Source organism: Castanea sativa, chromosome 7 (genome assembly GCF_040712315.1).
Source record: "Castanea sativa cultivar Marrone di Chiusa Pesio chromosome 7, ASM4071231v1".
NCBI classification, from domain to species: Eukaryota; Viridiplantae; Streptophyta; class Magnoliopsida; order Fagales; family Fagaceae; genus Castanea; species Castanea sativa.
Window position 1 is genome coordinate 11,588,752 of NC_134019.1, and position 144,179 is coordinate 11,732,930.

At 33.2% G+C, this 144,179-nt stretch overlaps 7 protein-coding genes and 1 long non-coding RNA gene across 13 annotated transcripts in view; 5 read left to right on the plus strand and 3 right to left on the minus strand.

Moving 5' to 3' along the window:
- Positions 1 to 768, minus strand: part of LOC142643959 (uncharacterized) — a 1,005-nt gene extending 237 nt beyond the window's left edge. Inside the window, exons 1-2 of the mRNA XM_075818660.1 lie at positions 478 to 768; positions 1 to 342 (exon numbers count right to left, since the gene is read on the minus strand). The exon at positions 1 to 342 is cut by the window's left edge and continues 237 nt beyond it. Of these exons, the coding sequence (XP_075674775.1) occupies positions 1 to 342; positions 478 to 768 (633 nt within the window). The remainder of the gene's footprint in view (positions 343 to 477) is intronic.
- Positions 769 to 3,178: 2,410 nt separating this feature from the next.
- On the plus strand, positions 3,179 to 7,020 carry LOC142643576 (DEAD-box ATP-dependent RNA helicase 35). Its single transcript, XM_075818262.1, has 3 exons — positions 3,179 to 3,380; positions 4,463 to 5,372; positions 5,988 to 7,020. The coding sequence occupies exons 2-3, from the start codon at positions 4,474 to 4,476 to the stop codon at positions 6,850 to 6,852; spliced, it is 1,764 nt and encodes a 587-aa protein (XP_075674377.1). The 5' UTR covers positions 3,179 to 3,380; positions 4,463 to 4,473; the 3' UTR covers positions 6,853 to 7,020.
- Positions 7,021 to 25,593: 18,573 nt separating this feature from the next.
- Positions 25,594 to 33,935, plus strand: LOC142643439 (uncharacterized). Its single transcript, XM_075818066.1, has 12 exons — positions 25,594 to 25,786; positions 25,921 to 26,059; positions 26,669 to 26,744; positions 27,160 to 27,256; positions 27,933 to 28,035; positions 28,196 to 28,329; positions 29,331 to 29,532; positions 31,244 to 31,398; positions 32,082 to 32,291; positions 32,702 to 33,049; positions 33,133 to 33,259; positions 33,467 to 33,935. The coding sequence occupies exons 1-12, from the start codon at positions 25,664 to 25,666 to the stop codon at positions 33,616 to 33,618; spliced, it is 1,866 nt and encodes a 621-aa protein (XP_075674181.1). The 5' UTR covers positions 25,594 to 25,663; the 3' UTR covers positions 33,619 to 33,935.
- Positions 33,936 to 36,733: 2,798 nt separating this feature from the next.
- Positions 36,734 to 37,384, plus strand: LOC142643960 (uncharacterized). Its single transcript, XM_075818661.1, has one exon. The coding sequence runs from the start codon at positions 36,734 to 36,736 to the stop codon at positions 37,382 to 37,384; it is 651 nt and encodes a 216-aa protein (XP_075674776.1).
- Positions 37,385 to 38,613: 1,229 nt separating this feature from the next.
- LOC142644608 (uncharacterized) lies at positions 38,614 to 44,259 on the minus strand. Of its 2 annotated transcripts, none has more exons than XM_075819187.1 (2): positions 44,121 to 44,259; positions 38,614 to 39,573 (listed from the first exon to the last, which is right to left on the minus strand). In XM_075819187.1, exon 2 carries the CDS (start codon positions 39,498 to 39,500, stop codon positions 38,871 to 38,873), a length of 630 nt encoding a protein of 209 aa, XP_075675302.1. In that variant the 5' UTR covers positions 39,501 to 39,573; positions 44,121 to 44,259; the 3' UTR covers positions 38,614 to 38,870. The 2 variants fall into 2 exon arrangements, with proteins under 2 accessions (XP_075675302.1, XP_075675303.1); XM_075819188.1 differs by lacking the exon at positions 44,121 to 44,259 and adding an exon at positions 42,463 to 43,152.
- A 4,355-nt stretch (positions 44,260 to 48,614) lies between these two features.
- On the plus strand, positions 48,615 to 50,106 carry LOC142605391 (uncharacterized). Its single transcript, XR_012839029.1, has 2 exons — positions 48,615 to 48,877; positions 49,749 to 50,106. It is a non-coding gene; the product is annotated as an uncharacterized LOC142605391 (long non-coding RNA).
- A 12,118-nt stretch (positions 50,107 to 62,224) lies between these two features.
- LOC142643524 (potassium transporter 10-like) lies at positions 62,225 to 69,937 on the plus strand. 4 transcript variants are annotated; one of them, XM_075818184.1, is made up of 9 exons: positions 62,225 to 62,350; positions 64,001 to 64,221; positions 64,493 to 64,718; positions 65,788 to 66,033; positions 67,021 to 67,071; positions 67,185 to 67,445; positions 67,553 to 67,720; positions 68,264 to 68,518; positions 68,755 to 69,937. In XM_075818184.1, the coding sequence occupies exons 2-9, from the start codon at positions 64,090 to 64,092 to the stop codon at positions 69,795 to 69,797; spliced, it is 2,382 nt and encodes a 793-aa protein (XP_075674299.1). In that variant the 5' UTR covers positions 62,225 to 62,350; positions 64,001 to 64,089; the 3' UTR covers positions 69,798 to 69,937. The 4 variants fall into 4 exon arrangements, with proteins under 4 accessions (XP_075674299.1, XP_075674301.1, XP_075674300.1 ...); XM_075818186.1 differs by lacking the exon at positions 62,225 to 62,350 and adding an exon at positions 62,700 to 62,836; XM_075818185.1 differs by lacking the exon at positions 62,225 to 62,350 and adding an exon at positions 63,775 to 63,910.
- Positions 69,938 to 70,476: 539 nt separating this feature from the next.
- Positions 70,477 to 81,252, minus strand: LOC142643523 (potassium transporter 11-like). 2 transcript variants are annotated; one of them, XM_075818182.1, is made up of 9 exons: positions 80,806 to 81,252; positions 80,129 to 80,407; positions 79,094 to 79,322; positions 77,825 to 78,070; positions 76,662 to 76,712; positions 76,288 to 76,548; positions 75,994 to 76,161; positions 73,499 to 73,753; positions 70,477 to 71,773 (listed from the first exon to the last, which is right to left on the minus strand). In XM_075818182.1, the coding sequence occupies exons 2-9, from the start codon at positions 80,255 to 80,257 to the stop codon at positions 70,731 to 70,733; spliced, it is 2,382 nt and encodes a 793-aa protein (XP_075674297.1). In that variant the 5' UTR covers positions 80,258 to 80,407; positions 80,806 to 81,252; the 3' UTR covers positions 70,477 to 70,730. The 2 variants fall into 2 exon arrangements, with proteins under 2 accessions (XP_075674297.1, XP_075674298.1); XM_075818183.1 differs by having other exon boundaries at positions 75,994 to 76,068; positions 80,806 to 80,945.
- Between the last annotated feature and the right edge of the window lie 62,927 nt (positions 81,253 to 144,179).

A 144,179-nucleotide genomic window follows, 5' to 3' on the forward strand; every position in this document is an offset into this window, starting at 1 on the left:
AATCTCGACATCCTTAATAGTTTGCATTATGGACTTAAATTTAGCTTCATGAGTCGCATATCCAGCTTTCAAGGCCAATGCCTTTAGAGTCGGGTCATCAAAGTGTGCGTTGAAGTTGCTAGCAACATGTCGAAGGCAATATCGGTGATGTACCTGTAACTTTCCGTTATCACCTATAGGCCACTCTGCAATGGCGCATTTGATACTTTTATGTCGGTCAGAAATAATGCAAATGCCCTCGTCAGGTATCACATGCCCTATCAAATTCCTGAAACACTCTAAAAACCACCCCCAACTAGCCCCTGACTCCTTGTCCACAATAGCAGAGGCGAGAGGCAAAACCTTTTGGTTAGCATCGGTTGCCATTGCAATCATCAACACCCCTCGATATTTACCATACAAATGAGTCCCATCAATACTGATCACTGGCCTGCAATATTTGAATGCAACAATGCATGGAGCGAATGCCCAAAATACATAGCGCAATAACGTAGTACCATCTATAGGGCTAGGTATGGTCCAATAGGTGTATTGGGTACCCGAATCCTGATCCAAGTATGCCAACAACAACTTTCGCAACCTTTGGTAAGACTCCTCCCAATCTCCAAATATCTTAGTAATTGCCTTTTGTTTTACGTCCCATACCTTATAGTAAGAGAGCTGATGATTATACTTAGTATCTATGTGGCCCCGGAGCTCATCAATACGAGCAATGTGATTTTGTCGCAATTTTTCCACAATTTCTGATACAACAAAATTCGAATCCATCATTTTACCGTCTTTTTGCAGGCCAAAGAGTATACAACTGTGTGGACCCACATAAGACGTGACTATCCACAGACCATTTAATTTAGCCTTCATGAACGCCCCAACGTACCACTTGCAGTTGGTATCAATGCACGCAGCGCACAATTAGTTTTGGTCGACCTCCGAATTATAAAATTTCTATTATCCTTTGCTGCGTATATTATCAATGCACGCTTCACCGCCTCTTTATTTGCAAAAGTCAACCCTTTATTAAAATGCATCTCATCTTCCCAAGTAGAAACAAATGGTATCTGAAGACGTGAAGGATCAACCATATTTTCTTAAGTATTTGTGGAGAATGACTCAACAGGAGGTGTGTAGGCAGTGGTCGTATTTGTAACATGCTGGACGCCAATATCATTGTCCGCATCACCTTCATCATGGCACTCCATATTTTCCTCTTCAAAATTGGAAGCAAGTTCATGGTCATCCACATCCTTCTCAAAGTCGCCTCGCTCAATCCTTTCTTTGTACTCATCCATATCATCGAGATTTTCATCATTATTAGCAAAATGGTCTTCATCCTCCACCCCTAAATATGTCTCTTGAGGTTGAAGTGTTTCACCAGTAATGACAGCATAATCTTGAGATGGGAATGTGTAACCTCCCATTGTAGTGCATCCATCGTCTAAGGCTGTAAATTGCAAAGATGTAGTTGTTTGTTGCAACTCCTCGACATCAACTTCTGCGAGCGGCTTGGAACTTACGTACAACTCAGCAGCATTTACTTGGGGCATTTTATGGATCCTATTAAACATGACATTTACATGTTTATCTTCTTTGATCGCCATGTATTTGTAATTTATCCGTTCATGAAGGACTTCTTGTGGGTAACGATAAATAATATTTATGTCATAACAAGTAGGGCTCAAACTCAGTTCTTTCATTATTTGCATCTTCAAATCATTCAATGTCTTCAACTTACGACGTATCATCATGTAATAGCATTCGATACTCGGCCCTTGAAATGGGAATCCATCAATCTGTTCAGGATTGAAAAGGGGTCCACCGTAGTATAAATTTATGTCAATATTCTTCAGAGATTGTAAACCTATTAGAGTCAAAGGTAATATGTTAGTGACATATTTTAACACAATTACAAAACATTTTTATGTACTCAAAGTACAAAAATTACAACTTCTTACATCAAATACACCCCACATTTGCATATACTCACTCCACGTCACATACAAACACACTCAATCATTATCATTTCATACTCAAACAAATAAAAAAGCTAAAGACAACACTTACCCCCACTACAAAATTTCAAATCATTCTAACAAAAAAATAATGAAAAATATTAAACCAAACAACAACAAAAACAGTCATGATAAAAGCCTAACAATACAAATATATCTTAAATATTTTTTAGTTCTTATAAAAATAAAAAAAAGCCTAGCATATATACACTAACTTGTTACATCATATGCATGTACAAACCCCACATTAGCATATATACTCAATCATTACCATTTGTTTCTAAACAAAAAAAAAAAAAAATCATTAATCATACTCAAATAAAAAAAAAAACTAAACACACAAATATTCAAATCATTCTATCAAAAATATAAAGAAAAATAACAAACCAAACAAAAAAACTCATGATACATACCCATAAAAAACCTAACATTACAAATATGTAACTAACAACTACCCATAAAAAAACCCTAACATTACATATATGTAACTAACAACTACCCATAAAAAAACCCTAACATTACATATATGTAACTAACAACTATTCAAAAAACAAAAAAAACTAACTAGAGAGAGTGTATAAAAACCTTACTTGACATGAGAATGTGTAAATGGAGGGTGAGTTTGATTTGAAGTTTTGTATGAGAGTGAGAGAGAGAGAGTGAGAGAGGAAGAGAGAGCTGCTGGAATTTTTGGTGTGGCAAATGACAGATCCCAAAAAATGGGTATTGTATGATATAAAGCAACTGCCATAACCACGTGGAACAAGGTGGACCAACCATTGAAAATCGAGTCTCAGAGACTCGATTTTCCTTTTTAAAAACCGAGTCTATAAGACTCGATATCTACGTGGAGTCCCCCTTCATCCAACTAACAACATAAATAGGGTATGTAGTTCTTCACATGTAAATCGACTCTCTAAGAGTCGATTTCCAGGTGGCCGCCACGTGGAAAAGCGTCACATCAGATCTAATCAGCACATACAAATCGAGTATATAAGAGTCGATTTATAGGCTTTAAATCGACTCTCTAAGAGTCGAGATGCTAGTATTGTATATACTTCCGAACCAGTTCCTACTAACTATATTCTTGAAAAATTGGAGCTAGTGGGCCATTTTCACCCTAGAGTCAAACACATACTTTAGCCCCACCACGATGACGTGTTTATTTTGCCCAAGAAGAAACACAAAACAAAACACAATCAAACCAACGACATCGTTTCACATCACAATTCCCAAACTCAACCCCAGCAAACAAACCCAAAACCCAGATTTTCTCTTCGACTCATCGTGAACACCCAAAACCCAGCGTCTTATCGTGAACTTGAACCCGAACCCGAACCCATCAGATCCAAGGCGGTGGTGACGCCGACGGTGAGTTCTCTTTTTCCTCTCTCCAACTCTCTTTCGCTTTTTCCTGCCATCACTGGATTTGGGGTGTTTTTCTGTGTGTTAGTTATGGTTGAAAACAGTTGAACTGTGCAGAATTGAGAATCTGGGGTTTTATATTTTTCATTCAAAACTGCTGTTGGGTTTGGGTTCTTGTTTTTGTCTTTGAAGGGTTTGTTGGTTTTTTTGTGTGTTTAGGCTGATATATGGGTTCAGTGTGAAAAGGGGCATGCAAGGTGTTTGTGAAAAGTTCTCTTAGAATTTCAAGAAATCAATACTCATTACAAACAAAGACCATGCTTTGTTGCTAGCTTTTATATTTCTTTCAGAACTGCAGTTGGGTACTTGTTTTGTATGTTTTATCTTTGGATCAAATATCAATTGAAGTTTATCATTCATTCATTCAAAGGGTTCTTAGTATTGTTTGGTTGCTCGATTAACTTGTTCTTGCATGCATAGGATCCACTAAAGTTTAATTTTTTGGTTGTCCTATTTTGAAATCATTTGATGGACCTAATTTTTCATGCAACACATTTAAAAACACTTTATTATAATATTTCAATATACTAGGTACATATGATTTAAGTTGTATATGTATAGTACATATATTTAGAATTTTGTGTCTTGCTTTACTTAGGCTAGCGCCTTTTCCCATTCTATCCTGTTTCAGCCCAAAACAGCCATCACCTAAAACCCTCAAACATCAATCCTTATTCAAGAACTCTTCAAGAACTCATCAAGAAATCTAGTATAGTGCTGAATTCTTAAAGATCCCGTGTCAACTGTGCAAATATAATTTTTTATTCTAATAAGGGCTTCACATATAAGGTTGGTTCAGCTCTATTGCCTTTTTTGTATATTTATAGTATATAACAAGTTATTAGTAATAGATTCAATTCGCTTCACTAATCATTCAGTCATAAAACTGATTTAAAATTGGTAAATACAACTTGTTGCTATAGTTTTACATGCTTAAATAATCAAATATGTAGTCCTTTCTTTTTTCTAATTTTTTTGGTATCATAAGAATTGAAAATTTTCTTATCTAAAAATATTTTGTGCAACAGGAACTGATAACATGGAAGAAGAAGATGATTATGTTGAATATATTCCCGTGGCAAAGCGTAGGGCCATGGAAGCACAGAAGATTCTTCAGCGCAAAGGGAAGGCTTCTTCCCTTGAAGAAGAGATGGAGAAATCAAAACTTGCCGAGGCCAAACCAAGCCTTCTTGTAAAAGCATCGCAATTGAAGCGAGAGCAACCTGAGATTAGTCCTACTGAGCAGATTGTGCAACAAGAGAAGGAAATGATTGAGCACTTATCAGATCGGAAAACTTTAATGTCTGTTCGTGAATTGGCAAAGGGGATTACTTATACAGAACCTTTGTTGACGGGATGGAAGCCACCTTTGCCCATTAGAAGGATGTCGAGAAATGAATGTGATGCAATTCGGAAGCAGTGGCACATTATAGTTGATGGTCTAGATATACCCCCACCGATTAAGGATTTTAAGAATATGAGGTTTCCGGAACCAATTTTGAAGATGTTAAAGGCCAAGGGTATTGTACGTCCAACTCCCATTCAGGTGCAAGGTCTTCCTGTGATTTTGTCTGGGAGGGATATGATTGGTATTGCATTCACAGGCTCAGGCAAGACATTGGTTTTTGTGCTGCCAATGATTATGGTAGCACTGCAGGAGGAAATTATGATGCCCATTGTTCCAGGAGAGGGGCCATTTGGTTTGATTATATGCCCATCAAGAGAGCTTGCGAGGCAGACTTATGAAGTGGTAGAACAGTTTTTGGCTCCCATGACAGAGGCTGGTTACCCGGAACTGAGACCTTTGCTTTGTATAGGTGGAGTCGATATGAGATCTCAGTTAGAGATTGTGAAGAAAGGTGTTCATATAGTTGTTGCCACTCCTGGAAGGTTGAAGGATATGTTGGCAAAGAAAAAAATGAACCTTGACAATTGCAGGTAAGCACTATCAATTCCATAATTCTTATAGAACAGTCAATTATTAGGCTGTCCTTCAGAATTTATACTATTATTATATTTATAATTGCTCCCACGTTCACATTGGTAATGGGCTGTTTGGCCATCAGCATGTAACCTATCTGGCAGCAAAGTAGTACAACAACATTATGTTTCAATTTCCTCTTGAAAGACCTTTGTAGAAAGTAATTTTTGGTAGAATTATTTTGAATCCACGTTGATATGCTTCATTTTCCTCTCTTTGGAGGCAAAATTTTATGTTGGCTGGTTGGTTGCTTTCCAGAATCATTCAATCTTTGTTTGGATAAAAATTCTTAAATGTTGATAACTGAGTGAGTGATGTTTCCTAACAAGTGGTTGATAACTGCTGGTATGTACTGTAACATGATTTTGAGGACCAAGTTACTTTTTAGATTATTTTGAATGCAGTTATATATAAATGTCAACCTTCCAATAAGCTCTAGCTAAAATGGTGTCTCAAACCATTGTTTCTAAGTGTGGAGGGTATAGTTGGGGGTTTAAGATGCATGTGTGTAACTTTTCTATTATGTCAAGCTTGTTTTTTGAATTATAATATTAACACTACTTTTCCTGCAGGTATCTTACTTTAGATGAGGCAGATAGATTAGTTGATTTGGGCTTCGAAGATGATATAAGAGAAGTATTTGACCATTTTAAAGCTCAACGACAGACTCTCCTATTTTCTGCCACCATGCCCACCAAGATTCAGAACTTTGCCAGAAGTGCTCTGGTAAAACCTGTTACAGTTAATGTGGGAAGGGCAGGAGCGGCAAATCTTGATGTGATTCAGGAAGTAGAATATGTGAAGCAAGAAGCTAAGATTGTTTACCTCCTTGAATGTCTACAGAAAACCCCACCTCCTGTTTTAATATTCTGTGAAAACAAGGCTGATGTGGATGACATTCATGAATACCTCCTCCTGAAAGGAGTCGAAGCAGTGGCCATTCATGGAGGCAAAGATCAGGAGGAGAGAGAGTATGCTATTTCATCCTTTAAGGCAGGAAAGAAAGATGTCTTGGTTGCAACTGATGTTGCGTCAAAGGGATTGGATTTTCCCGATATTCAACATGTCATCAATTATGACATGCCAGCTGAAATTGAAAACTATGTTCATAGGATTGGACGAACCGGAAGATGTGGCAAGACTGGCATAGCCACAACGTTTATAAACAAGAATCAAAGTGAGACGACACTTCTTGATCTGAAACATCTCTTGCAAGAAGCGAAGCAGAGGATTCCACCAGTGTTGGCTGAGCTAAATGATCCAATGGAAGATGCGGATTTAGTTGCCAATGCAAGTGGGGTTAAGGGCTGTGCATATTGTGGTGGGCTTGGTCACCGTATCAAAGATTGCCCGAAATTGGAACATCAGAAAAGCATGGCTATTTCCAGCTCTAGAAGGGACTACTTTGGTTCTGGTGGTTACAGGGGGGAAATATGATTTTAGATTAACCACTCCAGAGACGGTCCTGCTGACTTTTGTTGTTAAGTTGAACATTGTCACTGGAAATGTTCTCATGAACTTTGATGGCGTTGAATCTTTGAATGTGTAATTTATTGTATGATGACCTGTACTGAAATATATTCCAGGTTAGCAAATTTTGAAAAATTTGTAACCTATAGTATACAAACAAGCTTTAAAACTTTCAAGGTAACCCCACCCTAGAAAAATCAATAACAAAAAAAAAAAAAAAAGATTCACCGATAGGTTAATGCCAAATTAGAAACTTTAAAGTTTTTAAGGTGACTCTACCCAAGTAAATCATTAAAAATAAAATTTCTTGAACTACAACTTTTTCCACGGTTATTCTCTATGCGAGACTGTAACAGACTGCTTGTTACTTTTATACAAAAGTATAATTTTTTGTCTATTACTCACAATCTACCACATAAGATAATTGAATAAAAAATTCAGTAAAATTTTGTGTTCTTGAAATCTCTCTCTTCCTTTCAACAAAAAAAAAAAACAAAAAACAAAAAACAAGAAAAAAAACTCACTTTATTATAACACATTGCTAAAAATATGTCAAGCATAAAACAAAGTGATTTTTTTAAAGCTTTCTTTGCCATTGTTGCGCTTCAGAATGTACTTCCCAAGGTGCAAATTTTTCAAAGTAGACTGCATCCTACCTCCCAAGAGAGAATTTTACATGGAAGTTTCAAATGTATAACGTGCTTGGTTAAGAGAATTTGAAGCTAGTTATCAATCAATAGCCACAAAAAGATTTTTTTTTTTTATTTAAAAGAGGGAATCATAAAAATGTGGAAAGTACAGAAACCTTGGGCCTATAATTTAGTCAAAGAAACAGCTTGAATGTCAAACATGAAGTAACCAATATGAAAGCATTACGGAAGTCGGCCTTAGAAAATTCACATTTAGATTAGCTAAAATTTTAGTAAAAAATTAAACCCAAAAAGTCACTTGAAAAAATACATTTGTATTGGCCTTTTTTTAACTTCCACTTGTCTTAACTTTTTTTTTTTTTTTTCATTCTCAAAAAAAAAAAAAAACCATTTTTTTTTCTTTCGCTATTCTAATTACTTATTCTTGTTGCAGTCATTGCAAGGCCAAGCCTACTTTCCCTGACTAACCAAGATGCCACCACCACTTAATGTCAAATTGTTAATATATTGAAAATTTATCCAGTTCTGAGTGATAAACATGGATGGTTCAGTAGGAGCCTTGAGATGCACCTTAATCACAAAGGCTATTGGATCCTAGCATCTGCATAGATTCTCAAATTTTACTGAGTTCACCCTGTATGTTCCCAATGGATCCAAACCCTAACCCTTCTTGTCCATTCACATGCTTCCCCTCCATGCCTTAAGAAATGACTGACAAAACGTTCAAAACTCAATATACCAAATACTAAAAAGGTTCATACTTCATATTAATACCAAATACGTACAATTTTGTACAGAGCAATTTGTGAATTACCTATGCCACACACTCAAGTTTGTTGATGCAAAAAACATATAGAAATCGATTACTATGTTATTTATGTTAGATTAAATGATTAGATTCATTATTTCCTAATAATTTAAGTTTTTAAAACAATCTGTAATTTTACATAATTTCAGAGCAAGAGGTCTTGAATTCAATCCCTTATCTTCTCCTAACCTCCCATTAGCAAAACTTTCATGTGTTGGGCAACTGATGCGAACCTCAATCGACACGCTTTGAGACTCAACAAAAATATTGGAATATTTAACCCAGGAAAGCTAAAAATCATATTTATGATAGAAACCCTGACCCAACGTTAATAATCGAAACGCGAACCAAAGGTATAAGTTGACCTTGACCCAATGATTATAAAGAATCACGAACCAAAGGTATAAAGTTTGAACGCCACAAGGAAGAATCCTTGATAAGTTCACAGTTCTTGAAGAACCAAAAGAGAGTAAAGCCTCACCTTTTCTGAATTCTATTCAATAATAATCTATGAAAAACGTTTACAAGCATAAGGCCTATTTAAGGGCTCCATAAAACTTGACAGACAAGAAAATATATTCTAAAATAACTCCTAATTGATACCTTACCATATCTGGAATCAAATTTGACCTAAAAAGCATTAAATGCACCTAAAAACAAGGAATTAAATCACCTAAACCTAAAATAACGTTTTTACATAAAAATACCAAAAATAATAAATTACAATAATTAAACAGTAAATTGTGTCCTTATCAGACCCCTCCACTTGAAACAAACTCGTCCTCGAGTTCATCTTTGAAATCTGAAATCTTCCACTCCAAATAAACAAATACTTCGAATGCTTTAATGACTTGATCCGGTTGTGAAATTTGAATCCTTCATAAAGTGTAGCAGAAAATTTCTTCTCATCTACTTTCAATTTATTTGCAACATCAATCAATAAAGGGTTGATAATAAAATTAAAATTTTCTACTCCAAGAAAATCAACATATTGTATAGTCATCTTCAACAGATCAACTGAGACTTGAGGATTGTGAGTTGTGGATTCATCCTTATATTTGACCTCAATTGAATCTTCCATAATGTTCTCAATAATTACCATATCTTTTTTTTTTTTTTCAAGTTTTTTTTTTTCACTTTTTTTTTTTGGATGATAACAGGAAACAAAAGATAAAAGGGATAGAAAACTGATTTTAGAACCTGTGCTCTGATACCAAATGATGCGAACCTCAATCGACACGCTTTGAGACCCAACAAAAATATTGGAATACTTGCCCAAGAAAGCTAAAATTCAGATTTATGATAGAAACCCTGACCCAACGTTAATAATCGAAACGCGAACCAAATGTATAAGTTCACCTTGACCCAATGATTATAAAGAATCACGAACCAAAGGTATAAAGTTTGAACGCTACAAGGAAGAATCCTTGATAAGTTCACAGTTCTTGAAGAACCAAAAGAGAGCAAAGCCTCACCTTTTCTGATTTTTATTCCATAATATTCTATGAAAAACGTTTACAAGCATAAGGCCTATTTAAGGGCTCCATAAAACTTGACAGACAAGAAAATATATTCTAAAATAACTCCTAATTGATACCTTACCATATCTGGAATCAAATTTGACCTAAAAAGCATTAAATGCACCTAAAAACAAGGAATTAAATCACCTAAACCTAAAATAACGTTTTTACATAAAAATACCAAAAATAATAAATTACAATAATTAAACAGTAAATTGTGTCCTCATCGGCAACACTTATTAAGGGAATTTCAGATGGCCCACACATGGAGAAATTATAAGGTCCTCATGATGAACAAGTGATGTGGTCCACCATTTAAGTAAAAAACTTTCACTTGTTTAAAATTGTGAAGTTTTAAATAAAAACTGAATATTGACTCAGCAATTTTAAATATGTGTGAGTCTTTTACTGGAATGGTGGACAAATGACGTGGTCCACCATGAGGACTTTATAATTTCTCCCACACATGAAGGGAGAGTACTGGATTAAATGATTAAGTCTTTTGGGACAATCTGTAATTTAATAATTTAAAAAACTTTTTTTTCCATCCCAAATCAGCACACAGTTAATCTTACAAGTTTCAATTTTACACAATCAAACTTCAAACTGTATTTAATTCTTTAATAAGTTGGTTCTATAAGATTTCAAACATGTGGTTTATCCTATCAAACTAACAACAGTTAATCATAGTCGGATAATATTTGGTAGGTTCTATTGCTTTACACAATCCCTTGAAGAAAACCATAGACTTCTTAAGTTAAGGTTCTGGAAGCTGAACCAAATCATGAATAATTGGATATAAGGAGCTGGATTGTGTCCTAAACTCTTTTTGGGTTTGCTAGGCATAAGAAATAGTGACTAAAGCCACGGTTCTTAGGAAAATTTGACTAATACTGTTATGTGTTTTTCTCATGTTACACCATCTATAATATTCAAAATCGATTTACTAAACACTTGAACTAAGAGTCCTGATACAAACAATGAACAAATCACCGACTTTTGCATATCTTACCCTTTTTTTTTGAGAAACCAGTCCGGAAGCTAGACGACTTTTTCATATCTTACTAGCATAACATTTGAGATTGAGATAGTACTCTATTGAGCCCATCATAACACAAAAATACCGACAAAGATATTAACGACAAACTGTTTGGAACAGTTTAATATTAACTAATTAAAATGGTTTTATATTACAACATAAATGTAAAAACGTGGATGTGGAAGTTAACGTGGAAGATGAGGAGTTAGTGAAAATGTTTAATCCCACGTTGAAAATGAGAGAGACTAATGAACTAATATGAATTGACTCAAATAATTGGCTAGATACGTGTGCAAGGAGGAGGTGAAGGGAGGAGGTACTCTAAAAATAGAGAGATTCTTGGCAAGGAAAGGTGTTCATTCTAGTGGAGTTTTGGGCTTGAACACTTTGTGCAAATAGTGTTGTGTATTTTCTAATCTCAAGTTAATAATATTCAGAAATATTATTCAGTTTCTCTTTGTATTATTTCTATTATTATTGTGTTTGCACTAACAATTTTAAGAAGATTCAATCATGGAACCTACACGAGAAACTAAATAAGACTGTTGGAGATCTCAACAAGCCATTTCCCTTCAAGGGAGCCCATTCAAGAGGTGGAAAGGAAATGTCCTCTTCTACACGAGTCTTCTCAAAGTCACCTACATCCTCACTGACAAGAATCCATCAAAGGTTTCTATCGATGAGATGAGTGAGGAAGAATTTAGTCTCCATCAAGAAAAAATGATAAGTGTACAAAAGATAAATACAATTGTTGCTCTTATCTTTTGAATTGTCTTGCCAATCATTTTTATGGTTATTATGATACAACTTATAATTCTGCCAAATGTTTTTGGAAAGCTTTACAAAGCAAGTATGATGTCGAGGAGGCTGGTGCAAAGAAGTATACTAGTAATATATTTTTCTATTACCAAATGGTGGATGGAAAATTGGTGGTGGATCAAGCACATGATTCCCAAATGATTGTGGCAGAATTGAGATCCAAAGGCATAAAGATTGGAGATATTCTAGTGGCAGCTAACATAGTTGATAAACTACCACAATCTTGGAGGGAGTTCCAAAAGATTTTGTAGCACAGACAAAATGAGACATTTTTGGAGACTTTGATCACACGCATCCGTGTGGAGGAGGAGGCTAGAGGACAAGATGCACTTATAACACAAGAGAGCAATTGTAATTCCACCATAAAGGTAAACCTTATTTCAGCTAATAATAATACGCCCAAAAATCACTTTCCTAGAAATGGTCAATTGAAGCCTAAAAAGAGAGCCTTTAAAAATAATAATAAACCTGAAGGAAGGAGAAACCCTAATAAAAATTACAATAAGAACCAAGATCCCCCTTCACAAGATCAATTTAATACAATCTTGTTTTGTCTATGGCAAAAGTAGGTATATTGCTCGATTTTGCAAATTTCGAAAACGTGAATCTATTCCGCAAGCTAACGTAATTGAAGAACCTTTAGTGACTATGATTACAGACATCAATATGGTGCAATATGTTGAAAGGTGGTGGGAAAATTCTAGTGCTAATAGGCACATTTGCTATGACAAAAATTGATTCAAGTTGTACACTCCCTTTGAAGAAGAAAAAACAATTATTCTTGATGACTCTAGCAAAACCAAGGTTCTTGGGAGTGGTGAGGTTGATTTGAAATTCACTTCTAGATGTGTGCTAACATTGAAAGATGTACTTCACAATCTGTCCATGAAAAAGAATTTGATATCAAGTTTTTTGCTTAACAAGGTTAGCTTCAAACGAATTATGGAATCTGATAATTATGTAATCACTAAAAAAAGATTATTTGTGGGCATGGGTTCTGCTTGTGATGAAATATTTAAATTGAATGTTGAGAATAATAAAACATCTACTAATTTAGTTTATATGCTTTCTTCTATTAATTTTTGGCATTCTCGTTTATGTCATATAAATAGTAGATATGTGGGAGTCATGAGTAGTTTAGAATTAATTTCAAGACTGCCAAAAGATTTTGAAAAATGTGATACTTGTAGTCAAACTAAGATTACAAAAAAGGCCTCATAAAAGTGTCGTAAGAAATACCGAATTGCTTGAGTTAATTTATTCCGATTTATGTGAATTTGAGGGAATTTTAACTCGTGGAGGAAATAGATATATTATCACTTTTATTGATGATTTCTCAAAATATAAAGTTGTTTATTTGTTTGAAAAATAAAAGTGATACTTTTGAAAATTTTCAAGATTTTTTAAAAGAAGTCGAAAATCAATTCGGTAGAAAAATAAAAAGAATAAGAAGTGATAGAAACCATGAGTATGAATCAAGTGCATTCAACTCATTTGTTCAATCTTTAGGAATTATTCATGAAACTACTACACCATATTCACCTGCTTCTAATGGTGTGACTGAAAGAAAAAATAGAACTCTAATTGAGTTAACAAATATCATGTTAATTGAATAGGGTGCCACATAAAAAGTCACATACCACACATTTTGAGATATGGAAAGGACATAAGCCAAATTTGAGATATTTGAGGGTAGGAGGTTGTCTTGCTTATATAAGGCTTACAAACCCTAAAATACCTAAATTAGGTATAAGAGCCACTACCTGCGCTTTTCTTATTTATGCGATTAATAGTACAGCTTATAGATTTTTTAATCTTGAAAACAGAATAATTTTTGAATCTGGTGATGCAAATTTTCATGAAGAAAAATTTCATTTTAAATTGAAAAATAGCGGGGGTGAAGAAAATATTTTGTCACAACCTAGTTCTTCTACTTCTCATTTACAAAATCAAGAAAATTTTGAAATGGAACCTAGAAGAAGTAAAAGAGCTAGAGTTGAAAAGGATTTTGGTCCTGATTATTATGTTTTTAACATTGAGGAAAATTCCCAAAATTTAAAAGTTTTACATCACCTGATGCTATATTTTGGAAAGAGGCTATAAATGATGAGATGAAATCTTTAATTTCTAATAAAATTTGGAAATTAGTAGATTTTCTACCGGGTTATAAGACCATAGGATGTAAATGGGTCCTTAGAAAAAAGTTAAAATCGGATTGATCAATAGATGAGTTTAAAGCTAGATTTGTTGCAAAAGACTTTAAACAAAAAGTTGATCTTAATTTCTTTGATACTTTTTATCCAGTAACAAGAATTACATTTATTAGATTGTTAATTGCTATTACTACAATTTTTTATTTGAAAATTCATCAAATGGATATAAAAACTGTTTTTCTAAATGGGGACCTAAAGGAAGAGATTATATTGATCAACCCCAAGACTTTGTAGAGGCTGGACAAGAAAGCAAGATATGTAAGCTAACTAAATTCCTATATGACTTAAAACAAGCACTTAAACAGTGGCATGAAGAATTTGATTCCTGCATAATTGAGAATGGTTATAAATCAAATGAATATGATAAATGTATTTATTCTAAATCATGGAATAATTTACATGTTATTATTAGCCTCTATGTGGATGATATGTTGATTTTTGACTCAAATATGCATGTTATGAATGAGACAAAAAATATGCTTAAAAACCATTTTGATATGAAAGATCTTGGTGAGGCTAGTTTTATTTTGGGCATGAAAATTACAAAAACATGTGATGAAATATTTCTTGATCAATCACATTATGTTGAGAAAATATAATTTTCATGATCACAAAAGTGTAACTACTCCTTTTGATTCTAGTATTCATTTATTTCCTGTGGATAATGATGATGAGATTTTTAATCAAAATGATTATACTAGTATCATTGGTAGTTTGCGTTATGCTAGTGATTGTATTAGACCTGACATTTCATATGCAGTAGGAGTGCTTAGCAGATTTACTAGCAAGCCTAGTAAAGATCATTAGCTACCTATTGAGCGGGTCATGATATATTTAATTGGTACCAAAAGTTATGGCTTATTTTATAAAAGATACCTTACTGTGATTGAAGCTTTTAGTTATGCTGATTGGAATACTTTGTCATGTGATTCTCTCTCTATCACTAGTTATATTTTTACCTTAAGTAGTGGTGCTATTTGTTGAAAATCTAAAAAGCAAACAATAATTGCAAATTCAACAATGAAAGCTGAATTAATAGCATTAGTTTCAACTAGTGAAGAGGCAAATTTAGAAATTTGTTATATGAAATTCCAATTTGGGAAAAACCAATTCCACCTATATTAATTCATTGTGATAGTACTGCTGCAATTAGCAGAGCTAAAAACCGTTACTACAACGGTAAATCTAGACCTATAAGAAGAAAGCACAGTATCGTGCGATCTTATTTGGATAGTGACATCATAACTGTAAATTATGTTAAATCTAATGATAATTTTGCAGATCCATTTACCAAGGCCTTGGCAAAAGATAGATTTGGAATACATCGAGGGGGATGGGATTAGTCCATAGATTCATGAGCCATGTATGAGGATGCCCAATTCAAGGACCAGAAATCTTGAGAATTGAGTTCAATGGGAAAAACGAACCATACGATGGTTGTAAGAAATGCACTATTTATTTATTTAATTATTTATTTTGTAAATAATTTTTTAATTGTTGATCCCTATGATGTAAGTGCATTTATCTTATAATGTGGAGATGTTGAGTAAAAAATCTTAATGAAATTTGTAGTTTGTATGAGTGAGGTATCAAAATGACAGGAGTGCCCTTGACAAAATATCACTTATGTGAGTATGGGGGTGGAGCTGCTCCCTATGAGATTTGGATTTAATCTCAAATACACTTATGAAACTAGAATCAACACACGGCCGTAAAGTACTAGCTATAAAACCTCATGTCAACACCTGGGTTGTTATGTGTAAGTAGTGATGCTTAATTTCTCCAAAACAGTCCTAGTTCAAGTCAGAGACCACTACAAGTCTGAAATTGAGATCTCTGTTTTACTAAGTGAAGGTTCAATGCAGAGCATACCTTCATGATGCATAGTGACTCGTCTTTGCCTGATAATCTCTCTATAACTAAAAATTTTAATATTAAAATAAGTGGGGGATTGTTGGAACATTTAATATTAATTAATTAAAATGGTTTTATATTACAACATAAATATAAAGATGTGAGAGTTAATATAGAATATGAGGAGTTAGCGAAAATGTTTAATCCCACATTGAAAAGGAGAAAGACTATTTAATAGTTTTTAATTGTGGTAATTAATGAACTAATATGAATTGACTCAGATATTGGGCTAGATACGTGCGCAAGGGGGAGGTGAAGGGAGGAGCTGTCAAAAATGGAAATGAATCTCATCCATTAATTGTGTAACTCTAGTCCATCAGATTAAAATCCTACAATTAATCTTGTAACACCAACTACATCAGAATTATAGACCTAATTAATTAGATTAAGATGAGTAATAATTTCTTGAGGCCCATTGAGACTATAAATAAACTCATTCAGACTCAATATAAGTTACAACATTAGTACACCAAAAAATCCAGAAAATTGCAAGCATTCTTATACATTAAAAATAGAGAGGTTCTTGGCAAGGAAAGGTGTTCATTCTGGTGAAATTTTGGGCTTGAACACTTTGTGCAGAGTTTGTTTTAACCATACGACATTTGTTGGGTTGTTGTATCCTGGAGGAGACAAGTCAGAGAAGGTCTACACCGGTTACAAAGCTTAGTCAGTCAAGGGCTTGAACCTCCTTAAAGAGAGTGAGTGTCACGCCTCAATCCAAATAGTGTTGTGTATTTTCTAATCTCAAGTTAATAATATTCAAAAATATTATTTAATTTCTCTTTGTGTTATTTCTATTATTATTGTGTTTGCACCAACACAAACCCAACCCATCAAATCATAGGAATGGTGTGAAAAAATCAGAGATAATACATATCAACAAAGATATTAACAAACAAACCCAACCAAAAGTAAGTTTCAAACCTTTTCTCTTCTATTTTGATAAGTGAGTTTTGGTCCTTTCTCTTCTTTTGTCTTCTCCCTCTCATTTTTTGTTTGTTTCCTTTTATATATGCATGGTTTAAAAAACATTTCAGTAAAAAAACTGAAAAAGAAACCGGTTCTTGATTTTGACTATTTATTTGCCGATTTTGGGCTTTTTACCAAACTGAACTAGTTACTGGTTTCCAATTGAACTAGTCAGTCTGGTTCAATTTTTAAAACTAAGTACTTTTTTTAATAAAAAAGGGGTAATTTTATTGACAAATGTAGTACCTTCTTAGTTATACACACACACACACACACACACATACATACATACATACATACATACATACATAGATATATATATATATATATATATATATATATATATATATATATATATATATATATATATATATAAATTCCCATGCAACAACCTTTCTCTGTCTCTCTCTCTCATCTTCTTCCCAAACTCACAAATCCCACAAATCCTAACATAGTAACACCCAAAACTCATCTCTCTTAGTCAACTCCATCTCATTCACGTTCTTGTTTCTTCTTTCTCAACTATTGGAAACAAAAGAGAGATATTACCTGACTTTTCCTTGGAAATTACACAATATGATTTTACTAATAGAGGTGGCGGAGATGAGACATGGACCAAGTCACTGCCTTAAGACAAACCATGCTGTCTATAGTATATCCATTGTAGTTAGACAAAATATTTCTGCACGTTGTACCTATGATGCAACAGCTGCCACCTTTACTAATCATCCTTGCTAGCCTACACTGCTCATAGGATATAAGCTATCTATAGTACTTTCTTTTCCCATAAATTTAGTAAAAGATAAAATATTTTTGTGAATAGTAAGAAGCAATAGATGGTAAGTATTTAAAACAGTAATAAAAATTGTTTTTGAAAGTCCGTAACTTTGTAATTCAAAAATAGTGTGTTTTTGAAACTTTTATTTCTTCCATATGTATAGATCCGGACATGTAACTTGTCCTTAGCCAGAAAATCAAAAAGGATTGATATCAATTAAATGGTCATAAAGTTATTGAAATCAATATATAATCAATAGTTTTCTTTCTTTCTTTCTTTCTATATATATATATATATATATATATATATATATATATTTATAAACCGGACATGAATGTGTCTTTGCCAAAATCTATACGTGAAAACAAATATTGCTATTGAAAATTAATAACCAATAATTAACGTGGCTGAACTTTATTACAATACTTTTTAGAAAGTTTCAGAATATATATTACAGAAAGTTGCTAGTTGTTTTGACAACTTTCCATTAAACCAAATAGTAAGCACTTGTGTATATATGGTAACTTATCATAATATAAAATAATTCAACAATAGCTGTATATTTAAGTGTTGAAAATCTTCCATATATGACGTTACCATATCATATTCAATAAGAATGTTTGAATACAAAACATTTAGAATGGAAAGTTTATATTTGTAATAAAACCAAATATGCTAGCAATGATGGTATTAACATCATATTAATGTTCAAAAAATTTCTAATTAAAAACCATTGACAATAACAATTCAAATTTTGAATTATATTTGAATTTCAAATTTTAGCAATCAACATATTTGACATTAAGGGATAATTGATTTTTTCAATTCACTTAAATGAGTATTGAAATAAATATGATTTTTTTTTTTTATAAAAATATCCAACACCAACTCTAACCGTAGAGTCTAACCCAACACCAAAACTCACAAAACGACTCTCACTACTGCACCTCTCCACCTCTTCCTCCACTCTCTTCATTGACTCATCCTCCACCCACCGCCCATTCTCATAGCCCCAAGCTTTTGCTCTAGCCGTATCAACTCTCAAGCAGTGCACATCAATAAGTACAAATTGTGAAAGAGAGATGCACCCAAGAAGGTAAATGTTGTCGTCTTCAATTGAAGAACAACAATAAACATATACACACATTCTTAGAATAACAAAAGTCACATCATTTAATAAGTTTAAGGGATGTCTAGCATGTCATAGAAGTTGGTCTGTTAAGATAAGAATAACATAATTTATTTTTTAGATGAATAAACTGATTTTTTTTAGAACAAAACAATCATTCATTCATTAATATGTAAGCAATCTTGGTACTAAGCTTTTAGGACAGGTGGTGGTGAATTTTCCATCCAATACAACTTATCACTAATGCTCCTAGAGTAGCGAGCCAAAATATGCGCTACCTTATTTCCCCCCTCTTTTAATACAGCTTATGGAAACTGATTGCAACCCACAAAGATAGCATTGGATATCTTCACAAATGTGCCCCGGCAAAGAGTGACTACCTGATGAACCTGAAACTGCTTTCATAACAGTAGCGTTGTCACCTTCAATTAGCAACTCTGAGAAACCTGCTTCCATTGAGAACTCTATTGCCTTTCGACAAGCCAATGCCTCTGCTTCTTCATTGTTGTTGACCAAAGGCCCTTTGACAGACATTGCAGCCATCACTTTTCCATCTGAGTTACAAATTATTGCCCTAAAGCCAGAGCAATGAAGTTCAGTAAAAATAGCTACGTCAAAATTAAGCTTGTACACTAATGGAGGAGGAGGTTGCCAAGTATTTGTGGGCTACGTCGCTCTTGGGAGAATCCATTGCTCTTATGCCTTCCTATACTCCTCCAAATAATCCATTGCTCTCTTGTTCAACCAATTCGGATCCTTGATCTGTCCTCATGTACAATTGCATTTCTTTGGTTCCAAATAAGTCAAGCTTGAACAAGAAACACTTCAAACTCAGTTGTTGATAACCTGTCCAATAATGACCCAAACAACAAGAAAATGTCATGGAAAATAGGAGTGCATTTCTACAAGCTGATGGAGCGTCCAACCCACACATCTTGCGCAACTCCACATTCCTAGATTGCGTGTAATGCAGATACGGGTAGACCTATACAACATTGACAACCACTCTATGAAATTATTCTTCTTCGAACAAGGTTCACTAGTGTTGGTAAAATGTCTTGGCATGCTCTCCACCCGAAAACTTTTATTTTACTTGGCACATGCAGCTACCAAATCTTCTTCCACACCTGCTGACCACCGATACCTCTAGGGCTTTCAACCCAATCATCTTTTATCATCACTTTCCTTGCTACATGGTACCCCGACTTAACTGAATACTTCTCATTCTTGGTATGCAGCCACACAAATGAGTCGGGTACATTTCTTTGGCTTAAAGGAATTTTGCAAATAGCATCGGCTTCCTCTTTGCTGAAGTTTGCCATAATCACATCACGCCTCCACCAATGTATATCAATATCAATAAGATCCGATACCAACAGCTCCTCATTAACTTCATGAATTGGGTGAAGAATTTTATTTGCTGGGCAGCTTGGGATCCATTTATCTTAGTACACTTTGATGGATACACCATTCCCCACTCTCCAACAACACCCACTCTTCAGAATAGGTAGTGTAGCAATAATGCTCGTCCATGCCTAAGAACAATTTGGTGACTCAACCGTATCCAAGAAGTTGCATCATGGAAAGTACCTAGCTTTGAAACATTGGAACAAAAGAGAGCTTTGGTCATGTAGTTAATCTCCACCCCTGCTTTGCTAACATAGCAAGGTTGAAGAATTTCAAATCCCAAAATCCCATCCCACCTTCATTTTTTGGCCGAGACAAATAACTCCAATTTTTCCAATGGATTTTCTTCTTATTTCCAACTTGACCCCACCAAAATTTTGCACACAATGCGTTCAATTCATCACATAGCTTCAAAGGCAATTGAAATAGCCCCATAGTATATGATGGAATAGATTGGGCTACCACTTTTATAAGCACTTCCTTCCCAGCCCTTGATAACATCACACCCCTCCATCCTTGTAATTTTTTCCAAACTCAATCCTTTGGAAAGGAAAAGGTTTGATATTTAGCCCTTCCCACCAATGTATGTAGTCCCAAAAATGCTTCAAATCTTTCCATTTGTTTCACACCCAAGGCTGCCACAATCTCCTCTCTTTGTCTATTTGGGGTATTGCTACTAAAATATACGAATGATTTATCCATACTAATACATTGACCAAACGCATGAGCATAAATCTGCAAGACCTCATTAATCACATCAACTTCACCTTGTGTGGCTCAACAAAAAAGCAAAGAGTCATCAGCAAACATTAGATTTGAAATTTTAGGCGCCTTTTGACATATAGATGCCCCATTAATGCGCCTTTCATGCTCTACTTTTGCTAGTAATGAAGTCAACCCTTCTGCATATAACATGAACATATATGTCGATAATAGATCACCTTGGCGAATCCTTTAGAGGGATGGATGTTCCTATGAGGTTTGCCATTAATGAGAATCGAAAAGGAAGATGTGGTAACATAACCCATCAACCAACTAATCCATCTATTTAGAAATCCCATCTTATGCATTATGCCTTGTAAAAAAGACCATTCCACCCAATCATATACCTTGCTGATATCCAGCTTTAGTGCAAGCGAGCCTTTTTTGCCTTTTTCTCCTAGTATGCATGGTATATAGAGTCTCATAGGCCACCTAAATATTATCAATGATGAGACGTTTGGGATAAAGACACTTTGAGTAGGTCATATAATAGACGGGAGAATTTGTTTCAACTTGTTAGCCAACACCTTAAAAATAATTTTATAAATAACATTGCACAAGCTAATAGGCCGAAAATTCGACATTTTCTCAGGATTCTTCACTTTTAGGGATTAACACAATATTAGTGTGATTAATATTAAGAAGCATAACACCTGAATTCAAATATTCCAACACAGCAGTAACAACATTATCTCCCACTACATGCCAAAACCTTTGGTAAAATAGAGCATTCATACTACCAGGTTTAAGAGCCTTTGCTAGTCCCTTTTGAAACAACACCGCTTTAATCTCATCTATAGTAAATTCACTAGACAATATCCGATGCATGCTTGGAGTGATTCAATGTGCCACCACATTAAGACATTCCTCAATATGATCACATGTATCTGCATTAAACAAACTATCAAAATAATTAGTTGCCACTTCAGCTATCTCCTCCATCTCTTCCACCCATTGCTCATTCACATTTTTAATTCCATGGATGTGATTCCTCCTTCGTCGTTGGGATGCTTTGGAATGAATTTTTTTTTTGTATTTTTGTCCCTATGTTTCAACCAAGCAATCCTAGATCTTTGGGCCCAGAATATCTCCTGCTTCAGAAGAAGGTCATCCAACTTTTTACTCACAGCCAAATATTCAGCTTTAGATTCCACCGTGATCTCAGCAATATTTAGTTGCTCAAGTTGTTTTTGGAGTTGCTTTATCTCATCAATATTCGGATTGAACTTAGAGGATCCCCATGCCTATAACTCAACTCCACAAACTTCAATTTTCTGTTTGAGCATAGCCAACCCGTGCATACCACTCACATCCACACTCCATGCTTCTTTAATCATCGTCTCACAATCTTCTCATAATAACTAGTTTTCTTCAAATTTAAATCTAGATCAGCCCTTTGGTCTATTCTTCCCATAATTTTTTGTCTGAAGGATAAGAGGGAGATGATTCGACACATAGGGAGAAAGATGATTCACTGTGCTTAGCTGGAACTTATCTCTCCATGTCTTTGTTGCTATTGCCCTATCCAACCGCATTTTTGTGTTAGCATCACCCAGTCTTTTATTATTCCACGTGTACGGGTAACTCCTATAGCCCAAATCCTCCAGTTGACAATGCTCCAAAGCTACATGGAATGAATCAATCTGACTCATTTGGGATGGCCGCTTGCTTAGTTTTTTTGAAGACTGGATTATATTATTGAAATCCCCAATACAAAGCCAAGGACCCTCCACAAATGTTCTAAGGTGGGCCAGTAACTCCCAAGATTTATGCCGTTGACACGCCTCTAGCCAACCATAAAAACCTATTAACAACCATTCGAAACCATCATCCTCCCTTACTTTGACCAGGATATGATTTGTTGTGAAATTAACTAAATCTAGCTGCACTTCATTCTCCATATCAACGCCAATCCTCCCCTCGAATTAGGATGTTTGACAATAATCCTATTTGAAAAAGGTAGTTCACCATAAAGCTTTTCAAATCCTTCTTTATCTAACCGAGTTTCCATCAAGAAGCACATGGTGGGAGCTTGTTCCTTCATTATTTTGCGAAGGCTACGACCTGTCCAAGGGTTCCCAAGCCCTTGGCAGTTCCAACTTAGTAGCCTCATTGCTCTTGGCAAGGGTGGTACTCCACCCTCGCAGATCCATCATCAATGTTTGAATAACTAACAGCCACTTTCCCACGCTTCACCTTCTGTTCAACCTCCTTTTCATTCTAATTGGGATAATCAGCATCACATGTGCTCATTCTCTTCCCCAATAATGGTAACTCACTGACCCTAGTAAGACCACCAAGCCCATAATCCATCCACATTATCCTGGTCCAAGTTGATCTCGGTTTAGCTGAAGTTAGCCCACTCGGCCCATCAGCTGAATTGTTTTCAAGCGTGACAACCTGATATGCATGTGAATTCGCCTTATTCTTCTCCATGATAATAGAGATAGATTCACCATTATATTCTCCTTCATCTGCTCCAATATTTCCGAATACACTCTCTTGGGAATCTGGATTTATCCCATTTTGCTGAATATCTGGTGCTGCCCATGAATTTCGGGATTATCATCATGATTCGGATTATCCACCTCATGACTTTCGGACCTCCTCAGCCCCCACGTATCTGTTGGTTGGTTATTCTTAGCACCACCGTCCCATGGTGGTGATCTTAGGCAGCCACCAGACACTTTCAACCAATCTCCGTACTGATAATCAACTTCACCACCATTTTTCTCTACAGCAAAATGACTCGCACAGTGACGTACGTCATGTCCAAGTAGAGCACAAAAGTGGTAGAAAATTGGCAATCTCTCATATTTGAACTTTACCCATGTACGTTCTCCATCGAAATCTGCAATATAACCACCACGCCGCGGTGGTTTTGAGATAGGGAGTGCTACTCAAACCCTCATAAAACATTTTGAACGTCCTGCACTTTCCTTCTCTAAACTTCCTCCACCACGCCCAACCTATTGCCTACTTCAGTTGCTACCTGATGAGATATCATATCAAACGGGGCTCCTATATCTGAACCCATAAGGAAGCATGCTCCAATCTTACGTTACTCGTAGTCATCCCCTTGTGCCATTTCTTAAGCACAAGCAATTGATTATCAAAAGTCCAAGGCCCCCCTCGTAGTGTTCTAATCATCTCAAATTCATATTGGAACTTGAATTGAAGGAGATTCAACCCAACTTCTACAATCTGCAATCTAGTGTGCATTCCCCATGCTTTTTGCAGGGTAGTCAAAGCTGCCCTTTTATTAAATGCCTTGCACATTAAAAACTTCCCAATAAGACTCAATGAACAACTCTCCATCTCATCCAATCTACATTCATTAGAAATCACAATAACTTCCTCCTCCTCTGCTGTCTACTTCATGTTCCCCAAACTATCTATCACGTCTTCCGCCATAATGAAAAGTATAAAAGAAGAAGAAAAAAGAAAATTCAGGCCCTTAGGGTTGACCTAAGGTAGGGAGAGTCTTGATAGGATACGAGAGAGATGACTCCTATAGAGAGGAAAGTTTGTACTTTTATGAATAAACTGATTTTAATTATATTTAGTTCAGTATTTATTATTTTTAGGTATGGAAAAGTGGTTTAAAATTGGATAAGATTTATTCCCTTAAAAAACTAATTTTGAATTTATTTCTATTAGATACATATTCCCTTATTTCTTTTGTTTAAAAAAAGCATATTCCCAAAAAATAAATGCATTTTAAAATTTTTTTAACAGAACATACATTAAAAATAAGACTCAAATAAAAAGCAGTTGATGTATAAAATAAATAAATAAAATACTCAAAACTTTTATTACAAGTTTATTACAAATCTCCCCAAAAAAATTGTTTATTACAAATCTCTCTCTCTCTCTCTCTCTCTCTCTCTCTCTCTCTCATAATAATAATAATAATAAAAAAGGGATGAGATCATTTGGAGTAATATTATATCGGCCACTATGCTTTTTTATTAGATGCGAATTTTAACAAATCCATCGTTAGATTAGATATTCTTTTTATAACCTATTCTCTTGCAAAATTTTAAAGACAATTTGAAATTACTAACTACATCATCAATTAAATGTTTGAATTAGTTTTTGTATTTTAAAATTGTGCATAAAAGATATGTTTCTAGATCATAAGCCAAATAACATTTAATTGGCACCAAATTTGGTATGTGTGTTAAAAATATAAAGAACATCTAATTCAATACCAAAAAAAAAATCTAATACCACAAAATAAATCACTCAAATTTTACTATAATTTTTTTTTTGTGGCCGACTATGATTAATAAATAAAAAATAACGAGTTTATATAAAAGTGACAGGGAAGTCATGATGAGTTGAACTGGTGACTTCACTTGGGAATAGATCTTATGCAATTAACCCCTTCCTCTCACAACATATTTTTACTATTCTTACTTTTTTATACTTTCATTTTTTTATTTTTTTTATTTAGATGGCTGAGATTTAAAATTGCAAAAGTTGGGGGTAAAAAGCAAAAACTCATGATGAGTTTAACTGGTGACTTCACTTGGGAATGAGATCCTATGCAATTAACCCCTTCCTCTCCCAACATATTTTTACTATTCCTACTTTTTTATACTTTCATTTTTTTTTTTTTTTAGATGGCTGAGGTTTAAAATTGCAAAAGTTGGGGGTAAAAAGCAAAAACTCATCTTATTTATAAACACCGAAACGCAAGTCTGCAACAACAACAGTACTTTTAAAACAAAAGTAGTAAAAAAAAACACAAAAGATACTCTCGCTATGTTCGGTGTTGGTGCAGCAGCTCCCACCTCCACCGCCACGTCAGCAATCAGCGCCGCCACCACCGCTCACGCTCGCCTCCACAGCATCAACGCTACCTCTTCTTCTCATTCTCTTTCTTCGGTACTGGCTTTCTTTGCAACTTCCCAAAATACCCATCAATTTCCACTCCATATTCTGCACTGTAGTTCATAACTTTTTGGTAATATTCTCAACACTTCAATGCCATTTTTGTTGTTGTTTTTGTTGTGCTTCAGGCTTTAATTGGGTGCGGTCGGGTTCAGTTTTGTTCTTTGCGCTTGAACTGCGGTGGTCCAATCAAAGCCATGGCTGACACTAACACTAAGACTGATGCTATCTCGGTGCCCAACAGTGCTTCTCACCCTTCTGCTTCTGGTTATTCTCTCAATCTTTTCTTCAATTCTGTATATAAAGAAATGTCTTTTTGTTTTTTGTTTTGTTTTGTTTTGTAAAATTGTGAATTTTAGATATTATTATTATTATTATTATTTTTTGTTTTATTGGTGAAAATGAAATAATGATATTAAAAAAAGGAGTCTTTATCAACTGGGGAGTCTGAATTTGTGTTCTATTCCTTAGGAAGAAAAACGGGTGTGCGATGGTTTTAATGAAGTTTGCATTTTAGTTGAATTTCTTTTTGAGTTGTCATTTTGCATATTGTTTAATAAATAGTTATGTTAATAACAAAGGACAAGCTATGATTTTGGTATTTGGAATTATGTGTTTGAGTTTAGTTACGTCTTTCAACATTTCGAATGATTCAATTTAGTTTTGAGGTTTTATCCTTACTTATACTATAAAAGACTTGAGAATTTGAAGGAGGCATGTTTTGTATGATTTTGGCGGCCTTTTTTTTTAGTCCAAGTGGGGTTAGGGACTAAAATGCTAGCTTGGCCAAATAAAGATACTAACAATAATCATAATTTTTTTTTTCTTTGGATGAGTAAATAATATCTTTTGTTTATTGTTATTGGATTGTTTCAGGAAACAAACAAGCATTAATATCATTGTCAGACAAGAAAGATCTGGCTTTTCTTGGAAAAGGGCTCCAAGAACTGGGGTAAGGCTTCTGTACTTATACTTTGCTGGTTTGAGCACAACTGCTTTCTAGTCTATTGTTCCTAGTCGATAGATATTGATGTTTTAGAAGCTCATTTTATGATATGTCTTTGATTTTGGTGATAAATCTGTTGCCTGGAATGTAAGATTTTAAAAAATAAAATACCTATTTCTCTGTTTTGTTCTTTTTTATATCATACACACTTGTTTTAGATTTCTTATTTGAAGTAATTTATCCTCTTTATTAAAGATTTGAGTTCTGGAAGCTCTTGTTGGGATATGTTGATCATCTTTATATATGTCAGTCAATTTCATGATACCTTGTTTGAATTAGTGTTCAAAGCCCTATAAAAAAAGGCCAGAAATATTAGTGCTCAAAGTGGTTGATTGCTCTTGTGATGTCTTGTGAACTATAGCTACACGATTGTTTCAACTGGAGGAACAGCATCGACTTTGGAAAGTGCTGGGGTATCTGTTGCCAAAGTGGAACAGCTTACTAGTTTTCCAGAAATGGTGAGTATCTGTTTTAGCTTGTGTTTCTTTTTAATTGTTTAATTTTCTTTATGTAATGCACCAAGTCATTGTTACTTTGTTCTTAAGAATATGCTTATGTATGGAAGATCTTATTGTCATGGACATGGAATGTATGTGAGGATTCTGATGTGTTTTGTTGTCTGGAGTTGCTATGTGTCATGCAGATTTGGATCATATCTCTGGAATTCAATAGTTATTTTGATATCTGCAAATGTAAGATTGTTTTGTTCTTGAGCAATTATGAATGCCCCTCTGCCTTGACTGTAAGGGGCGTTTCATTTTTAACTATTACTGTGTATATGGTCAGTTCTGCAGGCACATATTATTAAGGCTGTTTCAGGGTGTGATTGAATCGACTTTATTTTACCCTGAAATTGATCTATAATCATGCTTTTATTTCTGATAAACTGGTGCAACTGCAAGTCACCACGGATTGCTGTGATCAATGGGAATTAGTCTCCTGCTGTTGGTTGTTGTCTTGCCATCAGTTCACCATCAACTGTTCAAATTGATTCTTCAGATTTTGTTTATGCTGTCTTGTTTGGATGTTCCCCTTTGAAAAAAGTATATTTATATATGAATGGTTTGATAGAGGAGGAGATATTTCATTTTGAAGATTTTTCATAAAATTGATTCTTCAGATTTTCTTGTACAGCTTGATGGTCGTGTAAAAACTCTACACCCTAGCATACATGGGGGTATTCTTGCTAGGAGAGACCAAAAGCATCACATGGATGACCTCAATAAACATGGAATTGGTTAGTTCAGATGGGAAACCCGTTACCATGCCTTCACCATTCCAGCTATCTCATTGTCTTTTTTTCTTCTTCTTCTTCTTTTTTTTTTTTTTTTTGGGTCATAATGTTGCTTTGTGTGAATTTGCTATATACTTTCCTGACTAAGACAGTTCCTCTACAGCTACATTTGATGTTGTTGTGGTGAACTTGTATCCCTTCTATAATAAAGTTACTTCAACTGGAGGAATTGAGTTCGAGGATGGAATTGAGAATATTGATATTGGTGGTCCTGCAATGATCAGGGCTGCTGCAAAGGTTAGTTGTATTTGAATCATTCACTGACATTTTATAGGAAAAATAAATCTGGGATTCATATATCTATTAATTGGTTTCTCTGTGGACTTGGCACATGTACACCATGATTTATGCATAGTTTTTTCCTGGAATTAAATATTTCGTCAACTCTTCTTATGTTTTAAAATTGTCCAACTTATCACCATATATTATTGCCAAAATCACTAACTAGGTGAAGGTTATTTGATGAATCTTTAGCCACCAATAATGCTTTTGGCAATGGTCACAAACCAGACGGGGTTTTAATTTTTAAGAAACGTGAAGTGTGACCTTACAAACCCTGATGTATTTAGATGTTTCCTTTGCTTTGCTTCTAAATGCTTAAAAACATTATAATTATGTTTATAAAAATATATATATATATATATATATATATATTTGAATCGAATAAGCAATATTCAATATTATCATTTGAGATGTAATTTTTTATTTTATTTTTTTGATAAGTAATGGAAAATTTTATTAGAAAGAGAAACAACCCCGGTACACCAGCAGTCTACTAAGGGAGAAGTACAATCAATTCAAAATACACAATGCTCAAACAAATTTAAGAGAAAAAAAAAAAAAACAACGCAAAGAAAGAAAAGTAGCTTTCCAATCCAACAAAGTACAAAGGAAGAAGGCTTTAAGTTCAAGGATAGTCTGTTCACATCCCTCGAAACTTCTCAAATTCCTCCATTTGAGTTGTAATTAGGTTATGGAGATGTTGTGGGATGATAATGTCTAATATCATAAGGAGTTTTCCATACATGTTTTTTTTTCAGTTCCCTGTTGATGCATAAGCCATGGTTTTTTTTGGGTGGTCCACTTCTGGGCAAAAGCCTACATTCTTCTATTGGAAGCACAATGCAAAATGCAACATAAATATAATAGATAGATTAGTATTCATCATTATTTTGATTAAGGCCAAATATTAATATTCTTGTTAATTGCTCTAATATCAACTGACTATTATTAAACAGAATAACAAGGATGTGTTGGTGGTTGTGGATCCACAAGATTATCCTCTGCTCCTAGAATTTCTTAAAGGAGGCGGGGATGATCAATTCTTCCGTAGAAGGCTTGCTTGGAAGGCATTTCAACATGTTGCATCTTATGATTCAGCAGTTGCTGAGTGGCTTTGGAAGCAGACTTCAGGAATTTCTACATCTTCTGCCGATGATGGTAAGCAAGTAAATTTTATCGCCACCCCCCCCCCCCCCCAACAAAAAAAATACACACACTCACACTATAATGTGCACCACTCTACTCCCTAAGGCACACTAACACATATTCCTCCACTGGGAAGAGATATAATTAAAAGATGAATCCTCCCAGAACCTGAGAGGTTAGGTTTCCTAAAAGAGGCACAAATTACGTTACATATATGAAGGATATGTCCAAAATTAATAGAGTTGCCAATAAATAACTTAATGGCTCACACATGCTCAAAACATTGTGCTCAATAAACAGGCTACGGAGGTTTCTTATGTATCAAACAAAAAAAAAATGCGATGGAGATGTCTTGAGTGCTTGCCAGTTGCATTCCTTTTAGTGTCATTGGAAGCAACTGCTACATTGATCCATGATTGGAAGACTGAGCATTCATGGCTTTCTCCTTTGTTTATTTGAGATCTTGTACTAGCATTCAAGTTCCTACTATTTTCCACCCTTAAAGACACCCCCTTCAGATTTTGTGCTTTCTCATTCAATGTTTCTGTTTGTGTCTCTTGAGGTTCTCTTTCCATGCACCATTCAAATGGTCTCTCACTGTCAAGGGGATATGTATACATTTTAATCTGCTGCGTAACCAAGACTTCTTTTTTGATAAGCACGTAACTAAGACTTAGTTTCAACAATTAGTGATATCTTTGTCCGCCTGAATCTCAAGACAGATCCTAGCAAAGTTAAGAGATGTTTCTTATATAACGAATACCTCAGAAAATAACACCGATGGAACATTACAAAGCTTAGCCCATACAGGAATTTTCTGTGAAGGTAATCTTCCTAAGAAGCAAATTGAGTTACCATTTCTCAATGACAAACAGCTTCCCACTATATAATTAAGGTCCCTCACTAAGTGTTCTTTCTAGTACCCATTCATCTCTAGCCTTAACAATATAGAATCCCTTATTAAGCATGATGACATCCACAACATCATTTTGCCAATGAGCTATAGCTCAAATGACACTTCCTCTACAAAAATGGGATGAAGAGTAAGGGCATGGATTTAAAACCTATGGAGTGCTAAATTATCATTAAAAGACAAATACATCCAAACCATCATTTCCCCAAATATTTGTTACCCAGTTCTTAACTAGAAAAATGATATGGTCAAGGAATTACTCTATGACGGCATTTTTCCAATGCCTGTAAACCTTGGTATACATTTCCAAGGGCTCATTTTTGAGTGCTTAGCTTCTGCTTGTCTCTGTTGTGGCGGCACCGCTTATTGAACACCACACTGGTTCTTACTATTCTCCAGCATATCAGTCTCTAATGAAGAGAACTCCAAATGGTCATTCAAATTTGAGACAGCAGCTTCTTTCTTGACATTAGCTGGCTGCTTTCTGAAAAGTTATATTCAACACTTCTCGCACTGTGTTTGGTTTATGCACACCATCACTAATTAGGCATGTCCAAAGCATGTGGGAATATATTAATCTCATACAAAGTCATCTGTTATATTGAAATATTCTCCTGAAGCAACAGTATGATGCTAGAATGAAAGAAAAGTATTATTTTGAAAATTATCTTGGCTGATTTTAAAAATCATCACAAAGTATATATTTTTAAAATATCTAAGAAAGCAGAATGCCGTAAATTCATTATGTTGTTTTTCCAAACTGCCTCCAACTTGGGTATATAGATGACAAGGTTCTTTATTTGTTTCTAGATAAATTCCCTCCCAGCTTAACTGTGCCACTAGAGCGCGTAAGTTCTCTTCGGTATGGTGAAAATCCTCATCAAAAAGCTGCATTTTATGTTGACAAGAGGCTTGCAGAGGTTAATGCAGGTGGTATTGCAACCGCTATTCAACACCATGGGAAGGTGGGAAATACATACTATTGTGTTCATCTATTCACTATTATAAAAAAATTATACGATATTTAATATGTAAATTTATTTTGTGTTTGTCTTAATCTCTACCTCTCTAATAATATGATAATGATAAAATAAATCCTCTACTTTTATAGTGAAGATGTAGATTAAAATTGGGTTTGAATAGGTGACAACAATATTCTCATCTGTCTAGTGGCATTACTGTTATCTTCAGCAATGGCATTAAAGTGTAAGTGGGTTCAGTAGTTATGCAGGCACTTTCAATAAAAGATTCCTGCTGTGAATAGTTTCATACTTACATTACCTTTTGTGTACCTGATATTATTCTCAAGAGTTGAGCATTGTATATTAATCTTCATTATTTTTATGACTTGGATTTTGTTTCCTATTGATGAGATTGGCAGTGACAAAGTAAATGCATATCACAAGAAGACCATGTATGAATGTCTGTGCTAGTACATGTACATTTATCATAGTAGCACTGTGGTTAGGGTTCTTTTAACATATATGTGTAATTGGTTTAATTCAGATTTTAATTTCTTTATTTTTTTTTCCAAGTTTTTATGTAGAGGATTATCTGAATCCATCAGTGTGCAGAAATCACTTTTTTTATGGTATACATATCTGTTGAACCAAGCATGTGCTTACAGCCTTTTTCTTTTGTGGTGCAGTCAATGTCTTACAATAACTATTTAGATGCTGATGCAGCTTGGAATTGTGTGTCAGAGTTTAAAAACCCTACCTGTGTAGTTGTAAAGCATACAAATCCCTGTGGGGTAGCTTCACGTGATGATATCCTTGAAGCATACAGGCTTGCTGTAAAAGCAGATCCAGTGAGTGCATTTGGTGGCATTGTAGCCTTCAATGTTGAAATTGATGAGGTAAGTTTGTCATTGTAAGTTTTGGGTCTAGCATGGATTCTTTTCCTTGCATATCTTGTGAGCTTTCCTATTATATCGAAGTGCATTAAAGCGTGAGGTGGCATTGATGATATATAACCAAGAAGTAGGGCCAATGATTATCACTTTTATTTCATCTTATATGATATATTATGAGCGAGATTTGAAAATTGAATATTAGTCATATCCGAGGTCCCCAATCCAAGCTACTGTGCTCCTTTATCATGTGATCTGAGGCCCTGGGGCCAAATCATATTCTCTTCTCTCATAAGATTGAATCACTTCTCCATTCATTAAGATGTCACAATTAGATTGCTAATGCAGCCAATTTTGGAAGCTGGAAATAAAGAGGAGCTAAACCCTCTTTACTATTTGTTTTTCTGTACTTGTAGGCTCTTGCTAAGGAAATCCGAGAGTTTAGGAGCCCCACTGATGGTGAGACTCGGATGTTTTATGAGATTGTGGTTGCACCCAAGTATACAGAGAAAGGGCTTGAAATCCTACAGAAAAAATCCAAGTCTCTAAGGATCCTTGAAGCACAAAAAAATGAAAAAGGAAAGCTTTCACTCAGACAAGTTGGTGGCGGGTGGTTAGCTCAGGATTCAGATGACTTGACCCCCCAGGATATCCAATTTAACGTGGTCTCTGAGAAGGCTCCACAAGAAAGTGAGCTTCGTGATGCAGAGTTTGCATGGTTATGCGTCAAGCATGTCAAAAGTAACGCCATTGTAATAGCAAAGGTTGGAATTTTTATACTTTCTTAGTTTATGCACCAATGGATCTGGCTGGGACTCAGTTCTGATTCTTCTTGTCATTTGAGCAGAATAACTGTATGTTGGGCATGGGAAGTGGGCAGCCAAACCGTGTGGAGAGTTTGAGAATAGCATTGAAGAAAGCTGGGGATGAGGTCAAAGGGGCAGCTTTGGCTAGCGACGCCTTTTTTCCATTTGGTAATTACTACCTGATTTACGCTAAATTGCTAGTGTATTCCTGCACCAGTGGATTCTTGTGTGTTTGGATGAATCTCTTTTCAGCTCAGCTTATTCTGATTATTGTGCAAAAGCTCAGTAGTACTTTGAAAAAAGTGATGCTTTAAAAGGTTGTATATATCTTTTATATCTATCTTTTAATGTGGATGCTGCTTGTTTTGTGAACAGCCTGGAAAGATGCAGTGGAAATAGCATGTGAGAATGGAGTTAGTGTTATTGCTGAGCCTGGCGGGAGCATCAGAGATGCGGATGCCATAGACTGCTGTAACAAGTATGGTGTATCACTCCTCTTCACCAATGTGAGGCACTTCAGGCATTAATGATTGTTAGCATCTCTGGGTCTTTTTCATTTGGTTTCATCCGAGCACCATGGTTTGGAAATTTTGGTAATCTCTTTCAGGTAGATGTTCCCTTTTGAGTCATAATGTTATGCAATCAAGGGATTTGAAGAATAATTGGTAGTATAAATTGTTTGATAAGCATTCAACAAATGATTTGAGATTTGGGGATTTTGATCTATCAAAAATACTTGTGATGTTATGGATTTGAAATAAGCACCAAATCCATATGTTAATACAGCCCAAACCCATTCTCAAATATCATATATTGGGAAAAAAAGCCCTCATATTTTATTCAAGCATTTGAACTTCTATCCAAATGAACCATTAGTGTATCTGATCTGTTATCACATTAGTTTTGTGATGGACAAATCAATGTATTCTGAGATTTTATTTTTCTTTCTAAATTCTTGAAGTGGGAACAGTTCCAGTTTCTTGAGAGAGAGAGAGAGAGAGAGAGAGAGGGAGTGAAAAAAGAAAAGCAAAAAGAGACATTTCAAAGGAGTCATAAAAAAAGTAAAAAGAAATGAAGAATCAATGAGATGAGGATCCTAAAACAAAAGAAGCCCCAATTTTACTATTTTAGGCCAGGAAGAAAAAAAAAGATCATATTGGCTGGCTCTCACTCCCAAATTTTATAGACTCGGGCCCAAAGTAGTGGGAGGTGATTGTCAGTTATCACTTGGTGACAATAATACACCCCTAAAGGTTTTTGCATTATTTTCGATTTCTAGAGTGTCATGAGATTTATGACAATACGTTCAGTATTTCTAACCATTATTTTGTGACTATTGGATTTCTCTCTATAGGTTTTTTGGATCATGTTAGTGAAGGAAAAAAGAAACCATTAATTTCAAAAATCATAGAGAAACCGACAAAATATCAAGAAAGTTTAATATGTATCTTTTCAAAACGAAGACTAGTGCTAGAAAAGGAGTAATGAGAGTCGCAAACAATATAAAGTGCTCAGCTTGTATTCTCCCCAAAGCAGCCAAGACATTTACCACCTATTCGCTTCCTTAGATATGCTTGACTTTCGTTCAAGAGACCATCCTCAATAGAAACCTGCAAAAGCATCCAATTCAATAGACATTTGAAGACTCCATAGATGACACTGGCAAACTCCATCCCTCAGCGCCCAAAGCTCCGCCATCACAGTTGTGGTCACGCCAAAAGCTTCAAGATGGTCAGCGAGTTGACTGAATATGGAGAGTTGCTGAAGAAGATGAAGTGAGGGTTATGATCATGACAGGTGCAAGGCACTTGGGGTTGAGAGCAAGATAAGTACAAGAACTGAGACCTTGCATGATCAGTGGTGCAGCAACTACCTTTATCATGTATTGGAGGCCAAATACCAGTGTGGCTTACCTTTGGAATCCCTTATCATATCCACGATCCTTTTGAGGAGTGTCTAAACGTGATGTGGCTAACAAGATCTTGACCAAGGCCATGACTGCTCAAGCAAGAAATAGAAGAATGAAGATCTATATGGACAATAGTTCTGTTGCTGCCAGTGAAAACATTTTATTGTACACACGTGTTGAGGAAATTAATATTGATGTTAAAATTAATGTTACTTTGAGGCATGATGAAACCTTAAACTCCTTTTAGGATGATAATTGTCCCCACTCAAAAAATGTCGAGGAAATTGATAATCATTAAATTAATGCGACTTTGAAGCTTGTGGTTTTATTTATTTATTTATTTTATTTTTTTGGAGAAGAACTCTGAAGCATGTTAAAAACACTTTCTTTAGGGTGATAATTGTCTCCACTAAAAAGATAAGGAAATTAATAATGACTATAAAATTAATGTGACTATGAAGTATGTTGAAAACACTTTCTTTAGGATGATAATTGTCCCTACTCAAAAAAGTTTATTGAAAAATAAAGTAATCATTTCAAAAAGTTATTTCAATGGTTGGCACACGCCACAAAGATATGCCTATATTCTTGGGCTTGCATTCGTTGGTGGAAAGATCAAAGCAAAACACATTCCAACAGTTGAAAGAACGTTTGGCTAATAAACTTTCTGGGTGGAAGGAGAAACTATTATCCAATGCAGGAAAAGAAGTACTTATTAAGGCTATTGCACAAGCTATTCTTGCACACACCATGAGCTGTTTCTTGCTACCAAAAAATTTGTGTGATGAGATGACAAGCATGGTTTGGAATTCCTGGTGGGGGCAGAAAGGAGACGAAAGAAAAATGGCATGGTTGAAATGGGATAAGCTATGTGAGCCAAAATTCAAGGGTGGTATGGGCTTTAGAGATTTACATGCTTTTAACCTTGCTCTCTTGGTTAAACAGGGTTTGCGACTGTAACAAGGAAAAAACTCTCTGTTTTACAGAGTTTTCAAAAATAAATACTTCTATGATGAAGAGTTTATACACGCCAAGAAAGCTCATCACCCATCCTTTGCTTGGAGGAGTATTTGGGCAGCCCAACCTTTAATTAGAGATGGAGTCAAATGGCAAGTGGGAAATGGCCGAAGTATCAGCATATGTAAGGACAAGTGGACTAATACACCATCCACCTTTCGTATAGTCTCCCCAGAAAGACTTTTACCTATGGAGGCAACAGTTAGTGTACTCATAGATGCAGAAAATGGAGAATGGAAAGCTGATATGATTCGAGATATCTTCCTGCAGCATGAAGTAAACTCCATATTGAGCATCCCCTTAAGCACAACACTACCATGTGATAAACTAGTATGGACAGCAGCTGCTAATGGGAGATTCAGTGTGAAGAGTGCATATTACCTCGCCAGAAACAGGGACACATGTGGCAGAGGGGAAAGCTTTGACTTATCAAGCATGAAACGATTTTGGCAAAGGTTATGGAAAGCAAAAATCCCCAACAAGATCAGAGCTTTTGGTTGGAGAGCATGCCAAAATATACTCCCAACCAAAATGAATTTGTTTCATCGGCAAGTCATTGAGGACCCGACCTATGATGAATGTGGGTCAGGACCTGAAACTGTCTTACACGTGCTGTGTCAATGCTCAAAAGTAAAGGAAGTGTGGAATCATTGTCATTTGGTCAATATGATAAAGAGGGCAGAGGGGATTTTCAGGACATACTTTGGCAGAGCGGAATGACTAACAATCAGGACTCAAACCTGATGGACATGATTCTAATGGCTGCATGGGGTATTTGGAAGAATAGAAATGAAGTGAGGCATGGGGGAAAGAAAGTTGCAGCTGCTGAACAAGAAGCAGATTTCGTGAGGAATATATTGCAACACAGATGGCTCCCTCCGCCACATGGATGGTACAAGGTAAATGCAGATGAGGCTATTTTTTCAAAGCACAAATGGGCTGGAATAGGTGTAATTTCCAGGGATGATCGAGGGCGTGTGGTTGCTGCCATGAGTAAGAGATTGCAGGTTCCCTTGGCTGCCTTAGAGATCGAAGCAAATGCAATAGAAGCTGCTGCTATGTTTGCTAGAGATACTGGCATTCAGAATGTAGTCTTTGAAAGTGACAGCTTGCAGGTATGTTCTGCTCTTCAGGGGGTAACAGAAGCTTCCACAGCTATTGCAAATATTATCGCTGGTACTTTGAACCACATGCATCATATCCGCCATATTGAAGTTAGACACACAAGAAGAGAAGGAAACAAGGCAGCTCACGGACTTGAAAAGTATGCCCAATCAATAGATGACTTTGTAACATGGATGGAGGAAACTCCACCCATTATCAACTCTGTAATTCTCTCTGATGTGAACCAGGCTTTCCAAGAGTGAAATAAAAAGTTCATGAATTTCCAATCAAAAAAAAAAAAAATCTTCACTTTTACAAGTGAGTATTGCTTCTCTCATTAAGCAAGAAATGGGTACCTTAGAAAACCATCATTAATGTTGAAATGAAGCTTTACTTCCTGAAACTATGTCAAGAGTTGATTGCTCGATTTTGAACTTAGTGGAAACATTGCAATTGAACCCAAATTTTATGAGAAAGTGCAATTTGCAGAATTTTAAAATAAATAAGACTTTTTAACTTCAACTGAAAATCATGTTGTAGAACTTCAATAGCTCAATCCGATTGAACATTTTCAAAGACTCTTGATATTATGAGAAATCATTAACTAATTCTAACAGCCTGTGTAAGTACTTATTAATTCAATCATTCAAATCCTTCCAGCTCTTACACATGAATGTCCACATGTATGAGTTTCTTACTAAGGTTCCTACGATGGACAATGGCTGAGGTCGTATATTCTTATATAAATTTATAGAACTTAAAATTAATTTGAATTCATGTTGGAGGTGGTATAGTATATTGATCAACATGATATGCTTTCTTTCTTAGTCCTAATCTAGCATATGAAAGTGGTATTTTTCAATTGCATCATGCATGCCAAAAGCAGTTGTGCAGATCTTACTCAATCGGCACTTCTTAGTGTTTTCAACAAAAACATCCATAGTTTGAATCACTCATTCCCCATTATAACAATTGAATTGTCCAATATATACACACACATTATAGGCCAAGGAGGTCATTTTTGAGATGATATAAAATAATCCGTTCCACATATCCCACTTTAATCTAAAATGAAATGGCATGCAGTATGGTTAGATAAAATACCAAGATGGATTCAGTTCAACTGAAATGACATGTAGACAACCTAATATGGTTGTTTCAATAAAGGGCCAGATTACGTGCACATATATTCAGCCAATAGAACTAATCATCCCAACAAATTTCTTACTACAGCACACTAATGTTCAGCTTCTATGAGTTCTCTAAGTGGCACACCGAGTATTGGACACTTTGGCATGGAACTAATGACCCCTAGATGCAAGGGTAGTATTATCCCAATTAAGTCAGGCCAGCAACAGAAATTTTAAGTATGTTTCTGTTCTAGAAATGAAGAAGCTCCTGTAAACAACTAGAAACAATTCACAGCATGTTTAGCCTAAAATGTACCACAATCATAGCAAATGAAAACATCAAACATGAAAAGGATATCATATTTGGGTTTCCAAGATGGGTTTTAACTTGCAAAGAAATGACTACAAATGGGGCAGACAATTGAATAGCACGGGACAGGACTGGATCAATCCTGAGGTATCCAAATATCCCAAACCCTTAATCCATAAAACAGGATTCATCCCACTTCTACTTTGATACATGCATGCAAAACTTGTAATTATAGTGTCTAAAGCTAAAGAAAAAGAACAAATTTAAAGAATTCAAACAGGGAGGCGTACAAGTTGTATTGGTTTCCATTCATTCCAAAACAACCTTGGCCCCAAGAGCTTTCAACTTCTCAATTATTTGTTCACCTTCTTCTTTTGAAAGTCCCCTTTTCAAAACTGCAGGGGTCTTCTCCACCAAATCTTTGGCTTCCTTGAGACCCAAATCGGTAAACCCTCTGACCTCCTTGATTATCTTGATCTTTGCAGAAGCTTCATACGACTCCAGTTTTATTTCAAAAACAGTCTTTTCTGGTTTCTTCTCCTCCTTGGCTGCTGCTGATGATTTAACAGCAATTCCAGCCAATCCAGCAGCTCCTGGTTTCAAGATCCCCACTGTTGGTGGCTCCTTCATTCCCATTTTTCTCATCATAATGGCTCCCAGCTCAGCAGCTTCAGCCAATGTGAGTCCTGAAACTTCATCTACAAGCCTAAAGACACGCTCACTTGGTGGACTGCGATGCTCCGTAGGATCAAAAGTAGCTGTATCATAATCAGTTGGGAGCCTTCTTTGATCAATCTCCTCTTCTTCCTCCTCTTCCACCCTTGCAGGTTGACCAAACCTTCGAGTGAACCCACTGAAGTTAATGGCATTTAGTGCTACCACAGGATTTCTAGATAACCCATTAGGTAAATAGTGTCTAAATCTCAAAACAAAGCTCATTTTCAGGCTTAAAGTCTATTAATGGAAAATCAACATATAAGCTTTTGAGTTCTCACTAGAGCAACAATATGGCCTGAAATCCACAAAATCAACAAATTAATAAATATGGAATGAGAGAGTTTCATTCATATACATTTCCTTCAAGCAAGGTTAGTTCAACAGGAAATAAGACATTTACAATGACAAACAAGACACAACAGTAACCTTCAGTAGAAAAATAACAAGAAAAAATACAGAAGAGGTCAAACATAAAAAGGTTATTTGACTAAAGGATTGAGAAAGGAGGAGAAGACAAATACAGCAATATGTCAAAAGTGTGTCCCATGTTAGAATCCTTGAATTTTGGCTATTCATAATCTCAATGAATTAAAGGAGACATAATAATATAGGATTGCATGTACTACATCATATCATTTCATCTTAGATTTGAAAGAAATAGTTTTATCTCCTTTTCCTATGAAATGCAATTTTTATTTTTTGATGAATAAGAAATCTTACTAACCAAAAACCATCATTTACCTATCGAAAAAAAAAACCATCATTTACAGCTCATCAACACAAAAACACAAACAGCATGGCTGCATACAATCAGGTCTTCAAAGAACCTCCCAATAGACCCCCAACTACACCTAAACCCCTGCCCAAAATCCAGCAAGCAGCAACAATCAACTAGCCCAATCAGGGCAGCCAACACTGATTTAGACTCCTGAGGCCAAAACACCACTCTAGAAAAAACACAGCTACTGCAGTAGCATAACAACAAACAAACAGGTCATCAAATGGACCTCCAATCCAACACAAAACACCTGCACCCCTACCCACCCAGCAGGTAACAACAAATAGCTAGTCCAAACAGATCAGTACAACTGTCAGCACTGCCCAGAACCAATTCACAGCTGAATTCTCAACTTGGACCAAAGATCTTGCTCACTGACCGAAGGCTAAGCAGGAAGAATATCACTAGCTCTCCATCTCAAATCATTTAAAATACCTTTTACTACTTGCTCCTCTGAAGCCAATGACCCCTGGAACAAAAACTGGTTCCTCTATCTCCAAAGATGATAACTATAACTACCACAGAAAATCTTCCTACTCCAACTTCAAACTTCTTTCCTACCAGCTGGAAGCAACCCCACTGCGCCAGCTTCCTGCAGGGTAGTTACATGGGACATCCCAGCCACAGCAGCACCACCCCACATGCTTCCACACTCTATGTGAAGAAGAACAATCAAAGAACAAATGGTCCCTGCATTCAGCCCTGTTTCAAAAACACGACAACACTCCCTTACTTCTCCCAAGAAGCCATCCTATCACTAGTGGATAGCCTATTATTAATAGCTAACCATAGAATTAAAGCTTACTTAAATATGAAAGCACTATCCCACACCAATTTCCACCAATCCACGTCACCATTTCTTGCTCTAATGCCTTCCCAAGCAGAATGACAAGTGAACAAGGGTATGTTTGGTAACTGTTTTTTCCCCTTAGATTTTGTTTTTAAAAACAATTTTCTATTTTTGAGACTAAAAAACTTGTTTGGCAACTCAAAATGGGCAAAAATCAAAAACTGTTTTCAAAACCCAATTTGTGAAGGAAACTAAAAACATATAAAAAAGGCTGTTTGTGAAGGAAATTGAAAACATGCAAAAAATGCTGTTTTCAATTTCTAATTTTTAAAAGTCAATGAAAACACGCATTTAATTTAATGAATCTGTCTCATTTAATGAGTTTACATTAAAGTTTAAATCTTAGTAACAACATATTTTAATATTTTCTATTTTTTTCTTCAAAAAACTATCTTTTTAATTTCAACTAACCAAACATGTTTTTGATTTCAAAAATACAAGAAAATTGTTTTTTCTTTATATTCCCAAAAACAAGTTTTTGAAAATAGAAAACAAAAAATATTATCAAACATAACCTAAGCCATTTTTACATATGAAAAGCAATCCTCAATCTCGAAGAAACTGAAATTTAATTTTAAAACTAGACTAATTTTTTTTATTAGTAACAAAATTATATTAGAAATAGGAGAAACCACATTATGTGAAACACAAAAAGTCAAAACAAGAGACCTTCATACAAAAATATTACAAGAAACTATGATTTTAGATCGGAGAACACCAATCCAAACCATTAAATGTGTGGATATCTCTCTCCAGCAAAATTGTTTAATGTAACACAAAGGTTGCATTCAAGCAGGGACTACTCCTATGTCTTCCAAAGGAACCTCTCCAACAAAAAAAAAAAAACAGATCAACCACCTATACTTTGGTTTTTCTCCCAGAATCCCACCCTTCAAAATGAAATTAGTAAAAAAATAATCTAGCTTGTCAAGCAAAACGAATATTTTCAATTGGCTGTCATCTACATACTGCACCATCAACTTTCCTCAAGAAAATTTTTTAGGGTGCATGTAAATTGATGTTCCACTACTCAACAACTTAAATTCATTCAAGAAGGTACCATGCCCCTTTGAACTAAAGCTATTATCATGATTGATATATATCTTAGCAAATCAAAAATAACAAACTTTGCCGCTACTCTTTCTTAATGCAACTACAGATTTCAAGTCCCACACAGCAAATTAGCAACTCAAGACAGACCCAGGATTTCAAGCTAGGGGGCCGAAGTATAAGCGAAAGAAAATATATAAAAACTTCAAATAAGCATCTATATAGTATTAACAAACTATCAATCAAGACAAATATTCGCAAACATATTGACAAACAATCAAACGCTATTAATAAATTTAAAACTCTGACATGCAGTCTTTGTATAATATAAATTTCCTTTCACAACTCAAATCAGAGCAAAATTGCCAAAAAAACAAGAGTCCCTGAGAAAAAGACTCACAATCACAAAGAAAAAATGAAAAGAACAACAGTCAATCACAGCTTTATCTGTTATCACTTATGGGGCATAGCAGTTAAAAGTTAGATTTTTAAGAGAGAAGAAGTACGTAGCAGTCGCAGATGGAGGGCGGTGGGCGACCGGTGTCAAGGTGAGTGGCCACTGGGCAGATTGGCCAGATGGTAGGGAGGCGTTGCAGTGGCTGTAGCTGCTGTATGCGTCTCTCTCTCTCTCTCTCTCTCTCTCTCTCTCAAAATCTGATTTTCTTTCAGCTAAAATTTTGGTTAAATGGGCTGGGCTGTTATTTGTAATTTGGAAAAATGACTGAAGAATGTTGTTTGGGCTGGGTTAGGAACTACATGTGAGCTACCCAACTTGGATATCTCTTATCAAAAGAATTCCCATGTCCTACACAAGGAACCCCAAAAAATTTCTCTATCAACTTATATACAAAAGGCTTAAAAAAGAACTCTTTTTTGTTTGATCTATGGTCATTTGCATCCTAAACAACTAAAATATTCTCTTTTATCTCTTTGGGTAAAAAAGGCCAAAAGATACAAGTAGTTCAGCCTTGTATAATAACTACTTAACTTTTTCCTATTCTATGAGAGCATTCACATCAGACAAAATAAACTTTTAACAAACTTCTAGCTATAACTCACTTATCACATACACATGCATTTGACTCTCTATTCTTTCTCTACTCCATTTAAATATTATTTCTTTATTAATTTTTCTAACTATTAAAGATATTTCAACAACACCCAAATAACACATCAACACTGCATTATCAAGCGAAAAGAAAATTCTCATGGAAATACAAATAAGAATCAACAACTCTCATCATCATCCAAAGAAAAATAAGAATCATTACCAAGCTAATGCAAATATATATATATATATATATATATATTTAATTGCAATCCTGAAAATTTCTAACTCGGTTCAATGCTACTCTTGCAATAAGTCAAAAACTATAAAAGTTAATGCTGAAAAAACATTATATTACAATCCTAAAAATTTTAACTGGGTTCTATGCTACTCTTGCAATAACTCAAAAACCATAAGAATAATAAGCAAAGAAGAAAAAAGCACCCAGAGGGTAAAAAGGATTTCCTGACACTCAAATGTCAAAAAAGAATTTAACTTTTTTTATTATTCATATAAACAAAACAAATCTTAGTGGATGAAAATTTAAAGTTCCAAACTTTTACCCAACTTTCTACTTACAAGACCCATATACTATAATGTTTGATTCACAAGCTTATATGCAGAAAAAATAAATCTTGGGTATTGGTCCAAATTAGGCTATAGGTAGTAATTAGTAAACCCCAAAAAGAACCCACAAAACCCATGACAGTAAATCAGAGAAATTAATTCACACAACAATACCAATACCATAACTATCAGTCACCCAAAATACAAATACATTCATCACATAAACAAAACAAAGAGCAAGAAATAATAAGGGTGAAAAAATTAACCAGCTTCAATGAAGTTTGATTCACAAACTTATACACGAAAAAAAAAATCATGGGTATTAGTCCAAACTAAGCAATAGACAGGAATTACTAAACCCCAAGAAGAACCCAGTAAAAGTAAAACGTAAAACCCATGACATAGAATCAGAGAACTATAAGCCACGCCTCTAATACCAACACCAATACCCCATTATCAATAACCCAAAACACACATACATACATGCATACATTCAACAGATATATAACAAAACAAAGTACAAGAAACAATGGGAGTGAAAAGAATAACCTCAACAAAATCAGTGGCGTCTGGCTTGAGAGAGTGAGAAAGACACGTTGGAATTAGCCAATTAGGAATGGAAAATGAAAAGAAAAACGAAACAAGAAAAATTTGCTGAGCTACATGCCTACACAGTACAGTGGTTTTCACACACGGCAATTTGGACCTTTTGGGTTGGGCTCATATTCTGGAGACTCACGGTATATGGCTTAATGGGCCTATACAGACCCCCTCATATACAATTCTTACTAAATTGTAAAATTAAAGTTTTACATAATTTTGATTCTGGTAAAATAATTAACATTCCTGAGGTTTGAATAAATCTCAACTAAGTCCTAAGATATTTTAAAACTAATAAATTTGATCTCTAATCACTGTGAGAAAGAGGAGAATAATGAGTAACGATTTAGAGAACCAAGTTGGGTTTAGAAATTAGAGAAAATGAGTAATGGTTTAGAGGCCAAGCTGTTCAGTTTTAAAAATTTGTGAACCTGACTGATATTAGTCCAAACTTCAGGATGTTAATTGTATTTTACCCTTATCTTTTTTATTGGAGGCCCTTTAGTCTATTTTTGTGCTAACACTAGGCCTCGTTTGGGAAGAGGGAATGAAATGGAAATGAATGAAAAGAATAATTTTAGAATATTCTTCCCTTCCTTTATTTGGGAGTTTTAATAGAGGGAATGAAAAACTTATTCCCTTGTTTGAGAGTTTAAGTGTGAGGGAATGGAATGGGTAGAAGGGAACACTCATTCCTCTCTATTCCCTTAAAACCTTAAATTTTTATTCCCCCCGAAATTGGGAAGAATGAGAGGGAATGAAATTAGATTTAATGATTTTTTTACTAAAACTCCCAAAATACCCCTATATATTCAACCATTTATTTTAAAATAGGGATTTAATAGTAATATTGTCATAAAATGATTCTATTCCATTCCCTCTATGTTGCTCGCAAACAAGATTACTTACATTCTATTCATTTTGATTCATTTCCATTCCTTTGTTTTAAAATATCCAATCAAGGTTACTTAATTCCATTCCATTCCATTCCATTCTTTTCCATTCCATTCCATTCTTTAAATACATTCCATTCCATTCCATTATTTTCCATTCCCTTATGATCATTCCATTTCATTCCCTTCTCTTATGAACTCCCAAACGGAGCCTTAAGCTAAATAAAAACGTCATCTTGTTTTTATATTCATACTAGCTTGTAACTCCATGCATATTCATAAATACACTTTTTTTTTTTTAGAATACTAAGTATTGTTTAACACACACAGGGAGAGAGAAGAAGGTTTTTTAAAAAAACTTATAGTAATGTATATCCAAAAGAGTCTAATATAAATACACTTAAAAATATATAATAAGATGCATAATATAATTCTTATATATATAATTTAAATATTATTGATAGTCATTTTTATACTCCATTTTGTTGACACTTTGAAAAATTTTATAAGGATATTTTTAGGTATACATTATATATTGTCTATTTTTTTATAATTATTGTGACATTTTTTTTTACGATTCATTTATTCTAAACGCTTTGGTTTTTATACTCACTTAAATGAATAGTTATGATGTGGTCCTACATTTGATTCTAAAATTAAGAAATAAAACTCTTTAAGAATAAATAATTTATGACACATGACGCAAAATTGAAACTCTAATTTAAAATTTTAATTTGAGTTTCTCTCAATTTTACCTATTATTATATAATAATATAGATTGTTTTATATTTTTTTAGGCTAAATTACAAATTGTATCATTTAATGTTGCTTAAATTCAATTTAGACCTCTAAGTTTTAACTTTATTCATTCCAATTTGCCTGTTAATGTCCGTGAGGTGATTTACCATTAAATGACCAAAATAATATAGTTTTATAATAGGTGATTTGTATATGCTCTGGTGTAGAGGTTTAAAGCAATAAAGATTGTGTGAAGAATTATTGCATTTGTTGGGTTTGAAAAGCGGTTCGCAAAGGACTCATGATTTGTAAATGGTGGTTAGGGTTCAGATTTTAGGGCACGTTTTGGTACACCATGGTAGGTCAGTAGCTATTAGCCTATTACAATGTAATAGAAACCACTATTACAACGAATATAAAAAGGTGCAATGAAATAACTTTTTTTTCTTTTTTTGGTTCCACTATGTGAAGGTGTTGGAATGACATTTTAATCAAAATTCATTTTGCTAAAAATACTATAAATAAAGATAAAAGTTAGTTGAAATAATATAGTGAGATTTATAAATAGTATTAAAAAGTGTAATGGAACCCATGAATAATAAGTTAGCAAAATTAATCACGCCAAACATACCCTTAATGAAAAATTGGGACCATTTGAAAAAAAAGTTTCCATGCCCTGAAAAGATCAAAAGAGAATATAATCGGATGCCCATAAAATATTTGTAGAAAAAATATTTTATTTTAATTCGATTTTAGATTTTAATTTTTTTTTTTCAGATTTTGATTCTATTTAATTGACTTGACATGTTTAAAGGTGTCAAAATTTAAAAGCTCCAGCTAATATAGACAATTGTTTTAGGTGTCCCTTGAGGGTAGGGACGGAAGGGCCATGATCAGAACGATAGAAAATGTTAGGAAACAAAATTAAAATTTTAAAACTTTAGAGAGAAAAATTAAAATTATTCTAAAGTCCACTTTTTTCTTTCTTTTACTTTTTTTTTTTCTTTTTCTTTCCTTTACTTAAATGATAGAAAATTGTATTAATTATAAAAATAAAATAAAAAAACATATACAACCGGTCTGGTAAAAACATAATAATTCATAATTGTATCTCAAATAAATACAAACAAAGCACATTGAAAACAAATACAAAAGCAATTTCAAGTGTGCTCTTCGCTTTCCAATATATTTTGATACTCCTCCAACAGATGGACTCGGTAAAAATAATGGTTGAATGAAGTTGGGCATTTTCAAAATAACACTTCTTCCTGATTTTCCAAATAACCCATGAAATAACATCCCACCTTTCCAATTCTTGAATAAATAGTTTAGAATTTATCTTACAAAATTAAAGAACTTATTTCATGCATATCTTGATCTTATAGTTTGGCATTTATCTTACCGAATTGGAAAATTCTCAAATTATTAGGTGAACATTATCTTGGAATTTTGTATCATATAAAATATTTTAATATAAATTTAAAATATTTTATAAATACAAATTTAAAATATTAAAAATGAGAAAACAGATAAAAAGCAAGAATAATGTCACTCTTTGAATAAATTATATTTTTCAAAAAAAGAGATTTGCTAATGGTTATATTTTATTTTATTTTATTTTAATTGCTAAACAAATTTTTTAACATAGAAAATATAATATTATTTTTGAAAACAGAGAGTAGCTAAAAAGAACAATAAAGTAGCACATCATTTTTAAAAATTAATTTTCTCCAATATCTCAATAAGTTTATGATAAAAACATTGAATCATAATGATTTTAGAATCATAATGGTTGGGCAATTATTTAAAAAGTTAAAAAATCATTTTACTTATGTGTGTCAAATCGTTTTGATGGTATGGTTGATGACTTCGATTTAGATATATTATTAAAAAAAAAAAAAGTTTTTATGAACGAAAAGTAGGTGATATAGCATTCATGGTGTGTATGTGTGTTTCCCCCTAATGAGACAATAATATTGTGTTTTACTTAAATAACTTATCTTATGATATCGTCTTATAAAGCATCCATCTCATCCCTCACCCTCCACTTATTCTTATTGGACGAAGTTCAAATTGAGCCAAAAACTCATTGACACAAATTAGTAGTTGACACAAGTTGTAGCTGAATGATGTTTGTCTTAGATTACATATATATATGCACATGTTTCTATGTTTTTTCACACACGTTTCATTGAAAGTTTAGAGAAAAATGAACTCCTAAATAATGTCTAGTAATTGAAAATACCATTTGGGTTCTCAAAAAGGTGTTACTTAGCAAAGCAATGGTAAAAAAACGAGGCACATAGTTGAACATCAAGGAGCACTACAACTCAAGAAAAAAATGCACAAAATATATTCATATAATCAAATCAGTCTTGACATGCTTGAGAAAGATGAATCTTGCTCTCGCATAAATTGAGAACATATTATAAGTTGAATTCAATACCTAGGACATTCAAGAACAAGTTGTATAAATGTTCTTCCCAGATATATAGCATAGCTGAGCCTAAAGGCGTTTAGTTTAACCTAACCTAGGGCTTTCAAAATTAGGGATGGCAATTTAGATCCGACTCGCGGATACTCGGTCCGGCCTGACCCGAATGGACCGAATTTTACCCGGACTGATAAAGAATAGGGTCAGGTATGAGTTTAAAATAAAAAAAAAAAAAAAATCCGAAGCGGGTCCGGGTCGGGTTAGGGTTTTATCAAAAAAACCCGAAACCCGACCCGAAAACCCGGCCCAAAAAAACCCAGTTATGTGATATTACATAAAACCCCCTATATATATATATATAATTTAATTTGGAAACCCTAGCTCAGCAATCACTAAGCCAGCCTAGCCCCAGCCGCCTCATCTCATTCCTTATTTCCCTTCCCTCGCGCCTCAGTCAGTTCCACTTCCTCATCAGTCATCACGCCTCACCCTTATCAGTCACGCAAGCACGCCTCACTCGGTCACTCCTCAGCCCTCACACCTCGGCACGCACTCCCTCACGCCCTCACGCCCTTACTTGGTCACTCCTCAGCCCTCACTCCTCCGCCCTCACTCCTCAGCCCTCACACCCTCAGCTTCTGGTAAATCCCCTTAATTAACAATTCTCTGATTTTTCTTATTTTACCCATTTCCGAGCTTTGTTGTTCTGCTTTGTTGTTCTGGGCTTTGGGTATTTTTGAAACTTTGTTATTGTTGTGATGTAGTGTTTTTGTTGGAAATGGTAATTTGGGGTTTGAGCTGTGAGAAAAAAAAGAGGGTGTTTTGGATATGGGTTTGAGCTGCGAGCTACTAATATTTTTGATTATTGAATATAGTTATGTTTATATGATATATTAGATGTTTAGACTCATCGAGGATGTTTTTCTCTCTTGATTTTTTTTTTAGTAATAGGACATTTCTGGTGGGTTGTGTTTGTGTCGAGGAGCATTGAAGTGTTGAGGTTGCTATGAAATGTGTTTTCATATAGTCACATTGTTGTTGAACAACCACTATGTTGAAGTGTTTCATAATTTGTTGGTGTTGGTCTAGTAGATGGGTGTTGCATAGCCATTGATCAAATTTGTTGTTGAACACTTATCAAAACCACTGATAAGTAGTCCATTAATTTGTAGTCTAGTAGTCTATTAATTTGTTGTTGAACAGCCATTGATCAAATTTGATAATTTTTCTATTATTAGTAAATGCATGATAAACAATTGTTTCAATAAATATCAATTAACATAATGTTAAATTATGTGATTACTATTGTAGTTCTATCGATATAAACTTACTGTCCATTAGCAATAATAATGTTGAGACTTTCATGTATTTTCAATTGATTGTTGAGACGTGTGTGCTTAGATCTTTATTATTGCTGCATTGATTTATCCAGGATATTTAGATTTTTTTGTTAAATTGAAAAACTAAAAATTCAACCATTTTGTGCTAATGGAAGAAATTGTATTGTTGTAGGTTCTTCAACTGTGTCTGGAGATTGTGATCTTCAAACAATTCTTGATGATGGGGAGCCTAATGAAGAGGATGGGAGTTGTGTCACAATTGTGAAGGATTAGACATTTTGTAATAATTTAGTGACCTTTTAATTTCTTAGACTTGTTGGATTAATTTGTTGGTTTGTAATTATTCTAAGCCATTTGTAATTTCTTAGCCTTTCTTAGATTAGTGGAATTTATTTGGTAACTTTTTAATTTCTTGAACTTGATATTTATTTCTTGGACTTGTGATATTTTGTAGCTTTTTATATTTTATTTTGTAGCTATGATTTTGTTGATTAAGGATTATCTTAGTTTAGTGATTTATTGATTTAAAATCTTGGTTATGATTTATTGATGTATAGATGTATAATAATTAATTAATAGGTGATTTATGATTAACTTATAATTTGGATTGATTTGACTGCCATATAACGTGGCCTAAATGCTAAATTTTGGCATTTGGGCCACGTTATATGGCTTGAATGGGCTTGAATCTAGGCAAAAAAATTTAATTGGCTTGAAATTTTTTTTTGTTGGCCCAAATTTGGGCCCAAGAAGGTAAATGGGGCCCGTGGGTCTGGGCTCCTGAAAAAAAAAAACCCAATTAATAATCGGGCTGGGTTCAGGTTTCAGGTCTTGGCTCGCAAGTCGGGTCCAGGTATGCAAAAACCCAGCCTGAACTCTACCCGTTGCCATTCCTATTCAAAATATACCATCATGCCCACAAGTATAAAGCTTAATTAGGCATTTTCTACTTTCTTTTTTTCCAAAAATCCTTTTTCATCCTTGTATTTTGGGTTCTCATTTTTGTCATTTTGTTTTGAAAACATTCAATTTGGACATTGAGTTTTTCAACAAAATTTATTTTGGTCATTATCGTCGTATCAGTGATTGATGGAAATTACATAAATAATTTAAAAAATTAATTGATATAAAAAAATCTCATGTCAGCATTTAAATAAATAAAATAATTCACATTTGGAAAAAAAAAATTTTGATTTTCTCAAAAGCTATAAATCAACAAGCTGAACCAAGCCAGATATTAAAAGTTCAAATTGTTCATTTAATTTTATTTCAAACATAAGCCAAGCTTGAGCTTATATATCATCAAATCAGATTGCATGTTCAAGTTTGGTTCATTTATTGTCAAACTAATTTCAACTTGTTCATGAGTTGTTTGATTAACTTATTATTTTTTTCATATATATATATATTAAACACTATGAATAAAAATTTTAATCCCTTCATAAATAAATTATGGTTAAAATTATATAATTTAAGTTAATTAGATATAAATTTTTTATGAACTCATAAAAAATTAGACTTACTATCCTTGTATTGTTACTACTTACTACTAGATGGACTCTTCATATTTTCAATAAATTACAAATAGTTCATTTACATCCCTATTAAATTCTAAAAGTAAATTATGAGTTTGGACCCAAAAGGATGTGTTTTTTATATTATATATATATATATATATATATATATATATATAGATAAAGAAACGTTTAGAAGGATGCTAATGGAATGTTATACTACCAAACTTATAATTCATTTCCTTCTTTAATAGATAGTAGATCATATTGCTTTTTTATTTTATTTATTTTATTTATATACGAGATAGAATTTCTACTCTAGTCTAATTTTTAAGTGTATATATGTGTGAAGCTCCCTCCTGGAGACTTGAACCTTGGCCCTTGCCCCCCACACCCCACATCCCACAAGCATTTATACTTGTAGAGTGACCACTGTACCAAAGGTGCGCAGTGGTGTAGGTCATATTGCTAAGAAACATATATGTTCCAATACATTATCTACTCTCTTTTATGAAGAGAGCCAAACTTCAAATCCCTTTTTCCCATTGTTAACGACCGACTTATCAAAAAGAAATAATAATTGTTAGAGATATACTAGCTCATTAGGATATATAGGCTCAAGCCTAATTATTTTGTGTGCAAACCAACTCTCTTACTTGTATTAGAAATCTATTAGTTTAGGATTTAGTCTACTATATATTCTTATGTGTTATAGTTCATTGTAATAGAGGTTTTGTACTATACTCTTATATAATAAAGATATAACCCTTAAAGGTTTTCTCCGTAGACTTAGGCCATAAGGCTAAATCACGTAGCTCTTGTGTTCTTATATTCCTATTTTATGCTTCTCTCAAGATCTTCCGCATCTATTCAAGCATATTCGGTATGAAACATATCATAGCTAATATTTAACAATAATAAGAGAAGATGACATCTATCTGTGTTTCATGGAATTGCAGCAATAACTCTTCATTTATCAGTGTTGGACCTATATTTAAATTAAACGGAAATAGATTTGTACCCTTCACAATAACTAATACCGTTTTAGTGTCCAAGCCCTTTGGGTTATAGCTACCGTTTGATTTGGTTTAGGAACTTAGCAGCCAACGATGATTTATCCAACTAGGTTTGTCTTCAGTACCTTCTCATAAATGGTGTCACTTGATGCTAGACTGCTAGTAGCAACAGCCTCTCAAGTCTCAAGACACGATAGATGTCTCGTCTTCAACACCAAATACCCCATTTTATATATCATTTCTTCCGTAAAGAGCTAAACAAAAGTGTGTGTTGTGAATTGTGATACCCCAAATTATATTAATTGGATTAGATAAGTGTGTGTTGTGTGAGCGTGTACAAAATCTCATATTAGCTTGGTGTGTATTAAAGTGTGTGTTGTGTACTAAATCTCGATTATAAAGTGATTACAAATCTTCACACCATGGAGCAGGGAGACGCTATTAGAGAGCAACTTTATCTAAATTAAACTCAATATGCAACCAGCTTTTAGATATGTTCACCATTTCTAATCTCTATTTTCTGCATAGCAAGGACAAATTCACAAGCTAACAACATTTTAATAGCAGGGCTGGGTCTAAATGTAACTATCTTCTTAATGGTTAGGCCAATGCTTGGGCCTTGCTTGTTAACTCTTGATTAAAGGCTATAGCTAAAGCCCAATTAGATATGCTAGGAGAAAGAACATGCAAAGGTTTTTTTTTTTTTTTTTGGGAGGAGAGTACATGCAAAGTTGATGTCATAACTCATATCCCACATGCAAATAGGTCTGGTATTGTTTTTGTTTTTTTGGATGAAAAATGTCTGCTACTGTATGCTTATAATATTATACGTATCTTCTTCCAATTTGTATTGTACTTTGGTCTTCATAAGACAGTAGTTAACAGTTTGAAGATAATCTTTCATTATTGATCAATGCTTTGGATATGTTCTGTACGTACTACAAAATCTTAGAACAATTATTTGAAAACTCTCTTCATTAACTTATATAAAATACCTATACGTCTATGGTTTTTATTTTTTCCAATGGTATTGTTGGGTGTATTATTCTATCACACATTTCCATTTTTATCAATCAGATTTTAAGATTAGACAAGTCTTAGTCGGTAAACCATGTCCATCAGCTGCCGCTTCATTTTCCTTGGAAAGCAAAGCCGACTTGACAAGCGCAGGTCGGTAGGTGCGAACAAAGAGATCAATACGACTAAAAAAGCAATAGAACAAAAAATTCTATATTATCTTTCAACCTAGCCAAAGGGGCAATTTGCTTATCCTAATTAATAAACAACTTGCTCCTTTCACTTCAAAAGAAAGTTGGTTTTTTCATGACAAATTTAATAAGAAATGAGATAAGCTTACTGGCAAAATTTAGAGTATATTTGAGAACAGCTTATATAGCTAAAATTGAAAATTTTTTACTGAAAATATTGTAAATAAAACTAAAAGTTAGCTGAGATAGTACAGTGAGACTCATGAATAGTACCAAAAAATATAATGCGGCCTATAAATAATAGCAAAAATAAGTTGAATTATAACAAAATTAAGCTAAATAATAAAAAAATATGGTTTTTTAAGCCAATGCCAAACACAACCTTAATCACTTTTATTATGAATCATTCTATTTGTATTGGGATTTTCTATAGTGGGTTAAATGTATTTAGAATTGTTGAAATCTGATTTTTTTTTTTTTTTAATTCAAAATAGTGTTTGGTTAAGCCAAGAATAAGATAAGATTACAAACAAATCACAATCAAACAGACTATTTGATTATCCAATAAATAAATAAACCACAGCTTGGAGATATCCAAAGGAAACGGGCCCTTCAGGTTCAACGTGGAAAGAAACAATGTGCCAATATATTTAAGTAGGTTTCATTTTCATCAATTGTTCTGTACATTTAATTGATTTTTTTAATTAATAAAGACGAACCCCTTCAATAAGTTCATTTCACTTCATCAATTAACTTAATTAATTACTTCGTTCCGAAGGAAAAATGAAATAAAATAATCACATAACAATTATTTCTTTTGTGGGATGAATAGTATAGTAAGACATAAATAATGGTAAGATAGAGTCTATCTTGATGACATTTCTTTTCTCAAAAATGATATAAAAAAATTAAAGGTTGATGACATTTCATCTATTTTAAAATAAGGAAGATATATAAAAATCCTGTGTAGTTTTCTTGTAAAACACAAAATCCCCTTCAACTTTTAAGTATAACATTTAACCCTCAATGTGATATTGTTTTATGTATAAATGGTGTAATACTTAATTCTTTGATGTTCATTTTAAATAAAGAAAATCCTTGATATTTAGTTTTTTTTTTTTTTTTTACTTCAATAAAATTGTGAAATTTTCTTTCCTTTTATTTTTTTATTTAAAAAAAACCCTTTCAGGTTTTGACGATATAACACACCCAACCCCCCCCCCCCCCCCCCAAGTGATATTATTTTATGTGAAAGAGCTATTTTAAATATGGATACATGCATATTATCCATAAAAAAAAATGAACACATGAGTAGTTCATAATTTATTTTCACAAATGTCTTGCGGTTTACATATAAAATTATAATACAAAAGTTAAGTACTGCACTCAATATCTCTCTCTCTCTCTCTCTCTCTCTCTCTCTCAAGGATGTTCTTCTAAAAAAAAGTAAAAATTCAAGGAGATTCCATATTTATAGGGGAGAAATAATATGTCCACAACATTTTTACAACAAATTCTAAGTGGTAGGTTGTTACTGGTTGTTATTGTTAGGGCAAAAAAGTAATTTTAGTGTTAGGTTCAAATTTGAACTAATAACAACTAACCACTTATGATTTGTTGTAAAAATATTGTGAACGTAGCATCTCTCATTATAGGGAAGCCATGTGGGGGGTTTTGTATACTTTTTCCATTAAAATATGACATTAAGGCTATTAATATTTATGAATAATCAAGATTAATCAATAGATTGAAAAGGTGGCAAAACAATTTTATATTTGTGTGTGTGTGTGTGTGTGTGTGATTTGGTTAAAAATAGAGATCAAAAAGAATTTGTCTTACTTAATTATTTTTTTTATAGTGAGAAGCTATATAATGAAATAGAGAGAGTTTTTTTTTTTTTTTCAGAGGAAAAGAGAGAGATTGATTTACAATTTTAATTTTCTGATCTTTCATAAAAGTATCTAAAACACTAGTATTGGTGGTGTTAAGTTATATTGCAATTTTTAGCACCACCAAATACCAAAAATGTGACTATATTGGTGGAGTCAAAGCTACGTGTAAAAAAAGAAATATTATTAAATTGTTGTGTTTACATTGCTTTTTGTTGGAAAATAAAAGATGGATTTACTTGACTTTCCCTTGAAAATTATACAATATGATTTTACCAATAAAGGTGGCAGAGATGAGGTGTGAACTAACTCACTGTCTTGAGACAAATCATGTCGTCTACGGTATATATTCAATGTAGTTAGACTAATAGTTTCTACACGTTGTCCTCAGCATACAACAGCCTAGCCACCTTTGCTAATTATCCTTAGGAGCCTACATTGCTTGTAAGAAATAAGCTCTCTTTAGTACTTTCTTTTCTCAAAAAATTTCGTAAAATATAAAATATTTTTGTGAATAGTAAGAAGCAATAGATAGTAAGTGTTTAGAACAATAATAAAAATTGTTTTTGAAAGTCTATAACTTTGTAATTAAAAAAATAGTATTTTTAAAACTTTTATTTCTTTCCATATATATAGAGCTGGACATGTAACTTATCTTTAGCTAAAGAATCAAAAGGGTTTGATATCTATTAAATGGTATAAAGTTATTGAAATCAATTTATATAATTAATTGCTTTATATATATATATATATATAAAATATAATATAATATAATATAAACCATATATCAAAATGTTGTCTTTGCCAAACTTTGTGCATTAAGAACAAAAATAAAGGGGTATAATACTATGGAATTAAATGTCCCATAAGTGGCTGTGAGTTCTAATTAACACAACTGGTAAAGTCTCTGATGGTTGAATAAGAGATTTGGGGTTCAATTCCCGTCTACACAAAAAACTGGTTGGTGTCTTGGTTTTATGATAAAGAATTATCATTAGGAGGTTTTGACTTTCCATTAAACCAAATAGTAAACACTTGTGTAGATATGATAACTTATTTATTTATTTATTTATATATATAAGATATAATTTTTACTCTAACATAATCTAAGTGTATATGTGTGAGAAGTTTCATTCTGAAGACTTGAACCTTGGCCCTTGCCCCCCACACCCCACAAGCACTTATAATTATGGAGTGACTATCGCATCAAAGACGTGCGGTGGTTATATGATAACTTATTATAATATAAAATAATTCAATAATAGCTGTATACTTAAGCGCTAAGAAATCTTCCATATGTTCATATTCAAATAAGAACGTTTGAATACAAAATGTTTAGAATGAAAAGTATATATTTGTAATAACATAAAATATATTGGCAATTATGGTATCAATATCACGTCAATGTTCAAAAATTTCCTAACTAAAACCATTAACAATAGCTATTTAAATTTTGAATTTCAAAATTTAGCAATCAACGTATTTGACATTTAGGGATAATTGATTTCCTAAATTCACATAAATGAGTATTAAAATAAATATGTTATTTTTTATAAAAATATCCAACACTTTTTAATTAAAAAAATCTTCTTTGGTTGTGTTCACATTGTTTTTAATGAATTTTTTATATTATTTTAATCGAATAGCTAAAAAACATAAACCCATTAATGGTAAAGATATTGTAAAGTAAGAATGCAAAATAGATAAAATAGTTTTTTATAGAACTATATTGCTAAATTTACGGCTCTACTTATTATTACTCATAATAATAATAATAATAATAATAATAAAATGGGAGGGGGACCAATATGATGGTGCCATAGTGGTTAAGGCTGTCAGAATGTTGGGCCTGACGTAGATTTGTGAGATCAAATTTTATAGGCAGGTCTTATATTGTACACGCTTTTTTATGCACCATATTTTATATAATTTTAACTGTTTTTTATTTTTTTTATTATTATTATTATTATTATTATTATTATTATTATCATACTGTTTTTGTTTATTGATAAATAGAAAGAAAGAGAAAGAGTGTCTTCTATTTTTTTTTTCTTAATATTAGAGGAGGAGGAATTCAGATCCTGATTTTCCTTTATTATATTGTTTTTGTGTATTGATAAATAGAAAGAAGAGAAAGGGTGTCTTTTTTTTTTTTTTCCTTAATATTAGAGGAGGAGGCCTGAAAACGCGGCTATAGCTCCTAGGGACTGGAATCCTGATTTTCCTAATACAAAAGAGAGAGTTGTCCCATTGTACTACAACCTATTGGCAGTTGGCACTACTCTTCTTCAACATGTTATTCCATGTAGTAACCTACTTCATCCTCATCTTTTAAAAAAATAAACAAAGAGGAAATTATAATTTACTCCCACAAGTCAACCCTATAATAACTTAGTCCATAAACTTTCAATTGAAAATTTTAAGGGACTAAATTGTGCTAGTACAAGTCACAAGGGAGTAGTGATTAAAAGTTTGTTCACAAAATACAAAACTTGTTAATTCGGACATAATTCTAAAATTTTATTTTAATCCAAACTTAAGGGAGTCAAATGTAACAGTTGAAGAGTTGTGAACTAAATTGTTATAGTACCAAATCATTGGGGGTAAATTGTATTTTTCCCTTAAATAAAGAGCATGCAAAGTTCTCTCTCTCTCTCTCTCTCTCTCTCTCTCACACACACACACATAGACACACAAAATTGTCCTAAACCTTTTTGTGTTGGGCATAATTTTCTTCCAAACGGTGGGATGAAATTTCCTCTACCTCAAAACATAATGACAAATTAATATTTACTTGTATTTTCAGTCACATGATCTACTTTTTTTGTTGTGGTTGATAATACAATAATTTGGAGGGGATTTAAACACTAGATGTGTCTGTTAGAAATATCACGAGATGTTAAGGAATTGAGATACAAAGCTCTTAGTATGATCTAGTAAATAATTATGTGACTTGTTCAAATAATTTAATAAATTATGTGAATGCATGTTAATAGTCTTATGAAGTGCCAAATTTGAAGGAAAATTGGACTAAAATATTTTTGGAGACTTCTATTTATTACATTAGTATTGCAAATTATAAACAACCAATTATGGTGAAAAAAAGAAAAAGAAAAATTTACCCTTACCACCATGAGCTTTCATAGTACATTACTATTGTTTTAAACTATAACCTGTGTAAAAATTTACTCAAACCCACCCATTTGACACCCCTAGCTAATACCATCCGCACATTGACTTGCTTTGGGGCAGATATACTTCACTGCTTGCATAAGCATTAGGGAATGTTCTCAAGAGATATTCCTGCAATGCAGCAAGAACTATTAATTATCATGCAAACAATAGTCTCTACGTCTAATTCAACAACTAGGGATGAGATTCCCCATTCCAGCTGTTGGGCTAATACAAGGTCATCTTTTAATGCCCACAACTGTGCAGCAATACTATATATGTGATGGAACAGTTACGTTGCAAGACTCCAAAACTTTTCTCATATAAAAATGTACAAAGAAAATCTCATTAATTTGAGAATCAGATCTAAAAGATTCCATTCAGCAAAAATAAAAAAGATGTAAAAGGTTCTATATAGATACTAACTCACGAGCTATGTACACACGTTCATTACAATATGAAAAATGTGAGCTTGCATAGCATAGAGATCACGGTCTACAATCTACATCGAATAAAATGAAAAAATTTGTTTGTGTGTGTGGGTGAATGCAACGACGAGTCGTTGTCAATGCCAATAAAGCCACACCCCACACAAAAGTCAAGAAAACACTTCACGCTCATTTCCATTATAGACACAAAAAGTCATTCCAACTGACAATTGTTGTGTCATTTGTGTCATGCATTAGGTACACATTTATAGTCACACATGTACTCTCTCTCTCTCTCTCTCTCTTTCTTTGGGTAAAGTCTCTTTTTCTCTTTTTATATATATATATATATATATATATATATATATATATAAATATAAAATTTAAGTATTATTATTATTATTGATAATTTAAGCGATGGAGAATAATTTGAATTTTAATGAATATTTCTATTAAAAACACTAAAAAATATTAACTAATTGAACTATTAAATTCTTGACAGAATTCAAGTATTTATAGTCAGTCATTTAAAATTAAATATGCAGATACTTATACTCTTAAATTATCAAAATATTAAAATATATTGAATTAAAAAAAACGTAAAATATCTTGTTTTCATATAAGGAATTTGGGTTAGAATTTCTTCTTAAACAAAAAAATCCAGCAGAGATATCATGATTTTCAAATCCTATTATATTTATATAATAATTTAAAATAAAATCTTTCACTTTTTATCAACTTCTTTTAATGTCATCATATAAATTTTTACAAGTCACTTTTTCACATCATTCTCCTTATTTATTAATTAATTCTATTTTTTTTTTCATTACAAATTCTCTAATTGACTTTTTACTTAATGATATATTTTTTTGAGCATCATATGTATAAGTATTAAATGTGCATCATATATAATTTTTTTTTTGAAGTCTTTCACATGTATAAGTATTACATGGATTAACCACTAGTTTTTCATTATTTTGAAAGCAATATTCCCTCTTTTAATGTAAATAATGGATATATTCTATAATTAATTTTATTTATGAGATCCACTGTATTGTATTGTGAGAGGAGGAGACATTCTTCTTCAAATATTAAATTTTTTTTTTTTGATAATGCAATATTTGTTGTCAATTTGAAAGAGTTTTAACATATGACGTCTGCTCCTAAAGTAATTGCAGGTTATTCTTCTTCATCATTATTTTCTTAAACTTCTCTCTCCTTCACTTCATTTTAAAAGTAAGTTCCACATGGTTAATATTATTTTTGCCTGTACATAGATTCTTCGATTTGAAAACAACTATTTATTAGTTTCACTTATAATAATTTTGTGTTGGCATGGTTTTATTGAGCTTAAAAGTAAGTAACAACTTCATTAATTTAAAAAATTATACAACATTTCAAGAAAACAATAAAGTCATAATTTTTTTATCTCACATGAATGATGGATCTCAAGATGAATTTAATTAGCGGGACTAGTTTAAAAAAAATTAGGATCCACTATTATGTGAGTAGAGGCCGTAGAACATTATTGTACTTTTAGAATATTGTATAATTATTCATTAACATTGTAGTCATCATTATAAAAGTGTGTAGTATTTTACATGCCTAAAGAAATGCATTTACATTCAACTCACCCACTTGACATCTTAGATTGTTTTTTCATGGGTTGATGAGTTTGGATTGGATCGTAATTTTTTTTAAAGCTTGAGTTAGGCTAGGATTGAGTTAAATTTTTAACTTAAGTAACTTGAACCAATCCATATTATTAATATTTTGAAAAAATATGTTATTTTTTTGAATTTTTAAGACTCAGTTTAAATTTGTTAATTTGATTTGTTATGATATTTTAATACTATTTTGATAAAACGAGAATATCAAACCTAATTATGCAAATTGCGTTAGTTTATAAAAAATTGGCATAAATAGCTAAATGAAGTCCAATATTTTTATTAGGAATAAAAAGAGCCCCCAGTCTGATAAAAAAACTTGATTGAGTTGGGTTGGTTTTTAGAGCCGTCACTTTTGGGACATTTGGATTGATTAAGGTTCTAAAAATTATTAGTTTTGAGAAATTATATGTTCACAATATTCTTACAACAAATTCTAGGTGGCAGGTTGTTATTGTTGGGACAAAAAAGTAATATTCATGTTAGGTTCAAATTTGAACAAATAACAACTAACCACTTGTGATTTGTTGTGAAAATATTGTGAAAATGTTATTAATGTAACTTCTCTCATTAGTTTTTATAGGAAAATTTAATTTATTGGTTTTTAGGTAAGTGAGTGAAAAATTATAAAAACATATCCAATAGGTGCAGCTATAACAAAGTTACCTTAAATATATAACACAACGAAGTTACCTTTATTGTAGTAACTACAACAAAGTTACCTTTATTGTAGTAACTTCATGGTTTGCAATAATAACTTCATAAATTAAAATGGGGATTTGCTACAGTAAGTTCATAAGCTTTAGAACCTTAAACAATGGAGCTTTCAACTATATAATTTATTCTATGGTTGTGATTTTAAGAACTTTATGTTAATTAGCATATGAATGGTGGAGAATCTTAATTCATAAGGGTAATTATAAACTATCCAGAGAATACTAATTTGAGAAATGAACATTATTTCTTAATAAGTAATTATAGAATATTTTAGGCCTACCACAAAAGCATATTTTTTCTGTCATATAATAATGGGTTCTGTTGATTAAATGAGTACTTTTGAAGTAATTTATAATGAGATTTGTTAAGAAGCACCGGTTTGGTGCTTGTTAAGGTGAAAAATGACCAAAAAAATGTCAGAAAAAGAACATTATATAGTACTTAATAAATTGAAAATTTGACATAAAAGTGAATAAAAACAAAAATTTTTATCAGTAAAAATATAAAAATATTGTTGTTAACGGGCACCGCATGTGCCCCTAACACAACCCACCTATAATTTCTCTTCCTAAAGATAGGGAGCAATTTTAGCAAATTCCTATTTAAGGTGGATAAGTTTTTGGGTGGTTTTTTTGTTTTTGTTACGTACATTCACCCCTTTACAATATATAAATTAACCAACCGTGCTTACTAATGAGAGAGAGAGTCAGGATTATTTATTCAGCAGAGAGAGAGAGAGAGAGAGAGAAAGAGAGAGGATTATAATAAAAAAAAAAAGAGAGAAAAAAGTGAGAGAGAGAGAGAGAGAGAAAGAGAGAGGATTATAATAAAAAAAAAAGGAGAGAAAAAAGTGAGAGAGAGAGAGAGAGGAATAGTCTCATTTGAAAAATCAAACACGTTCACATTCTGGAATCTGGCCCCCATTTAAGGAAAAAAACAAAACAAAAGAAACAAAAGAAATCATTAGTATAATATTATTTCCGTACAAAGACAATGACTCAAGTCTTTCGACTCTTAAAACACTTATTAAAGCTCTTTTATCTGTCTCCTGTCTTCTCCATCTTCTGTCTACTAGTCATACACGATACTAGAAGGCCAAGACTGTAAGGTCACAAGCAAAAACTAAACCCACTTTCGAAATTTTCACCAAAAAAAAAAACACAAGTAAATGCTTATCAAACTCTCTCTTTTCCATTTTTGCTTTCAGTTAAATGCGTGTGGTTCTCTTCAAATCGGTTCTGGGTCTTTTCCTTTCATTTCTGATCATTTGGGACTAAACCCATCTGGGAATACTGACAAGCAATTATATAATATGATACTTTCAAATATATAATGGTGCATTGGAACTGTTTGATATGCGATTGGGTTTTTTCTTTTTTGTGGGTTTTTTCTTTTTGATCATTAGTATATCAGCTTGCTTTGCATTGAAATGAGTTAAAGTTGCAAGCTTTGATTTTGGTTTCATTTTAAACTTGCATTCACTTCTCTTGGTGTTAGTGGGTTTAATGAATCAGCTCATTGTGGGGATGGATTTGAAATGAGCATCAAATTTATAGACTTTTGGACTGAGAACTAAGTTTGGTACTTTGATTTGTAGTTTTAGTCCTTCATCAAACATCTTTTCTTGTGAGCTTCATATTTGAGTTCAATGTAAGTATGGATTTTAAGTGAAGACTTGTTCTTATTGTAAAATTTGGTTGAGAATAGTATTAAGATTCGGATTTTGATTATGCATAGTTCTTGTGCTGATTCATTTGTCTTCTTTTTCTTTTTCATTATTATCTGCAGCTTACCACATGAATAGGCTGTAGTTAGTTTGGCTGTTTCTGCCATCATTAATCCGAGTTTATCTTTATACCATGATTATCTGTTCAATTTCATCATTGTTTAGTTGGGTTTTATGACCTGTCTATTTTATCTGTCTCATTTCTAAGGACTATAGGCTATTGTAGATCCCATCTCTCAACCATTAGGAGATAATGCCTATCAGAATCTATATTCCATTTTGAGATTTGGAAAACAACTCTTAAGAGTTGAAAATTCCATCAGTTTATGTGAATCTGAAAAACTGTCTGCATTGGTGCATAACTTCTTGTGTTTAATAGAATCTGCCTCTATATTTTCCAAGTATTCTGATGGAAATTAAAAACTTTCACAATGTAAGCATTGATATTCGTTTTAATATTTCATAATCATCAATTTTTATAAATCACTGCTTTCAGCATCAGTTTTTATCTGTTTTTCACAAGGGCTGGGCTTGTAAACTCATAATGAAATCAGTTAATGTGTGCCTGATATGTATATGTATCCCAGCAGCTTAAGCTTTTGGCAGTAATGTTTTCCAACATGTTATCAGGGCCTTGTTTGTCTAGAATGTGTTGTGTTCATATAGTGGGAATCCCCAGTCATTCTTTTATTTCAGTGTTTTTTGTTTCCATTGCATTTTGGAGTCTAAGTACAGAAATTGTGTGCAGAATCATTTAGAGTTGAAGAAATTAGTTATAATGTAGCAATTATAAATATCAGTATATTATATGGATTTGCAAGAATTTAGAATCAATTAGGATTTTTGAAAATGGGTTTATGTATTATAACTTTTCTTAGTGAATGATGTACTCATCAACCCTGCTAGGCTTATACAATGTTGAATAAGACATGACGAGTGCATAAGAGTTCTATTTCTGTTTCCAATTCATTTATAAAGGACAGATTAAAATTGAAAAGGTAGTTATCTACCATATTTTGTTTTACAATTAAGGATATAGAATTAGATTTGTGATGAATTGATGTGCGAATTTGTGGCCTTCAATGCAGACAGATTTTTTTATAAAGATGAGTAAGAATTGAGGAAGTGTATTCAGAGAGGTTATCTGGTGGAAGAGGGAAAAATCTTTTGAACTGAGATGCAAATGGCTTCAATCGTGCAGAATGACAAAGAAACTGATAATAAAAGTCAAGTGTGGATTTTGGATCAGAAGCTTGATCAGCCCATGGAGGAGGAGGCTAAGAGGCTTAGAAATATGTGCAAAGAGAAGGTATGATGCATTACATATTTTGAGATTCTACTTTACTGGGACAAATTGAGAAAAATACTTAAGGTGGAAAGGATAAAGGAAATCAAATTGTGGAAAGGAATTTATGAATTTTATTAAATAAAACATGCATCAATATGATGAAAACTCTTGTATGCTCTATAATTGAATTGATTGCCCGGCCTGAGTAAAATAAGGAGAATCAGAATATAGTCATATACTGTAGTTCTTTTGTACAACAGAATCACTCTCTTTGCCCTTTTTTTTTCTTTAGAAATTTTCAGCATTAATGATTCTGCAACTTGCATTCCAAAGCCTTGGAGTAGTTTATGGAGATTTGGGCACATCTCCCTTGTATGTTTTCTATAACACATTTCCTGATAAAATTGAAGACCCGGAGGATCTAATCGGAGCTTTATCATTGATAATATACTCCCTCAGTCTTGTTCCACTCCTCAAGTACGTTTTTATTGTTTGTAGAGCAAATGACAATGGTCAAGGTAAATTTATCTTTACCTATAAACTTACTTTTTGCAATTTTTTAATTCCATGCACATATGAACCTTAAAAGGCGTTATTTAGTATTATTTTGAACCACTTGACACAATATATTTTACTAATTTGTCTAAATCCACTGATACAAACAATTGGATTTAAGGATGCTATTATGAACTTTTTTATTTATTGGTAACTTATGCATGAGCTCAATGGATTTTGAACCTGCAACCTCACCCTTCGTCCATACACCATACTAATGAAACCAGGATGCATTAGGTTCTACCTTCTGTGGAGGAATACAAAAAAATACTCCCTTTGCCCTACTATAGATGTTTCGAAGTGGCATGCATTTTAATGAAATATATAAACGTAACTGTCTTCAAAATGCTCTTAGGTGGGCAATGGGCACTGTTTGTTCGGAATTACCATAGGCTTGCATCTGTCATTTGATTAGGGAATTTAATGAAAGTTATTATGTTGCTTTTGCTTCACTAAAATGCATGCCGTCTACATCCTTTTGGTCTCTAATGAACAATTTTGAAGCAACAAAATTCTCTACTCTTTGATATACCTCCTTAAGGACGTGGAGTGTAAATAATGAGTTTATGGTTGGGAAGAATTTCACAAAATGTTAGAGAAAGGGGAAAATGAATATATTGGAAATATTGAACATCTAAATAATTTTTTTTTTCATTAATATGGAATACTATATCACTTATCCAAACAAGAACAAAATATAGAAAAAAAATAAAAAAACACATAAGAGTGCTATATTGATACTGCTGCTCTCTGCCAGACTGCCAATTGAAAAAAAAAAAAAATCTATGTTTACAAACTGGATTAGTTTTTACTAAATAATATACGTGCATTATTTGTGTTTTAGATCAAGTAGATAAGAAATGGTATCTCTTTTATTGTATGTTTAAAAAAAAAAAAAAATATATATATATATATATATATATATATATATATATATATATAAATTTTGTGCCCCTTGATATATGTTGAATGGTTTTAGCAGCATGCATGCTGATGAGTCACCACTGAGTTCCTCAAACTTATATGCCACAGGTGGAACATTTGCTCTTTATTCGCTACTCTGTCGACATGCAAACATAATGATTATTCCAAACCAAGATCAGACTGATGAGGAGCTAACAACATATAGCCGTTCCATATTCCCTGAAAAATCATTTGCTGCTAGAACCAAGAGATGGTTGGAGGAAAATGCATTCAAGAAAACTGCACTTCTTGTTCTTGTACTCATTGGCTCTTGCATGGTGATTGGGGATGGCATTCTGACTCCAGCTATATCAGGTATATATACCATTCATACTTGAGCCCTTTGAGCCATTAAATCTATGTATTTATCTTTCTAAGTAGTCTATCAACAAATGAACAGATTCTATTTGATACAAAATGAGTGTTTGCTAGAACTGAACACAGAATGAGATCATGAGAACGGTCAATGATGTCGTTAAGATAATGTTAACCACATGGTTCAAAAATACTGTATCCATGTCCACAGAATGGGAGGAATCGGATTTGAAAGTCCAGTAAGATAATGTTACATTTGCCACTGTTGGAGTCAGGTCAGGCTGGTTGTTAGAGTCAACTTATTTAATTGTTAGTACTTGTGCAGATATCATTTGAATTAGCAAATATTTTGATAGAGGACAAATTTTTTTTTTTATAAGAGTTCATGGTCTAGGCACCATTTAGAAGCATATTAGAAATACTTATTTAGCTTTTGGAAGCCAAAAATGGGTGGGCCTTCACATGAGCCAAAGTGTTGGTGCTAGCCTGTTAGTTAGCTTGATATACATTGCAAGCCTACTTTGTAATAACTTCATCTTTTCCATTAAGATGGTCTCTATCAATGGGGTTTTTTGATCCACTGTAAAAGATCATAATTAGGTTAAGAGGATAGTTTCCTTTGCAGGATAATGGGGCTTGGCTGTGCTTGGTTTTAATAATATCTAGCTCAGGATGAAACTTATCCTACATGTTAAAAGGTATTCACTAATTGAGATACAAAGTAAAATAAGTGCTGAGTATGTATTAATCTTAATGGAGTCCATATTTACATTGCTAAGTTCAAAAACCATTGAACCAAAACCTAATTATCAAGTCATTTTATGGATTATTTCCAGTAGCTGAGTATCTATTGATCCTAATAATGCTGGTATCATCTTCTGTCCATGTCATTTACATATTCTAGATGTGCTAAATTTTGAAAATTTCACCGTTATTATAATTGCAATGGTCTCCTTAAAAGTTGCGTAACCATACGTTCTGTTGCAGTTCTATCTGCTGTTGGCGGGATAAATGTGGGCCACTCCATGATAAGTAACGGTATCTCTGTTGTCCTGAATCAATGAACTTTTTCTATAATCCCTTATATCTGCAACTCCTTGACTTTTTCACTTTTAATTGTAAGTATAACATTCACTATTTTTGTGATGCAGATGTAGTTGTGCTTGTAGCTGTTGCTATACTTGTAGGTTTATTTAGCATGCAACACTATGGTACTGATAGAGTTGGTTGGCTATTTGCCCCAATTGTGCTCATTTGGTTTTTCTTAATTGGAGGTATTGGTATATTCAATATTTGGAGATATGATAGTAGTGTCTTGAAAGCCTTTTCTCCAGTGTATATATATCGTTATTTTAAAAGGGGAGGGAAAGATAGTTGGACATCTCTTGGAGGTATTATGCTTAGTATAACAGGTAAATTTTTATTATGGTGGTCTATCTTCCTTTCTTTTTAGGTTTCATGAATATTGCATAAGAAACTGGTGACTGGTGTTCTATTGACTAGTTTTTTACTACTACAGGAACAGAGGCACTTTTTGCTGACCTATCCCATTTTCCAGTTGCATCCATACAGATTGCTTTCACAGTAATTGTATTTCCTTGCCTTCTTCTTGCCTATTCTGGACAAGCAGCATACCTTTTGAAGAACCCAAATTCTGTGGGGGGGGCATTTTATCATTCTATTCCAGGTTTGTTCTTTGATCTTTGCATCTGTAATTTTTAACATGAATGCTGGTGTTCATGTTCATGTTGCAAAGCTCATTAAATGATTGGGAAGTAGTCTTCCTGAAATCTTTGCAGATGCCTTTCCACATATCTCGTGAATGGTTTCTAAAAAGCAGCTTTTCTTAATGCTTCAGTTGTTGATTATAAGAGAGAACTTGGATTTCAGTAGTAAAGAACATTCTACAATAATTTATTGGTTTGAAAATCATCAGGATGACTAAATCAGTTGCTAATGTTTCCAGAATAAGATAGTTGGAGAAAGTGTTTCTTGTTCAAAACACGGCAGCTCATTTTGCTGTTCTTGAGTCAGTCAGAATGTTGTAGGAACTTCACAATTATTGTGAAACATCCATTAATAGTTGGAAATGATTGCAGGAATAGGGTTAATATAATGTTAAGTCAGTAAGTTTTAGGCAATTCATAAAATTTGTTCTTAGAATTTTCAAGCTAGTCCATCCATGTGGCTTGGGGTTGTCCCAGAATGCTGATTATTCATTATTCTACAGATAAAATATATTGGCCAGTGTTTCTTGTTGCAACTGCAGCTGCCGTTGTTGCAAGTCAGGCCACCATTTCTGCGACTTTTTCATTAGTTAAGCAGGCCCTTGCACTTGGCTGTTTCCCAAGAGTGAAAGTTATACATACCTCAAAGAAGTTCCGCAACCAGATATATATTCCTGATATTAATTGGATCCTTATGATTCTCTGCATTGCGGTGACAGTTGGATTCAAAAATCAAACCCAAATTGGAAATGCTTCTGGTATGTTTATGCTCTGTTGAATAATAGCTTATAGTGTTGACTCTTTTTCTATTCAGATCTGATCATCTACTTGCACACCGTTATAGAAAATCTCTTTCGAGTAATTTAGCCTTATTCTGCCTGGAAATTCTTGTTCTATTTTTGAATTTAAGTTCTTGTCTATGACTTATGATCTCCTTTGAAGCTTTTCTGTCTAAATAAAGATTGCTTCAGTTATCATTTTTATTTCACAACAGGCACAGCAGTTGTGATAGTCATGCTGGTAACCACATTTCTTATGACTCTAATCATGATATTGGTATGGCGCTGCCATTGGACAATTGTGCTGATCTTCACTGGCTTGTCACTGGTTGTGGAGTGCACTTACTTTTCTGCTGTACTACTGAAGGTCAATCAAGGTGGTTGGGTTCCTCTTGTGATTGCAGCAGCCTTTTTCATCATCATGTATGCTTGGCATTATGGCACAGCAAAACGCTATGAGTTTGAGGTGCACAGTAAGGTTTCAATGGCATGGATTCTTGGGCTTGGCCCCAGTTTAGGACTTGTTCGAGTCCCCGGGATAGGACTTGTGTACACTGAGCTAGCAAGTGGAGTACCTAACATCTTTTCCCACTTCATCACCAACTTACCTGCAATTCACTCCGTTCTTGTGTTTGTCTGTGTGAAGTACCTTCCTGTTCACATGGTCCCAGAAGAAGAGAGATTCCTAGTAAAGCGGATTGGACCCAAGAATTTTCACATGTTCCGTTGTGTTGCAAGATATGGCTATCAAGACCTACATAAGAAAGATCATCAGTTTGAGAAAAAGCTCTTTGATAACCTGTTCCTGTTTGTTCGGTTAGAGTCCTTGATGGAAGGGTCTTCAGACTCAGAATTGTCTAGTTTAGACGGTGAGGAAATTGATCAGTCTGGCAACACCCTCTTTAACAATAATGCCAATACATGTCACTCCAATGCAGGTAGCATGATTTCATCAGAGGACTCAATTGTGATCGTTAATTCTTCATTGCTTACAAACAATACCATCAGGTCATACAGCCAAGCAAGCAGCAAGACTGAGACTGATGAGTTAGAATTCTTGACTGCCTGTAGAGATGTCGGGGTTGTGCACATACTAGGCAATACAGTAGTGAAAGCTAGTAGGGATTCAGTGTTGTACAAGAGGATAGCCATCGATTACATATATGCATTTCTTCGGAAGATATGCAGGGAAAATAGTGTGATATTCAATGTTCCACAGGAGAGTCTATTGAATGTTGGGCAGGTAATGTATGTATGATGCGCCGGTTCTAACCATATTCAGTGTAATTTGTTGATGCCAATATCACCTGTCATCACTACCTTTAGCAAGGAGTAACATTGCTCACAACAGTGTCAAGTTTGATATTACTAATGGATATGGTTTAAAGCTTACAGTGAGGACGAGGAAGTGTTTAAAAAAAAAAACTTAAAAAAAAATATTATAGTTTTGAATGAAACTAATAAGAATAACCGCCTATCTCTAATATGGTTGCTTTTATTTTTATTTTTTTGGGGGTCCATATAACATACCATATAATAAAAATTGTATCTAAGAAATCATGATTGCGACAAATAGCTATCTCTTTGTGGCAAGGGACTACTTGACCTTTGTTAAAGATTTATTTTTGAAAATGACTTAATTTCCTAGTTTGGGATAGTTTCATATTAAGCTGCAAATTTTAAAGAGTGTTAATTAAAGCCTTGAAAATTGTAAATCATGCACCCTTAACAAGACAAAATTACCTAAAAGCAATAGAAATTCAAATTAGGTACTAAACCTATCTTTTTTGATAATTAAGGATTTAACCCTAGACGTAATCATTAGAAATATCAAAGAGTGCTAGTCAAGTTCGTCATCAGAAATATCAGAGTGCTAATTGAGTCACAAAACTCTTGGCAATACCAAACTTATCTTTACACAAAAAAAATGAGGATTATGCAACTAATAATGATTAGACATTTAGTTATGAGCAAAATTTGATACATTTCCTAGGTGTTGTACAGTAGGTTCTCCAATAAAATTCAATCACGTGGATACATTGACCCATAAACCACATGATTGATTTAATTGTCTTTTACAGAAAAATGTGCTGCATGATTAACCCATGCACATAGCAAAATCAATCCTGGGATTTACAGTTTCACTGATTAAGAATGAATATTATTTACTGTATATATCTGCACTAAGGCATTATACAAAGAAAACCTGCCCAACATTCAAAAGACTCTCATGAGGTACATTGAAAATGACACTGTTCTCCCTGCATATTTTCCTAAGGAATGCATATATATAATCAATAGCTATCTTTCTGTAGAACTTTGAGTCCCTCCTTGCTCTCACCACTGTATTCCCCAGTATGTGAACCACCCCAGCATCTCTACAGCTATTCAAAAATTCTAACTCGTCAATCTCGGTCTGTGCACTTCCCTGACCGGATGAACTTACAGTATTGTTTACATGTAATGGAGATTTAACTGGAACAATTGAGTCCACGGATGATACAGTAGGGTCCATGTTGGAAGAGCTAGAGTTGCCATTGTTATTTAACAGGCCATCTCTTGACTGCTGGGTTAACTGACCATAAAGACTATACTCATCAGAGTCTGAACATCCTTCCATCATGGACTCAAGCCGGACAAACAAGAAGAGGCTATCAAACAGCTTCTTCTCAAAATCATCATCTTTTTTATGGAGGTCTTTGTAGCCATATCTTGCTACACAACGGAACATGTGAAAATTCTTGGGTCCAATTCGCTTTACAAGAAACCTCTCTTCTTCCGGGACTGTGTAGACAGGAAGGTACTTCACACAGACAAAGATGACAACAGAGTGGATGGCAGGCAGGTTTGTAATGAAGTGGGAGAAGATGTGAGGAACACCACTGGCTAGCTCAGTGTAAACGAGTCCAATTCCAGGAACACGAACGAGTCCTAAACTGGGGCCAAGCCCAAGAACCCATGCCATTGAAACCTTACTGTGCATCTCAAACTCATATCGTTTCACAGTACCATAATGCCAAACATACATGACGAGAAGAAAGGCTGCTGCAATTACAAGGGGAACCCACCCACCTTGATCAACCTTGAAGAGTACAGCGAAAAGGTAAGTGCACTCAACAAGCAGTGATAAGGAAGTGAAGATCAGGACAAGGATCCAGTGGCAGCGCCACACCAATAACATGATTAGAATCATGAGCAATGTGGTTACCAACATAACTATTACAACTGCTGTTCCTGTCATAACACAATATTACACAATTATGTTAACACTTCATTTTTATTTATTTTTTGTAAAAAAAAAAAAAAAAAATCTTCACATGTGATCATAAGTCACAGGCAAAATGTCCTTCGATGCATACCATAAATATGAGCTAAGTTAGCAATGATTTGACCCTACAATAGCATGCTAGCACTCAAGAGATTGAAAAACTTTTTTCACATCTTATGGCCCACAGACCATGTGCCTGCACAGGCAACACAGCTATCTATCATGTTCAGCCATAAAAATCATTTGATATGAATAATTTAAGGGGAGTTATAAGTAAGTGAAACTTGTCTAATTTACATATAGAAACAAAGTACAAAAGATGTTTAAATTGAAAAATTATTGGAATGTTCCAAACAACTTAGTAATTAGTAGGGATAAGCGAGTACCATCAAGAATTATCCCATGTGTTTATCTTGACTGGGTGAAGTATTTGAAACTTTGAATACCATTAAGGATGACAAGAACCAGATATTTTAACAAAATTAAAATATGACTCGATATTATAAACTCAATTATAAAAAAGTCAAGAAATTTAAAAGGAATTTCAAGAATGATCCAATATGCATTCATCATGAAACTTAAAACTTTTGGTTCTTTTATTTTTAATATTTATTTTATTATTCAATTTTAATCATATTGTTGAATTTTTTTTAGTTAAAATATAATTCTTGATTAAGTCCTACATTACATGAGCATAATAATAGTGATATAATGTTTTGTCTTACAAAATCATCCGTTTAACTACAGCCTTAAGTTGACCAATATAGTCATAGACACAAAATTGCTCTTTTTTTCTTGCTATTCCGTTTTCCATCTCTTTGTTAATGCTTTCTATCCTTGTTAGACTTAGTTAGCACCATTTCTCTGCATATATACAGTATGGCAGCTTGGAAAATTCCCTAGGTCAATCAGGCAAGCAACAGTTGCAAAACTCTCTCGCAAGTTATAACCAAAAGTTTGAATAAATCTTTACATCTTAAAAAAGAGGGAAAGTTTTCAAATTAAAGTGGAACCAATAATTAAAAACTTGAAATTGTGCATTAATCCACAGCTATTTGGTTTGGGATTTTTTGGGGGATGACAATTCGACTCCCTACAACCATTCTAAAAAAAGGCCCGTGGGGCGTGATGTGAAATGCCATAAAATATTTGAGTGTCTTCCTCATCATCAATTGGTTTTGAGGTGGAATGACACAACCCACGTTCCGACCAATGGTATCAGAGCCAACGTCGTGGGTTCAAATCGCAGGAGTATAATTGTGAGGAAGGAATTGTTGGGGGGGGGGGGGGGACCATAATTAGACTTTCTACAATCACTCTAAGCAGGCGCGGGATGTGATGTTAAAAGCCATAAAATATTTGAGCGTGTCTTTCTCATCACCAATTGGTTTTGAGATGAAATGATATAGCTCATGGTCCGACAAGGTTCCTTAGCAGCCCCTGATTCTGGAGGTTATAAACAATATTATAGGAAGTAAGAAAGAAATTTGTATACCCTATTGTGTCCTTAACATGTATATCTATGCATATATAAATCAACTTCTATGTTCAGGTAGGATTATTTATGTAAAACCTTGGTATATATATATCAATGCTAATACTGCATTGTGATATTTCCTTGCAGACAATAAAGCAGAATGAAAGAAGATGGATCAAATAAATTCAGAACATCCTGCTAAAGATTAGCTTACCATAAGCATTTCCAATTTGGCTTTGATTTTTGAAGCCAGCAGTCACAGCAATGCAAAGAATCATAAGGATCCAATTAATATCTGGAACATATATCTGGCCAAGGAACTTTTTTGATGTATGTACAACCTTGACTCTTGGAAAACAGCCAAGTGCAAGAGCCTGCTTAATTATTGAAAATGTTGCGGATATAGTTGCCTGACTTGCAACTATAGCCGCTGCAGTTGCAACAAGAAATACTGGCCAATATATGCTATCTGCAGAATAAAATTAAATTAGTATCTTTGAGAAACCCTTTCTATACCAAAAAATGAGTCCACATCATAGAAATGATTAAGAAACAGTTGTCACATTAAACAATTAATCCATGTCACACAAACATCTGAGAAGACAAGGCTACCATGAGAAGAGCACTGCCCTAAGCTCCTTTAGGATCTTAAAACTTTTTTGCAGTAAAAATGAACACACCACATCCACATCTTTAGTAGCTTAAATTTGATCTAACTAACAAAGATTTAGCCCCAAGAAATTTTTATTCACTTAATTAAGCCAAAGATGGGGTGACATTTTTCAAGAGATTCAACACAGTCAAACAGCTGAGGATTAAAACATTGAACAGTTTGTGTAAACTACTAATGAGGTCGACAAATTTTGAGGATTTTATTCTGAAGTACAACCCTATCCAATATTTGGTTTAATCACATACCTTCCAAAATTTAAACTTAGAAACATCATCATCTTGTGATTTTCCCTTGCATTTTATGCAATTTATTTAGTGAAATGTTTGTTAATAACATAGACCAAAATTTGTCCCATAACAATTTGTTCACTTAATGAATGTCCCGTTCTACTTTTCAAATTCCAAAATTATTCTATTAATCCTAGAAATACAAAATATGTTTTGAACACGCACCACTTTCTCACTCTGAAGTCCCAAGTTACTCCTTTTTTCTTACAAATTTCAAGATCACAAATACTAGGATTTATTTGTTTATTTCATTCTAGATCATGTATAAAGAAGTACATTCTTGATGTGCATGGCTTATTTCCTTGGAGGAAATTGATGGCAAATCTCTTCTTGATCATCTTCAGATGGTCTAAAGAATGGGGAATACAGTTAAATTCAATGGACTACACATGCACATGTATAAAAAGATGCTATGCAATCAAATCTTGAACAATATCTTTTCCTTCTCTAATTTGAAATTTCAGACATCTAAGGAACATAACAAGCTTTGAGCTCCTAAAAAATTTCATTCCTTTATTTTTGGAAGAATTCCTAAAACCTTTCATGCAAATAGGCTTCTTACCTTCTAACAACGTATATATGCTTACAACTTTATCATGATTATTTCTCTTACAAATTCAGAGAGAAGATGATTTGTCACTTCAGTTATATTATACATTTAGGAGATATTTACATCATTGTAGATGTATAACAATATCCTATTACAATGTAAATATTACTTTAGGGTGAAACCAATATGATAATTCCCCTAATTCCATTTTGCTCCTAAGTCTGACCATACTAGCCAATTATTTTTTGGGTTAGTTTTCTGTTTTGGTGTAGGGGCAAACCAAAAATGTGTAGGTTTACGCCACTATAGCTTCTTTATTTTCCTCTCTCTTCTCACTAAACTGAAAGTAGTAAAAGTTTCCCCATTGCTTGCTTTACACACTACATAACTTTCAAGTTGAGAGTCAACTTTTTTCTTCTATATAATTCTTTTATGTAGATATATAAATATTTTGGTAGGTATACTTTCTTTATGCTGCAACACCAACAGCACGCCAAATTGCTCTGGTACTTTAACATCCATTCCAATGGACATACTAACGTGTTGAGCACTGGTTTTGATAAGCTTGGTTCTACAAAGACTGCTTGATTGACACAATGAATTTTGACAAAATAAAAGAAAAAATGACATTAATCAGGGACTTGAAATTCAATATTCTCCATGAATTTAATTTTAACTTATTGCCTGTAAATGTGAAACTGAAACAGGTCAACTGTGAAAGATAAAGTTTTGCATCTGTAATTATAAGCATTCTTAGAGTTAGCCACTGGCACTAAGCTCAAGTTGCACAAGGGGCTCAAGAGACTCTTAGGTTTAAAATACCCTTCCCACTCTCTCTTTTAAAATGAAGAGAGAGAGAGAGAGAGAGAGAGAGAGAGAGAGAGATTCTTTCAATGATGTGATAACATCAAGCCTTTTTCTTAGGTTATGTTCAAGATTCAAAGAAATTGACACAATGAAAGTAGGAAAAATTATTTACCTTCAGATAAAAAGTTATATTTAGTTTAACATGCATATAACCTAACTATATCATGAATTAGTCACCACAGGTAAGAAGAGCCACTGGCCAAATTTTAAATTAGCCATTCCAAGAATTGTTTAAAAATAATTCTGATTGCTTTCCCTTTAGCACTAATTCAAGTGCTGTTTCTTGCATCACAGAGGTATACTTTCAGTACAGAATAAAGATTAGAACAAACCTGGAATAGAACGATAGAAGGCATCAACGACGTTTGTTTTATTATGCATAATGAAGGCAGCTTGTCCTGCATAGGCTAAAAGAAGGCAAGGAAAGACAACTACGGTGAAAGCAAGTTGGATGGCAGAAACGGGAAAATGGGATAAGTCTGCAAAAAGTGCCTCTGTACCTGTAACAATCCTTATGCAGCCTCAGCATCCAAAATCAACATGTGTGTGTGTGTGTGTGTTTGTACGAAAAACCTTAAATGGATTAAATACAAAAGGAGAATTAATTTAAATAATAGAAAGTTCACCTGTTATACTAAGCAAAATACCTCCAAGGGAGGTCCAACCATCTCTTCCTCTCCTTTTAAAATACCGGAAGATATGCACAGGTGAAAAAGCTTTCAGAACGCTACTTTCATATTTCCATATGTTGAATATGCCGATACCTCCAATTAAGAGAAACCAAAGCAGAACAATAGGTGCAAAGAGCCAACCAACTCTATCTGTACCATAGTGTTGCATGCTAAACAATCCGACTAATATAATAACAGCAATGATCACAACCACTTCTGTACCAAATAAAAAAAAGTGACTGTTAAAGACTTAGAATTTTTTATATATAAAATAATATATATTTTCATATAAATGCAGGATAAAGTTTAGTTGCAGGGTGACATAATACCATTGCTCAATTGGGGGTGTTCTACCTGGATTCCGCCAACAGCTGATAGAACTGTAAGGATATAGTATGGTTAAGCATCTTAAATGACTTTCAAGAAAGATTATACTCAAGCAAATAAGAATGAGACTATTGAAATTTTCCAAAATATGGCCTTTAGATATCTAGTATAAGTTATTGAAATGTGCTCAATGTGAGCAAAACATAAGGAAAGAACTAAGAGCAGGGATTAGCAAATGCTAAATCACTTGAGTAACCCCATAAATAGAATTTTTGACCAGCAGTGAGGTATCAAACTAGCTCTTCCGAATTGAACAGAGTTGATATAATGCATCATACATAAAATTGCCACCTCTAGCATTATCTAAAGTCAAAATAATAACAACAGGAATGTTGTATATTTTATTACAGTTGGACAATTGTGAATTTGGGATCCATATGCAGCCTTACTTGTTACATCATGCATAAATGACAATTTAATCAACTGCATTCAACCATATTTATTATATTTATTCCATATAATTACCACAATAACAAAGTAAAAACAAAGTCCATGGTTTGAATTTTATTATTGAAAAAAACATTATGCTGCAGGACAGACCCAAGAGGGGGCCAAAGGGGCCTGAACACCCCTCTCCAAAATCATCAGCCCAACCCAACCCAATCCAGCCTAAACCCATGTAAATCCTCAGACCAAAACAGAACAAGTTTTATTTAAAAAAATATAACAAAAAAATTAACAAAATAAAGACCCATGGTGTTTTGTCTTTTGTCTTTGTTGGTAGACAAATATATCTTAATATATTAAGAAACAATGATTTTTCGTATTTTTCTTGGTTGATAGCTTGTTAATACTATATGGATGCTTATTTGAAGGTTTTTTTTTCTTATACTCCAGCCCTCTCTAGCTTGGAATCCTAGGGTTGTCCTTAATTATGCTCATGATATAGTGTGATGTTCCCATGAAACAATGAGGACCATTGATTTCTTCTGAGAGTTGAGTGATAATCAAGATAGTCACATGCATTATTTCAGTCACTACTTGCATATCTCATTCAATGGTTTGATTCAACATGCATGTGCTAGTAATTTGTAAAACTTTCACCTGGAGACAAACAGACTAAAACACAAATACATAGATAATTCCAGCCTGGTGGAAGGTATACCTGAAATAGCTGGAGTTAGAATTCCATCCCCAATCACCATGCAAGTGCCAACAAGGACAAGAATAAGAAGTGCATTCTTCCTCAATGCATATCTCTCCAACCACCTCTTAGTTTTTGCAGCAAATGATCGTTCATGGAAAGTAGAGCGAACATATGTTGTTAGCTCCTCATCAGTTCGGTGTTGGTTAGGTATAGTGTTTATTTTTGCATGTCGACAAAGCAACGAATAAAGAGCAAATGTTCCACCTTCACCACAAAGAGGATAAGTTTAGAAAACTTATACCTAATCAGCATGAAAAATGTGAGCAATACCATGTTGCAACAGACAACTACAGGTAGCATGCAGTTAAAATCAATGAAAGCAAAGTAAAGGATTTTATAAAAAAAATCCTGTTTAATATTTTCAAACAAAACAGGATACAAGTGTTAAAACACATTTCATATTCCACTCAAATTACATCTACAAATGTACCATCAAATAATCAGTTTGATTTTCTTACAGAGCTCCCATCACAAGACAGGAATTTATCCGGTGTTTTAGAGAAAGAAATAAACTTCAAGAAACATACTACAGTCAGTTCAGCTTAGCATAAAAGTAGTAAGAAAACACAAAAAAGAGAATAAGTAATAAATAAGTTACAAAGTTAGACATAAAGCAGCATCATTGGTATAGCACTCTATTAATAAAAGTATATTTTTATATTTTCTCTCCAATATTAACACTTGCAATCTATTTATTTTCGCACAGCAAAGATGTCACTAAATTCTTGTCAGCCAGAAATTCAGTTTACATTATTGAAGCCCTTAAAGATAGAAGATTTCTTTAACATTTTGAAGTGGCCATAAGAAGATAAAAAGCTAATTCTCAACTAAGAAATGAAATAAAATTTTTTTGATGCCTGCCATGCACAGTTCTTGCATATATGCCAGCATACATTATGCATGTTAAACATAACATCTTAAACATAGATATCTTCCCAATTTAAGTAATATGGGGCATGGAGTGACTAAATAAAACTTGCCACCAGTCCCAAAGGAAACAAGAAACAGTCATCGTCATAAATATTCTTTCTATTGATGTGTTGCTTACAAAACAAATGAAATAGGGGCATAACACTATCCATCATATTTATTATTGGATTAGACGCAATGGTAGAGAACTATCCAGAATATGGTCAAATTGTAGTACTAATCATTCTTTTTATCCTATTAACAAATGCCTAAATAAAAAATTCAATGAAGAAAATAGATATGGTGAGACTAGATTACCTTGACCATTGTCATTTGCTCTACACACAACGAAAACATACTTAAGGAGTGGAATAAGAGTAAGTGAGTATATAATTAAGGAAAGGGCTCCGACAACATCTTCAGGATCATCAACTACTCCGCCTGGAAATGTATTGTAGAAAACATACAACGGAGAAGTTCCCAAGTCTCCATAAACCACTCCAAGGCTCTGGAATGCAAGCCGCAGAAGCAATAATGCAGAGAATTTCTGAATGCATCAAAAACTATATCAGAAAATAAAATGAATATCGAATACTGACAACAAAAATACCCTCCAATTCAATTAACTTACTCCAGACCATACTTGGTAATTGATTTAGTCCTAATTTTGGGGATGGCTATGGATTCTCAACAAATTTGTTAGGTTCAATCATATGCATTCTTTTCGACCATTCTATTCGTCCGAAATCATAAACTCTGTTACTTTCCTAATTGACATGTCTTATTTATTTATTTATTTATTTTTTACTTTTACTAATGTTATTATTGGTCTTCCTCTAACCTTTTACATTCTGCCAACTTGAATCAACTTACTCTTTCTATTTGGTGCATTAATCATTCTCCTCTTAACATGACCAAACCATCTCAAACAACTGGTCCTCATCGTTTCATCAATAAGGGTCACCCCTACTTTAAGTGAATATTATTTATAGCATGCTAGAATGAGAGTCATTACAACCGAAAGCCTAATTAACAGTCACCCTATTTATTTAGCTTACCAAATTAACAGACACTAGTCGTGCAAGCCTAAATTCAGCAATAATATCTATACACTAATTCTATGTATTTTTTTTTTCTGGCATCTTAAGACAAAGATCATAATTAACTGGAGCAAAAATATTCAATAAATCCAAGGTCTTTCCAATTAAAATCTAAGTTGGATTGATGAATTGACATTGAAACATTTCACACCAGCAAGATATACTGCCATTGACAAGTAGTAGTTGCCATCCTACTTTAACAAGTTACAAGTAACTATGTGAGAGAAAATCTTCAAGACAAAGGTGCATGTACCTTTTCTCTGTACATATTTTTAAGCCTTCCTGCCTCTTCATCCATAGGCTGATCAAGCTTTTGATCCAACACCCACATACTACCTTTGTCGTTTTCAGTATCTTCATCAATCTCCCCTCTTGAATCCATTGAAACTTAGTTCAAACCAGAACAGACCCAAAATCCTCAAACCAAACCAATCAGCAATCGCAGGAAATGACTGAGGCCCAAAATCTCAACTTTGATCTTCACTTAAAATCCGTGTTCAATCCAAGTAAGAATTGGACCCACCAAAATAATCTGAAAAACAACCAAAACTGAAATTAAACTAATTACCCAATTTAGAACTACGTAACTCAGAACCAACAAAGACAATTCAAAACCTATTATTAAAAATTGACATCAATTCTGAAAATGATAAAAAAAGTCTAAGCTTGATACTTCAATTCAATTTTAATGTCAGGAAAGCTGACATATACCAGGAATGAACACAAACCCAAGAAAAATCCAGAAATCTAATTGAGAATAGAACAACTTAAGCACAACTTACATGCAAAACACATAAAATGAAAAACAGCTAAAGCACCAGAACCAAAGATTGGATCTTTAACTAAAGCCCACTAAGACGAGCTTAAAAAGAACTAAAAAGAATATACTTTGTAGTTCAATTCAATGTAGAGAAGAAAGCTAATACATACCCAAAAGGAATAAGAATAAAACTCAAGAGAGCCAAATGAGGATAGAACAGCTCAGGCACACCTCAGAAAGAAACAACACCAAAGAAAACAGACAAAAAACTCAGTATTAATTGCTCTTGTCACTGGAATTCCCAGGTGGGGTCAATTTAAGAAGAGACTCAGTCTCAGCCACAGGATCACAAAGCCCACCAAAAATCTCACACACACAGCCCTTTTATCAAAACACAGAGATGAACAAAACCAAGTCGGTTTCCTCAGCTAATACAAATGCTCTGTAACAGAACAGAACAAAACAGAGTACTCTATAAGTGCAGGCTCCTTTTGGCTGTTTGTTTAGTGGTTACTTACTAAGGAAGCAGGAGTTTCTCTTACAAAGAGTTAAACACAAAAACATTCAAGTAATCGCTGGCTAGAAAGAGAGTTCAAGAAGAAGTTGGTTTTGATTGTAATTCTTTAGCTTAGGCACACGTTTATGACAGTGGCGTATCTTTCTGTTGTTGTTGAGCAAAGGAAATCAGAACAAATAGTGAAACAACATTTTTACTTTTTTTATATTATTATTTTCAATTATTTTGCTCTTGACATGATCATGATATAAATAATAATAAAATAGTGGTAAAATATTATTGTTTGCTCCGAATTATTATCTGGGGAAGGCTGTAGTTGTCAGTTTAATAATGTAAGTTTGTCTATTTACTTGGGGGGCCCTACTAATACTGATTGGTTGTCTAGTGTTTAATCTAGTGGAACTTAACTTGCTCTCAGCAGCCCTTATAAATAAATATCTCTATCTTTGTGTACTTTCCCACCTTTCCGGTTTTCCTAGTAATCTGGAGGGAATGCAGTATAACTGTATGAGTAGTCCTACCCACGCATCGTTGTAATAGTTTAAGTTCACAAGTTTTTACCGTTTTCTACCTTTTTCAGTCCAAAAAAAGAAAAGAAAAAGTTTTTACCGTTTTAATTTGAGTTCATTACAGATATTATATATATATATATATATTTTATCCGTCATTAACAAATTATTTTTTATAGATTTTCTTTCATGATATGTTAGACAGATGTGAAGATCACATTATAAAAGAGAATGGTGTACATATTTAATGCATTAGATTATTGTAAGATTTAGAAGGTAAAATTTAGTCTAGTAGTCAAGTGTACTGGACTTAACACGATGTGAATGTATCATAGATTTTAGACACTTATATGCATTGTATAAGGTCAAGTGCATTACTGTGTGTCCAAGTTTGAAGGGTTTTTTTCTTAAAATTTTTTAATGTACAAAATCCCATGTAATTTCTCTATGAAATTAACACTTAACTTTGTATTATTGTTTTATATGTAAATTGTTAATTAAGTAACACTTAAATTAAGTCATTTTTTAAAACACATATTTTGAAACTGCTTATCCAAAAAGGCCCTTTATCACCTTGGAGTTTTTTTAGCATAAAAGAAAACCATGCTGTAGTATTTTATTTGATGTGAGTTCTAAATATAAACACTTGCCATCACATTAGCAATTCACTTTTTTATTTTCATGAATGTTTAATAGGTCTATACCATTAAATAATATCACAAAGAAGCACTAGTTTGGTTGAGGGAAATAAGGAAGAATGGAATGGAAACAGATGAATTTTTAAAGAATATTATTTTTTATGGGGGAAAATGGTTGTTTAGCCTAAATTTTTTAACAACGTAGTCAAATAGACCTATTTTCAAACTATATAGCAAAATACCATTGTTTTGGAACTCCATATTGTTGATGTCGAGTTCTAATTGGACTAATGTCAAGTTCTATGCATATTTTAAGTGTTTGCGTAAAATTTTCAAAAAAATTGAAGTGACAAAATACGCATAATGTCGAATTCCAAAATAGAGGGTATTTTGTTACATAGTTTGAAAAGAGGTCTGTTTGGCTATGTAGTTCAAAAATTAAGGCTAAACAACCATTTCCTCCTTATTATGCCCTTATTTGGAAGTTTAATAAGAGGGTTTCATTACTTACCCTCATAAGCCCATTTTTCAATCCTTCCAAATTTGGGAATGAAATATATTTTAATTAAATATAACTAAAGTTCCACTAAAAGCCTCTTTTTCTTAAAGGTCTACACCCATGTTTTTAATTAAAGAAAGAGTATAATTTTATTATTGTTATAAAATAAATTCTCTCCATTCTTTTTCATTCAACTCCTAAACAATGTTAGTTTTCATTTTATTCATTTCCTTTCAACATCCATACAAAAGAAGAGAATATTTCATTCGTCTCCATTTAGTTGAATTATTTTATGTCTGTTAATTACTGATTGTCCAAAAAACTTAAGTTATTGGGATTTAGTGAGTTTAATCACTTAACCATAATTCTAACACTCCCCTCACTTGTAGGTCTAAACTTCCTCTTAGTAAGTGGGGGTCCAACAAATGGAAATTTAACATTTTAAATGAGAGATAGAGTGAAAATAGAGATTGAATTCAAGATCTCCTGTTCTGATACCATGTTAATTACCGATTGTCTCAAAAGTTTAAGCTATTGAGAAATGGTGGGTTTAATCACTTAACCATAATTCTAACAATGTCCTTTCAATTCCACTCTTTTATAAACTCCCATCTTACATTCAAAATTTCATAGAGCTTCAAGTTTAAGAAGAAATAGAAGGGAATTTGTCTTTATTCACTCTCATATGAGAAGTCTTCCCCTCTCACAGATATGTGAACCCTACCATGAATCCCACACAAGAACCCACACTAGAGGACACTGGAGACTGGACGCCTCGTGTAAGAGCGAAGAATTAGTTGGGCATTGTGGTTCTTTGCTTCTTTATTTTATTTTATTTTATTTATCTATTTAAAGTTTTTGTCACCTTTATTATGTACCTTCTAAAGACTCAGCAAGATTTAAGACTTTGAGAGTACTGCTTTTAAATTTTTTATTATTAATGATTATGTCATTTATTCCATAGCCCATACCCTGATATATTTGCTTTCTATGCTACCCATTTGGGGATAGTAGGAGTGTCTTTTATTGTAAGGTGGTTACGTTTATTGTAAGTGAGTGTGTTATTAAAGAGTTAGCGTGACCTTTACTGATTTATGACATAAAAGAAGATTAGGTGAAGCAGGAACATGATTATCTTCAATGGAAGGGGAACAAACAAAAATCCTATTACTACTACTACTGTTGCGTTTGCTAAATGAATATTGAATTCATTATATATTTCTAATTAAAATATTGACATAGATATCCTAAGCATATCGAACTTTAGATTGCCAACATCACTTCCTATAAATAAAACTATTAAGCTGATCACAAATTAACTTATTAGCAAAGGTCTATCTATTCTTATATTGAAATGCCGATTCATCTTCAAAAAGTAACTTAAAATTTCAAGGTCCAACTGTCCAACTTGGTTAAATAATTCCCTCATATTTAACAATTCAACATTCAAACCATTATTGTAAAAAAAAATGTAGTTTTTTTTCCCCCTTTTTTAAAGACAATTTTAAAATAGAAAAGAGTGGGTGAGAACACTGTGATCCAGTGACCTTTTTTTGTTTTTTGTTTTTGAGAGAAACGATCCAATGACCTAACATCCATGGATGGAGCCAGGACTTGGAGTTAGGGGGAGCGACTCTGCTGCTAGTTGTGTGCGGTGGCTCTGACCTTTGAGTCTATTGCTTTACTACTAAGGATTTTTGTTTAATTTTTTTAAATGGCCAAGTAGTTTGTTCTAGGTAAAATAGAATGATTGGACTTAATTTTTTTAGTTTTATTATTGGTATTTTTTGTTGTTGAGCTAATTTTTTTGAGTTTGTATATTTTGTTTTAGATTTAATCTATTAATTTTTTATGTCCCTTAAAAGGTGAAAAATATTAAAACTACAACATTTTTACAAATTGCTAATGTGATGAGTGGTTATTGATACGTAAAAAGTGATGCAAGTGTACAAACCAATAAAAATTTGCTACTTCAATAGTTTGTATAAACATTGTAAAAACGTTTTTGGCTATAAGATTACTCTCAAAAGAATTAATGGCATTATTAAGGGGGCAAAGTGTAATTTTATTGAACAAAATTGCTAAAATTAGTACCTATTAATATAATAATATATTTTTAAAAAAAATTTAGGGGAGGCCAGCGCCCCCCTAGTCCAATAACAGCTCCGTCCATGCTAACATTGAGGTAATTACCATGTTTTAAATAAATTTATTTTCCAATACTCAGAAAATATTAAAGTTTGAATAAAGTTTCTAAATCTCATTGCTCAATTGAGAAACGGAAAAAAAAAAAAAAAAATTGCATTCTATTATCATCCAGTATATCATCTTTCTCTCTTTTCCCAAAATGGAGCTGGGTCATTCTCTCTTTTATTTCTTTCTTATGCTTCCCAACAAGGAGGAAAAGATAAGAGTTTCTTTATTATGGTTTGATAATCTATGTCCTTTTCCCTTTTTTAGACATAATAATCTATGGTGACTTTTTAAGTAAGAGGTCGTTTGCCTTAAGTTTTATTGTTGGCTAATTTACATGACAAAATTTCATTTGTAATGACAATTTCGATTTATTCATTTTCAATGTCATTTGTATTTGTTTGATGCAATTAAGGATCAAGTTTAACAAAAGTTATTCAATATGCAAGTCTAGAGAATTTCGATCGAGCCAGCTTCATCTCGGTTGAGTGAAATCAGCAAGTTTGAAAATCAGTTGCACTAGAAACTTTGGCCTGATGTTTGCCTCTCTTTCAATCGAGTGAACTTTTAAGTGAGGTAAAACCATATTTGTTTTTCATGGAACTTTATGGCCGCCCATCCCTTGATTTGTTCACCCTATAAGAACGAAAATAAAACCCTAATAATCTAGAAGAGAAAGATTACACACTTTTCGCAAGAGAAAACCTTTCAATAGCTATCTAGTGATCTTTCATCCTTGCTCTCTAACTGAACTATAGAAAAGGTTTCTCTTCAAACTCATCTTCTATATCTTTTTATTGAATGCGACTTTTCAAAATTTAACCATTAGATTACATGTTCTTATTCTATTATTCACATATTTGCAAAATTTTAAGAAGATTAAAGTTCAATAGCTATGTCATCAAACAAATGGTTAAATTTCAAGTTTTTGTGGTCTAAAATATGCATAAAAAATAAGTTTATTAATTAAATAGTAAATAACATTTGATTTGAGCGAAATTTTTTACGCGTGTTAAGAACGTAAAGAATGTGCAATTTAACATGATATTTTCAAAATTCATATCCAATAAAAATATATATGAGGAGTTTGAAGAATTTCTCTATGATAAAAATCTTCAAATAGTCTTGGAGTAATCAAGAGAGTAGTTTTACAGTTGGCAAATTGACTTGCAGTGTTGGATTTTTGTGAAGACGTGGGCTCAATCAACAGTCGCAGCAAGAAAGAACAAATCAGATACAATGTCTATTACATGTATTGGGAATCTTGTAAGTTAGCTTATATCATATTTTCTTTATAGTGGATTTGACGACCTAGGTTAGACTAAGGTATTTTTCCTAATTGGGTTTTCTCTTTGTGATAAATTCCTTGTCTCTTATGTGTGATTAGTCTTGTGATTGATGATTTATTGTTTTATCCATGTAGTACTATAATTGGTAAATTAACTATTTGGACTTTTTGTTGCAGATTAATAATATTGGTAGTATAGCCATGCATAGGAGTCTAAACAACGTATTTTCATGCTCTCTCAAACTTTATGCCCAAAGGCTTCAGACAAAGAAGGAGAGAGAAAAAAAAAAACACAACTTTATGCCTAGAGAAAGTTAGGTAAGAAAGTTGGGTGAAGTAGGGAAATGATTTTCTCTATCCTTTCATCTCTCAGGAATTTAAGGTTCAAAATACCCTCCCCAATCCCCCCCCCCTCTCTCTCTCTCTCTCTCTCTCTCTCTCTCTCTTGAGAGAGATGTTAAATACATTCTATTTGAACAAAATTTTATATGCATATTAAGAACAGAAAGAACATGTAATTCAATAGTTAGATCTTTAAAATTTACATTCAATAAAAATATATTTGAGGAGTTTGAAGAGTTTCTCAACAATAAAAATCTTCAAGTAGTCTTGGAGTAATCAAAAGATTGGTTTTACAGTTGGCAATTGACTTACGGTGCTAGATTATTGAGATTGGTTTTACAGTTGGCAATTGACTTACGGTGTTAGATTATTGTGAAGATGTGGGGTCAATCAACAGTTGCAGCAAGAACGAACAACTTAGATACAATGTCTATTACATGTATTGGAATTCTTGTAAGTTAGCTTATATCACATTTTCTTTATAGTGGATTTGACGATCTTTAAAATTTACATCCAATAAAAATATATATGAGGAGTTTGAAGGGTTTCTCAATGATAAAAGTCTTCAAGTAGTCTTAGAACAATCAGGAGATTGGTTTTACAGTTGGCAATTGACTTACGGTGATAGATTATTGAGATTGGTTTTACAGTTGGCAATTGACTTACGGTGTTAGATTATCATAAAGATGCGGGGTCAATTAACAGCTGCAGCAAGAACGAACAACTTAGATACAATGTCTATTACATGTATTGAAATTCTTGTAAGTTAGCTTATATCACATTTTCTTTATAGTGGATTTGTCGACCTAGGTTAAGCTGTGGAGTATTTTTCATGATTGGACTTTCACTTCATGATCAATTCCTTGTCTCTTATGTGTTCTTGGTCTTGTGATTGATGATTCATTTTTTTATCCATGTAGCATTATAGTCGGTAAATTAACTACTTGGACTTTTTATTGCAAACTAACAAAATTGATAGTAAGCCATGCATAGGAGTCTAAACAACGTATTTTCATACTCCCTCAAACTTTATGTCCAAAGGCATCAAACAAAGAGAGAGAGAGAGAGAGAAAAAAAAACAAAAAAAAAAAACTTTATGCCCAAAGAAGGTTGGGTGAGAAAGTTGGGTGAATAGGGAAATGATTTTCTCCGCTCTTCCCATTTCTTAGGAATTTATGGTTCAAAATACCCTCCCCTCACTCTCTCTTTAAAGAGAGAGAGATGTTTCAAAAGCACACATTATTATTATTATTATTATTATTACGTACAAAGAAGTGGTAATTTATTTTTTCTATTGTTCTCTGTTGAACATTACCACCTTAACTAATCGAAAACTTCAAATTGCTATGAAAATATATATTATCGTATACCAAAATGGGTACGTTGACTTATCAATATTGAGAGGAGGGTCCCACAAAAAAAAAAAAAAACTGCCCTATTATAGTTTAACTTAAATCTTCAGATAATCAAAGAGACAAATGAAATTATAGACCTTGCATTATCATGGTATCATACTATCAACTACCTTATTGTTAATTTAATGATTTTTTATAGCATAATTACCTAATGAACATGACATTGGGAATCTAACCTACGTGTTTCCTTTAATAAGAGGAACAAAATAAGTATATATCTGCGAAGGTTCAATTATTTTGATTTAAATATTGGATTTTTTTCAGCCAAAAAATTCAATTCCAACCTGAACAAGGTCAATAAGTCTAATAATACAAAAAATTTCATTAAAAAAATTCACAATTATTGAAATATCAAGTTGTTAATGGTAAATAAAATTGTAATGTTGGCCCTAGAGAAGAACCAATAAAAAATAGCCAAATCAATTATAATTATTTTAGTTATTAAAATTGTTATGTTGTAGCATTACTCTAACAATTTTTTTGCTAAAAAAACTAGTACCACAAACGATTATACAACTTTTTTATCATAAATGTGATGTGGTGGAATGTGAATGATAAAGAAAAAAATGATAGGTTTATGTATAAATAATGAGCAACTATTTATAATTCGTGGCAAAAAAACTATGAAATAATTTATGTTCTTTTTCAGTTTTTTGCTCGGCCCTTTCTTTTTCTTCTCAGTTAATTCTTGTGCTGGACTGGTCTGATGTTTGAATCGAAGAAATCCTTCACTTTTTTTTTTCCGGTTTCACCACCAGTCCACTGTCTTTTTTGTTTTCCCAAGAGGTTTTATTTTCCCTAACATTTACGTTTAACCTTTTGGTCAAAAGGTGTCAAACACTCAAATGGGTTTCTCTTTAATTTGTATTTTTTCCGGTGGTGTTGATTTCTCCACAATTTTTTTTTCTAACCTTAATTTATTTACTTTTGTCATACATAGGATGGTGGTGAGGTAAACATGCTATTTGTGCAATATATTGAATTAGAGATATGACTTTGCAAATTTTTTGAAAGCTCTTAAATATAACAGATTGCAATTTGTAATTTAGTACATAAAAAATATACAGAAAATTTCTCCCAAATTTGAAAACCTATTTAAAATGTCTAAGACTGTTTGGATGTCCTATGAGATAGAATATATTCAACATTTCTTTTAATGTTTAATTTTTTATATTAAAATTTGAAAATCTTAGGCCAATTGTTTTTTTTTTTAATACAATATAGAAATTCTGCTTAAACTTAATCTAAGTGTATATATGTGTGAATATCATTTCTGGAAACTTGAACTCCGACCTTTGCCCCCTACCCCACAAGCACTTATATTTGCACACCAAGGGTGAACGGTGGTATCTTAAGTCAATTGTTAATAAACTATAATAGGATATTTTTGACATCACTTTCATGGGAAATATGAAACTGTTAATAAAATTTATTGTTTTATGAATAATGCTAGAGCTATTGTTAGGGTCATATATTCTATGTAATTGACTTATCTTTTGACAAGACGCACTTTACTTATAAATTGGGTAAACCTAAATTGGGTTTAATGCATCAAAAAGTATGTTGCTCAAATATATCAAATGGTATCTTTTTAGTCACGAAGATTGATTTAAGAAACAAGTGAAGAAAAATTGTTTCGTTAAGTCTCGACAAAAGTTTGACAAAAGCTCGATAGATATTGCTATCGAGGTTAAATGAAGAAACTAGACACAAGCTTGATTTACTAAGAATTATGATTTCAAAATTTTTAGATTTGAAATTCAGCAAATGTTGTATTATTTGATTAGGGTTTCTTTTCTTACAACTCTAGTCATATAAGACATATTTTAGAAGCCGTCATACACGGATACAGAAACCTAGAATTTATATACTCTAGGTCTGTTTGGATACCGCTTATTTGCAGAAAATTGAAAACTTATTACTGAAAACACTGTAGTAAAATAATTTTTATAGGTGTGAATAGTGCTATGAGACCCAAATTTACCTAAAAATCTGTGTTTTGCTGAGTTTGGTGGTCCCATGAACAGTGCCGTGGGACCCAAAAAAAGCAAAATGCACACATAATTTCAGTGCCATGCCATCCAAACGCATGATTTGTGTGAAGCTATTGCGTTTGTACGCTGAGTTTTGTAACCAAGTGCTTCTTAATCTTCATTATTTATGAAGTGAAGAATTTTGTAGCCAACAACAATCATTTAAGTTGCAGAAATTAGTTACGTACTCGGATCCGTGCAAAGGAATTAGTTACACATTAGAGATTTGTGCAACAAAGAAAAGAAGGCTACTACAAGATCAAGTCTGATTGAGTATTGGAGCAAATGTTCAATTGTAGGTTGGTATTTTGGGATAAACCACACTAGTGGCAAAATTCCTTATACTTGTAATCGCTTGATTATTAATTAGTGAATTCTTGAGAGTGGGGACCTTAAATTCATTCGGTGAGATTTTTGCCTTGCGAGAGGTTTTCTCCATCTGTCAACAAATCATCGTGTCAATTTAACTCTCACTACATTTAGTTTATTTAGTGATTTGTTGGTGCCTCTACGATTTGCATGTAATTTAATATAATTAATCAACTTGGGTAATTGAATTAACTAAACAAGATCAAGCTATCTTAACCCAACAGCTACAAACTATTTTACATAAAATTTTACAAAGTGTTAATGTGGTGAGTGATTATTTGTAAATGAAAAAGTGATATTAATGGTGGGTCTAGATGAAAGCTAATTAGAAGTTGGCCACATCAACATTTTGTAAAAATATTTATGCATGTAGCATTACTCTTATTTTATCATTCTCCTAATAAAATGCTTTTAAAAATAGTTCATAAACTAATGCCCTACAGAAGATTTTGACATGACTTTAGCTATATGCTCCTTTTCTTCGTGGACATACTGAGTTTCTTTTTTGATACACATACTAGGTTTCTAACACCCCTTATATATTTCAATAATCATATCTTAGATGGGATACAAATGAGTTCTAAATCTGGAAAATTGAAAGCATCAAATGAATAGATAAGGACATTTAGGTTGAGAGATTGCCTAAGTCTTTATAATGAATTTTGTCTCATTATGATTTTTTTATTTTTTTTTGAGAAAGGTCTCAATATGATTTAATTGGGATGGATGAGTCATTTCTTCCTTCTCCATTCCTTTTGAATTGTTAACTTCTAGTTCTAAAACTAGCATTGACAATGATAGCATCATCTAAAGAATCATCTTTAGCCAACATTCATCATGCCAAACTTCACCATAAAAGCCTTTCAGTGCCATTGAAAAAATGTTTACACGAGCCTGTTTGAGATCCGCTTACTTTGTTGAAATTGAAAACTTTTTGCTGAAAGTATTGTAGATAAATGCAAAAGTTAGCTGAAACAGTACAGTGAGACATATGAATAGTACAAAAAAGTGCAGTGGGATCCATGAATAGTAGCAAAAATAAGCTGAATAGTAAAATAAGTTGGCAAAATTAATCATGTCAAATGGACACTAATATCTACATGGTTAGAAATAGATTGACTTGAATTTACTAGCCATCTCCAATCTAAATTTTATTTTTGATTTAGATATGATAAAATTTTAATCTATAACGGCCACTCTATGATGATTGATATTTATCATCAAGCTAAGATACTAATCAATTTTTGATAAAAGTAATATTCGAACTCCAATTTTTTTATTCCACCACCAAAACCTTAACTAGATGAGATAACTGAAACAATAGCACCAATCTAAATTTATACAATTTTTTTTTATTTTTTTTATGAACGTTATAGTCATGAGCTAGACTTCGGTTAAATTCCAAGTCTAGTCTATGTCATCTCTAATGTATTTCCATCAAGGTTTTCAGACCCGAACCGTTCATTGAATCGTAAAAGGGAGAGATTCAAGGTTTTTAAGGTCGAATTGAGGTTGAACCGGGGTCGAACCGTGATGACGTCATAATTAATTTAATAATTATTTAAATAAAAATAATTATATTAAATTAGTATAAATAGAAAAATTAAATCAAATGACCCAATTAAATATAGAAATCTATCTTTCAAATGTATTTTTTCATATCATAACTTTCACAGGACAAATAAGAAATATCATATCCTAAGCATACATAGATATAATATTTCTTTATTTGTTTATATGTTGATTAGTTAAACTCGTGATAGTAATATTGTAATAATATAGGAATTAGAAGGACACTTAGTAATTTTAAATTAAAATAATTATTATATACTTAATTGTATCTGTTGACTTACTATTTTTTCTCTACCATTCAAACTTTTTTTTGAGTAAACAGTAATACTTATTAAAACACACACGAAAAATATAACAAATACATATTATAAGTACTTTTAATTAATATTTACAATTTTTTTAAAATGAGAAAATCTAGTGTAAGTGCACAATTGCACCTGGACCTAAAGAAGATTATGGGCTCAGGCCCAATGAGCATTGAACAATAAAATTTGTAGAGTGTGGGCTTGAAACCTAGGTTAGAAGTGCTGGGAGCTTGATAACAGGCTTTTATAAACAAATACAGGTAAATAACGAACGATAATTGCAAATGGATCTCCTCGGACTCGAGCCGATGACTACTTCTTTATTATTTTTCTTTCTTTCTTACATGTTACAACCCTTAATTTCTTTTCTTTTTCTTTAGAGAGAGAGTAGGCGAGAGAGAGAAAAGGATCCCCCCTCCTTTTGCATTCCTCCCCCTTAAATACCCCTTTTTTAGATGCCCTTTGGGACCTTGACTAGAAGTTTCTGCTCTACTGTTCAGGGGTCACTTCCCCATTAATGCGGCCAGGGAGGTAGGTGCAGAGTCTTTAATGCGGAGGTGGCAGCCTTTGCTCTAGATATTTTCCTTAACACTGGTGTATCGAGAAGGTTCAGGGTTTCCCCCTTTAACCATTAGTCTTTCTAGAGTTGTGCTTTGACCTTCATAATGAAGCTTTGAATTCTCTTGGGCTTGTCCGAGGAGAAGCTCGTCCTCGGTTGCACCCTTGTATCCTCGGCGTATTGGCCAATTCGTAGAGTTCAATTTTGGGGCAGGTCGGCCCTCCATGCTACAGTCCACAGGCCCATATGCCCATTTGAGTCCTTTTATTCCCCACAATAGCCCCTCAAAACTCTATTTTTCATCATCCGAGGAGAAAAATAGGGTTTTGATCCAACGAAAACTTTCCCCACACGTTCCGTAAATAATTACACGTGTGAAGACCGTTTCGCATCCCAGAGGATGCCACTTGGCAGTTTTATTTTAAAAAACGCACGCATTTATTACCGTGAGTTATACCTTGTCTCCCACGTTCAACGGTGAGATGAGCATCCAACGGTTCTTGTTACTCCATGAAAATTTGGGCGGGACAAATGTAATTTCGAGGCCGCTTCTCGCACGTCGTGACGCTTCGGGAACCTGCGCCTTCATTTATTTCTTCAGAGGCTAATCCCATCAAAACATCAGCATTCACCTTTTGTCTGCAGAAATCCGTGGAAATTTGCACAACTCAAAATTTGTAAGTTCTCATTTCTTTTCTCTTAACCCTTCCTCCTCGGACCCTGTCCTCGGCTACCCTTATAACAGTTCTCACCCTTAGAACTTAGTTTTTTCGTTTCTTTCTGATGGGGAAGTTCAAGTGTCTAGTTGATACCGCCGCTGGGATGGAAGGCTTTAGAGCCAAGTACCGTATTCCCAGCGATGTAGGTTTAGAATACTGCCCGGCGGAGGCCGTGGCCGGTTCTAGGAAAACTGGAGAGGTCATCATCCCTATGGTCGCCTTTGTAGAAGGTGGGATGACCCTCCCAATGAAACCCGTAACTAGGGAATACCTCCGCAACCATCGGTTGTGTCCCGATCAGTGCGCTCCAAACGTTTTTAGAGTTTTAGGTAGCGTCGACGCTCTAAGTGAGCAAATGGGTCTGAACCTCACCTGGCATGACGTCGTCTTTATGTACGAATGCCACAAACTCACTAGAGTAGGTTACTACATCAAATCCCGCTCCAGCGTAGTTAGGTTGATCTCCTGTTTGCCCAAATCCAATAAAGGCATGAAGGATGACTACCTCATCGTCTCTAGCAACTGGCACGACGGCCCCCACTGCCCAGTTGAGTGGGGAGATCCAGGTGCGACACCTTTAGGATTTAACTTCCCATCCCATAACTCCTTGAATCATCTAGGAATGTGCATTTGCAATTTCTTACGCGTCTACCTTTAATTTGTTATATGTTTTGCGCCTCTGACATGTTTGTTTATTTGGATGTTTTTCTTTGCAGATAAGCAAAACGTACGCCTACGCTTGAGCCACTGCAACGTTGCAGATTTGAATAGAGTGCTACATTCCGAGGTGTTCGTTAGCAGAGACTTACAACTTAGGGCGGCCCACTTGATTCTGGGGTACAATCTCGTCTCCTCGGACTTCCAGGAGATCGAGAACGCGATAATCACGGGTGACCGAAGGCGTAGGAAAATTAACGTAGCCAGACCCCACTTTCTGGCCGACCACGACATCCCTGACACCCCAAACACAGTGTTGTACGCACAGGCCATAGCAACAGTTCCCCTTGCTGTGCACCCTCAGGCAATTGCTGTCCCAGAGGAGCGTGTGTCTTCCTCGAACACGTTGGACGAGGAGATAGACCAGTTTCGGCTCGAGGACTCCCCACGACCTCGCGGAAACCCGTTTGTCATCCTTTCCGACGAGGAAGAAGAAGAAGCTGAAGCCTCTGGGATCGCTGGTCTAGTGATAGCGCGTCCAGACGACAGTTCTGTTGAAGAAGAGATGGACAAGCTGAAGGACCTTATGACTGACAGGGGCGCCCGAGTGGCAAAGAAAGGAGCAAGAGGGTCCCAAGCTCCCCCTGCCTTGCCACTACCCCCTCCTCCAGCCGAGCCAAAAAATCCCACTGACGATTCTAAGAAGAAAAGAAAAGTGGATGCCGAGGGGGCTGGTGGCGAGAAGCCAAAGAAGCTGAAACAACAGCCGCCGCCGGCACAGCAGCCGAAGTTGGACAAGGGTAAAGGGCGCGCCCGCTCAGTTGAGAGTAGGGAGATCAGGGACGTGGCCGAGGTGCGCCGAGCACCAGCCACCTGGTCTCCTGACTTGAGGCTAGACGGCGCCCCTATTCCTTGCCACTCCAGCATCAGGGCAGTCCAACAAGGCCACGCCCACCACTTAGCCGAGGTGTTGGAGCGTCCTCTTCTACTGCCCAGGGACATGGAGTCCTTGGAGAAGATAGGCCTGCCGCAGTTGTTCCTCTCGTTAAAAAGGGGCTTAGCTCTGGTAAGTTCCATCTTACATTTATATTCTATATTTACTTGTAAGCACTTCACTGCTTTTAACCTCCTAACATATTTGCAGTCCATCCAAGAGGTTTTCGCGGCCGAGAAGTTCGTGGAGGATTCTCGGAAGCGCGCTGGGATGGAGCAAGAGCTAAGACAAGAGACAGAAAGATCCCTAGGCCAGGCCTTAGCAGAGAACGGGAAGATCACGTCAGAGCTGGCCGACTTGAAAAGAGAAAGAGATGGTGACAAGGCCAGCCTGAAGACGATGGAGGGACAAGTGGAGGGGTAGCGTAAGCTTCTCCGCCAAAAGGATGACGAGCTTGCCCAAGTCCAACGGGCACGCTCTGACTTAGAAAAGGAGCTTACGCGTGCGAAGGACGAAGCTCGCGCCCACCAGCACACCCTGGAGGCCGCGAAGAAGGCCAGTTATCAGGAGGGGGTGACTAGAACACAAGAAGAGCTGACAGAGGCCTTTGCGGCCTTGTGCCGAGAGTACTGTCAGCTGGTCTGGGGAGAGGCCATGAATGTAGTAGGGGTTCCTCAAACTTCCGAGCTGAGGAAGCTCGAGAACATTTGGCTCGCCCTAGACATACAGGAAATTGAAGACCCTCATGTTGCTGCCTCTCCTGCCCTTCCTCCTGTGGTGCAAGAGCTTGTTCCTGATCCTATAGAACCTGAAGGTTCCTATAAAGAGAAGGACAAGTGTGATGGAGCCGAGAAGGAGCAAGTCCAAGACATGGAGCCCCTCGTTCCTTCAACAGACAAAGGGAAGCAAGTTTTGTCCACCTTTGAACTGGAGTTGAAGAGTACTGAGGCTGGCAGCAGCTCCCTCCAAGACCCCCCTTCCTTAGTTTAGGGCCTAGTGTAGGAATTTTCTGTACTCCCCTTCTTTGTATATAATTAATGAAGAAGATTTTTATTCAACTTTCGTTCATGTTGTCTTTGTTTTACTTTATACTTTTTATGCTTGCCATGAGAGCTTTCAATAACAAATAGTTAAAGGGAAAACAGAATAAATAAGTATAACTCCACCATGCAAATAACTATGACTTCACAACTGCCGCATAACTTAATTTAGACATCAAATAATGTTAAAGTTAGACAATTCATATGACAATTAAACCTTTGTAATCTGACATATTGCTCTCAGTATGATGTAAGGTCCGAAGACCATTCCTTACGAAAATTCTGCTTAACACTTAAAGATGAAGAGCTTGAGATCCAAATTAGTAAATGGTGAGATAATGATTTCCATAAAACGGGTGATAAGAATAAGAACAGTGACAAAATATTAAGAACAGCGACAAGGTTTGTGGTCCGAGGACTACACTTAACCAAGTTTCTGTTTGATTCTTAAGAACAAGAACTTCAAATGTTAATTTCCCCAAAGTAGGAGGTCCGAGGACCCGGCATAACTAAAGTTCTGTTTAACAAATGGTAAGATATCAATTTCCACAAGGTTTGTGGTCCGAGGACTACACTTAACCAAGTTTCTGTTTGATTCTTAAGAACAGTAACTTCAAATGTTAATTTCCCCAAAGTAGGAGGTCCGAGGACCTGGCATAACTAAGGTTTTGTTTAACAAATGACAAGACATCAATTTCCACAAGGTTTGTGGTCCGAGGACTGCACTTAACCAAGTTTCTGTTTGATTCTTAAGAACAGTAACTTCAAATGTTAATTTCCCCAAAGTAGGGGGTCCGAGGACCCGGCATAACTAAGGTTCTGTTTAACAAATAACAAGATATCAATTTCCACAAGATTTGTGGTACGAGGACTGCACTTAACCAAGTTTCTGTTTGATTCTTAAGAACAGTAACTTCAAATGTTAATTTCCCCAAAGTAGGGGGTCCGAGGACCCGGCATAACTAAGGTTCTGTTTAACAAATGACAAGATATCAATTTCCACAAGGTTTGTGGTCCGAGGACTGCACTTAACCAAGTTTCTGTTTGATTCTTAAGAACAGTAACTTCAAATGTTAATTTCTTCAAAGTAGGAGGTTCGAGGACCCGGCATAACTAAGGTTCTGTTTAACAAATGACAAGACATCAATTTCCACAAGGTTTGTGGTCCGAGGACTGCACTTAACCAAGTTTCTGTTTGATTCTTAAGAACAGTAACTTCAAATGTTAATTTTCCCAAAGTAAGGGGTCCGAGGACCCGGCATAACTAAGGTTCTGTTTAACAAATGACAAGATATCAATTTCCACAAGGTTTGTGGTCCGAGGACTGCACTTAACCAAGTTTCTGTTTGATTCTTAAGAACAGTAACTTCAAATGTTAATTTTTCCAAAGTAGGAGGTCCGAGGACCTGGCATAACTAAGGTTCTGTTTAACAAATGACAAGACATCAATTTTCACAAGGTTTGTAGTCCGAGGACTGCACTTAACCAAGTTTCTGTTTGATTCTTAACAGTAACTTCAAATGTTAATGGTACTTATAACTTTGACATGTTAACCAACAAAAGCACGTTTTATTAATAATAATACCTTCTAAGGTTATTTACATTCCACGGACGTGGTACAATTCTTTCATCTAGGTCTGCTAGTCGATACGACCCTATGCCTGCTACTGAAACAATGCGATAGGGGCATTCCTAGTTGGGTCCTAACTTACCCCAAGCTGGGTTCTTAGAAGTGCCTACAACTTTTCTTAGTACAAGATCACCAGGTGCAAGTAGCCTTAGCTTCACATGGGCATCATATCCCCGTTTTAGCTTCTGTTGATAGTAAGCCATTTGGACCATAGCTACCTCGCGTCGTTCCTCAAGTAAATCAAGACCTTTCTCCAGGAGTCCATTGTTATTCTCCAGGCTAAAAGAGCTCGTCTTTAGGGTGGGAAAACCAGATTCCAGAGGTATCACCGCCTCGGCTCCATAAGTCATAGAGAATGGCGTTTCTCCCGTGGACCTGCGCGGTGTGGTCCGATACGTCCATAGAACATGAGGGAGCTCTTCTACCCATCTGCCTTTCGCATCGTCCAACCTTTTCTTAAGCCCACTGACTATGACCTTGTTAACGGCCTCGGCTTGCCCATTTCCCTGAGGATAAGTTGGGGTGGAGTATCTGTTTATGATACCCATGTCACCACAATATTGCCTAAAGGCCTTGCTGTCAAATTGAACGCCATTGTCGGAGATAAGTGTGTGTGGTATACCAAATCTAGTGACAATATTTTTCCAGACAAACTTCTTGGAATCAACATCTCTGATATTTGCTAAGGGCTCGGCCTCAACCCATTTGGTGAAATAGTCTGTTCCCACAAGAAGCCATCTTTTATTTCCTGCTGCTCTCGAAAATGGCCCCACTATGTCCAATCCCCACTGCGCAAAAGGCCAAGGACTGGAGAGAGGGTTGAGAACCCCTCCAGGTTGATGAATATTAGGGGCGAACCTCTGGCATTGATCACATTTTTTGGCATAGTCCTGAGCCTCCCTCTGCATGTTGGGCCACCAATAACCCTGAGTCAGAGCCCTATGGGCTAAGGACCTTCCCCCAGTGTGGCTTCCACAAATCTCTTCATGCAGTTCCTCGAGTAGTGCTTCCGTTGATTCAGGGTGCACACACAACAAGTACGGTCCTGAGAAGGATCGTTTGTACAGTTTCTGGTCCTCGGATAACCAAAAACGTGGCGCCTTTCGACGCACCTGCTCAGCTTCAGACTTGTCCTCAGGAAGGATGTCGTTCTTAAGAAAATATATGACCGGGTCCATCCAACTAGGTCCAAGCCTTATTAGATGGATGCGGGCCGCCTTGGCGGGGATAAGAGTTGGCTCTAGCAAATCCTCCACAAGGATAATCCGGGGCAAATCCTGAGCTGAGGACGTTGCTAACGTAGCCAAAGAATCAGCGTGGGTGTTTCCACTCCTAGAGATGTGAACTAAGACAAAGGAGTCAAATTCTGCTTGCCGACGTTTGACCTGGGCCAAATATTCCTGCATTCTTGGGTCCCTAGCCTCCATGGTTCCCATGACCTGGCCGACCACCAACTGAGAGTCCGAGAATGCATGGACTTCCTTTCCACCCATCTTATGTAACATGTTCATGCCTACCAGAACGGCTTCGTACTCGGCTTCATTATTAGTAGCCGAGAATGACAGCCTTAGAGTTTTTTCGAAGATAATTCCCTCAGGGGATATCAGAACAAGTCCGACACCAGACCCTCTCTGATTAGCTGCCCCATCCACATACAGCTTCCAAGTCGAAGGCACCGCGGCTGTGATCACACCAACTGATTTTTCATCCATGTGTGCTTCCTTTAGAGTCTCTTCTAGCAATGGTTAAATAAACTCTGCCACCAAGTCAGCGAGGACCTGGCCCTTCACCGAGGTGCGAGGCTTGTATTTAACGTCAAAAGCTCCTAAAATGGTTCCCCACTTTGCCACCCTACCAGAGTAGTCGGCGCTGCGTAACACTGCCTTGAGAGGCAATTGGGTCAGAACCACTACAGTGTGAGACTGGAAATAATGAGGAAGCTTGCGCGTGGCGTGAACTACGGCCAGAAGCGCTTTCTCCAACAGCAGATAGCTCACCTCGGCCTCATTCAAAGACTTACTAACATAGTAGACCGGTCTTTGTACCCCGCTGTCATTCCTTATAAGGACCAGGCTGACCGCGTGGACGGCCACTGCTAGATAAGCAAACAAGACCTCATCCGCCTCGGGGCGAGACAAGATTGGTGGCCGAGAAAGATATTGCTTAAGCTGCTGGAAAGCTAATACGCAGTCCTTGGTCCATTGAAACCCTTTCCACTTATTCAACAATTGGAAGAAAGGACGGCATCGGTCAGCTGACCGAGAGATAAATCTATTCAATGCAGCAATCATTTCGGTCAATTTTTGGATCTCTTTAGGGTTCCGAGGCGGCTGCAAATCCTGAATAGCCTTGACCTGTGCTGGGTTCACCTCTATGCCTCTGTGAGTAATCATGTATCCCAAAAACTTTCCGGACCCCACGCCAAAAGAACACTTTGAGGCGTTAAGGCGCAGCTTGTACTTTCTTAGCACCTGGAAGGTGTTGGCTAGATCTTTGACGTGTGAAGGTATCGTTTTGCTCTTTACCACCATATCGTCTACATACACCTCAATAGTCTTCCCCAATTGCTGTTCGAACATCCTGGTCATCATTCTTTGGTAAGTAGCCCCAGCATTTTTCAACCCGAATGACATGACCTTATAGTGGTAGTTCCCCGTTGGAGTAATGAAAGCCGTCTTCTCTTGATCCTCCACCGCCAAGGGAATCTGATGGTAACCCTGGAAGGCATCCAAAAAACTCATCCGAGGATGTCCGACAGTGGCGTCCACCAGTTGATCAATACGCGGCATTGGGAACAAATCCTTGGGGCAGGCCCTGTTCAAATTCGTGAAGTCCACACATACTCTCCACGTTCCATTCTTCTTTTTAACTACAACCGTGTGCGCCAGCCACTCAGGGTAGAAAACTTCTTTAATAGCCCCAGCCCTATTAAGTTTGAGCACCTCTTCCTTTACAGCCTCGGAATGTTCTTTGGAAGAGCGCCGAGGTGGCTGCCTTCTCGGAACAATGGCAGGGTTGACATTCAAACGATGAAAAATGAAGCTCGGATCTACACCTGGAGCCTCATATGGGTCCCACGCAAAAACATCAATATTGTCCTTCAGAAATTCCAACAACTCCATTTTTTCCTGGTGAGGCAAACGTATGCCGACTTGGAAGAACCTCTCTGGATCATCGGCTATTAAAAACTTCTCTAATTCCTCACAATGAGCCTCCTCTCCTGTCATCATTCCAGATGAATCAGGAGCGGTTAACTGCTATAAGTCTTTGGTGATCGAAGCCGACGACTCGGCTTCTGCCTGGTGCAGTACTGCAGCCGACATGCATTGCCTGGCCACCGATTGGCTGCCCAGGATTTCTTCTACACATTCCCCCGAGGGGAACTTAACCTTAACATGCAAGGTAGAGGAGACAGCTCCAAGAGCGTGTAGCCATGGCCTGGCGAGGATGGCTGTGTATGGAGAGTACGCGTCAACCATAATGAAATCCACTTCAACCGTTTCTGAGCCGGATTGAACGGGCAAACGAATCTGTCCCTTCGGCACAACGGCCCTCCCTTCGAAGCTTATAAGTGGCGAGTCATAAGGAGTAAGATCTTCCAGCTTCAATCTTAACCCCTTAAATAGATCAGGGTACACGATATCTGCACCGCTGCCCTGATCTATCATCACCCTCCTTACATCATCGTTCCCTATCCTAAGCGTAACTACAAGAGCATCGTCATGGGGTTGGATAGTCCCTACCTTATCCTCCTCGGAGAATCCTAAGACAGGTAAATTTAACTTCAACCTCTTCGGCCTGCAGCCCAACTCCTCGGCCTGAGGATGTGAAACTGTCATCACCCTGGCAGGAGCCGAGCCGGTCCTGCCAGGTGCAGCAAAAATAACATTAATTATTCCTAACGCCGGTCGAGATGAATTATTCCTCTGATTGTTTGAACCAGATTGACTGCCATGCCCGCTAGGTTGGCACAGGTGCTGCTTCAGTTTTCCTTCACTGACAAGCTGCTCCAAGTGGTTCCAAAGGGTCCGACAGTTCTCAGTAGTGTGGCCCACATCCTGGTGGTACTGGCAAAAGAGGTTCTGATTCCTCTTCGCAAGGTCTCCAGCCATCTTATCAGGCCATCTAAAGAAGGGCTCCTTACGAACTTTCTCCAGCAACTGATGTACTGGTTCTCGGAACACAGTGTTCACTGCCTGAGGTGCTGCCGAGCCGGACTGCCCAACGTAATCTCGCCTCGGCTTGTTATTGTGGTACCTATCCGACCTGAAATCCCTTTTCTCCTGCGGGATAACCTTCTCCTTACCCTTTCCTTGCTGTTGGTCTTCCTCCACTCTTTTGTACTCGTCAATACGGTCCATGAGGCGACGTACACTGCGGACGGGCTTTTTAGTCAAAGACTTTCTCAGGTCGTGATCAGTAGGAAGGCCTACCTTAAAGGTATTAAGCGCCACCTCATCAAAGTCGCCATCTATTTCATTAAACATCTCCCAGTAACGGTCGGAGTATGCTTTCAGCGTTTCCCCTTCCCTCATGATCATGGATAACAGCGAGTCCAATGGCCGAGGTACTCTGCTACACGTAATGAACCGCGAAGCGAATGCTCTAGTAAGCTCCCCAAACGAACCTATAGACCCCGATTTAAGGCCGTTGAACCACCTCATAGCAACAGGTCCCAAGCTAGAGGGGAAAACTTTACACATCAGGGTCTCGTTGTGAGAGTGCACCGCCATCCTCTGGTTAAAGTGACTCACGTGCTCCACCGGATCAGTCCGGCCATTGTAGATGGTAAAGGTGGGTTGAGTAAACCTCCTGGGAAGCCTCCCCTTCTCAATCCTCCGTGAAAACGGAGATTTGGAGAGTTGGTGCAGCGCCCGACTCATAGCATCGTTCCCTAAGCCCCTGGAAGGAGCCTTCTTGCGTCTGCGAGCTGGCTGGTCATCCTCCTCACCTGAGGACATTGCACTAGGGGGTGAGCATGATCTTGAGCTGCAGCTACCTCCCCGTTCCTCCTCTGAGGAAGGATTAGATGAGGATGGTGAAGACTTACGTCTGGTGCGGCGTAACTTTCTCTTCAAACGATTAATCTCCTTCTGCATGGCCCTAGCACCATCCTCGTGGGTGGTGCTACCCCCGCCCTGAGTTGGCTAGCCCCGGGGTATTCTGTATGGATACTTCCCTCACGATCCCTTTGACGCTCAAGGCGCTCGAAATGATCCTCCGGTTGTGATCCCTGTGACTCTGCATGGTGAGAACCTAGGCCTGCCATGGTATCCCAACCTTTTCTAGACTAGATTTCCCACAGACGGCGCCAATTGTAAGTGCACAATTGCACCTGGACCCAAAGAAGATTATGGGCTCAGGCCCAATGAGCCTTGAACAATAAAATTTGTAGAGTGTGGGCTTGAAACCTAGGTTAGAAGTGCTGGGAGCTTGATAACAGGCTTTTATAAACAAATACAGGTAAATAACGAACGATAATTGCAAATGGATCTCCTCGGACTCGAGCCGAGGACTACTTCTTTATTATTTTTCTTTCTTTCTTACAGGTTACAACCCTTAATTTCTTTTTTTTTCTTTAGAGAGAGAGTAAGCGAGAGAGAGAAAAGGATCCCCCCTCCTTTTGCATTCCTCTCCCTTAAATACCCCTTTTTTAGATGCCCTTTGGGACCTTGACTAGAAGTTTCTGCCCTACTGTTCAGGGGTCACTTCCCCATTAATGCGGTCAGGGAGGTAGGTGCAGAGTCTTTAATGCGGAGGTGGCAGCCTTTGCTCTAGATATTTTCCTTAACACTAGTGTATCGAGAAGGTTCAGGGTTTCCCCCTTTAACCATTAGTCTTTCTAGAGTTGTGCTTTGAACTTCATACTGAAGCTTTGAATTCTCTTGGGCTTGTCCGAGGAGAAGCTCGTCCTCGGCTGCACCCTTGTATCCTCGGCGTATTGGCCAATTCGTAGAGTTCAATTTTGGGGCAGGTCGACCCTCCATGCTACAGTCCACAGGCCCATATGCCCATTGGGGTCCTTTTATTCCCCACATCTAGTATTACAAAATATATCACAACTTTTTTGTCACAATTATCATGTAGCAAAGTTTGAAGGGTCAAAACTCAAAACAACTCCGTTAGTATTGGTCATCTTGTGCATTGTGTAGTAATGTCCACAGTGTACCAGACCTGGAGCATCAAAAAAAAAAAAAAAAGCCATGCTCTCTTTGTTCATTGTACCATTACTGGGAAAAATACAAAGACGTGGCTAGTGCCACATCACGGGTTCAAAGATCTAACGGCTGAAACTAATTCAAAAATAAAAAGTTTCCATTTTTTCCAAAGCAAGTCACATGAAGGGGCTTTGGAAACATAAAAAAAAAATTCAAAACAAGCACAAACACCAAACAGAGAGAAGGTGAGAAACTCAGAAACCATAGCAATGGAGACAGAAAGAAGAAAGAGAAGAAGGAGAAAGAGAAGAAGGAGAAAAAAAAAGAAAGAAGAAGAAATAGAAGCAGAAGATGAAGATAAAGGCCGTGACAAACTCTTCTCCCTCTCTTCCAAAATAGATACGAGCAAAATCTCCCCCAAAACAGATGACCCTCTCGATGATGAAAGATTGCTTCACCCAAGAGAACGATCTTCTCCTCCCGCTTTAGCTGATAACGATCTGAAGTCCTATGGCAGTGACAGAATTTAAAGCTTACTTCGCCCAAGAGAATAGTTTTTGAAGAGAGGGAGCTGCGTGATATACTTTGAAGGGAGCAGAATTTAAAGCTTGTTTTTTTTGTATTTTTTTTTAGGTTCAGATTCAAAGGGAAGTAGGAAACCGTGAGAAGCGATCTGATCACGGTTCACAGAATCATGAGGTCCGACCGTGGTTCGCACGTGTCCCTGCTTTTTTCCCATAGAGCGGTTCTTGAGGCTAAAAGAACTGCAAAAATAAATGGTTCGACCGATTCGGGTTTCAAAACCTTGATTTCCATACGAATGATCCATGGACTTTCCTCACACATGCATACACATGTATAAGCTAACATGGAGGCAATCATGCATAAGATACAAAAGGAAAAGTACTTTGTAAGAAGGAACTTTACTTAGACATTAGGTTTGACTTGTCTTGCAATTTGCAAATAGGTGGGCGAGATTTTATTATTTATTTTTTATAATTGGACAGCTACAATTAGACAGAGAATTTGAATATTAGATGTCTCTTTTAAAAACATTAGAATTGAACAACAAAGCTCTTAACATAGGTGGGGTGGGTGAGATTAATATATTTTTCGACCCAAGTTTTTGTTTATTTTATGTTCCCAACCTAGATTTTGTTTAAAAATTGAAGCTTGAACCTATATAAGTTAAAAACTTGGTAAAATATATAGAAAAAATGAATCATCCATATTGGAGTATAATTGAATTCTATCTTGCATGAGGTTTAACATGTTGCACAAAGTGCAGTGCCGGCTCAATGGGTGAGCTAAATAGGCAACCGCCTAAGGTCCCCACTGAAAAAAGGCTCCTAAATTTTTACTAATAGAGATATTTTTATATCAATGGAAGTATTAATTAAGCCTTAAATATTTGTTTTTTTTTTATCAAAGAAAAACCCGTTAAATTTTTTTTTTCATTGGATAGGTCAATTATTTAATCTCTCACACATAAATGTTAAAAGAACTCATTAATCTTACACTAGTAAATAAATTTATACTCAAATTTTATTTAGAGATATCAAATATATGACTTTATTAAAATTTTCAATTAAAATTTTTTAGTATTTGGTTACTTCATTTAATAAATAGTGTTTATTTTAGTTGTATAGTCATTGAGTAATGAGATGAGTTCGTTTTAATTTGTAATATTTTTTTTCTAAAAAATTGATTTTAAATGAAACAAAAAACCAAAAGTTAAATAAATATTCTATTAATATTCAAAGTATAAAAATAGACCTTACTTAAAGTAGTCGCCTTAGGCCACACAATACCTTGAGCTGGCCCTGACAGAGTGACAATCCAATTTTAGTTTGTTAAAATTTTAATATTACTTTACTCCATAGATTTAAACCTCCTTTCATATTCCATCCATATTAATTTCATCCCAACAGCAGATATTAAATCATAGGGTCATGTTAACGAATGCCCTTAGAGTAATAATTAATAAACCGTAATAGGAAAGTTTTGATATCATTTTCATGGAAAATATAAAAAGCTCTCAACAACATTTATTATTTTATTATTCTCCTACTAAAATGTTTATAAAAATAGCTTCTAAACCAAACCAATGCCCTAAATCTTAACATTATTCAATGACACATTCTAGATTTCCTAGGGTACTCTATCAATAGATTTTCTTAAATTCTAACCACACTTTAATAATTTATTGGTCTAAATTCTACCATGTCAGCATTCTATTAATAATATTCTTAAAATAATAAAATAATATTGCAAATAAAAGAATTACGATTATTGTTAGTGGAATGCTGACATGACAAAATTTAGACTATCATTAAAGAATGGTTAAGATTTAAGGAAATTTATTTGGTAGAATACCTAGGAAATCTAGTAGATTTAAATCCAAAGCTAAAATTGTGATAAAGTTAAGTTACAATCTAGTTTGAAGACATCTTCTCAAATCCACTACGTAGTAATTTATTAGACTATGTATTATTAAAACAGGTCAAATAACTCATTATAAAGTTATATTAAAAAAAAGTTATTTGATTAAAATTACATATAAATAGTCTCTTCAACTATTACATAATAGGTTTAAGAAAGATAACTTCGAATCAATTGGAGCTAAGTCTTTTCTTATTTTGAAAAAAGAAAAAAAGACAAAAGAAAAGGAGAAAGAGAAATAATATTAAATTAAACCAACTCTATATATTTTTCCACAATCTGGTACTCATGAAAATGACAGAATATTCTGAAAACACATGAGAATTTTTTTAGACAAAAATATAATCCGTCAAAATCATATTGTACTAATCCATTGGTGTGTTTCACATTTTAAAAATAAACAAATTTATTTATCTCCCAAAATTTGAATGCCTTGGAAATTTGTCACATGAATGTTCTACGAATCTTTAGAAGCTGTCGGCTGTAGCGGCGCCGTGTCAAATGGAATTTCTTTTTTTATTTTTTTTATTTTTTTCAATTCTAGTATTCTACTGTTTTACGACACTCATCATCAATATACCATGTACTGGATCATACTGGAATTGATGGCGCTTGAGATTTTTTTTTTTTTCTAAATTCCGAGGGTCATGGAGCCCACCAAACTTGATAAGTTATTGCAACATTCCAGCTAATTTTTATCATAATAATTATATATATATGTAAAAATATTTTTATACGACTAACGTATTATTACACACATTATTTTCGTATAAAAATGGATTTCATATAACCCAAAGATAAGATGGCATTTTTACTCTAGGAGACCGATGCTAATGATCAAATATGGGCTGAGGTTCATATGCCGTTTTACACAACCGGTTTAGAGTAACCCTAAAAAGTGAATCAATAGATCGAATATGTTAGTATGACATGTATTACTCTTAACAATTCATTTAACTATTCAACCCTTTGGGAAGGACACTAGAACGATAAGATAGGCACAAGCCTGTTACGTCAACTAAAAGTAGTAAAGAGAGGTTATGATGGCTTCTTCCAGTCTAGCACGTGCCGATGAAGGGTATAAATCCTAGATAAAAACTCTTCTCTCATTCATTTTTATACAACTCTATTGACTTAATCTGCGAAGTGCTCACCATTGCTCCAACACTAGTGTTGTGCTCTTCGTGTGCAGGAACCAAAAGTACCAACCTCTAGTGAGAGAGCTTACATCCACCATCCATTAATTTACCACTAACCCCTATACCCACAAAAGCCTAACCTAACAATCATACATGTGGGTTCCATATACTATATCCATATTTAGGTAGAGCACACTAGGTATTGTCACTCAAAGCAATTCATTATGTTTGTTGAATTAAATCCAAACACAAGTGCATTGGTTGTAATTTTTCTTTAAAAAGATAACACTATTTAGTATTTATACTTAGTTGGTTAATGCAATCATATGTTTACGTTTAATTCGAGAATCTGTGAGTTTTAGTTAGTTTAACTGATAAAGTCTCTAATGGTTAAATAAGATATATGAAGTTCAATTCCCGCTAAAATCAATAATCGATTGATGTCTTGATCTGATGATGGTGTACTAAATAATTTCTCATTTGTTTCATGGAGAAAATTTATTTTTTAGACAAAATTTGCTACAATTATTTTAGAAATGTATATTAAGTTTCCCAATTGAGTTCAAGTACATGGTGTTTGACCAATGATGCAAATCTTATACAAGTCAAATTTTAATTAGTTTGGATTTAATAAGTAATACCTATGCTTTTTTATCCGTAAAATTCCAATCTTAATAATTTTTTTAAAGAAAATTTCTTTGTTTCCTATATATCTCTCGGTCAACACAATCGTGGTGCTATACAACCTGTGCCTAGTGGAACCTTAATATTGAGCAGAGGTAAACATAGGAATTTAAAACAATTATAAATTTCATAATTACTTTTTTTTTTATGGAAAGTTTCATAATTACTTAATAAAAAGTAATAGCTTTTCATTAAGTAATAACTTTAATAAAGTGTTAGGTGATGGCAGAAAAGAAAATTTCCTCAAAAATGATTCTTACTTTTATGTTTTAACCTTCTTTATATGAATCGGTTATTCATATTTTTATTCATAATATTTTATTATCATCGTTGGGCCATCATGTGAAATTATTATTATTTTTTATTAGCCATTTGAAAGTAACTTATTAATGGTAACATTGATAAGACATAATAAAATATAAAGGTAATTGACTAATTGGAAATAGTTAACCCTACTAAACAACCCCCCCCCCCCCCCCCCCACACACACACACACACACACACACACACACACACACATATATATATATAAATTTTTGGGGTAAACGAGGATTGAATCTCAGATCTCTTATTTAACAATCAAGACTTACTAGCTGAGCTATCTGAAACCCACCACTTACTTGAAATAAACGATAGAATAAAAAAATATATTATTAAAATATAAATTTCATTAAACTAGGACACATGTTTTATACTTAAACTATAACTACTAATTATTAAAATTTTAAAAGTTATATTTTTATTTTAAAAAGAAGAATATTATTTGAACACACACGGTGAAAAAACTAGTTATTATTGTTGCTGGTTTTGCAAACAAATCATAGTGTTGGCATACTTCATAAGATAATATTTTAACACGCTAGATATTATAAGCTACATGAATTGATGTTTTTATTTTCCTTTTCTATTTCACCTTAATACTTTTTGTTCTTGTAAAAGTGTAAAGTTTTTAGACCCCTTAACATAAATTGTTTAACCTAGTTATTTAACCAAGTGATTACTTAGATAAATTATACAGATCTAGGTTAACACAATAAAATCATATCATGTAAATAATGCGAAAATCTAAAGAACACAACAATATGATAACCCAGGAAAACCAAACTGGTAAAAAACCTGGGGAGGATTTAACTTAGCTATCCTCAATATAAAACAGATCCATTATGAAAGAATTAAAATTTGTACAATAGAACTTAGACCACTAACATCCTATTGCTACCTCGAGTAGAAAACTTATTACCATGACCACGTGAGAGTTCCGAGTCCACGAACTACTTCTTTCCTTGATCCACTGCAACCACAAGTTCTCCTACTTGTGGCTTTGAGACTCCACTCAAAGGTTTTGGATCTTCTTTAAGTTATTTATACAATAATTGAAACGATCATCAAGTTCTTGACATGAATCTTAATCTTGATAACCCTAAATGTGTATGAAGATAAAACCCTATTCGTCAAACAAGCTTGGGCTGAATTGAAAATTCTGTAGAAAATTAAATCTGCACAATTCTTGATTGATCGAATCTAATTTTCGATCGATCGAGCCTTGCAGATTTTGTCCAAAAATTTCTGCAGTCACTCGATTCCAATTTTACAATTAAACATACTTTGAGCAAGCCTAAACCTAGATTCTATGTTTTGATCATAGTTTGCCAATACATTACATATTGAAGTTCTAATACATTAGTCCCTAAGGTCTTAGAACCTAACAAAAAGTTCTTCCCTTTTATTTTCACCCAAACACTTTTTTGTTGTTGTAAAAGTTCCATTTTCACAAGGAAACCAAATGTAAGAAAAAAAAATTCATATTTAAAACTTAAAATTTTAACATCCATATAAAACTTACATTTGCACAAAATATTCTGTCTTGCCTCTTTACCAACATTTATCTTTTATATATAAACCAAACAAGTATGGCATGGAACATAAAAAGTGAAATAGATGATTTTATTGTACAAAAATTATAAATCATTTTTAATTTTCTCTAAGTCTTATGTTCACATCTCAATCTAAATTATTATCAAAAGAGAAAAAGATGTTACTATAGAAATGATTTAACCAAAAAAAAAAACCTCTCTTTGCATAATTCGTTAACTAGACTATTTAAAACTTTTTATGATATTATATTATGTAGATATATACAAGAACAAAATTTTTATAAATAAGTTTTTTTCCTAGCACTCAAAATTTTACTTGAATTTGTAATTTATCCATATATATACACATCATACTCTTCATGTTTTTATTTCTGTTTCCGTTTTAAATGCTGAGTTTTTCCTTGCCTTTTGTTGTTGAAACATATAACTATTTATGCTAAATTATAAGATTTATAACTTTTACTTTAGTTCAGTTAAATTTTTATAATCAGCTATCTCTCCGGTAAAATGATTGGTCCTCCTAATGTCAAATCATCATTTATTGAAAGCGAATTAATCCAAATTTTTTTCAATTGGAGCAAATTGGTACCTAAAGTAATAAATGTATAACTGATTAGATCCAAAATAGTTATTTTGCAAGAGAAAAAATTGGCTCAAACTATATTCATACATGATGCACCTATCAATAATCTTGTGTGTTGTCTTTTAAAATTTGACTTTGTACAGAGTTGGTCCCATGATAATTAATTAGTAAGTGGGGCATGATAAGATAAGGGAGAAATGTTACGTTCACAACATTTTTATAACATTTTTACAATAAATCATAAATCATAAGTGGTTAGTTGTTATTGGTTCAAATTTGAACTTAACACTAATATTACTTTTTTGCTACAACAATAACAATCCGTAACAATCTGCCATTTAGGATTTATTGTAAAAATATTGTGAAAATGTTGTGGACATATAATTTTTCTAAGGTATTATACGCACTAATAATTTCAAATCAAAGAGTTTTAACCATCAACATCTAGCCTTTAGTGCTTTCTCAAAAAAAAAAAAAATCTAGCTTAGTGGATTTAGAATTTTAAACAAACGTCTATAAATTATGAAAGGAAAGGGTGAATCTCCAATTACATTGGCTGGTGAGTAGAAACTAAGCAGGATGGGGGTATTTATTTATTTTTCATTTTAATCTAAGGAAGTAAATATGAGGTGACGATGAAGTTTATGAGTGTAATTTTAAGTTAACCTCAAAATGAGTATTCTAACTTTCAAAATAGCAATAGACACTTGCAAATTCATACTCATTCTTGATTTGTTTTTCAACCATAATATTTTCCAACGTAATTCTGATCAGTCACAATGTCTCTTGGTTTATGCTAGTTTGAAATTCTATGCACATGCATGGAGATATTTGAAAAAAACTACCATTAAATACATAAAAAATGTTCTTATTTAAGTTTAATACGTGGGTTCCAGTTAGCTCAAATGATAAAATCTCTGATGGTTGAATAAAAAATTTAGGGTACAATCTCGCTTACACCAAAAACCAATTGATGTCTTAGTCTAATGATATATATAGAGCAAGCACAATCAAAAGTAAAACCCATAGGTTGAAAAACTCTTTATTCTATTTTTTTTTAAATACTTTCCATGTTTATTTTTGAATTGCTAACTCTTGAAAAAAACCATTTATGGATATCAGTTACTTGATTATGCAAAATAATTATTCTTGATTGCTCCATTTTAGTAAGTAAAAAGAAGATAGCTTTTTGACCTATATATGTACTTAGTTAACGAAATATATTATAATACATTAAAGAGGAAGCTCAATAAAGAATTTAAATTAGATTTTAATTTACATTCTAATTTGATGTCAAAGCTATTCTAATTATACCTTCTCTAATTTGTGACAAGTACCCATCCAATTTAAAGCAAATTTTACACCATTTCAAACTACTTCTATGTTCATTTTACTTCAAACCCATTTAAATCACTTCCAACCCATTTAAAATTATAAAATATTTTATACCAAAACTTATTATTGATATAGGCTTAAGCTTTAATGAAAAATTTATTCTAAAGAATAGGCTATTCGTTTTCATTTTTTTTTTTTCATAATAACTCAATTTTCATAATTTATTTGAAAAAGAAAAACATTAATTAAATTCATTTCTTACAATAATAAAAATTATTTTAAGAAGTGAAAAATAATCATCTAATAAAAAACATTAAAAAAAATTATAATAGAGTAATTAAACATAAAAAAAATTTACACACTCTATCAAATGATACCTTTACTAAGTTTTTTTGTAAGAGTTGACATATTTTCAAGAAGAGCATTGATATTAGATAGTATTAAAATTAAATATAGTATAAGCATTTAATTTGTATCTAAATATTTTATTCTTAATTTTTTTTAATTTGTATCTCTAATAATATTCTTAAATTTGTTCTTGCATATGCAAGAGTTATACGCTAGTATTTTTGTTGTTGTGATACAATTAATTTTTTAAATGAGTCATTAAAATGTAGCGGTTATAACGTTCATATTTTATAACGTTCATATTTGAATTATTAATTTTAAGTCTTCACAAGAGAATTTAGTTTATTTTCAAATGTTATGAAGTAGTTTAAGTTGAAGACACTTATTACACAATTAATATGGATAAGCATAATTCTTTGCTGAGTATTTTCTTTTTTTGAAAAAATATATATGAAAATAGACAATCATACTTGATTTTTTTTAATGAGTTTCCAATTTGATGTAGTACGGATATAGATAAAAAAAAAAAATCATACTTGAGTTTTTATTAAGTGTCCAATTTGATGTAGTATGGATATAGATGGTTTTTTTTTTTTTTTTTGTTTGGTTGAGAAGAATGGATATAGATTGTTAAATAAAGTTATAATATTAGTGGATCTCTTTAGTTTTGGACTTTGCTAATTTATTTATTACATATTACCTCAAGTATAATCGACTTTAAATAATGTAACTTACATTAATAAAATATATTAAAAAAAGCCTTGCTGGAGAGATAGAAAAGTTGAAAACGTGTAGATGTTTTATAATGGATACTGTAATCGAACTAAATAATTCATGAGATTAGAGATATTTTATAGGTTTGTTTAATAAAATTATATTTTCTTCGTTTTAAACCACACTTAAGATGTTTGATAAATTCCATCATGCTGGCTAATTAAAACATTTGGTCAACAATATCAGGAAATTTTTGTCATTTCATTTTTTTAAATAAGTTGGGAAAATGTTATATGTATTATTAAATTCACTATATTTTCTTTACAAATTAATGGAGTATACATTCACAACAAAGTAGGTGCTGTAAATAATACTATATGTTATTGATATGAAATCACCACACACAAACAACCATGTCAATTTGTAAGCATCCAAATCCTTGTTGTAAGACAGGGCGGCGGCATTGGACGTGTCTCCCATTCCTGTGACCCACGTTGTCAAAGAAAAAAAATCTTTCAACATCTTAATGAAATTTGAGCTGAAAGGGGAGATTGAGGAAATGTAATTAATTTAGTTTTGATAAGCGTTGATTTGACCACTGATATAAGATAAAAATAATAATGCATTTTGGCATCTTACAGATGGGAATATAATTAGGGATGAGAATGGGGCAAATGTTACGGTGTCAAATTTAGGGTGCGTCCCATCTACTCTTTTAGATGGATAAATCAGCATGGGGCACAAGTGAAATAGATTCGGCCTAACGTTAGGTTGGAGATATTTTTATATTAATAATGAATTGGTTTTGTGGAGATTTAAACTCCTTAACACAGTATGATTAACCTAATATTATTCCAAGTCGATTAACAAGTTTGTTAATTAATACTAGGTTGAATCACAATATGTAAAACAAATATAATGCGGAAATATAAAGAACACAAAGATCTAATGACCTAGGGAAACTAAACGAGTAAAAAATCTGTGGAGGATTTAACCTAGTTATCTTCAAGGTAAAATAGATCCACTATGAAAGAATTGAAGTTTATACAATAAGACTTAGACCACTAACATCTTATTGCTACATTGAGTAGAAAACTTACTACCATGACCACGTGACAGTTTCGAGTCTATGGATTACTTCTTTCTTTGATCCACTGCAACCACAAGTTTTGTACTTGTGAATCTTGATCTTCTTGAATGTTCTTTGTGCAGCAATTGAAACGATCACCAAGCTCTCGATATCAATCACGATCTTGATAACCCTAAGTGTGTATGAAGGTAAACACCTCTAGATCTCACAAGAGATTTAAACACACAACATATCAAAAGCCTAAAAACGTAACTAGGGTTTTTTTTTTATTTTATATAAGACATAAAACATAAAACCCTACACGTCAAACGAGCTTGGGCTGAGTTGGGAATTCTGCAGAAAAAAAAAACTACACGAATCTCGATCAATCGAGTCTAATTTTCGATCGATCAAGCCTTGCAGAATATGACCAATAATATCTACAATCACTTGATTCCAACTTACAACAAAACATACTTTGAGCAAGCCTCAACCTAAACTCCATGTTTTGATCATGGTTAGACAACACAATACACAAATACACGTTGAAGTTCTAATATATTAGTCCCTAAGGTCTTAGAACCTAACATGTTTTGATATTAATAATGTGTAGAAATGAAAGAAAGAGGGGATAGATGATTATGAGAGTGCTAAAAGAGAGAAAAATCAAATCTTTTAAGGAATGATAATAAATTATGTAAAAAATTATAATTTAAAGTATATATTAAATAAAAGATCGAGCGCGCACAAACACACACACATATAGTAGTTTTCAGTTAGCTCAACCAGTAAATTTTCTGATAGTTGAATAAGAGATCTGAGGTTTAATCTTTGCCTATACCAAAAACCGATTGGTTTCTTGGTTTGATGATAAATAGTGCTCATCATGAATGGACACCATAAGTTGAAACTCTCTCTCTCTAAATATATATATATATATATATATATGTGTGTGTGTGTGTGTGTGTGTGTGTGTGTGTGTATGTATGTTCAAGTGGGGCGGGGTGGAGTGAACAAAACCCGTCTTTACTTCATCACCTCTTTGAAGTGGAAAAATTCTTGTGCGACAAGGTGGATCATACATGACGAGACATTGTAGTCTAGATTTAATGAATTTGAAGTGCATTCTTCGAAATGTTTCCAAAGAGCCAAAATTAGATATCAACATCTTGAAGTGAATAAAAATATTTCAGAGAAATTGAAGTTGATCATATACATGTAACTTGAGCAAATGAACATAGGTAATGAACAAACGTAGATGAAAAGAAACTGATGTGTTGCTGGCCTAAGTGTCTCCAATTCGTACTTTTTTTTTAAGTAAAAGAAAATTTCATTTTTGGAAATAAATTGATAAATTTTAGAATATTCAATCTGTTACCTTAATCTTAGTTTGAGATCTTATTTATATTGGACCTTGGCAGCATATTGGTAAGCAAAAAAAAAAGGGGTCTCTAAGTGGAAGATCTCATGGTTTTGGTCCTTTAGGCTTTCACAAAATGATAATAACTTATAAACATAACATCTTTTATTTCAAATGTTTTCTCAAATATGACATTTATTCTAATGTTAATGGTTCAAATTTATTTTCAAAATGTACTATAAGTTGTTAAAGATTTTTTACTTGTAAAAGAAAATACTTTAACTAATGCACTAAACTATATAAACTACAAAAAACTGGGGCTATAACAGTGTTTTTAAACTGCGGCTATAGCCCAAAAAACTGTAGGTATAGTTCCAAATGGCCTATTCCGGCGCTGTTTTTCTCGGCACTTCGTAGCACTGCCTAGCGAGTGTGACAATAGATCATGCGCACTTACACCGACAATTTTAAAACTGCCAATATAGGTTCCGGCGGTTTTGTAACCTTATATCGGCATTTTTTAGAAATTGTCAGAATAACCTATATAGGAGGTTTTGCAACCCTATACTTGCGCTTTTTAGAAATTGAAAACCGTTGAACCTATACTAGTGGCTTTAGACTGCCACAATAGGCATTTTTATATTTTTCTAATAGAACATTTAATTGCGATTTTAGAACCCTATACCGCTGCTTTTTCAAAACTTAAAACCGTTGTAATAAGAGTGGTCTATACCTACGATTTCAAAACCGCCACTATAGGAATTTTTATAATTTTCCAACATAGCCTATACTAGCGGTTTCAAAACCGCCGTTATAGGTCTCTCTCTCTTTATTTATTTATTTATTTTTTTAAGCACATAAATTTGCCATACATTTTGCTTTCATGACCTATTGCTAGCTAAACAAAAATCAATATTAGATATTGGACTGGATCTAGTTTATTCACGCAATATAGACCTTGCAACAATCAAACAATCAAATTAATATAATACAATAATAAAATTTCTATCTATATTAATTGTTATGCCCAATACAAGACATTCCAAACGTCTATAATGTCATATCAAAGTTGCAAACTATTTAATATACATAGTGCAACAAGATAAATTAAATAGTCCTCCGTCCCACTTTTTTTGTCCTGTTTCAAAAATCAAATTTTTTAATGGAATATTATTTATGGTCTTGTCTACTTTATACAAATGTATAAGTTTTCAAAAATACTATATACCCTTAAATAAATTTATCAAAAATTTGGAATATTAAATATGAAATTACCCCTCAAAAATATGCTCATTACTTGTGTTAGCATTTTTGAAATTACACTTACGAATGGTAACATGTCCTTTTAATCAAACTTGAAAAATCTACAACTACCACAATACAAAAACTATTGGGTATTGGCTCCAAACATTTTGGATTACTTCAAATATAAATTCTAGTCTATCTTTTTAATAAAGTTTATATTTTTAATCAAATCTTAAAAACCCAATACTTCTAAAATACAAATTTTATTGGCTCCAAGTCAGGAATTTTATTGGTGCCAATTCAAACATAAAATTTTTTGGTGGCGCAAAAAGAATTACTAGTAAGTGAAAATTTTGCAATATTTCATTGCCTATAAAATTCTCATACGTAAATAGAGTAGAGTATTCTTAATATTCTTAGCGAAAAAAATAGGGTATTCCTAATTTCAATCCAATACTACAACCTTTTCCATTAACCTTTTGCTAATGGGTTCCATGCCAACATAAAATTCTACTCGTTGCTTTGCTTCATCTCCAACATAAAACTCTACCCTTTTCCATTATCCTTTTTAAAAGAGTTATTAGTAATGAGACAATTAAAAAGGTGCCCCAATTAATTTTTTTTTTAAAATATTTGTTGGTTTTCTTTTCAAATGGTTTTGAAAATAAATTAATGATTTTTAATTTTAGAAACAACACCATATTTTGGGACATTTAAAAATGAAATAGAGGACAACCATGTCATTTTTTTTCCCAAAGTTAAAGATTATAGTGGCGGTTTAAAAATTTGGAACGTATTCGAAATGAAGAAGCTTATAGCAGTGGTTTTAAAAAGTGTCGGCTTTAAACTGCCGTAATAGGTCAATTTATTGTGGCGGTTTTTAAAAGTGCTGCTGTAGGTCTTCTATAGTGGCAGTTTTCAAAACTGCCGGGGAAAAAACACGGCTGTAGAAACAGTTTTTTGTAGTGAAAATATCGCCTAAATTATTTTCTAAATATGTGTATTGCTTAACAAAATTTTATTTGATAATACTTTTCGCAATTGTATAAGTAGAAATAAGTTTATCAAAATTAAATTGATGAAATCATATTTAATATAAAATAAGTGAATTATTCATATTATGCTAACAAATCTTGAATACACAACTTAATTAATAAATTTGCATCTCAAAAATAAAACAATATATATTTAAAAAAAAAAAAAATTTAATATAGAAGTTACATATATGATTTCATCAATATTTAGATATAAGTAAAGACCTGACTTGTTTCTCAAAAATAAAAAATAAAAAATAAAGACCTGACTTAAAATTGTTGTCTCGGGCTTTAAATTGCATCTAGCTGATTCGGCACTTATGTATTTTATTGGATTCGGGCACTTATCTTTCTCTTTAGAAAATGCAAGTACCATAAGTCTCGCATCAAATAAAGATTGTTTTTTTTTTCTTCTAATAGAGCATTAAGTAAAGATGTGAGTCATGTGACAAATTGATTTGTGTATTGTGAATATGGTTCATTATATTAATTAAATTTAATTAAAGCAAGCTATCATTTGCATTTTCTTGTCTCTTATTTCCTTTTTCTTATCTCGATCTAGACACAAGCTTCAAAATTTTTCTTTTTTTGGGATCTAGGTAGACATAAAGCACAATTATTATGGTAGTTGTAACTTGTAGGCCATATATAACAAAGTATATATAACCTCCCTTTCAATTTTCTAGTTACTATATTGGGTTAGAGACAATCATGATATCTTCTTCGTTGTGATATAAAACATGGGTGGACCCGTAAAATAATTGATTCAAGATGGTATAGTCACTGAGGCACTAGAGGTTGGTCATTTTGTTTTTAAACAATATAAAAAAAATTGAAGTGGGGGGGGTGGGGTGGGGGGGGGTGGGGAAGCTAACTGTTTTTTTTTTTTAACCTCAATATAGCATCTTGAGTTTGGATGCTCTAATCTAGCAAGAGCAAAATGATAGCTTTGGTACATAAATACATATATAATACTGACCCCATAATAATTAAGTACAATAAACTCGATAATAATACAATAAATATCAAAGTTAGTGACTTAAATTGTAAGGTTGGGAGTTCAAGCCAATAAATGAGCCTTAGGCTCTCAGCACATGGCTAAATGCCCATATGCAAGCAACATAAGGTTGCATTCAACCAACAATTGCCTCTCAAGTCTCAAGCAAGCTTTATGTTAGTACAATTTTTTTTATAAAGTTTATGTTATTACCTAGTACACACATGGCCAACTCAACTTTTTTATGTGCTACGTTTTGTGATTAAAAAAAAAAAAAGTAGATCTATATTATTTTTAAACTTTACAGGGATGACATAGCATTTTTAAGAAGGAAAAGTGTCTTTCAACTTTTTTATTTATTTATTAAAAATGTAATTTTTACCAAAAAACATCGACATAATTTCTAAAAATATTTAAGAACGAAAAGTATATTTCAACTTATTTTTTTCTTTTTCATCTTTTAAAACTGGAATATTCACAAAAAGAACATTGACATAAAACTTCTAATAGAATAAAAATACATCTTAAGTACATATGAGAAAGAAGGAATATGGTTTGATATTTGTTTTATAATTCATCTTCTTAATTATATACAAGAAATAAGGACAGGATTTCCTATATATTTGTTTAGCTTCTTATTTTTTATTTTTTATAATTTGATAGCTACAGCGGAAATAAGGGATCTTTAAACCTCTGGATGTCTTAAAAACACAGTAGGTGCCACCAACCAGTTGAACAAGGCTCTTAGTGGTATTTGTTAAACTTATTGGTTTAGTTAATGAGTTTCTCAAATGACACTCCTTTCTGTTCTAAAAACATGGTGAAGGATGAGAAGAGATCTTGTCAGGAGAAACACATAGCAAAAGTACTGCTTTGAGAAACACCTCCCAAGAATGTTCAACACTTGGAAACAAATTCATTGTTCAGAGGAAGACGTGGTGCAATGATTGAAGAGAGCAGTTGATTGCTAGGACCACACAATTAATGTTGTTCCTCAGCCTCAGCCAGACTGAGTCTCTGATGGAGTAGTCTCTAGTAGCATCACAGTCCCAGCTCATAGAAAATGACCCTATATTTGAAACCCGAAAGCTGAGACAAAAATAATAATACCTAACAGTAACATATTCTTTCTTTTCCTCATCAGCTGAAATTGACACCTGCCCAAACTTATAAATTTATAATCATGCGGTTTATGCTACAAATGTGAAATATCCCAGTTGTCTTATGTGTTTTAGGGTTTGATTCCCACAATCTAACCTAATTGTATCTAACTAATTTATTTAATTTCCAATCTATTTGTATAATAATAAAATAGAAGCATTAGACTTTTCTTTAATATTTTCTCTTGCGGTGAGTTTTTTCATATTAGTATTTTATCATTTTATAGCTGTAAAGATTGTTAAAGTGAGAGATAATATTACTTACCAATTAGTCAATTTTACTCTTCCGCAGCCAGTGAATAAAGTGAGAGCACTGGCCACAAGCAACATAATAAACATGAAGAAAGCTTGCATTGTATATCAAGTTAGCTATTATTTTATGAAAAAAATTTGAACTAAGCATTTGCATTTGTATATGAACGGGTTCACACGCAGTTATATATGTATTGAGAGAGTTAGAGATCATGATCAGCTAGCTAGCTGATCAAGTTGTGAGTGATATGCCAATTGAAATTATATATATATATATATATATATATATATATATATATATATATATATTTTATACGATTAAGCAACTCATCTGGATAGTCGATGAGTGGTTGCTATCATGTGGAAATAAATTTTAGTTGTATGGGACATGCAAATATAAAAAAAAAAAAAATCTATTAATTTATTAGACATTTTACTCCGAAAAAAGTGGTGCAACTTTTGGCTTTTAAAAGATCTCCATATAAATCTTAATATAGTAATAAGATTTCCACTTACAAAGCCTAAATTTTTTCCATGGTCTTAGGTAGAACTTTTGCCAAGTTAAACACTTCTTTCTTTCTTTATTTTTTAATTGTTATGTATACTTTTATAATGAATATATATATTCACTTCAAAACAAGAAGCTTCAATTTGAGATTAGACAATGATGAACAATTTTGAATCATTTGAAGGAAGCTACTAAAGAAGAGTGAACATATCATGTGTGATACAGCAAAAAAAAAGCATATGATCATGTGTGCATGTGTACATGCTTGGATATTCCCCTACTTATTTTTATTCGAATTAATTTATTAATAGGTTAAATTAAGTGACAACTAAGATTTTTGCATGAAAACGTAAAAGTAAAATATTGCTCTATTACATAAAATACAATTCGCATGTCATTAAACACAGATCCAGTTGGTTCATATTTAAAATCATGTATCAGTCTAATAGATGCTGTTCTTTAATAAAATCTCTGATACATTTCCCTAGTTCCATACCTTTTTTAATGGAGAAAATTTAAATATATATATATATATATATGGTTGTTGCATTCATTGAATATAGTTCGAAGTACAAACTTTCTACTATCAAAAGGAATTTGACCCACATTAGGTCATGATTCCGAAATAAAACAATTTTAATTAGATGGAGCCCATTTTTATCACTCCAATCAATATATGTATTATCTTAATTTGATTATTAATTAATAATCAAAAGTATGGCCGGCAGTGCTGGTCTATATTGATGAAACAAGATAGTTGTGGGCTGCACATATTTACTGACAAATTTGGTGTTTTCTGGTAACTTGGGTAGAATCTAAGTTACCATAATTTGATTGGTAACTAAACTTATTTATTTTTTTTAAAAAGTTGTAAGCATCATTTCACAAACAATATATTTAGAATTAGAACTTCAATAAATTCATCTATAATATATATATATATATTATTTATTCAATAGAAAAACTTTGTTAACATAACTTTAGTGGGACCTAAGTGGGTTAGCGAGATTGAAAACCCAACAAACCTCAACTAACACATAAATAACCAATCAAATATATTGTTTATATAAGCCTTTGGTTTTAAAATTAATAGTACATGTAGCATTTTCCAAAAGTCTGTAAAACAAAATTATATTTTTTTTAAAAGAAAAAAAAATTGGAAGTATTAAGTATGATTTCAAAAAAAAAAAAATGGAAATATGGGATGTGAAATACATGTCCAATATATACACACAAAAAAAAAAAAAAAAAAAGCTTGGCTTTACATGCAGTACTAGAAGTTCCTCATAGGCTGGCAGGTGGCATGTAGAAGTTCCTCTTGTGACTTTAGGAGATGAGGTTTAAGAGATTTCCTTCTCAGAAACATTAGGTAAGCCTTTACAATAAAATAATTTTCTTTTCTTTTGCACACTAAATTAAGATAATAGATAATAGTATGTGAGAATGACTATAGTTGTTTTCTCAAAACAAAGCTTGTTTAGATTGAATACTAAACTGAAATGTGAAAAAACTGAGTTGTAAAAAAATGTAAAAAATAAAAATAATTATTAACTAAATTCAACTAAAATTTAAGCACAATAAAAAAATGTGATGGGTTATAAATAGACAGAATCCCTTGATATATTATTCTCTCTACCTATTTATAATCCACGAATTTAAATTAAATTAAAAAGATATTCAAAAACAAAAACTTTTAAATTATACTAGTATTATTTAATTTAAAAATAGTTGTTAAAACTGAAAACAATGCTATTGTACACAATTTTTTTTAAAAGAGATTTTTTTAAAATAAAAAAGGTAGACTTTAAAAACTTCATGTTGGGACCATAGATTGCACGCTATCTGGGACCTCTATCAATGTACGATAATGGTGTACCCTGTTTCTGTGGCAATTGTATTTTTCTTTTTATATTTATTAATTTCCTAATATATTTAGGTATCTATTTTTTTTTTGCCACCACTTATGGCACTAAAAACAGGACCATTGGAACCTGTGATTTTCATTATATATGGCACACGTCGATATAGATATGTTTCGTTGACAAGAAGCATTTACATATAGAATATAATATCCTCACCATAAAAATACCACTTGGTGCCTTTTCCTTATTAGTACAACTCATCGAAAATTAGTTAACACAAAAATTAGAGAATCCACGTAACACATGAGTAATAAATTATAACATTAGTTAGGTACGAATTTCAGGAATTCTGATTAAAAATTGTTATTGGTGCTCAGTCATCATCATTTTATAATTATATAATGTTGAAGTGAATACACTATTTTGGCAAAACCAATAAATTTTTTTGGGGGTCAAATTATAATGATGATGTTGATGATTTATGATGATTTTTTTTTTTTCATTTTGCCTACATACAATGTTATAGATAATAGCATAAAACAATTATAAACAAAGTTCAAGATGCAAATATATTGTCTAATAAACAAATTATACACTTTTTACCTACTTTTGATTGTGGAGATAATAGATAGGTACAAAAGCAAACAAAAACACTAAATATACCTAGTTAAAATTGTAAGCTACCATATTTTTCAAAAATAAAATAATAAAGTATCATATATGAATTTCCAATTTAAACGTAGACAGTCAAACTATCTACAAGAAACTCGTCATTTGAGATTTGAAAGAATTCTTTTTGGGGGTTAATGTTTAAGCACTAAAATCTAAAGGTGTATTAATTTTTAAATTGGGAAAGAAATTTATATTCTTGTTATTGCTTTATATGAAGTGAGACTGTAGTATAAAAGAAATGAGGCGGGATTCAGCCGTTGGTCACAATTAGCAAAAGCAAAAGCAAAAAGAAATTAAAGAAAAGAAAAAAAAACTATTCTATCTCAATTTGCGATGCTAAGTGCAAAAGATTTTTTTTTTTTTTTAATATTTATTGAGGAGTCGCAAGCCAAACTATATATGTTAGTCTTGTTTTATTTTTTTTTACATTTTTTTAATAAAATTATAAATAAATTGTACAAAAGAAATATGGAAAAAATAACATTTTTTTTTTGTTACTAAGAAGAAAAAAAGTAGATTAAGTATCTATTAAAAATATTATCTATTTTTTATTGACAAATAGGTAAAAAAAGAGACAAAAATACATATACTAAATATACCTAGTTAATTAAAATTGTAACCTACACCTCTCTCCAAAAAAAAAAAAAATTGTAACCTACTCCATTAAAAAAAAAAATCAAGTATCAAATATAAAGTACAGTTCTTCCGAAATTTCCATTTCAACATAGACAGTCAAACTATCTACAAGAAACTCATTATTTGAGATTTCAAAGGATATTTTTTTGGAATTGAAGTTTCAGCACTAAAACCTAAAGTTGTATTAATTTCTAAATTGAAAAAGAAATTTATTTATCCTTGTTATTTATCCTTTTTTTTTCTCTACCAAGAAAAAAAAAAGATATGTGGCGGGATTCTGCCATTGGTCACAATTAACAAAAGGGAAATGGAAAAAAAAAAAAAAAAACCTACTCTATCTTAATCTTCTAAGCTAAGGGTAAAATATATTATTTTATTTTTATAATTTTTTGGTTGAGGAGCCGCAAGCCAAACTATATTAATCTTATTTTATATATTTTTTAAAAGCATTATAAATAAATTGTATGAAAGAAATTAGGCAAAAATTACATTTTTTGTTACTACTTATTTAATTTTAAGAAGGAGAAAAGTAGAGACGAGGTGTCTAATATTATATTATAGAATTTTTATCTATTTCTTATTGTGAAGATAATAAATAGGTACAAAAGGAAACAAAAATACTGTAACCTATACTATTTTTTCAAAAAAAATGAAATAATCAAGTACTAAATATAAAGTACAGTTCTTCCGAAATTTCCATTTCAACATAGAGGGTCAAACTTTTCTATTTACAAAATCATCATTTGAGATTTGAAAGGATGTTTTTTTTTTTTTTAATAATTTTTTTGGAATTGAAGTTTTAGCACTAAAATCTAAAAGTGTATTGATTTCTAAATTGAAAAAGAAGTTATATATATATATATATATATATATATATATATATATATATATATATATATTCCTGCTATTCCTTGATATGAAGTGATAGTCTGATACAAAAGATATGCGACCAAATTCTGGCATTGGTCACAATTAGCAAAACCCAAAAAAAAAAAAAAAAAAATTCTATCTCAATCTTTTAAGCAAAGTGTAAAAGATTTATTTTTTATATAATTTTTTTGGTTGAGGAGTTGCAAGTCAAACTATGTTAGTCTTGTTTTATATTGTTTTACTTTTAAAAAAAATAGTATTATAAATAAATTGTACCAAAGAAAAGTGGCAAAAATAGCATTTCTTACTACTTATTTAATTTTAAGAAGGAGAAAAGTAGAGGAAGTGTCTAATAAAAATATTATAGACTTTGTACCTAATTTTGATTGTGGAGATAATAAATAGGTGCAAAATGAAAGAAAAATACAAATACTATATATACCTAGTTAAAATTGTAAACTATGCTATATTTTCAAAATAAAAGAGTTAAGTATCAAATATAAAGTACAATTCTTCAAAAAATTCCATTTCAAAATAGACAGTCAAACCATCTACGAGTAACTTATCATTTGAGATTTGAGAGGATTTTTTTTTTTTTTTGCTTCTTTTTTTGGGATTGACGTTTCAGCACTACAATCTAAAGATGTATTAATTTCTAAATTGGAAAATAAATTTATATATTCTTGTTATTGCTTGATATGATGATATGAAGTGATACTGTGGTATAAAAGATATACAGTGTGATTCCACTATTGGTCACAATTAGTAAAAGCGAAATGAAAAAAAAAAATCCTATTCTATCTCAATTTGCTAAGCGAAGTGTAAAAGAAATTTCTTATTTATTTTTAATTTTTTGGTTGAGGAGTCGCAAGAAAACCAAACTATATTAGTCTTGTTTTATTATTTTTTTAATAGCATTATAAATAAATTGTATGAAAGAAATATGGGAAAAAATAACATTTTTTGTAACTACTTATTTAGTTTTAAGAAGGAGAAAAGTAGATGATGGTGTAAACGATATTGAAGGATATTAAGTTGATTTGTGAATAATTTGTTAGCATATCCTTTATTATTGTTTCTTTAATTAAGATATAATTGTGTTGTAGTTACTTCTATTAGTGTTGCAAAAGAGAATAAGGGGACCATTGTTTCACCCTCTTTTCTTTTTTCCCTTATACAATTTGATATTAAATGGATAAAGTTTACTATATTTATTAATCACATAGATGGGCACCTTATTATAGGTGTAACTCCAAGCACATTTTATGTAGTTTGTAATATACGGTACAAAATATATACTGCACAAAATATGCACGTTTTTCATTAATTTTAACTTAAAAACATGTATTAAAAAAATCAACATAAAGAACATTAAAAAAAAAATGTAGAGAGAAGAAAGTACTTGTACATCACAAACTTGAATTAAAAAAATTGAAAATTAAAAGCAAAGGTATAAATTTTTGTTTGATTTTTTTTTTTCTGGGCACTATTTTCCAATTTGTACTATATTTATGCTATTTAGAATAATTTCTTAAGATATTGTAAAAAAATTAACTAGTTTAGGATATCAATTAAGTAGTTTTAATTATACAGACAATATTTTTCCATGAATTTGTATTCGTCATGCAAATACAAATAAGACATTAATTAATAACATGTATATATATATATATATATTAATTAATTCAACATATATCAGACATTAAGATTTAAACATTTAAAAATAAAATATAAATATATTGATTTTTTATACAAATATTAAAACGTAGAATTAAAAGAATATATTCTTCTAAAAAAAATTGATTTTCAAAATTATCTTGTTTCACTTATGATAATATAACTTGACATAATAATAAACAATTAACATGTTGATATGACAGTTAAAGATCAAAGTAATTGGAGAATTTCTATAGGAGTATAAGAAAAAAAATTTAATACTTGCATTATACTTTGGAAATAAAAAAATATATCTTTTTTATAATATGTATGGTAAATGAATATTTTATTAGAAATATGTATTTATCATAACACACATAATTTACCTATCAAATATGTGTGTTATTTTTTTTTTACCTATCCAAAAAAGAACTAAAAATAAGAATAACACACATTTTGTACTGTGCCACCCCAAAAAGAGTATTTGACTAATAAAATTATTGTTAAGGTTTAGAATATGATTAATTGACCTTGACACAGAGTTGCTAATATAGTATAGTAGAAATGCCTTACCATTGTACTAGTTAATTACACTGTCATGTGAATAACGTAAAGAGATTTGCTTTAGAACATGAATAAATTAATAGAAAGTGATATATCTTAACTTTCATGAATGTCTGTGTTAAAGAGCTCATAGTTAGGAAACTATCAGCAACAACTTTTGACTATCTACGACACTTGTCCCAATTTTGTATACTATTATTTTGTAAGGGATATGACAGGCCTAAGGATTAGCAGAATATGTCCCGTAAGGCCGAATATAGTTGCGCCTGTATAAACTCTATTATAATTAAATATGACTTCCCCATTTTTACCAAAAAAAAAGAAAAAAGAAAGTAGAACACTGTCTATGGCAGCCAATAAAAGTGATGTACTAGTTAATATAGTATAGTAGAAATGCTTTACCATTGTACTAGTTAATTACACTGTCATGTGAATAATGTAAAGAGATTTGCTTTAGAACATGAATAAATTAATAGAAAGTGATAAATCTTAACTTTCATGAATGTCTGTGTTAGAGAGCTCATAGTTAGGAAACTATCAGCAACAACTTTTGACTATCTACGACACTTGTCCCAATTTTGTATACTATTATTTTGTAAGGGATATGACAGGCCTAGGGATTAGCAGAATATGTCCCGTAAGGCCGAATATAGTTGCGTCTATATAAACTATATTATAATTAAATATGACTTTTCCATTTCTACCAAAAAAAAAAAGAAAAAAGAAAAAGAAAAAGAAAGTAGAACACTGTCTATGGCAGCCAATAAAAGTGATGTAATCAGGTAACTTAATTTGGGACCATGTCAAATTGTAGATTTATTCTATTTCGATGCTCTTTGATTAGAAAAGTAATTGTGTAACTCACAAAGCAACAAGCCTTTTTCAATGATAGTCAATAGCCATCCATCATGGTCGGAAAATTCTACATAATTAAGTAACATATTTTATTTTGCATATGTTTCACCTGATTAATAATAAGATTCTTCCATGTCTGCCCAATAATTATAAGTGTCCGAGACAAAGTTGATAGTATAATCCGGGTATGTTGATGGAACAACCAAAACCTTATTAAAAATTGTGAGTGTCCAAGACTTATGATTGTCTCTAATAATTATAATAAATAAAATATAATTTTATCCCTACGGTTCTTTTGTTTGCTATCAATATGGTTATTGTAATTTCAAATTTTGCAATGTCAAAGATTTACATCATTATTAACTATTGTTTGTAATTAAGTATAATATCCATTAAAAAACAATTGCAAGTGTCAACTATATTTTGTAAATGGCGTGTCATTACTTCATCTTTTTAGTCTCGACTATACTAGCAAGGTATTGGGCAAAAGTGGTATACTTATGTGTTCATTATAATGGTTAATTTAGTGAAAGAGCTCCTTAAGTTGCTTTCTTCTTATCTTTATTCTTTATCTACGTAGAATCATTTCTTGTATGGTCCAAATTAGTTTAATTGCTAAAGTCTTTTGTTTTTTAATAGGAGATTTGAGATTTGAATCATATTTACATTAAAAAAAAAATCAATTGATATATTGGTCTGATAATAAAGAAAAATTATTTTAAAACGAATTCCATAAATTGAAATTTTATTATATCTAAAATAGACATAAAATCATTTTTGAAGTTAAAATTTCAAGTATGAAGAACCAAATTTGTCTCACCAATTTTCTTAGGAGGAAATAAGAAGAAGATCCATTCATATTTGTTTGCAAAAATTGAAAATTATATATTATTTTCATCAAACAACATGTATATAATATATATATTTTTTATAAATGTAAGCAATTGGAAGAAGATTATGATATTATTGCTTAGTTTGTAAATTAATATTATAAAGTTCAGTGGCTGAAAAAGGTTTTGAATAGTTAAATGGGAATTGATCTTTTGAAAATTGATAATATAAAACAAAGAGAAGTAAAACACAATGCTCTACTTTTTTGTCAATGGATATGGAGGCTGACCAAGTGACGTCCCACAGTTATCCGAATATGCCATAAGCATATTAAATTTGTGGAGTACGAAGTTACTAGTATGCATGTGGATAGTGGGGGCCAATGATGTTTATTTAATTTTATGTGAGAAATGTGTGAGACCTTGGAGTCAAGGTAATTAATTTTAGAATTGAGTGAAAAAGCTGGTCAAGTCAGAATTTTAGAATTATGGCCTGCATGTTTCAAAATAATTGGCAAAATTGAATTTGTGGGGTTTAACCGTTTAAGATCTGATTTGGATCACATAATTCATGTGGATCAGATCTGGATGGCTTTGACTTCTACAGCCATTTTTATGGGTGCGCGACCTTGTCAATTTTAGATCTTCAAATTCAAACTTCAAGGTGAGGTAAAATAAAATTCTAATATAATATTTGAAGGTGTTAAAGATTCTATAGTATAATTTTAAATAAATTGGTGGAAAAAACCCTTATTACATCTTTAATATATGAGTGAAGTACAGTTTTTGTGTAATAATGAATTCAATATGGTATATATAAAAAGCTAAACTCCAAACTAATTACAAATTAATTATACTTAATTAACTTGTAGTACAAGTATAAGACTTGACTTGCACATAAAGTAAGATTGGGTTAATATATCTCAGACAAGATTAAAGTGTAAAATTTGCCGAATTACCCCGATTGTTAAGTAATATATCATGCTATCTAGTGTGAGAGAATTATTTTTGATATCTTGCATTATGTTAATTGACATTTTATACTACTTAATTTCTTTAAAGAAGCAATTGATATATACTAATTCTAAATGTGTTTTTCATAAGATATTGATCCGATTCTTATTTAACATCTAGGTCCTTCATTCAAAAAAAAAAAAAAAAAAAAACCTCTAGGTCCTGTACCATAAATGGATGGCTCATGTCCTTTATTGTATTCTATCTTAACCTAAAATTATTAAGCACACTTGACTTGAGAATGAATAAATGTAACTTGCTTAGGCCAAGGCCTTATTTATTTTGTGCAGGCCTACAAGCCCATTAGTCTGCAATAGAGTAGACTGGACCTCATGGGGCCATATCAACATGGGCCGTAATTTGGACTGGAATAGTTAACAAGATTATGAAGTCTGGGCTTGAGCCTTTTGCCAGAAAAGTTAGGCTTATAAAGATCTGAATCCAAGTCCCTATGAAACTTTGAGCAACCAATCCATGTCCCGTATCGCTTTAACTGCTACTAGGACTATTATTAGTAATTAAGGAGTTTTTTTGTGTGTGTGTGTGTGTGGGAGCTTTAAGGATTTAAGGATGAGGGGAAATTATTAAAACAGATATAGCATATAGTTTGATTAAGTAACATCATCACATCACCATGATATTAGATATATTTGTAACAAGAATGTATGTGTTATTATTAATATATACATGGTTGATGTGGGACTTTAATGTGTATGGTTAAGTGTGTAAAACAAGTTAGATTATTTAAGTATCTAAAGTTTGTTATGTAGTACAGTAGTAGCAACTAGTTATGCGGTATAACTATAAATGAAGACAAATAGACACATTTGGAACACATGGGGCCACCTAATTAGGTATAAGTATAAATGAAGATAAATGGACACATTTGGAACACATGAAGCCACCTAATTAAGAAATTCTACCGGTGGCCATTTGCTTGTTGCATTTCACTTAGGCCCCATTTGGATTGAGGGAGAGTGGAAGCGAGTAGGATAGTGTTGGTTGAAAAATAGGCTAATTTTGGACCAATTATACTTTACTCTACTCTACTATCCTCTCTTTCTCTCCCTTTCAATCCAAACGGACCATTAGCTTCGTTGCATTTCACAAGTGCTAAACACTTGGTTACCAAAGAAAATTTCTCATTCCTCTCTCTCAAGGGAGGAGGAGATTCCTCCGACTTCTTACAAGAAGTTCTTTAAAACCTCAAGCTAGAGTGAAGTCTAGCTTAACCATCCAAGGACCGTAGCCTAAAGTAAGGAAATCTTACCTCACTCCTTTAATCATGGTTTTTCTTTTTCAAGTAAATGGTGTATTGTGGTTAGGGTTTCAATAAGCGTGAAAATTGTGGTTAGGGTTTTAATAAGAATGACTTGGTGAAATATATTCACATGTCAAAGGGTTTTGCTGAAGTAGTTTAGGCCTTTAAGTAGTCAAGTAGGGCTTTAAGTAGTCAAGTGTTGTATGGTTGAATTGGTCAATTCATGCATAGAGAATTTTATGTGTCATTAACTTGCCTTGCTGCCTGATTTTCTTGGATAAACAATGATGTTTCTTTGTGCAATTTTCATATCTTCAATACTACCACTTATAAAAACATTTTTAAGGTACTTCAAAATATTCTTGAATCCACTTAGATCTATTCAATACAAGTAAAATGCATTATGTCATAAAATATGCCAACTACATAAAAATATGACCCTAACATTAGCACTTTTATATTGATTTATTTTCTCAAATTATTTTAAAAAATCAAATTACATGTTTAAATTCTATATTTAGATTAATCTCTTAATTCAATTGTTATTTAGATTAATCTCATAACTATGAATTGATTTTCTCTCTCTTTATTTTAATGATATGAGTAATACACTTATAATTGTGGGGGTCAAAAGCAACCACTAAGAGAATAATGATAACAAAAATGACTTACACAATTAATTTATGAAAAGAAGGGCAAAACATTCCACAATGGGAAATCTAAACAGCAACTTGAAAGATAAGAAGGACCAAAAAGTTTTTATAAATATAGAAACAGGACTTCCGAGGTACAAGGGATAGGGTTAAAGACTAAAACTCTTAGACATATTGTTCTATTACAACTTTCTCTTCTTCTTCTTTTTTTTTTTTTTTTTTTCTTCTCTAAGATTTTTTACTAAATTTTTCTGAATCCCCTCTCCTATTGCACCTCTCCTTCTTTTATAGTAATTTTTCCCTACCGTCTCTCCCCAGCTGGACTTAAGGGAATACTTGTCCCATCAACCCTTTATCCTGCCATTATTTGACAACAAGGTGCTACTCTTCTCTCTCTCTCTCTCTCTCTCTCTCTCTCTCTCTCTCTCTCTCTCTCTCTGTTGTTGTTGTTGTTGTTGTTGAGTATAATAGTTACTATTCACATGCTACCTACCTATTAAATATTCTATTCACATGCTCTTGTAAATTATATTTGTATGTTTTCTCATATGTTACCTATGTATATACCTCACATGTTTTGTTTGAAGATATTTATTGGAGTTAATATTCACATGCTAGCTATATGGCAAATTATTACTCACATGCATATATATGTCTATTTTTTGCACAAAACTTTTTTCAAAAATCAAAATGCCAAGTATTTTTTTTCCTTCACAAAAAGATAACGTTTGAAATAAATTAAAGATACTATCTTCGGATAGGCGTTATGAGGTGCCTAATACCTTCCCCACATGTAATCAAACTTCCAAGTCCACGATCTTTGGTTCAAGATTTTTTTGGTTTTCCTTAATTGATGAACTATTAAAATTTGGTTTAGTTAATCAAGCAACTTAAAATAAATTAGACCCTTGATCTTTTTTCCATACTTACAACTTATCAATGAAATAAAAAAATCAACTTGAATTTCTTTTTCCTTGTTCTTGATGTAATTATAGAGATTTATCAAATAAGACCTAACAATTGAATCAAATCTATCAACTCCAATAAAATCAATAAACTTCGGTGTATCGCTTACCACCAAAATAAAAGGATCTTGAGATTGACAATCATATGATTTCATTTCATTGAGATCCTTGAAACTTTCCTCTTCAATTTCTTCTCCAATGGTCTCTACCATCTCGACCAAGATCTTTCTCTTTAATAGGATCTTCACTATTCTCCTCCATAATAATCTTGATTTGAAGATCTTCTTCCTGTGGAACTACTAAATTTCTTAATTCGAAATAAAGTCAAACAAGTAAAAATAGTTTCACAAATACGAATTTGTATTGATGAATGTGTGATATAATTCTCTGTGATTATAAAAGAATGATCCTCTGATTTGATCTCCTTGAAAGACTTGTTGATTGGAATTGTGGTGATGTGATTTTGATTCAAACACAAAATATCCTTCAATTTGGCTGAAGGAATGGATTGAAGATCTCTGAAACAGAATCACAATGAATCTCTAACTATGATCTTGTTAAAAATTCTTTGTTCTTCACGTTCTTTGTGTTCTTCGTGTGTTCTTCTTTTGTTCTTTGTCTACGAAGGTTTATGGTGGAAGTTCTTTGGTGCTTTGGAAGCTTGAATTAGTAGAGTTTTGCTGATTTGTGGTTTGTTGAGGTTTCTATAGGCTTTGAGCTTGATTCCAGTGAACTTGGGAATCTAGGAAGATGATTTGGATGATTTCTCTTCGAATATTCTTCATATTTGAAGGTTTGTGGCAGAAGTTCTTCGGGGCTTTGAAGGCTTGAATCCATAGAACTTTACTGATTTGTGATTTCTCGAAATTTCTAGAGGCTTTCGAGGCTTGATTCCAATAGAGCTTCTGTATTTCTGAATCTTCTTTGATGCTACTTGTACTCTGGATCTCTTGGTCCGTTCCAAGATCTCTTGGTCTCTTGGTGTGTTTTCCAAGATATCTTGGTGTGTAGAAATGCCTTAGAAATGCTTCTATTTATAGGAGTTTAGAGGTAGGTGAGCGACATGTGGCGAAGTTCGATTGGTGACATGTGTCACAGTATAATTGGAGGAGCTTTAAGACTTTTTCTCCAAGACACGTGACATCTTTTAATTGGCCAAAATGTTTTGATTTTCAAGGTGAAACATGTCAGCACCCGATTGGATTGCCTATGCCATTGTTTACACGCACCAAGCTGCTTATGTCATCGCTTACACGCACCGATGTGTGATTGGTTTTTGCACCCTATTTCAATGACACTTGGCAAATTTCTGTTGGTTTCTGAATAGTGATAGCAAAACCTAGTAGCAGTACATGACACTTTGTAATTGACCGTACTTTGTGGACTTGGTAATATGATGTGTCAGCTTGTAATAGGTCGAAAATTTTCCCTTTCTGCATTCCCATTACAAGACCTTCATTAATTTCTTTAGAATTTTATATATTTTGTTCTTTTATGAACATAATCTTCAAGAATAATATTTTCTTCAACATGCAATTCTTCCTTTAATGGTGGAATATATTGTTCTTCAAAATAATTCAAGTGTGAACTTTTTGGCCAATAATACTCTTGTTTTGTATACGACAAAAGTTCATCACAATCCAATTGATAAAATTTGATAGCAGGCATCTTTTTCATCCTTGGCCATAAGCAAATTTTGTCTTTACCTTTTCTCTAAGTTTATACAAAGCAAGTTTATATAAAGAAAGTTTAACTTTTCTCTCATCACGAATATTCTCATAGTCAAATAAATCCTCTAGATCAAGTAACCAATCAAGAAAATCTTCTTTATAAAAATAACCATTAAAGCTTGCAATTTTTCTATAAGGCATATATGAAATTTGCTTACCAATAGGTTGCTTGTGAGTTACGTCCCCGTGGCAGTTATGCATATTGTTTCCATACTCCAACGACGTCATCATTACCAGGATAAATCAAGGCTCCAATACCAATTGATGCGGGAATTTGGAAGTGTCAAGAAGTAAAATTTGTCTACTTCTAGAAAACAAGAAACAAAACACGTTTACTTCTGAAAATAATCTTAAATCCATAAAGGTTCCTTGATTCCACAAAGAGAAATGGTCTAGAATCCACTAGAAAATAGGAAGACAGAAAGTCTAAATTTTATTGATCGAATAATTGTTCAAAAAAGGTTTACAAACTTATGAGCTTATTTAGGCTCCGTAAAACTTGGGAGACAAAAAAATATATTTTAAAATAAGTTTTAATTAATACCTAACCATTATAGGAACCAAATTTGACATAAAACACTTTAAAAGCACCTAAAAACAAAGAAATAATTGTCCTAAACCTAAAATAACTAAAATTACATAAAAATACTATACATATAAAAAATTATATAAATTCATTTGAAGATTCTATCCTACATCATTTAGTAGCTTTTTCTTTAGAGAGAAAATTGTAACTTGACTTCACTGAGTATATACCCGAAGAAACATGAGGCCAGATGAGCTTATCTTCTGAACGGCCTCGGCCAAGTGCAAATGCAGGTCTCTAAATTAGTTTCTAAACTAATTAAGTTAATTAGGTAACTAAAGACAAAATAGGTATTTCATTGGTAAGTAAAGCCCAAATTATATAGTAAAAGTTTTGGAGCTTAATATACGTTCACAATATTTTCATAACAAAATATAAGTAGTTAGATATTATTGGTTATAATTTAAATTTATCATTAAAATTACTTTTTTGCCCTCATTAATAACAACTTTGTAAAAATCTGCCATTTAAAATTTATTATGAAAATATTCTAGACATAATATTTCTCCAAAGATAAGGTCAGTCAATAAGAAAATAGAAACTTCATTATATTTATTTATCCTACTTATTAAGTAATGGTCATGTTTACAAAATTTTGAGATCACAACTATCTCTTTTTTCTTTTGTTCACTAAAAAACAAAAGAGAAAAAAAAAAAAAAATTAGAGCTCCAAGCCTCCAAGTGCAACAGAATCAGCCGAAGAATCTAATGCATGCCTAATGAAAAACTAAATCGTATGTAATATGCATATGTGGTTGAGTAATGCTAGTGTTATGTAAAATGGCACAAGTTGTGCCATTTATAATTTACGTGAGGCACCAGTATCACTCTCTATGTCGTTATCAACTAAACTCAAGTCTCAAACAGTAAGGCATTATTGTTTTCTCAGAAAGACAAACAGTCAAAAACAGACAAACTCATTATATAGAACTAGAAAACCACATACACTGTAAAGAACCAAAAGGAAAATGGAAGATTGTAGCTATTTTCGAGGTTAGCTAGGCCTCCTAAGAACAGAGAATTGAAGGAAAGAATAGAATCAGAAGTATTTTGACATTAACTATTTAATATACATAGTGCAACAAGATAAATTAAATAGTCCTCCGTCTCACTTTTTTTGTCATGTTTCAAAAATCAAAATCTTTAATGGAATATCATTTATGGTCTTGTCTACTTTATACAAATATATAAGTTTCCAAAAAATACTATATAACCTTAAATAAATTTATCAAAAATTTGGAATATTAAATATGAAACTACCCCTCAAAAATATGCTCATTACTTGTGTTAACATTTTTGAAATTACACATACAAATGGTAACATGTCCTCTTAATCAAACTCGAAAAATCTACAACTACCACAATACAAAAACTATTGGGTATTTTATATCCAAAGAAAACTATTGGGTATTGGCTCCAAACATTTTGGATTACTTCAAATATAAATTCTAGTCTATCTTTTTAATAAAGTTTATATTTTTAATCAAATCTTAAAAACCCAATACTTCTAAAATACAAATTTTATTGGCTCCAAGTTAGGAATTTTATTGGCACCAATTCAAAAATGAAATTTTTTGATGGCGGCAAAAAGAATTACTAGTAAGTGAAAATTTTGCAATATTTCATTGCCTATAAAATTCTCATACATAAATAGAGTAGAGTATTCTTAATATTCTTAGCGAAAATATAGGGTATTCCTAATTTCAATCCAATACTACAACCTTTTCCATTAACCTTTTGCTAATGGGTTCCATGCCAACATAAAATTCTACTCGTTGCTTTGCTTCATCTCCAACATAAAACTCTATCATTTTCCATTATCCTTTTTAAAAGAGTTATTAGTAATGAGACAACTAAAAAGGTGCCCCAATTACATTTATTTTTAAAAATGTTTGTTGGTTTTCTTTTCAAATGGTTTTGAAAATAAATTAATGATTTTTAATTTTAGAAAAAACACCATATTTTGGGACATCTAAAAATGGAATAGAGGACAACCATGTCATTTTTTTCCCCAAAGTTAAAGATTATAGTGGCGGTTTAAAAATTGGGAACGTATTCGAAATGAAGAAGCTTATAGCGGTGGTTTTAAAAAGTGTCGGCTTTAAACTACCATAATAGGTCAATTTATTGTGGCGGTTTCTAAAAGTGCTGCTGTAGGTCTTCTATAGTGGCGGTCTTCAAAACCACCGGGGGAAAAACACGGCTGTAGAAACAGTTTTTTGTAGCGAAAACATCGCCTAAATTATTTTCTAAATATGTGTATTGCTTAACAAAATTTTATTTGATAATACTTTTCGCAATTGTTTAAGTAGAAATAAGTTTATCAAAATTAAATTGATGAAATCATATTTAATATAAAATAAGTGAATTATTCATATTATGCTAACAAATCTTGAATACACAACTTAATTAATAAATTTGCATCTCAAAAATAAAACAATATATATTTTAAATAAAAAAATTTTAATATAGAAGTTACATATATGATTTTATCAATATTTAGATAGAAGTACAGACCTGACTTGTTTCTCAAAAAATAAAATAAAATAAAATAAAGACCTGACTTAAAATTATTGTCTCGGGCTTTAAATTGCATCTAGCTCATTCGGCACTTATGTATTTTATTGGATTCGGGCACTTATCTTTCTCTTTAGAAAATGCAAGTATCATAAGTCTCGCATCAAATAAAGATTGTTTTTTTTTTTTTTTTTCCTTCTAATAGAGCATCAAGTAAAGATGTGAGTCATGTGACAAATTGATTTGTGTGTTGTGAATATAGTTCATTATATTAATTAAATTTAATTAAAGCATGCTATCATTTGCATTTTCTTGTCTCTTATTTCCTTTTTCTCATCTCGACCTAGACACAAGCTTCAAAATTTTTCTTTTTTTGGGATCTAGGTAGACATAAAGCACAATTATTATGGTAGTTGTAACTTGTAGGTAGGGATGGCAATGGGGCTGGGCGGGGCCGAAGGATGGGATCTTCGCCCCCGTCCCGTATAGATTTTTCTTACCCCATTCTTGCCTCGCCCCGCATGATGAGGAAAATTTCTTGCCCCATCCCTGCCCCTTAAGACCTCGCGAAGACCCGCAAAGCCCCGCCCTACACCATTAAACTTTATTTCTTGTTAATTTTCCCTATAATTATTACCGTTTTTTCAAATAAAATGACATGTTTCAATATTAAAAATATACTTAAAATTATAAATAATTTTATCCTATCAAATCAAACTAATTTTTAGCAAAAACTAAATAATATTATCTAAATGTTTAACAAGATAATGTCACAACAAAAATCTCATAGTATGACACAAAAATCTCATATTATGTTAATGATGAAAAGTAAGTTGAGAAAGACATATGGATCATGAATGAAAAGACAAAAAAAATAGTTAAAATTGGTACCTTATTTCCAATTTTGCTTGAGAGAAAAGAGAGGTAGAACCACGTTAGGTATAATAAAATAAGCTGATGATATTTTTGTTTAAATAGTAGGATTTTAGAGTATGAAAAAATCACAACTTAATCCTTATTAACGCGGGATGGGGCGGGGTGGGGTGGGGTAGTTCTAAAAAGTGTAAACCCATTCCCACCCCGTCCCGTGGTGTGGGTTTAAAATCTCGCTTCATCCTCACTCCATCACCTTTGCGGGGCGGGAAAAACCCACACGGAACGAAGCGGGGAGGGGCGGGTCAAGCTGGATGGGGAAAAATTGACATCCCTGCTTGTAGGCCATATATAACAAAGTATATATAACCTCCCTTTCAATTTTCAAGTTACTATTTTGGGTTAGAGACAATCATGATATCTTCTTCGTTGTGACATAAAACATGGGTGGACCCGTAAAATAATTGATTCAAGATGGTATAGTCACTGATAAGACCTAAGAGGCACTAGAGGTTGGTCATTTTGTTTTTAAACAATATAAAAAAATTGAAGTGGGGGGGAAAAAAAGCTAACTGTTTTTTTTTTTACCTCAATATAGCATCTTGAGTTTGGATGCTCTAATCTAGCAAGAGCAAAATGACAGTTTTGGTACATAAATACATATATAATACTGACCCCATAATAATTAAGTACAATAAACTCGACAATAATACAATAAATATCAAAGTTAGTGACTTAAATTGTAAGGTTGGGAGTTCAAGCCAATAAATGAGCCTTAGGCTCTCAGCACATGGCTAAATGCCCATATGCAAGCAACATAAGGTTGCATTCAACCAACAATTGCCTCTCAAGTCTCAAGCAAGCTTTATGTTAGTACATTTTTTATTTATAAAGTTTATGTTATTACCTAGTACACACATGGCCAACTCAACTTTTTTATGTGCTACGTTTTGTGATTAAAAAAAAAAAAAAGTAGATCTATATTATTTTTAAACTTTACAGCGATGACATAGCATTTTTAAGAAGGAAAAGTATCTTTCAACTTTTTTTTTTATATATTAAAAATGTAATTTTTACCAAAAAACATCGACATAATTTCTAAAAATATTTAAGAACGAAAAGTATATTTCAACTTATTTTTTTCTTTTTCATCTTTTAAAACTGGAATATTCACAAAAAGAACATTGACATAAAACTTCTAATAGAATAAAAATACATCTTAAGTACATATGAGAATGAAGGAATATGGTTTGATATTTGTTTTATAATCCATCTTCTTAATTATATACAAGAAATAAGGACAGGATTTCCTATATATTTGTTTAGCTTCTTATTTTTTATTTTTTATAATTTGATAGCTACAGCGGAAATAAGGGATCTTTAAACCTCTGGATGTCTTAAAAACCCAGTAGGTGCCACCAACCAGTTGAACAAGGCTCTTAGTGGTATTTGTTAAACTTATTGGTTTAGTTAATGAGTTTCTCAAATGACACTCCTTTCTGTTTTAAAAACATGGTGAAGGATGAGAAGAGATCTTGTCAGGAGAAACACATGGCAAAAGTACTGCTTTGAGAAACACCTCCCAAGAATGTTCAACACTTAGAAACAAATTCATTGTTCAGAGGAAGACGTGGTGCAATGATTGAAGAGAGCAGTTGATTGCTAGGACCACACAATTAATGTTGTTCCTCAGCCTCAGCCAGACTGAGTCTCTGATGGAGTAGTCTCTAGTAGCATCACAGTCCCAGCTCATAGAAAATGACCATATATTTGAAACCCGAAAGCTGAGACAAAAATAATAATACCTAACAGTAATATATTCTTTCTTTTCCTCATCAGCTGAAATTGACACCTGCCCAAACTTATAAATTTATAATCATGCGGTTTATGCTACAAATGTGAAATATCCCAGTTGTCTTATGTGTTTTAGGGTTTGATTCCCACAATCTAACCTAATTGTATCTAACTAATTTATTTAATTTCCAATCTATTTGTATAATAATAAAATAGAAGCATTAGACTTTTCTTTAATATTTTCTCTTGCGGTGAGTTTTTTCATATTAGTATTTTATCATTTTATAGCTGTAAAGATTGTTAAAGTGAGAGATAATATTACTTACCAATTAGTCAATTTTACTCTTCCGCAGCCAGTGAATAAAGTGAGAGCACTGGCCACAAGCAACATAATAAACATGAAGAAAGCTTGCATTGTATATCAAATTAGCTATTATTTTATGAAAAAAATTTGAACTAAGCATTTGCATTTGTATATGAACGGGTTCACACGCAGTTATATATGTATTGAGAGAGTTAGAGATCATGATCAGCTAGCTAGCTGATCAAGTTGTGACTTGTGAGTGATATGCCAATTGAAATTATATATATATATATATATATATATATATATGTATATATATATATATATATATATATATATATATTATACGATTAAGCAACTCATCTGGATAGTCGATGAGTGGTTGCTATCATGTGGAAATAAATTTTAGTTGTATCATGTATGGGACATGCAAATATAAAAAAACAATCTATTAATTTATTAGACATTTTACTCAGAAAAAAGTGGGGCAACTTTTGGCTTTTAAAAGATCTCCATATAAATCTTAATATAGTAATAAGATTTCCACTTACAAAGCCTAAAATTTTTTCCATGGTCTTAGGTAGAACTTTTGCCAAGTTAAACACTTCTTTCTTTCTTTATTTTTTAATTGTTATGTATACGTTTATAATGAATATATATATTCACTTCAAAACAAGAAGCTTTAATTTGAGATTAGACAATGATGAACAATTTTGAATCATTTGAAGGAAGCTACTAAAGAAGAGTGAACATATCATGTGTGATACAGCAAAAAAAAAAAAAGCATATGATCATGTGTGCATGTGTACATGCTTGGATATTCCCCTACTTATTTTTATTCGAATTAATTTATTAATAGGTTAAATTAAGTGACAACTAAGATTTTTGCATGAAAACATAAAAGTAAAATATTGTTCTATTACATAAAATATAATTCGCATGTCATTAAACACAGATCCAGTTGGTTCATATTTAAAATCATGTATCAGTCTAATAGATATCTGTGATAAAATAAACAATAAGTTAATGTTTCAATCTTGGCGGTTGAAGATGCTGTTCTTTAATAAAATCTCTGATACATTTCCCTAGTTCCATACCTTTTTAAAAAAAGGTGTAACTTGAACCTATCTCATATATATATATATATATATATATATATATATATATATATATATATATATATATATATGTGGTTGTTGCATTCATTGAATATAGTTCGAAGCTAAGTACAAACTTTCTACTATCAAAAGGAATTTGACCCACATTAGGTCATGATTCCGAAATAAAACAATTTTAATTAGATGGAGCCCATTTTTATCACTCCAATCAATATATGTATTATCTTAATTTGATTATTAATTAATAATCAAAAGTATGGCCGGCAGTGCTGGTCTATATTGATGAAACAAGATAGTTGTGGGCTGCACATATTTACTGACAAATTTGGTGTTTTCTGGTAACTTGGGTAGAATCTAAGTTACCATAATTTGATTAGTAACTAAACTTATTTATTTAAAAAAAAAAGTTGTAAGCATCATTTCACAAAAAATATATTTAGAATTAGTACTTCAATAAATTCATCTATAATATATATATATATATATATATATATTATTTAATTTATTCAATAGAAAAACTTTGTTAACATAACTTTAGTGGGACCTAAGTGGGTTAGCTAGATTGAAAACCCAACAAACCTCAACTAACACATAAATAACCAATCAAATATATTGTTTATATAAGCCTTTGGTTTTAAAATTAATAGTAGATTTAGCATTTTCCAAAAGTCTGTAAAACAAAATTATATTTTTTTAAAAGAAAAAAAAATTGGAAGTATTAAGTATGATTTCAAAAAAAAAAATTGGAATACATGTCCAATATATGCACAAAAAAAAAAAAAAGAAAAAAAAAAAGAAGCTTGGCTTTACATGCAGTACTAGAAGTTCCTCATAGGCTGGCAGGTGGCATGTAGAAGTAGAAGTTCCTCTTGTGACTTTACGAGATGAGGTTTAAGAGATTTCCTTCTCAGAAACATTAGGTAAGCCTTTACAAGAAAATAATTTTCTTTTCTTTTGCACACTAAAATAAGATAATAGATAATAGTATGTGAGAATGACTCAAGGAAGTCAATACCGTACCGGAGGCTGTACCGGTTTGGCCACCGGTACGATATATTTCGGATACCGGTCAATACCGGTGTACCGTTTCGGATTTACTGTTATTTTATATATATATATATATATATATATATATATATATATATACACACACACATACCAAAATCTCTAGAACCATGTTTATAAACATATAATATTTCACTTATATTATAGTAAATATAAAAGTTTATTATAAAACATTACCTCAATTCAAAACAAATTATTCATAGTTTTAGACTTTAGTATCAAATAAAAGAAAAAAAAAACACAATATAAAAAATAGAAAGTTTAGTTGTTCATTGCATACTAAGAAAACAAATAATACTAAGAAGTTAATGTAAATAAGTTACTATTATGCCTTTACAAAAATTCAAAAATTACAAAACTAAAAAAAAAAAAAAAAACTTTTTTCTGTACCGGCCGGTACGCCCGGTACGGGCCGGTATTGCCCGAAATTGGCCGGTATGGCCGGTACGCGGCCGGTACGGCCGGTATCTTTTCCGGTACAATATATAAGTGTACCGGTATCGGTGCACTGGCCGGTACGGTATGTACCGGCCGGTACGACCGGTACCGGTACGGTATCGGCCACACTGGAATGACTATAGTTGTTTTCTTAAAACAAAGCTTGTTTAGTTTGAATACTAAACTGAAATGTGAAAAAGCTGAGTTGTAAAAAAAATGTAAAAAATAAAAATAATTATTAACTAAATTCAACTAAAATTTAAGCACAATAAAAAAATGTGATGGGTTATAAATAGACAGAATGCCTTGATATATTATTCTCTCTACCTATTTATAATCCACGAATTTAAATTAAATTAAAAAGATATTCAAAAACAAAAACTTTTAAATTATACTAGTATTATTTAATTTAAAAATAGTTGTTAAAACTGAAAACAATGCTATTGTACACAATTTTTTTAAAAGAGATTTTTTTTTTAATTTTTTAAAAAAGGTAGACTTTAAAAACTTCATGTTGGGACCATAGTTCTTACATTGCACGCTATCTGGGACCTCTATCAATGTACGATAATGATGTACCCTGTTTCTGTGGCAATTGTATTTTTCTTTTATATTTATTAATTTCCTAATATTTTTAGGTATCTTTTTTTTTTTGGCCACCACTCATGGCACGAAAAACAGGACCATTGGAACCTGTAATTTTCATTATATATGGCACACGTCGATATAGATATGTTTCGTTGACAAGAAGCATTTACATATAGAATATAATATCCTCACCATAAAAATACCACTTGGTGCCTTTTCCTTATTAGTACTGTAAGTGCACAATTGCACCTGGACCCAAGAACAGTTATGCAGGCCCAATGAGCCTTAAACAATAAAAATTTGTAGAGTGTGGGCAAACTCAGGTTAGTAGTGAGTGATGATTAAATGACAAACTAAAGATTGCAAGTATTTGGAAACGACGAAGTAATGTGAATAGATCTCCTCGGACGTAAACCGAGAGCTGTTCTTATATTATCTTTCTCTCTTTCTTTTCCCCTTTTTTCTTTTACGTTACAAAAAGTTCATCTTCATTTCTGTTCCAGGTCCTTCCTTAAATACTCTTCTTTTTAATACTTTATACACGTGTTGCCCCAACTCCTCCCTTAGCCTAG

What these genes read in the sequence shown, in the direction of transcription:
- LOC142643524 (XM_075818184.1), top strand. Translation starts at nt 64,090, where the DNA reads ATGCAAATGGCTTCAATCGTGCAGAATGACAAAGAAACTGATAATAAA. An exon ending in GAAATATGTGCAAAGAGAAG is followed by an intron (nt 64,222 to 64,492) that starts GTATGATGCATT and finishes TTTTTTCTTTAG; the next exon opens with AAATTTTCAGCATTAATGAT. An exon ending in CCAAATTGGAAATGCTTCTG is followed by an intron (nt 68,519 to 68,754) that starts GTATGTTTATGC and finishes ATTTCACAACAG; the next exon opens with GCACAGCAGTTGTGATAGTC.
- LOC142643439 (XM_075818066.1), top strand. Translation starts at nt 25,664, where the DNA reads ATGTTCGGTGTTGGTGCAGCAGCTCCCACCTCCACCGCCACGTCAGCA. An exon ending in CCTCAATAAACATGGAATTG is followed by an intron (nt 28,036 to 28,195) that starts GTTAGTTCAGAT and finishes GTTCCTCTACAG; the next exon opens with CTACATTTGATGTTGTTGTG. An exon ending in CTATTCAACACCATGGGAAG is followed by an intron (nt 31,399 to 32,081) that starts GTGGGAAATACA and finishes TTTGTGGTGCAG; the next exon opens with TCAATGTCTTACAATAACTA.
- LOC142643576 (XM_075818262.1), top strand. Translation starts at nt 4,474, where the DNA reads ATGGAAGAAGAAGATGATTATGTTGAATATATTCCCGTGGCAAAGCGT. An exon ending in ATGAACCTTGACAATTGCAG is followed by an intron (nt 5,373 to 5,987) that starts GTAAGCACTATC and finishes CTTTTCCTGCAG; the next exon opens with GTATCTTACTTTAGATGAGG.
- LOC142643523 (XM_075818182.1), bottom strand. Translation starts at nt 80,257, where the DNA reads ATGGATTCAAGAGGGGAGATTGATGAAGATACTGAAAACGACAAAGGT. An exon ending in TCTAACTCCAGCTATTTCAG is followed by an intron (nt 76,713 to 77,824) that starts GTATACCTTCCA and finishes ATATCCTTACAG; the next exon opens with TTCTATCAGCTGTTGGCGGA. An exon ending in CTTCTATCGTTCTATTCCAG is followed by an intron (nt 73,754 to 75,993) that starts GTTTGTTCTAAT and finishes TTTATTCTGCAG; the next exon opens with ATAGCATATATTGGCCAGTA.
- LOC142643960 (XM_075818661.1), top strand. Translation starts at nt 36,734, where the DNA reads ATGACTAACAATCAGGACTCAAACCTGATGGACATGATTCTAATGGCT.
- LOC142644608 (XM_075819187.1), bottom strand. Translation starts at nt 39,500, where the DNA reads ATGAGCTTTGTTTTGAGATTTAGACACTATTTACCTAATGGGTTATCT.